The sequence below is a fragment of the Eptesicus fuscus genome, chromosome 15 (genome assembly GCF_027574615.1).
Source record: "Eptesicus fuscus isolate TK198812 chromosome 15, DD_ASM_mEF_20220401, whole genome shotgun sequence".
Classification (NCBI taxonomy): domain Eukaryota; kingdom Metazoa; phylum Chordata; class Mammalia; order Chiroptera; family Vespertilionidae; genus Eptesicus; species Eptesicus fuscus.
The window spans coordinates 71462344-71573100 of record NC_072487.1 but is presented as its reverse complement, the minus strand read 5'-3'; the positions used below and the strand labels follow the sequence as shown (position 1 = coordinate 71573100).

At 40.3% G+C, this 110757-nt stretch overlaps 1 protein-coding gene and 3 non-coding genes across 7 annotated transcripts; 1 reads left to right on the top strand and 3 right to left on the bottom strand.

The window, feature by feature from the left end:
- Positions 1-6735: 6735 nt before the first annotated feature.
- Positions 6736-68253, top strand: LOC129151572 (nuclear receptor subfamily 6 group A member 1-like). 4 transcript variants are annotated; one of them, XR_008558228.1, is made up of 4 exons: positions 6736-7115; positions 43214-43255; positions 54053-54218; positions 67526-68253. XR_008558228.1 is itself a non-coding variant. In XM_054726811.1 (3 exons), the coding sequence occupies exons 1-3, from the start codon at positions 7016-7018 to the stop codon at positions 54148-54150; spliced, it is 240 nt and encodes a 79-aa protein (XP_054582786.1). In that variant the 5' UTR covers positions 6736-7015; the 3' UTR covers positions 54151-54532. The 4 variants fall into 4 exon arrangements, 1 of the variants encoding a protein (XP_054582786.1); XR_008558229.1 differs by lacking the exon at positions 6736-7115 and adding an exon at positions 33361-33436; XR_008558227.1 differs by lacking the exon at positions 54053-54218.
- On the bottom strand, positions 41829-41935 carry LOC129151803 (U6 spliceosomal RNA). Its single transcript, XR_008558436.1, has one exon. It is a non-coding gene; the product is annotated as a U6 spliceosomal RNA (small nuclear RNA).
- Positions 64341-64420, bottom strand: MIR181E (microRNA mir-181e). The gene has a single exon (NR_129077.2). It is a non-coding gene; the product is annotated as a microRNA mir-181e (primary transcript).
- MIR181F (microRNA mir-181f) lies at positions 65544-65623 on the bottom strand. The gene has a single exon (NR_129078.2). It is a non-coding gene; the product is annotated as a microRNA mir-181f (primary transcript).
- Positions 68254-110757: the final 42504 nt, after the last annotated feature.

The following is a 110757-nucleotide window of genomic DNA, read 5'->3' as shown; positions in this document are numbered from 1 at the left end:
GCCTGTGAGCTCTCCAAACACCCGACACCGCCCGTTTACCCGCCTCACGGCTCAGACCCCTCTCCCCCGCGTGCTCCATGTCTTCCTTCCTCTAGGTCCCCTCCCGTCAAGCCCCCGTAGCTCCTGCCTTTTAAACACCCTCCCTGGTCCCCGCCCGCAGGACCGAGCGCCTCAGCTCTCTGACTCCTGGGCAGCAGAACTTTCCCAGGACCCGTCCCTCGTCGCCACTCCTCAGGTTCCCCGCCCATCCTCTCCCCAGGGCTTGTCGGGCTCACTGAGGAAATGCTCGGTTGGGATCCCTGGGACCTCCTGAAACCGAGCCCGCCCGAGGGCCCCCTGTCTGCCATCCCAGGATAAACAGCTCTTGATCACACCTCCTTCTCAACCCCTCTCCTCTCTCGGCCTCTTTCGGATTTCCCCTCTTCTCTCACCCGGGCCCCTTCTCGGTGACTTTTGCAAGTCCTTCTGCCTCTGCGCACCCCGCGTTGGGGGCGGGGCCGCATCCTTTCTCTTCCCTCTCTACGCTGTCTCTGTAGGTAACCCCTCCCCTGAGCCCAAGACACTTGTGTGTCTGTTTAGCTGGCCTTGTGAACTGCTCAGAAAGGAACACTTGTTTGTGCCACAAATGTTGCTACCCTCCACTCCTACCCCATCTCTACTCTCAAGCGTGCCCCTTCACGCACACCCCTCCCCTCTTCATTTTCTTCATAGAATTTATCACTCTGTGGGACTATCTCTCTACTTGGTATGTGTTTCTTTGTGCAGCTGCTGCCTTCCCTTGTGGGAGAGAAAGAAAGTTGCCAGTGCACATGCTTTGTCCAGAGCAGCCAGCTCCGTGGTCTCAAAGCTGGTTCCCTTCACCTGGGAACCCGTTAGAAATGCAAATTCTCGCCGAAACCGGTTTGGCTCAGTGGATAGAGCGTCGGTCTGCGGACTGAAGAGTCCCGGGTTCGATTCCGGTCAAGGGCATGTACATTGGTTGCGGGCACATCCCGGTGGGGGGTGTGCAGGAGGCAGCTGGTCGATGTTTCTCTCTCATCGATGTTTCTAACTCTCTATCCCTTCTCCCTTCCTCTCTGTTAAAAATCAATAAAATATATTAAAAAAAAAAAAGAAATGCAAATTCTCAGGCCCGGCCCGCCCAGACCCGGGGAAACAGAAACTCTAGGGGCCCAGGCATCTGTATTTTAACAAATCCCTCCAGGGGTGTTAAGGTTTGTGACCCACCAGCTTAGTGCAAGTGGTCTGATGCTCCATAACTCTGAATTGAATAAAAGAATCATGTGCAGTAGGTGTTCAGTACAAATTAGCTTCTTTCACAACTAGAGGTCCCTTAGAGAGGCGTCAAAACCAGAGCTAGTGTAAAAAATAAATATAGCGTGTGTTTTTATGCGCATAGGCCACCGATTTCCAACTGATGTGCCGCAAGAATTTAAAACATGCATACCTGACTATTTAATCAGGGGCACTAACCTCTTTTCCCTTTGATTTTCAAATTAAAAAAAAAAAAGGAGCAGCCAACACAATAGTAGCTGTCCAGTAGGAATTAATCAAAATTATACCTATTTTTTTGTCAGATCGGTAAAAAATATATATTTTGGTGTGCTGCAGAATTTTAGTGATTAGTTTATGTGTGCCATGAGATGAAAAAGGTTGGCATAGACTATCTGGGAATGGACACAATAAATCGGTTTGGTAGTTATCACTAAGGGGGGAAGGCAGCTGTTGGGAATCAGAGTAAGGAGAAAGGCTGACTTTAAATTCATTCATTCATTCATTCATTCATTCATTCATTTGAGAGAGAGAGAGATTCATTGGTTGATTCTTGTATGTACCCTGACCTGGGATTAAACCAGCAACCTTGGCATATCAGGATGATGCTCTAACCAACTGAGCTACCCAGCTAGGGCTTGAAGGCTTACTTTTCACTGAATACTTTTTTCCATCCTGGGGATTTTGTACCGTGCGGCCTATCTATTCAAATAATAGACGAAACGAACCGTACTTAAACAGAACCTGGCGGCGGTGTCCTTTTCCCAGCCCTTTCTCCCCCTGCAGCCTGGCCAGTTTCTCTGGCTAGGAACCCTAGAAGAGCAAGGCTGCTGTCACCAGTGAACTCTGCCCCCTGCTGGCTGTTCTCCCACATAGCCCCACCGTTTCTGCTTTCCTCCTTTCAGCCCTTCTCCCCTCCAGTGGGCTCCCGTCATAATGGATTCTCTCAGTTCCAACTTGGCCTTAGGACCTTTGCTCACACGGTTCGTTCCTCCGGAAACTCTCTCCACTTAGTCTGACCCACATTTACTCATCCTTCCCATCTCATTTCAATGCTCCTATCCCCAAATGCCTCCCCTGGACCAAAATGAGTCCTGTCACACACTCCCATAGCACCAGGAACTTGCAAGTGTGTTCTATTGTAGCATATATGTGCAGTTGTGGGCTGTTTGGCTGAATTCTGTGTGATTATTTGATTTAATTAGTGTCTGTCTCTCCCACCACAGGGCAAGGCCCCCATGATGGGGCTCATACCTGCCTTGTTCTTAGCTGTATCCCTGTCTCCTTATCCTGTTAGTCTGCTTACCTTTGACCTCAGGACCACTCCCTTGCAGATGCCTTCTTATTCTTAGACACTTTCCTTTCCAGCTCTTCTGTCATGAGTCCTGCTGGTGGTGAGAGTGTTTTTCAGGTCTTTCTGAGCCTATTTCCTCTTGGTAAATTTGGGCAAAAGTATTGACTTCTCTGGATTGTTGGGGGACACAGGCGGGCTAAGGCTCCATAGTAGGAGATGGGCATGTGGTAGGTGACTACCTCACAGAACAGTGAGGGTCTGAGTACATCATCATTTCCCTCACCTTTCTCAAATTTGTGGTAGCTATTTCTTTTTATTTATTTATGAGAGAGAGAGAGAGAGAGAGAGAGAGAGAGAGAGAGAGAGAGCTGTTACTCCACTTATTTATGCATTCATTGGTTGATCTGGGATCAAACCCACAACCTTGGTGTATTGGGATGATGCTCTAACCAACTGAGCTACCCAGCCAGGGCCATTGTAGTTGATTTTTCCCAAGAAGCATTTTCAGAAGAGTGATAACTGCATATTAGGACCAGTCTTTCCTCTTTCCTTCCTTCCTTTTTTTCTTTCCTCCCTCCCTCCCTCCCTCCCTCCCTCCCTCCCTCCCTCCCTCCCTTCTTTCCTTCCTTCCTCACCCAAGGATATATTTACTGACTTTAGAGAAAGGGAGAGAAAGAAAGAGTGGGAAATATAGATGTGAGAGAGAAACATTGATTGGCTGCCTCTCACACGTGCTCTAACCAGGGATGGGACCTGCAACCTAGGTAGGTGCCCTGACTGGGAATCACACCAGGAACTTCCAAGTGTGTTCTATTATAGCATACTAAAGGCCCGGTACAATAATTCATGCATGGGTGGGGTCCTTCTGGGTGGCCTGCAGGGATTGGGCCGAAACCTGCAAGTCCAATGCCACCTGCCGCTCCTGCTCATCCTGGCCCCACTGTGCCTGCTGAGGACTCGCACCCAATCAGTCCGCACTGCCACAGCAGTGTTCACCAGCCATGAGCCTGCATCTGGCACCCTCCCAAGGGGAGTGGCCTGCAGGATTGGGCTGAAACTGGCTCTCCGACATCCCCTGAGGGGTTCTGGATTGTGAGAGGGTGCAGGCCAGGCTGAGGGACCCCACTGGTGCACAATCGGGCCAGGAAGGGATTGCAGGAGGGCTACAGGGCATGTCTGGCCCATCTCGCACAGTCCCGATCAGCTGGACCCCAGCAGCAAGCTAACCTACCAGTCGGAGCATCTGCCCCCTGGTGGTCAGTGCACATCATAGCAAGAAGTTGAGCAGCCTTAGCTTATCATTAGCATATTACGCTTTGATTGGTTGTTTTGCCATTCGGTCTATTTGCATATTACCCTTTTATTATATAGGATACTAGAGGCCCAGTGCACAGATTTGTGCACTAGTGGGGTCCCTCAGCCTGGCCTGTGCCCTCTCACAATCTGGGACCCCTCGGAGGATGTTGGACTGCCGGCTTCAGCCCAAGGCAGCAGGTGGCCTGGGAGGGGCCTGAGCCAGGGCCAGGCTCTGCTCCTGCTCATCCTGGCCCACTGCGCCTGCCATTGCCGCTTGGTAGCACTGCCGCAGAGGCTGGAGAGGCTTATGCCGCCACAGCAGCGCTCGCCAGCTGTGAGCTCGGCTTCTGGCTGAGTGGCACTCCTGGTGTAGGAGCGCACTGACCATCAGGGGGCAGCTCCTGAGTTAAGCGTCTGCTCCCTGGTGGTCAGTGTGCGTCATAGCGACTGGTCGACCAGTCATTCGGTCGCTTAGGCTTTTATATATATAGATGTGCTGTTGTGTGATTACATCCTGGAGATTTTGTAATGTGTGACCTATCTATTCAAATAATAGACAAAAGACATTTAAACAGAATGTACTTAAACAGAACAGGTTGATGAGCCAGCTGAGCCACACCAGCCAGGGAGGACCTCCTTTATATTAGTAACAGGTCCCATTTATTAGGTCAGACCTTATATGAATTGCTTTGCATGCATCATCTTATTTAATTCTTGTAATAATCCTGTGAGGTAGCAACTACTATTATTATTCCTCATCCCTTAGAACCAGACTTTGAGGCTCAGAGGTAAAATGCCCACGGTCAGTTATTACTTAGAAAATCATCCAGATATGTTTCATTCATTCTTTCACCCACTCAGTTATTTATTGAGTGTCTATAATGTTCAGGCCCGGTGCTCAGCAATTGGAGTTAAAATGATGAGCATGAGAATAAAGCGGTTTGATCTGTCAGGGAGACAAAGGAAGGCTTTGGGAGGATGAGACAACACGGTTGGTCTGAAGGATGAGGAGTTGTTTCCGTGGGCTGTGTGTTTGGCCGAATTCTGTGCCCACCTTTGAGCTTAGAATCAACGTAGAATCTCTGTCCACCACTGAAACCCCAGGGCTGCCGGAGGCTTCTGCGCTGCCATTTAGCCTGATGAGATCTCTTAGGAAGGGGCACTCACCATCTGCAGAGGCTTGTGATAGAAAGGAAAGTTCTGGCCCTTACACATTTTAGAATCCGGAGTGGAGGGTGTGGCTCAGAGGACCCATCTCCTGCCCCACCTCACCACTGCCACCCCACCACACACACACACACACACACACACACACACACTAAGGGCATTCCTCTCCCTCTTGGGCTGGGGAATGGTAGTGGGGAAGCAACCACAGAGAGACCATTTCCCATAGTCCACAGAGAACTCGACAGAGCCGTGAGGGAACACAGAGGGGACCCAGATGTCCCCAAGGAGATATTTGAACAGGATTTTTGAAAGATGAATAAGGGTTTGGGAGTGGGGCGAAACCAGCAGCATTCCAGCTTGGAGGAACCCCGGGTTCAGGTTCTTGGGTCTGGAATCCTCACCTCTGCCAGGTGACTTCATCAGTGTATGACAGGGATGATATTGGAGCTACCTTATAAAGAGGGTTTGAGGTTCAGGCAACATTGTGTTAAAATCTCTCAAAAACAGTGGCAGGCACAGATTAAGGCACAATACAGGTTAACTAATGTTGGCAAGGAACCGGCAAGTGCTGAATGGTGTTGCAAAACCTCCTGCATAGCAGGTGAGGGAAGGGGCGTGATGAGAAATATGGGCAGACGTCAGACCAGACAGGGACGCAAATGCCAGGATAAGAACGTTTTAGAAACTAAGGAATGACATAGACGAGCTAAAGGATTGGTGGAGCAGGGTGGGGAGAGGGCGGGAAATGGGCAGCTAGCCAGGAAGCCCCGCCAGAAGCCGGCAGGACAGAGGCGGGCGAAGATCAGTGTCCTGGGTCTTTGTTTTCAAGCAGGCCAGGTAAGGGCTTAGACCTTGGGCGGCAGCAGCGATGAGTCCCTTCCGTGAGAGGGTGTCGGTAGGCTGACGCCCGGGAAGGTCCCAGAGGCTGATGGCCGCGCGCCGCCTGGTGGCCAGAGGAGGTGGGCTCAGCCGGGAACAGCAAAGACTACAAAATCCGGGAAACTGAGGCGGGGAGCGGCGTTTGGGTTCTCCCAGTTGGACCCCGTCCCTATTCCAACTCCGCTTTACAGATTGGGAAACTGAGAAGAGAAGGGGAACCAGGGTGGGTAAGGAGCCCCTCCAACCGAGAGCTTCAAGACACCAGGAGTTTTTATAGAGTTTCTTTAATGGCATCAATGGCCTGGGAGCTAAGTTTGCCATTCTGTTCAACGGGCAGGTGGAAAATGAAAGAGGAGGAAGAGAAACTTTTGTCTTTCCCGCCCACCCGGAGGTAAAAGCCTTTAAAGACTACCCCGGAAAGCAGAGTTTTATAGATTCTATTTGCATACGAACGCAGTCACCTCGAGTTAAACCCCGACCCTTTAATCTCGGGTCCAATTTGTCCCGAAGCCGCAGAGGAGGGTCCTCGTGAATACCCCCAAGCTCCACCCCCCCCAACCCCGCCCCGAAGGCTGGGCTTCGTTGCACGTGCTCACCGGTTCCTTTGCGACCCACCTCCTAGGAAAGACTCATTGTCAGGGCGGGGGGGGGATGCTAGGAGTCATAAGAAAAGTTGACTATGGATAAATCACAACAAAGAAAAGGCCCTGAAGCAATATATACTCTTTTATAGCAGAAGTTTTTATTAGAGTTTCGCGATTGAAACAGGCTTTGGCTTTCAGTTCTTCAGAGCTGCTAATTGTTCTTTCCGCCCCTCCAGTTGCTGGAGTCCCGCGTGGCCGGCCTCGCCGGGCCGACTCCAATTCCCAGCGTGCCCCGCGGGCCCGTGCGTGGCAGCGGCGCGTGACGTCGGGGGAGGGAGCTGGCCAGTGCTGAGGGGGCGCGGCGCGGAGGGGCGCGGAGCCGGGCGGCTAGGGGCCCAGAGAGCGCGGCGGCCGGGAGCCCGCCGGCCCCTGACAGCCCCCTCCCCCTGGCGGACGACGACGACGACGAGGGCGCTGGTCATGGCGGAGCAGCGAGCCGAGCGCGGGCCCTGAGCACCACCGCATGGAGCGGGACGAACGGCCTCCTAGCGGAGGGGCAGGCGGCGGGGGCTCGACGGGGTTCCTGGAGCCGCCCGCCGCGCTCCCTCCGCCGCCGCGCAACGGTGGGTGAAGGGCGTGCAGAGTCCGGGCCCACCTGGAACCAGCCCCATGTCCCCTAACCCGGGAGACCCCTTCTCTCAGCCTACTATCACCCTGGGAAGCCACAGCGCTTGGACCTTCACCCCGGTCCCCTCTGCGCGGACCCTCCCTCTCCTCCCCTGTCTTACTCGGTGTGGAGCCTCCGTCTCCCGGTTCTCCTCCGCGCAGATCCTCCCCCCTCCCCCCCCCCGCCTGGTTCCCTCTACTCGGACCTTCATTTCCCTCCCTCCCTCCCCCCCCGTCCCCTCTGCGTGACTCCCCCACCGCCAGGTTCCGTAATGGCAGACCCTCCCGGGGTCCCCGTCCCCTCAGTGCGATCCTCCCCCAACCCCCATCTCGCGTCCCGTCAGTGGGGGCTTCCCCTCCCCCTCGGGTCTCCTCTGCTCAGAGCCTCCTCTTCCTGCCCCCTGGGTACCCTCCGCGGGGGGCCGCTCCCCCATTGGGTCCCTTCAGCGCGGAGCCGTCCCCTCCCCCCCGGTCCCCTCGGCGCTCCCCACGCGGGTCCCTCCTCCCTCCGCTGACGCTCCCTCCTCGTTCTGCTGACCCGACGCCACACCCTCGTCCCCTCGGTCCCCTCGGCCCCACACCTTTCTGGAGCCTCTGTCCTTCCCTCCTGCCGGCCCGCACTTCCCTCGCGCCCCCGTGCTCCTGCGAGCCTCCACCTCTGCGCTGACTCTCCTTTTCTCACCCGTTGGTGCCTGCTCCGCACCCCGTTTCTCCCTGCTCCCTTCCCTTCTCTGTTAGGCGACAACTTTCTGTTGGCTCAGATCTCTGTCCGGATCGGGTGTTGGGGGGACACCTGTCTCCCTGTGTCTCCGAGCGGGTCCAGGTCCGCGCCTGCCCCACCTCATTTCTCCCGGTCCTCTCGCGATCCAGGACCCTGAGCCCAGAGAGTCCCTCACCTGGCCCGGCCCTTCCTCCCGCACTCCCCCTGCCCCCACGCCCCGGCCACGTCCTCAGGTTCCTCGCATCCGTCTCGGGGGGTGACTCGCCCTCCGCCCCCTGGCTCCCTCCCCCTGCGGGATGTTTTATTTGTATCTGTTTGATACCCCCACCCCTCAGTGTTTGCCGCGGGATGTTTTTATTGGTAACGTGTAAGGAGCTTTTGTGAGGTCGTAAAAGGTGAACTTTTGAACTTGGAAAGCGCCCTGGAGCAATTAGCGCAGGCGATAGCCCCGGGAGGCCCGCATTACAAAGGGTGCTCGTACGGGCCCGGCAAACGCTCCGGCGGCAAACCCGATTTATTTATTTATTTGCCCTGCCTTCCACCTTTCACATCTCATTTCCGAATAAAGGGCAGGCTCTCGGAGATCCTTGCCTCCTCCCCTCCTTGCGCCATAAACTCGCAATTCTCTGCAAGATCTAGGACCGAACAGTGTCTCACAAGTAACAGATTTCAAATTGAATGCAAACACCCGGGACAGTTAGGAGGCACTAAAAATTAATTGCTTCAACAAGAAGTTTCTCAGTCAGGACAGTGACCTGTCAGGTGTGAGGAAAGGAACCTGAATATAGGTCACTTAGGTGCTCAATTGTTGAATGAATGAGGAACTACAGAAGGAATCTTTGGGTGGATCTGAACCTTCATACATATACTGTCAATTCAGTAGCCGTGCTGTTTTTACCGGCTAAGAGAAAAGTGTGTTTAGAGGAGAGCCTGGTTAACTTCACTTGATGTTGCTGACCAAATAGTGATATGTTTTCAAAGCTCTTGTCCTTTTTTAAGATGTCTGTGATGTGTGGTATATAGGTGGCCGGCAGTCTCTTGGGATGTCTTTGGAGACTAATTTCTGAATGTGAACATGTTTGAGATCAATAAAATCCCGTGTCACAAAGGAGGCTGGAATCTAGTTAGGGTAGGAGACAGTATACTGGAACAAAGGATTTCTTTAACGCTTTTAACTTTTCAAGCTTTTAAAGTGGAAATTTGGTTTGGTATTAAAGTGTGAATGTTATAAATCTGATCTAAATTTTACCATGCTGATTTTTTTTTTTTTTACCCAAGCCCAGATCTTATAGCCCACATTAGTGTATTTCTCATAATGCTTTCCTCTGTGTATACTTCCTGTACCCACCTTTGCATAACACATAGATGGATTTTGCTGCAGACTTAAATTCTACTTGAGAAAATTGTTGTAAGGGAAGCCTAGGAACTGCATTTGCTATTAATTATTCATTAATACATTTTAAAGAACCCAATGGTAATTTTAACTCTTAATCAAATTTCCTATTCATAGTCTCATTTCCTCAATTGCTCAGAACCATTCAAAAAACTGTTATGGAGCAATTCACTTAGGCTAAGGTGGCTTTAATATTTTACATCAGTCCTATTTAGTGCTATAAATATTTTCTTTTTGTTGAAAACACAATGGGTCTTTTGGCACTTGGATGAGCTTAAAAAAATACATGAAACAGACTGTTGTAGAATGCTTTATTTTTCAGTGTAAAAATGAGCATTGTGTTCTGTTTTACAATTTATGTTCATTATCTCGATAACATAACATGCTCACAGAAAAGTCACACACACAAAAACACAAACAAAAGAAAAGGAAAGTTTATCTCTGGAATGGTGGGGATATTTTTTTCTTTTATACTTTCTTAATTTTATTTTTCTCTAAAAGTAAAGGAAACTGCTTAAGTTCTAAGCAGAGAAAATGAAATTTTCTCACTTTTTATCCTACCGACTGATTTTCATTTTGTATGAAATATTTGCAATAGATAACTATCTTGATAGGAGGTCTTTTGGTTTCTGTCATGAAGAAATAAACTGGAGGTGGAATTTTAGAAATGTTTTCCTGCCGGAAACGCCATTGATGTTGAATTTACAGTCCTTTAAGTGGTTTTTATTATTCTATCAGAACAGAGTTGCTAGTCTTTTGATGCACCATCACCCTTCCAGGAATTCCATGTGCTAACTGCGCTAGATATTTACAGTTGTTGCTTGTAGGTTTTCATAACAAAAATGAACTAATTTAGAGTACTGCTCCCTTTTGGGGTTTCAAAGGAAAATGAATGATTTAAGGAAGTATATGCTAAATATTGCATTTGTTTTATTTTAAGAGAATGAGGAAGTAGACTTAAATATTTCAAGCAAAGAAAGGTTAAAAGCCATTATCAGTAATTAAAAACATGTTTTATATAATTACACTTTAGGAGAAATGCAAAAAGTTCACTAAATAATCGGATGCCCTTTTCCTGCTATGGCCCTGCCATCCAAATGTTATTCCTGAAAATAAATTAGCAAGTGTTTTCCATGACAATTTAATTTCAGTTTGTGACTTTGAAAATTAATTCTAAATCACCTAAAAAATTTCTACTTTCATTTAAAAAAATGCATGCTCTAGTAATGTTTTTCTTTAGAACAAGCAGCACACAGGTTGTTGGTTTTTTTTTTTTTGGTAGGTCCTCTGACCTCCAAAGAACATTGAAAAGCAACAGTGAGCAGATTCACTTTTGATTTTTGAATAGCAGTAATGTGAGAGGACCACATTTCCAAACTTAGATTTACCATCCACCAAATTCTTTTTTGAGTATTTTTGTTTCATGTAATCAAAATATGATCATGACATGCTTTCTAATCTGTAAGTCATTCTGAATTTGCAAAAGGATGTGTGTGTGAACGGAGTTAGATGAGGAGGACTGAGATGGCAGCTAATGAAAAAGAACACGTACATTTCCTAAAATATGCCCAAATCATGCATTCCCATATTTTATTCATAGTTTCTTGGTTCCTCTTTCCTTTTACCGGGGTTGTGGAACCAAGGCAGAAAATAAAATACCTCATTTTGGTTAGTGGGGGGATGGAGGGTAGAAATGCCAACTACTATGATACTGCTAAGGGAAGTTTCTTATACCACTTACAGTGCTTGTTATGCAAGTCGGGTTTAAATCGCTAACGATATTTGCATGGTTTGGGGCCTGGGACTGTGTAAGTAAGTGAATTTCATCCTGTATTGTAACTAGGTTAGATATTTATTAGTTTGTATTGAATACATTGGTCCATTAATGAATTGTGGTCAGATGGCAACTTCTGGCTTCAGAATTAAGGACAGCTTCTTTGACAGAGGAGAATTCCTTTTCAGCATGCTCATCTAGATTTTAGGGGCCTTATTATTACTATTTTGTTTTGTTCTTACGTTTATTTTTGTGTTGTAGCCAAGTTAAATGACATTTCAGTTTAAGTATTTTTTCCATGTTGAAAGTTAAATTTGAGAAGATACCTTTTCAGAATACATTTAAATTTTTGGTCCAATCTTTTCTTTTAAAGTAGAACAATAAAAATGCTTTTTTTGGTGTGTCTGTGAAGCAGTCATTTTTTATGTGTAAAGGGTCATAATCAGAAAAATCAGAATTCTTACTCAACAGATAAAAACAAAGCTTTCATTTCAGCAAAGAATAAGAGTGCCCTTGGAACAATTTTAAACAGAAGGTAACTACTGAATATATCCACACAAGTAGTGATATAATACACCCATCCCTCTGTTATACTTTGAAAGTATTTATAAAACCAACACATTGTGAAAGAAAATACATTCTTTTAAACTTACATATTCTTAATATCAGCTTTTCCTGGCTCAGGTAATTTCTTATGGGTTTATGGATGCCTTTGATTGATAACTAGGGTTTAGAAATACCAGAATTATTAAAAGTCGGCAAGAAGTACTGAGCTCGTAATTCTTTATCTTGAGTTGAGCTGATGTTTCAGATTCATCTGAGCTTGATCTTACATTAAAAAAAAAAAGAGTTCTTAATGTAACTTTGATCTACAGTACTCATAGAATCAGTCTGCTGTTTATTTATTGCTTGTTTTCCAACATAGCTTGTCTTTATGAAAAAGATAAGCCTGTTAGACATTAGTTTCCTTAATAATGTAAAGTTAGAAAAAAACCATTGTCTCTAACCTTTTCAGTGTGGTTTAGAAATAACTATAGAATAGAGAACTTTTATTTTAAAGAATTTCGTACTTTATTTCCTTATTACCTGCTGTTAAACAGTAGTAGCCTGCGTAGAACAGTTTCTCAAGAAAACAGACCCCCCCCTCCCCCGTTACGATTATTTAAATAAGACTTTACTATGTAACCCAGCAATTCTAATTAACAGTGATTTAGTTGGGGAGAGAACCAGGATTTCCTCAGCTGGCTGTTGGGAAGCTGAATTGCCTTTTACCCCACCCCCAGCTGCACCAAATCTTTTGATCCCTAAGCTACAGTGGTTGTCATTTGAGAAAGCAAACTGAGAGAAAATAAGTTGTGAAAATAACCTACTTTAAGGCTTCATTTGCATTTTGGAATTTTTGTACTTAAAAAAATTATAGGAATAATTGAATCTTTAAAATTTATCTTGAAGGAAGCAAACTGACCAAACTCTCATGTCTAAGTAGAAAATCCCTGGATTTCTTTAAAAATTCCTGGATTTAAAAAAAAAATTTGGAAATGTTTTAATATTGACAATCACTATTTTAAGAGAAGTTATCCTAATTATAAATTCACAGGAAGCATCAAGTCTTTGAATTTCCTTAGGAGTGTGGAAATGTGGGGAAAACAAAACTTAGCCCTTAGGCACTATAACCATTTTCATTCAGGGTATTTTGTGTTTTCCCCCTTACTCATTTATATAAGTTCAAAGAGAACTACAAATTCTTCTCTCATATACTAAATGCTACAATTTGTTATATTGAGTTAACTTTAAGAAGTATCTTCAAATAATGAGTCTTTGGATCCTAATTGCGAATTGTATACCCTTAAGTTTGTTTACACCAGAGAAGCTATTCAAGCATAAACCGCAGATGGCAGTAGTAGCATATTTTTATATTTTCTGGAAGGATTCTTGCCTTTAAGTTGGTGTCAATTCTATGGGCACTGTTGATAAGTCAGCTGGGTGAGTGTAATGTTTCCAAAACCAATTCCCTAGACAGCAACATGTAATGTATTCTGGAAACAAATCCTGGCGGTTTGATTAGAAGATATACTCTGTGGGTGGTTTGAACCGGAATAGTGACTTTGCTGTCATTGCCAAAGTGATAATAGGGATAGAGGGAATTGCATAATAACCTTTAGCTTATTGGAACTGTAGTGATGGTATTAGCAGAAGATGTATTAACATAGATACTTGCTCGAACAACTATTTACATTGGAAATGATTTATAATTCATTTAAAAATATATTCAAGAATTGCATTTGAGAGAGAGAAATGCACAACTAAATTCCTCATGTGGAAGAGGTAGATAGCTTTCTCAGCTGCTTATTTCCAACTCCTTATGTTTCATAGTACCATAGAATTTTAGATCTCTACAGAAGCATTTCATAGGTCTACTAGTGGGTTTTGCTTGCTCTTTCAATCCATCATTGTAGTGTCAAAATTTGTGTTCTTTATGTTTTCCTCTAACACTATTGATTGAAAACGGACATGATTGATTTAACTGATGTTTAAACTTCCTATGATATTTCCTTTGAGTTTTAGTTTAAGACTCAGGAAACGTTTCAGTGACAAATCTGTGCCAAAATGAAGGACAGACTGATTTCAGTGAAGGAACTACTTAACCTGTATTGAGTTTTCATTAAAAAATTAAATTTTCAGTGTTACCCCAATAAATTCAATAAAAGGGAAAACATTAAAAATAATTTTATTTGTTCATGCACTTATTTCAGTCCTGAAGCTGTATCATCTTGGAAGTATTAAAAATTCAGACTTGATCATTTTTGTTAATTCCTTATGCTGTACAGGATCAGATGCATTGTTCTTTTTTTATCACAATGAAGGCACCGAACTGTAGTAGTAGTCATTGTATTCTTCACCTTCATACACTTGTATTGAAAAAAAAAAAAAAAAAAAAGCCCTAAATGAACTCCCAATTTATGCAGTTTAGTTTTTCCTCTCATAAGAGAAAAAAAATAGGACAATTCTGTGAAGCCTTATATACCTTTTATCCTGTTTCCGCATCTCTTGCCTTTTAAATTTATAAATGATTAATGAAATAGTACTCAGTTGGATTGTATTATTTTCTACCATTTATCATTTGTTGATCATTCACTACTGGATTGTTTCAGACTTAATCTCTTTCCACTTATTGAGTAATTAAATTTGTTATTTACTGTATTATTGAAACCAGTAGCTTTCAAATTGTGGTCCATGGACCTCTAGGGGTGTCCCTGAGACCCTTTCAAGGAAGCTCTTGAGCTCAAAACAATTTTTATAATAATACTGACATTTTTTGTCTTTTTCACCATGTTGACATTTGCACTGATGTTGCAAAAACAGTGGAGGGTCAAAACTGTTGGTGCCTTAGCAGAAATCAAGAAAACAAATTGTAGTAGTAGTAGTAGTTGTATTCTTCACCTCCATATACTTGTATTTAAAAAAAAGAAGCAATTTTTCCTTAAGAATGTCTTAAATGAAGCAATAAAAATGATTGATTTTATTAAATCTCAGCCCTTGAGTATACTTGTTTTTGATATCCTATGTCAAGTACATGCAAAGCATTTCTGCCGCATACCAAAATAGAAAAGTTGTATCCAGCTCATTCTGTTGTGAGCTGAACTAGCTGCTTTTTTTTCATGGAACACCATTTTTACTTGAAAGAACAATTAACAAACTATGGTTTATTCAGATTTGGGTATTTGGCAGAAAGTTTTTAAGAAAATAAACAGCGAGCCTGTTATCCAAGAAAAACTGACATTTGTTGCTGGTGAATAAAAGTTGAGCTGTCAAGCAACAATAGCATGTTGGAAATCTTGTCCCTGTCACTCTGAGCTTGACAGCTTCCCAATACTTACCTTTTTTTATGAGACTGATGGTGATATTAACAAATAGGATTTTTTTATATTGTATAAGGAAATGATAACATTTTGAAGATCATCTTATTTCAGTAACGGAGTATTTTCCAAATCTCTGGGTATCTGATATTACAAAATCCTGCATGGGTAAATATCTGTTCAAAATGTTATATAGACTAATGGACTTTTTAAAAATATATTTTATTGGGTTTTTACAGAGAGGAAGGAAGAGGGATAGAGAGTTAGAAACATCGATCAGCTGCCTCCTGCACACCCCCCTACTGGGGATGTGCCTGCAACCAAGGTACATGCCCTTGACTGGATTCGAACCTGGGACCCTTCAGTCCACAGGCTGACGCTCTATCCACTGAGCCAAAGCAGTCAGGACTAGACTAATGGATTTTAATGTAACAGAGTATACAAAGTTCATTGATGTGGTTTTAGATTTCACATTGAACTAACCTTTAAGAAACCAGCACTTACTAAGTTTTGAAAAATATCTGTAATTATTTTAATAAGCAGGTACTCTCAAATGAGTGTTCTGCCTCCATATCTCAACCAAAACAATATATATCACAACATACTGATTGCATATAGGAGAATCTAGCTGACAGAATTAAGCCTGATATTAAGAGATTAGCAAAACTATAAACAGTGCTACTCTTTTCACTATTTTTTTGGGGGAAAATAGTTATTTTTAATAAAAATGTTAATTTATATTAATTCGTAATAGGTTAAGTCCACTCAGACCAAAATATGTGAAAAAGCCTCTGTTCTAAATTAATCAACTTAATATGTAAGAAAATGGTGACTTCACCAGGTATTATTAGTACTCATTTACTTTGGGTTTTTCTTTTCGTTTCCTCCCCCCCCCCCCCCCCCCCCCCCGGTAAAGGGGCTACGGAGGAAAAATAAAATTGAAAATGCGTTCATACCATTTAAGTTTTATCTTTGCTTGAGACTAAATGAAGTGTGTCATAGTTTACCCTCACTGAATTCTCTGATAAGATTTTGTTACCTGCTAATATGAAACCTGTTCACTATCTTGTGGCAGAAAATTTCCAATAGAACCTGTGTCCTCACAAAGGATAGATTTGTAACTATGGAAATAAATCCGACAACACAAAAATACTCTCTTACTATTAAGGGTCATTGCTGTAAAAATAACCATTTATAAGAGATAAAAATTCTACCTTGCTTTTTAAAACTTCCATCAAAAATAGCTTGTTTGTTTATTTGTTTTCAGTAGACATGTTTGGTTTTCATTGAGTCTTCTAAAGTTGTTATTTTGGCATTGTCATTTTGTAGATTGGCTTGACTTTTAACCTGGTTTTCACTGAGGGAGCTGGTAATAAAGTCTGTATAGGAGAAGCATCTCCTCTCCTGGCTTAAGAATAATACCCTTTCCTAGTGTGAGTAACATTTTAGTGTAAGTCAATTACTGAGTTGTTAAACAGTTAGGGATTTATTCCTTAGGATAGTTGCTAGGTAGAACTCATTCTGTAGTGAGATTGCTGGCAGAAGAAATGTCACCTAACAATGTGAATAACAAAAAGGAGTTACTGGGTCAGAATTCAAGATGAAGCTTGGTGGGTGATGAAAGATCAGTGAGAGATTTGGGCTTCCTTCCTGAGAGCTCTGTAATTATCTTGATGTTCTTGGAGTGTCACATAATGTACCTCTTAAAGCATTTTTGTGTTCTGTGGGGGTTGCAATTTAGTCATAAGAAGAAACAATCCTTTCCTTTTTCATTTTAATACTTGGATTTTATGTTAGATTTCAGATGAAATCTTTAAATGCATTCTTCATCAGTTGAAGTGAATCGCTTTAATTACTGAACTTAATAATTGAGGCAGATACTTTTTCTTCCATATTCTTGCTGTACTGTAGAAATCTAACCTGTCGGGAGACTTCCTTTCAAAGTCTTACAACCCTTCTTCTAAAATGCCTTTTTAGTAGGATAATAAACCACCTGGGGGAAACCCCCCACTGATATCTATTTAGAGGGCTTTGTTTTTTGGAAGTGGCTGTAGTAGGCTCAGCCAGGGAGGAAGGATTTTTGTATGATGGTGTGAGAGGGAAAGAGCAGAGACTCGGGAGTGTGGCAGAACAAAGATCACAGCTATGTGACTTTGTCACTTGACTTCTCTGAACTTTAGTGTTCTCATTTAATAATAGCAGCTAAAATTTACCAGTATATAGTGCTTGTTATATAATATTCTAAGCACCTTACATGTATTAACTCACATTACCCTCATAACCCTATGAGGTAGGTATTTTATTATCATTTCCAATTTATAGATGTGAAAACTGAAGACCACAGAAGTTAAGCCCCAGACTTCACAGCAACAGCATTAATAATTTGTTTCCTAGATTTAACACCTCCCTCCCCCTACTATAACATTTCTGAAATTGACTTTAGGGTTCCTAGGATTCGTGACAAAGACTGTAAAGTGCCAAGCAAAGTATCTGCCCCAAAGGAAGCACTCATGAATGTTGAGGAGGCCCAGAAAACAACTCCCTGTAGATTAAGAGAGTGACAAAGATCCACTCTTAAAAGTTGCAAGTGACTTTTTTTTTTTTTTTTTTTTAATATATTTTATTGATTTTTTACAGAGAGGAAGAGAGAGGGATAGAGAGTTAGAAACATCGATGAGAGAGAAACATCCATCAGCTGCCTCTTGCACACCCCCCACCGGGGATGTGCCCACAACCAAGGTACATGCCCTTGACCGGAATCGAACCCGGGACCCTTGAGTCCGCAGGCCGACGCTCTATCCACTGAGCCAAACCGGCTTCGGCGACTTTTTTCTTTTACGTTGGCTTTAATAAGCCAACCAGAAAACCATTTTTGCAGAATCAGGAACAATCCTTAGTAAATCTAAGGGGGGTGCTAAGGAAGAAAGGGGTTTTGAGCTACTCAAGGCAGGGATATCATATCTTGAATCTGTTTCCTCTGCACTAAGCACAAAGATTTGCTGTTGCATGAAGGTTGAATGAATGAAGTAAAGGAATGGTCAGGTTAGGAATCTGAATCCTTTGCAGGTAGTCAGAGGAAGTCTACAAAATATAAGGGAAGGGAATGTGTATTTTAGTCACTAAGGCAACTGGGGTTCAGTATATAAGTCAAAAGTGTGTTGAAGCTAAATCCAAGGTTTTATGAGCCCTCCTGGATCCAGAATGTAGTTTCTGTGTGGAAATGTGGCCCTTCTTGTAACTAAAATGACTAGATACACCAAATACATACAAATATGCTTGACTGCATTGGGGAATGCAGTTCAGGAAAAGATGGCCTTTGTCTTTTGTACCTTTTAAAAAAATTCTGCTACACAAAAGCTGGCTATATGAAAGAGAGGAGAACCAATCCAAGGAAGTTGATGTGACCCTTGAAAATGGAACTAGAAGAGCCCAGTTGTCCAAAGCTTGTGAAATACACAAAATGATTTCCTAGCAAAGAGAGAGCGAGAAAGAAAGATGTGGCAGTGTGGGTTAATGGATCGTGATGGCAATGTAGTTCAACTAGGGAAGGATTTGTGAGAGGCCCAGAAATAGTTGATCGGCCTGGGTTTTGCCTGGGTTCTGATTCTAGCTCTGTTTCAAAGGCGCATCTCTATGGGTCCACCTATAAAGTGAAGGTGCTAAATTAGATAATCCCAGAAGGGATTTTTCAGTTTGATGATGGAATGAATTGGGTAAAACAGGAAATTGAAATTTAGGAAAGCCCTGCCTAAAGCATGCAGCTATGGTGCTAACAGCCAATTTCTCAGGGATGATTTTCATTTCAGATGCTGTTCAATCTTCCCTCAAAGAACATTTGCACTGTTACCCTGTCCTGATTTTAGAATACCTGGCTGCTTTAAAGTTTGTGAGATCACATAATTTACATGTAAATTCCATTTTCCAGGTTCATGTTATAGAAATGTTTGCAACTAAAGTTCCAGTGTTTTGATCATTGATAGTGTAAACTTGAAATTTGATATAGTTGTCATTTTTTTTTAACATGATCACTTTCTTCTCATTTATACCCCTTGTAAGTATAATTTAATTCACTGACTCAAACTCATAGTTAATTTCAGAGTTTTCCTTCATTCCTTGTAAAGGGATTTTTTATTTGCAAAACTCACTCAGCATTGAGAAGACTAAATGCCCTACATTTGAGAATGTGGATTCATTAAGGAAAATTGCAAAACCTCCTTAAATGCTGTTGGTCTGTAAAAAGGGAACCCAGCAGGAAAGGAGCGGCAGTGCATGGGGGAGGGGTGTAGTTAGGGGGGCGGGCAGCAAGGGAGCTGCAGTTGAAATATTCATCAATCATTTTACTGGCACCAGGAAACCAATCAGCCTTTTAGAGGAGAGAACTTAATCAATCACTTAATGTGGGAAATTACAATTGCTTTCCCACAAAAATATATTTCCTTACTTGCTGACAGATAAATATGAGAGATAATTGGGCTGGCTGGAATTTAGAGCTAACTGATGGCAAGTAGTTACTGAAAGTGCTATGTGATGAAGAAAGGCATTTAACTTTTGAAGATAAAATTTCCTATCTGCTGTGAACTTTTTCAAAATATTTCAAAGTAAGTTTGATTTTCATATAGTGTGCCTATTGATTAAAACAAACAATTACCGAGCATTCATGGGTAATATGTGAAAAACTGTAAATTTATTCTCCAAAGCTAGTTTTCAGGAGCATTGATGAGACTAGTGGTTGGAGAATATTCAGTGCTTCCAATGCCTTGTTTGTAAAGCAACTCCAGAGCATTGCCTAAGGGACATAGCCCGGGGAACACAGTTGGAAGTGCTTGCATATAAATAAAAGCAGGAGGGATTTAGCTGTATCTTGTATTTAAATTTTAAATAGTGTGATCTCTTAGCTCTGTGCTTGAATTGCCTGTAGCCCTTAGGTCTGTAGGTGTGAACTGTTTAGGTAATCTAATGTTTTAAATTTAGAAATGGTTGGTCACTGTAGAAAATACAGAAAATTAAGGGGAAATTACCTATAGTCTTGCCTCCAAGCAACTTTCATTAAATTTTTAAAATATTTTCTTCTGGACTTCAAATCTTTGGTTTTTGCTCATTGTGATTATATATACCATTAAGTTTTATGCTTTTTGTTTTAAAGCCTTTCTTATGTTAAGAACTTTATTCATTCGACATGAAATTACTTAAAATTTTTAATAGCTATATGACAGCCTATTGTTTTTGATTGTTGGACATTGAGATAGTTTTAGTTTTTGATATAACAGTTCTGCCCAGGCCATCTTGTGTTTTCTTTCATTTTGGGGGAATAGATTTTTAGAAATACGTACCTTTGCCGACAGCCAGTTCACTAAGATACCTTGTATACTAAAATCTAGGGTTGTCAGCCGTACTTATTTTTTAAATAAATGCCCAGTACTTGAGATAGAATTGAGTCACTGTGGTAGGTTATTTGGTCTGTTCCCTCTCTCTCTCTTTCTCTCTGAAAAGGTATAATTGTTCTCAATGCCTTTTAAAAAGTCCTCTGAATCTTTTAAGATTTCTGGTACCAGGCCTCACATGCATGTTGCCTTCCAAATCCACCCCCAAACCCAGTATCTCTAGCTTGGTCAGATCAGTGCTTAGGCTCTCTTCTGTGGCTGCCTTCTCTCTATTACAGCCTAGAGGCCCAGTGAACAAATTCATGCACAGGTGGGGTTCTTTGGGGTGGCCTGTGGAGATCAGGCCCCAGCTTGGACCCCCAGCCTCGTAGCCCCAGCTTGCACCCACAGCCCCACTTGCACCCGTCTTGGCCTGGCGCTGCCCGCTGCTCACCTGCTCCACCACCCCGCTGCGGTCCTGCTCTCCTCGAGGCCCATGGGGTTGGCAGTGTCTCCACTGTTGCCTGCTGCCAGTGCCGCATCACTGACACCTGCCTTGTTCTGTGCTTCCCCCTGGTGGTCAGCACGCATCATAGCGAGCAGTTGAACTCCTGATCTCCTGGTTGAATGACAGCCCCAGGGGATAATTTGCATATTAGGCTTTTATTATATAGGATTATGGGGGAGTGGGTGGTGGCAAAGATACTTGAGCCTTTTCTGGTTGCCTCTAAAAATCTTGGGAGGATGGTGTGTGTGTGTGTGTGTGTGTGTGTGTGTGTGTGTGTGTGTGTCTGCCTGATTGTGTCACACATCTATATCATCTTCATCAAAGTCTTAAATAAATCCTGAAAATCCTGAATCTTACAATTGAATTTGATGAATTTGATTAGAAATTAAGTGTATGGAGAGTGGAGTTAAACTTATTCCTTTAGAAATCTGAAGAATTGTCATGGGTTCCTCAGTGGCTGACTTCTATACTGATCCTGCACAGGGTTATAGTGAAGAGACCTAAATGAATCTTACGCTAATTTGAAAGGCATTCACAGTTTGTAACAAGGCTGGTTTCAGAACCGAATCTGGTTATCTACAAATTATGAGTTAAAGCATAAATCAAATTTGTTAAAATTAAAGAGCCTTTTAGTAATTTTTAAAGTTTATATTGAGTTAGAGCAGTGGTCGGCAAACTCATTAGTCAACAGAGCCAAATATCAACAGTACAATGATTGAAATTTCTTTTGAGAGCCAAATTTTTTAAACTTCTAACGCCACTTCTTCAAAATAGACTCGCTCAGGCCGTGGTATTTTGTGGAAGAGCCATACTCAAGGGGCTAAAGAGCCGCATGTGGCTCGCGAGCCGCAGTTTGCCGACCACGGAGTTAGAGTAAACACTAATGTTTGAAGATCATTACTCTGTTCTTTGTGCTTACCACTGGTGGTCCAGAGAAGTTGCAATTTGCCAAGACACAGTTTTTTAAAATATATTTTATTGATTTTTTACAGAGAGGAAGGGAGAGGGATGAGAGAGAAACATCGATCAACTGCCTCTTGCACACCCCCTACTGGGGATGTGCCTGCAACCAAGCTCTCGAACCTGGGACCCTTCAGTCCACAGGCTGACGCTCTATCCACTGAGCGAAACCGGTCAGGGCCCAAGACACAGTTTTTATAATGCTCTTTAATAACAAAGTGAATAAGCCAGCTGCTGTTTCCCTCAACTATACCAATTGCATACCTCCTCAAATCCTGGTTAGTAATTAAAAGCCTTGAGATGACCTTGAATCTAACTGACCTACAAAAGCTGTCGAGTTAAGTTTATAGCTTTTGTTGATTTCAAAAGTGGTTAGGTAGAGTTGCATTCTATTTGATAAAACATTAAGACTAGCCTTGGATGTACAGTGAAGATCAGAAATAATTAAAGAGGCATTATTAAGTGCAAAAGAGACATCTGAAATGGACTTAAAAATTAAATTTGTCAACTCTTCATTTTTCAGTGTGTCAGTTTGCAATATTCAGATTTGCTGAAAAGATCTCTTTCCCCATCGTAACATCAAAGCGATTTTTGAATCCAACGAGTAATCACAACATATGTTTAATGCTTTTTATAAATACCAGTTTAATTGGTTATTAAAATATTTTACAGGAATTGTAACTTTGCTAGTAAAAACAGGCAGTGTGAAAGTAAAAATGTTAATATTTTTAAAATGCTTTATATATGGATTGTGTCATAAGATCTGGGAATAAAGGGCAGAATGTATTTCCAGTTGTTTAGAGAGCCTTGGGCTCTACTATCTGATCGGCATAATGAAACATAATTGTTGCTGTAAGAAAACTCAGGTTTTATGTGTCAGTGGGTGAGCTATGACGCCTCTAGCATCGTCTCCTAGTATCATCATCAATGTGATGACTCCCTGAAGAGTCCAGTTGTAAGGCACATAGTTTGAGCAAGCTACTAATGTCTTATATAGATGTGGTACATTTCAGAATTATGTTAGTTTTTACATTTATTTAATGAGACTAGCCTAGACTTTCTTTTGAATTGCCAGTTTGAGTCTGTAAAGATGATAATCGGGATTCTCAAGAATTTTAGTTTTGCAAAATTGATCTGAAATCATATGTATAAGTAAGGTTTTTCCAGGCTAAATGAAATTATCCCAGTTTAGTCTGGCAACAGTGCCACACAACTTTTGAATAGCAATACTCTAGAGTAAGTGATATTGTATTATGCTAGACAAAACTTCATTGGTGGAGGTGGTAATTAAAAATTATCTCGGGGCACCCTGGCCCTTGTGGCTTAGTTGGTTGGAGCATTGTCCCTTGCACCAAAAGCTTGTCAGAAGATTCCCTGTCAGGGCACTAAGTTGTGGAATTGATCCCTGGTGGGGGTACTTAAGTGAGGCAACCTATGGATGTGTCTCTCACAGATGTTTCTCCTTCCCTCTCTCTCCCCTTTCCCCTCTCCTCTTCTCCTTCTTCCTTCCTCTCTTCCCTCTCTCTAAAATCAGTAAAACATATCCTCCAGTGAGGATTAAAAAAATAAAATTATTTAGGCAAGGCCCTGGCTGGGTAGCTCAATTGGCTGCACCTTTAAGGCCCACGAAATTGTTTGGTCTGGCCCTGCCAAAGCATTAGGTGTGAATTAGTTAAATGTTTGACCAAATATAGCAGGCTAATTTTTAAGTTGATAATTTTGTATGGCTTGCAATTGATGTTATAAATATCCAAATGGCCCTTGGCAGAAAAAAGGTTCCCCACCCCTGAGTTAAAGCTTCCCCTACCCCTTCCCCTAACCGCCTCCCCCCCCTCCTACACCAAGATTGTGGGTTCAATTTCAGGTCAGTCAGAATCAACCAATGAATGCATAAATAAGTGGAATAACAAATTGATGTCTCCTCTCTTTCTCTCTCTCTCCCTCTCTTCTCTCTCTCTCTTTCTCTCTCTCTCTCACTTTCTCTCCCCCCCACCCCACCCCAGATTACCAAGCAGAGATTACTGGAGAATGAAATGAGGTTCTGTGTGAAGAACCTAGAGTGTAGCTGTGCACTTTTTATGAAAGTTATTTAACATTTCTTAATTTTCTTGTCTGTAAGGTTAATACCACCTGGTTTATAGGTAAACAAGCCAGTTGACCAAAATCCAAGTAATTGAAACTAGTTTGCCATGTGTTCAGTTTACGAAATATTCAATTCAACCATTTTTTTCCCCCATTTCCTTCTCCATCTTTTCCTGTACCTCATCCCTTCCCCATCTCACCTGCAGCTCAGACCAGGTTGTATATTTCTGCAAGTAGAACTCCTCTCTCTACCCTGGCTCTTCCATCTGCAGCCGCAGAGTACTGGGGTAGAAATAAATTTAACGTTCTTGAAAATGCTGCTATCCTGTCAGTTTTAATTTGGCAGAAATCTTTAAAAGCTAATTAAACTGCCTCATCAATACAAATTATTAATAGTTAAAACAAAATTTTGGTAAATTTAGAGAATTGGCTATTTGGACATTTGACCGTTTGGTGAGTTGACTTGGAACTGCTTCACAGTTATATTTGGATAAATTAGGCAATCTATGTAAAATAAAGTGCCTATTACTATACAGTGGTTGGATTTACTAAAGTTCCTTTTTTCTAAGTACTCCTACTCAGGGAACTTGAGAACTTCCACCCCCACCGCCGCAAGAATTTTCTCACCTGTGGGCTCTGGTTGGACAATAGCAAATGATGAAGTGATCACGGATGGTTTATGGGCCACCTAGTGACTTCCCTCCCATTGTCAAATTTGCCCAAATGGAATACCTTCTTTTAGCTTGGACATCTGTTATAAAATGGCCCTGCCTTTCTTGTTATCCCATGGGATCTGACTTCTCGGTGCTTTAAGATATGTTCCACTTTACTGAAGCACTTTATTCCCAGTTACTTGTAACTAGAATTATGAGCCTCAGGAGAGTAAACTGTAGCTTTATCAGGGTAAAAAGCAAGGCTAGGTCCCTAGAGATTCTTGGTGGGAAGTATCACAACCAGAACAAATGCTCCTGTCTCTAATACACAGGAAGCCTGGCTTCCCCACCGCTACCTCTTTGGAGGTCTCTATAAGGCCTTTCTAGTTATATCCTTAAAAAGGGAAGTGAGCAAAAGGCTGTTGAGTGCTCAGTGTGAGCCAGGCACTGTACTAAACTAATGTAATCCTTTCTACAACTTTTCTTTGCTATGTGGTGATATTCCCATATTACAGATGAGTTAACTGTGGCTTAGAGTTGAAAATAACTTAAAACTATTCCACCAAACCAGTGTTTTTTCTTTTTAATTTTAAATTTTTAAAATATATTTTATTGATTTTTTTTACAGAGAGGAAGGGAGAGGGATAGAGAGTTAGAAACATCGATCAGCTGCCTCCTGCACACCCCCTACTGGGGATGTGCCCGCAACCAAGGTACATGCCCTTGACCGGAATCGAACCCGGGACTTTTCAGTCCGCAGGCTGACGCTCTATCCACTGAGCCAAACCGGTTTTGGCTAATTTTTAATTTAAAAAAAATAATATATTTTTTTAAATTGATTTTTACAGAGGAAGGGAGAGGGATAGAGAGTTAGAAACATTGATCAGATGCCTCCTGCACACTCCCCATCGGGTATGTGCCCGCAACCAAGGTACGTGCCCTTGACCGGAATCAAACCTGGGACCCTTGAGTCCGCAGGCTGACGCTCCATCCACTGAGCCAAACTGGTTAGGGCTCTTTTTAATTTTTTAAACGTTTTATTGATTTTTAGAGAAAGAGGAAGGGGAAGGGAGAGTGAGTGTGAGAGAGAGTATGTGAAACAAACACTGATGTGAAAGAGAAACATTGATCGGCTGCCTCCCAGACTCACCCCTACGGGATCAGGAATTGAACCCGAAACGTGGGTATGTGCCCTGACCTGGAATCAGACCGGGGATCTTTCGGTGCACGAGACAACGCTCAACCAACTGAACCACACTGGCTATGGCCAAACCAGTGTTTTTCAGACTTTAGTCTTCCCTGTATCATCATCATGATTTTTTGTCATTTCCTAATATATTGTTCATTTAATATTTTAAATATTGAATAGTTAGTTAATACTTTGCTACCCAAAATTTATTTTAAAATGAAATTTTGTGATTATACTAAATGAAAAAAATATTTGCCGTAAATAGAAGACAAGAGTAAAAATAAATTTCAAAAAACAATATTGTGTTAAATTCTAGCTAATATGTCTCTCTGATAAGGCTTTTTTTTTTTTTTTTTTTTTTTTAAGGAAGGGTGATTAACAATCATTAGAGAGGTAATGGACAAAGTAGCACCAAACTGAGATTTTTCTTCTGATGTAATTAGGATTATAAGAGAACTGAAAAGATAATGACTTTGGAATGTTTTAAAATGCTTTTCTCTGTGTACTACTTAAAATCTTCTCATGGTCTTTTGCTTTAGGAAACTCTGACAGAGGTAATGGTGTGTCCACATGAGTAAAGTGAGGGGAGGAAATTTGTTCGAAGTTGAATCACTAGTGTCACAGACCATACTGTCTAGGTTCCCCTTCTCCTCCCTTTTTCTCTATTCCTATTCCTCCTTTTTATCATTCCTTTTGCCTCCCTCTCTCCCTACCTTTCCTCTCTTCTCCCTTATCCTCTAAGAATTCAGCTGACCTCAAGGTGGTATAGAAAAGGAGATTTTTAGATGCATTTTTGTGATGTCTTTTTTCCCATTTAACTATAGTGGCATAGGATTTCATCCTAAAGAACTCAGGACTTTCTCCAAACATGACAGTTCTTGAATTGGGTATGAAACATACAGTAATTTTGTAGGTATTTGTTTGCCTACATCAAGTATTTATTGAAATACCTTTAAAGACATTATAAACCTTTCTTTGATTTCTAATTAATGTTGGAAAAGCAAGTTTGAAAAAGGATATTGCCAGCAGTTTTTGAAACAGATATTATCTCCAGTGCAATAAAAGGCAATTCTTTGATTTTATTGTCTTGTGTAATTTACATTTATATGTATAAAAGGCTAATATGCTAAGTGTCCCTCTGACTGTCCAACCGGTCGCTATGACGAGCACTGACCACCAGGGGTAAATGCTCAATTCTAGAGCTGCCGTGACGCACACTGGCCATTTACAAAGAAACAGCACCACGGACCTGGTGCCAACAAAGAAACACCTAGCTTCCCCCAAGTAGGACACAGGTCCTGCCACCACCCTGGAGCGACAGCCCACCAAATTGCAGCCAAAGCTGCTGAAACCTCATAGCGCAAAATGTGGCCCCCAGCCCAGCCCTGAAATGGTTGCTGTGGGCGCCAGGTAATGACATCATATAGCAATGCCAAGCTTCCTCTCCCTAGTGACTAGCCTCCTTGGAGTTTCTTCAGCCCAGGAACACGACTTGCTTTATAGCCAGGTGCAAACATTTTACACTTTAACCAAATGTCTGTGAAGCATTTTCCCGTGCCTCATCTCGTTTGATCCTCACAGAAGTCCTGGAGTAGGTAGATAGGAAACTCGGTGGAATCCTATTTTCTTTTCATTAGCCGGAAAACGGAGATTTAGACAGTTTAGAAACTTGATCTGACTGAAAAGAAGTAAGAAATTGTGGACCTTGAAAATAACTTCAGGTTTTCTCACTGTGCAGAATATAGTCAAACACTGCCGAAGCCGGTTTGGCTCAGTGGATAGAGCATCGGCCTGCAGACTCAAGGGTCCCAGGTTCGATTCCGGTCAGGGGCATGTACCTTGGTTGCGGGCACATCCCCAGTGGGGGTGTGCAGGAGGCAGCTGATTGATGTTTCTCTCTCATCGATGTTTCTAACTCTCTATCCCTCTCTCTTCCTCTCTGTAGAAAATCAATAAAATATATTAAAAAAAAAAGAATATAGTCAAACACTGCTGCAGTTAAATATTTTACCCTTTGTTCTTCCTTCGTGATCTACAATAATAATCTGCTTTGTGTTGATATTTACTGCTGTGTTGCTGACAATTACCTGAAAGAGAAGTTGCTTTATTGGGCTGGAAAAAGTTTAGCTACATCAGGAAGCAGGTCTAATTAAGCAAGTTTATTCTATGTATATACTAGTAAAAGGCTAAGTTGACTTGTGCAGGTGCGATACATATAAAGCTCTCGCTGGAGCTAATCACACGTGTGTGTTTCAATCTGTCATTGTCGATCGTGAATTTGGTTGGCACTTCTATTATAGAGAAAGGGCAAATAGTGATATTAAAATATTTCTTGTAATTAATTTCCTTTCAATGTGCATGAATCCATGCATCAACCTCTAGTTTATAATAGTTATACATTTAATTAACATTTTTTTGCATTATGTTTCAGTGGAGATAATAGCAGTCTAGATTATAGTTTGAATTTTTAAAATCCTATTATTTAAAAAGATTATTTACATTTTAATTTGAGTTTTAAAAAAATATATTTTATTGATTTTTTACACAGAGGAAGGGAGAGGGATAGAGAGTTAGAGACATCGATGAGAGAGAAACATCGATCAGCCGCCTCCTGCACACTCCCTACTGGGGATGTACCCACAACCAAGGTACATGCCCTTGACTGGAATCGAACCTGGGACCCTGCAGTCCACACGTTGATGCTCTATCCACTGAGCCAAACTGGTTAGGGCTTAATTTGATTTTTAATCTTTAAAGCTTTCTGAATAAGAAAAAACATTTGCAGCTGTCATTTTTTTTTCTTATTTAATTTTGTATTGTGACAGTTGTTTCTTAAAAATACATAGAAATTCTGTAGTTCTGTTTAATAGGTTTGTTCTACTAGTTACACAAGAAAAAGATTCCATTCTGAATTATTTTAAATGGCATCTATACAATTCTCTATAGAAACATTTTGCACTTGGAAAGAAATTATGAGGAATTTTCTTAGAAATCAGTTATGATAATATGCAGGTGTAAAGATGAACGAGTTATTATTCAGGGTTTTCTTTGTGAATTGATTATTGTACTTCATATACTAGGTATATCTTTGAATATTTACTGTGGGTTCTTTTTTTTTTTTTTTTTTAATGTATTAATTGTAGAAAGAAAGGAAGGGAGAAAGGAGAAACATTGATTTGTTGTACCACTTATTTATGCACTCATTGGTTGATTCTTGTATGTGCCCTGACTGGAGATCAAACCTGCAACCTTGGAATATGGGGACGAACCTCTAACCAACTGAGCTTACTGTAGATTCTTGATAAATCATGTTATGAAATTTATTCCTGATCGGTTTCTAATACTAGGGGCCAGACTGGTGTGGTGTGTGACATGCCAGTGAGTTAACTGATATTTTAATAAAATTTTTCTAATACTTGGCATAAACCAAAATATATAATTCACTGCTTTGAATTATGACACTTTGAACCTCAGGTTTCAACCCAGAGTTTAGCCAAAGGTAAGCTTTATCAACATGCCTTGGTTTGAAGTAAGAGACTTCAAAAGAGTTTGAAATTTTATTACCAGTTCATATTACCTAGACTTTTACTACTTAAATCACAAACAGAAACTTACTTTCTTTCTTGCATAGAGCATACGTTTATGTTCTTCCTGTTAAAAAGAAAAGTTTTTGATTCCGACTGATTTCTTAGCTGGAATTGTGATTTAGCAACTATTCGTATGCAAAATTAGGCTAATACTTTGTTTGTGACCATTGTCGTCTTCTGAAAATTTTGTACTTAAGGATTTGGCTTTTCTTTTTCTTAAAGTGAAATTTATTGTGTACTGACTGTGTGCTATTATATGCAGCAGTCTTATAAGGAGAGTTACATTATTACTGTCATTTTGCAGATGAAGAGAACTGAGTGACTTGGCTCAGTAAATGGGAGAGATGGGATTCAAATCTAGTTCTCTCTGGATTCTAGGGCTCACACTCTTGGAATCTCAGCACAAGTTTCTGGTAGAGGAGGATCCTAAGTTCATTTGTACTTTAAAGAGTCTAGCATTTAGAAGACATTGCTTTAATGGCAGATGCAAAAATTAAAACCAAACTTCAGAATAATGTCTTCTCCATTTTTAGGCATGGGGACAGGTGTGCTCTTTGAAAATTGCTTGTAACATTTTTTTTTTCCTTAACTGGTCATGATTTAAAAAAAAAAAGGTACTTTATGGCTCATCCGGTGTGGCCTAGTGGTTGAGCCTTGACCTATGAACCAGGGGTTACGGTTCAGTTCCTGGTCATGGCACATGTCTGGGTTGCAGGCTTGATGCCAGTGTGGGGAGTGCAGGAGGCAGCCGATCAGTTATACTCTCTCATCATTGATGTTTCTCTCTCTCACTCTCCCTTCCTCTCTGGAAAAAAAAAAAAAAAGAAATTAAAAAGATACTTTAGGTGTTTCCAAGGGAAAGAACAAAGCCCAAAAGCCAATTTGTGCTGTTGGAGATGATGTTCTGGGGTTTAGGACAGAACCTTACCAATCAGGGGGCAGTGTTGGCTCTGGGCATGTGACACAGAAGCTGATTCTTTTTTGTGGAATGGAAAGAAATTTTAATAGTTAGTGCCTTTTAGGAAGTAAAGCAAAATGCCACTAGGCTACTTAAATACTATTTGGAACAAAATTAAAAGTGAATAACTTTAACTAAAAACATGAAAAGCATAATATGGCAGGGACTGTAAGTAACCAATTTCCAGGTCAGCTTGTATTTAGTCAGCCTTGTTTACCTTACAAGTGTGCTCTTCTCATTTAGTATTGTTAACTAATATTTGCTTCTGAAATTATGGTCTCTGACTTATTCAGGAATGTGAGGTGTATTCAGACAGAATTGCTAAAGTCAGATCAGAACAGCTGTCTGCCAAATAATGGTTTCTTACTTTGGAAGGCTGATAACTCTCCGTATTTCACTTAGTTGTGAGATGTAGGGAAGTAAGAATGCTACTCTATTATTATTTTTGTGCTAATGTTAATTGAAGAAGAACTTTACCTCTACTCTGATAGAATTTATAACAGGTATTAAAAACTATAAGGAAGCATGTATTATACTAATAGATTATAAATTTTAGTGGGGCAGGGTAAACTAGTATCTGTAGCTATTAAACATGCCCCGATCATTTATTTTATTGGTCCAGTGATCTGAGATATGAATAGTTGACCCAGAGGTCAATTTTCACATGAATGCTGTAGCTTCATCAAGAAGCCAACTCTGGATAATAGCACTGAGTGATGACTTAATAAAGTCATCACTGTTCCCTGTGCTAGTGTAGAGTGGAATAGCTTCTCTAGAGCGGCTACAAAGTGGTCTACATTTTTTAATCAAGAATTCTGTTTTCTAAGTAAACTTCTACTTGTGGTTTGGAGGGTGAAGATCAGAATGACTTCACCAACTATGATGATAATAATGGCTAACCCTTATTGAACATTTACTGTGTGCCAGGTACTCTCTTGAGTGCTTTAAATTTTTAAAATTTCATTTAATCCTCTCAACAGTCCTGTGATGTGTATGTATAATTTGTTATTCCCATTTTTAGATTAGGAAAATGCCAAAGCCTTTAGGACCATGATTAGTATTTTAGGCACAGAGAGATGCTGCAGACGTTCCCTTTACACAATTTCTCCTTTCTGTAAAATGAGTGTTGGGGTGGAATGAAAAGAGATTAGGGGTGCTCTAAAAGGTTTCTTCTAGTTTAAAAAAATCTAAGAATCTTAAGGGTTCCTCAAGTATTAATATTATGATTTGTACCCCTAGGACACACAATTACCAACTTTTGATAAACTCATAGACTTTCGAACTGAAAAGAATTCTAAAAAAATTGGCCAGACTTTCTCCTTTTACTGAAGAGAAAATGGAGCACAGTAGATCATACAGCATTACACAAATGGCTTATTAGTATAGTGGTCTCTTAATATCCACAGGGGATTGGTTCCAGGATCCCCTTTGGATACCAAAATCTGTGGCTGTTAAAGTTCCTTGTATGAAATGGCATAGTATTTGCCAGAATTGGAGGTTTGACTGTAGTAGAACAAAGCTAATGTTTGGCGACTTGCCACCCTAGTATATTAATTTATTGATGTCTCAATATTAGGAAATTGCTTTAACATCATAGTTGTCATAGACATTTTTATCTCTGTATAATGAGTTAAAATTTGGAAATAGGATTTTACGTATTACTCTTTTCAAGTTTCAGGAGATGTCAGGGAAATAAATATTGCAAAAAGTAGCTTTTCAAATATTGAATTTGTTTACTTTTGTAATTAAGGCCATGCATGTCATGCTAACGTGTTGAATATGAGCTAACAGGAGGAGGTTTGTAAATGGACTCATCTAAAGTGTGGTATTCGTAGACTCTGAGGCCCTGTAGTTGGGAGAGTGTCAGGCTTAACTTCAAATTCTCATCTCTCTGGCTGTTGCAAAAGCATGTGTTGTGCGAATGTGGGATTTCATTAGCCAAACAGCTCTAAATAGAAGTTACCTTGTTTTGAGTTTTGTGTGTTTTTTTCTGTGTAATAGAATATAATACCATATATAATGGTAGCTACTTTCAGTAAGATTTATGTAAAATGTCAAACCAATGCCTGGCATATAGTAAAGATTTTATAAATGGCCGCTGATAGATTATTTTATACATTTTCTTGTACGTGTGCATTTTGAAATTTCTTTAACCTCCAGCCTGAATGAAGAATTATGAACAACCCCTTTTGTTACTCCAGAGAACCAGAAATTGTAAATGAAAAGTGTCAGAGGCATCAGTACATGCAGTTTTCTGAGAAATGCCTCTACTCTATTTCCATAGAAACACTAATGACCTCTGACTCATCAAACCAAACTGCCTTCCTAAACAGTTTTCACCTTCTGATTCTGTAGTCACAGCCTTGAAGCTAGTACTGTTTTTGTTTTTTAAAAATGTCTTAAAATTGAAATATCATAATGTTGGGCTGGCTTTTCTGCCTTCAGTCTGTTTTCAAGGCTAAATTACAAAGCTAGAAGCCTGAAAACTGTATGAAAGGTGATGTAGATTGATCATATGGAAGTTATTAATGTTTCCATAGAAATGTAGACACTTCTTGTAAGTGGCATTTAAGCTGAGCAGATATGTGGGCACAATAGGTTATATAATTGAGAATCCTTGGCTTCCCCTCCCTTCACTCCTTTTATTTGCCCCTAAGATTTTATGTCAAGAAAATAACATTAGGAAAAGGGCATTGTTTTTGTTGCACTTTTAAAAATGTGACCTTAACATTTGTAGGTGGGGAAAGGGAAATAAGACTTGAAGCTCTGCCAGCCAGCTTTTGCTGTATGGACTTGTGGTTCTACCTCCCTGCATTGAAAAGCATTTTCTGTTATTCCTGAGCTATGGTTTGTCATGTTGCCTGTGAGAAGCAAAAGCTAATGGCCCAATTGGCACCCCATACACTGCATAGAAAGGAAAGAGGCAGATGTGAATTTAATGCTCAGCCAATGGAAGAAAAAGTGTTTCTGTGTCTGCTTGGGTCTAGGACAACTTGCAGGTTATAAACCTGGCTGTAAGGCAGGCCATGGTCTGGCTAGTTAATGTTTGTTACTCAAAAAAACAAAACCAAAGAACAAAACCCACAACAAAAACAACCCTCTCTCCCCCATTCCTTCTCAGCCTCTATACAAGCCATCCATTGTACCAAAAGGAGCCTGGAAGATGGAGTTGGAGGAGGGCCTTGAAAATGGGAAGAGTTCCTAGAATTTAAGGAGCTGTGGATGGTTTGTCATATGTATGTTGACTACCCCCACAAAGCTCTTTTTTGTCTCTCTCTCTTTTAGCTCCTTGTGCTTTTAGTTTACTGGTTGAAATTTTGGAGTCTCTATATTGAAGTAGTCAGAGTTGGATTGGTATTGACAAACTTCCTAGATGTATACATTTATTTTCTTTCCTCAGTGACTGTTGCCTATAGAAAAAAGCCCCAAACTCCCCCGAATGGCACTTAAAACCCTTTATGATATGGTCCTAACTAGGGTTCCGAAAGTCAGATCAAATTGCCAGATGACATTCTGTTTTCTCTCTTTATTTATGTCTTTTACATGTGGCTTTCTCAAATAGACCTGTTTGTTTGGTGAATGCTTATTCCTTCCACATGCCCCTGACTCCATGGTTGCTGCTTCTGCTCGCTCACTGATAGTGATTCTCTGACCTAATTGTATCATCTCACTGAATTCTCACAACAATCTATAGGTGAGGAAATTGGCTCAGAGAGGGAAGACACTTCCTAAGCTAACACACATATAGTAAGTGATGGTGCCAGGACTCAAACATATTCTCATATCAAAATTTATGCTCTTACTACTCTGCATCACATCCCAGCTGCATCTTGTCCATCTGTCTCAATCTATCTGTCCATCATTCACTCTCTACAGTTAATTTTTTCAAGTTATTATTTATTTCACTATCTTTAGTTTATTAGGCTTTCATTTGTTTTAATTTTTATAATATATATGTAACATAAATTTTACCTTTTTAATCATTTTTAAGTGTACAGTTCAGTGGCATTAAATATATTCATATTGTACTCTATAATTAATTTTTGTCTGTTCATTCTCGGATAATAGGGTCAGTCTTGTATCTTCCATGCTTAGGGTCTGCTACAGTGTGGGCAGGTACTTAACATTTGGAGGAATAAGTGATTGTATTTGCAAGCTGATGGAAATACTTTTCTGATAACAACTGATACACTTATAAATTGGATAATAAATAACACTAGCATATGCATTTCCATAGTTCATTTTCTTTAAAACTGCAACAGAGTCCAAAGGTGGCATAACAAATTTAGCAGAATGGAAGACTTCTTTCTAGTTTTACTTTGTCCTTCGTAATAGCCCCTGGCCTTATGTGGCTACCTTTATTTAAAATTAAATAAAGTTAAAAATTCAGCGTCTCACCCTTACCAGTGTGGCTCAGTTGGTTGTGCATACTTCTGTTTACTGAAAAGTCGCAGGTTGGATTCTTGCCCTTGTTTTGGGCTCGATCTCCCCCACAGGGGGCGTGCACGAGGCAGCTGATTGATGTTTCTATCTCTCTCCCTCTCCCTTCCTCTCGCCAAAAATCAGTAAAAATACTTTTTACAAAATTCAATTCCTCAGTCACAGTATGCACATTCCAAGTGCTCAGTATCCCCATGTGGCTAGAGGCTACCATATTGGACAAAGAACATTTCCATTATAGGAATTTCTATTGGATATCGCTTTTTCTAGACTTTAAAGGCAGAGAATAGTGAACTGTTACTTTCTCAGATAATTTGATATTTTTGCAAGAAATTCATAGTGGTGTAGTACTATTTCTTTCTGGAGAAAGACATAGTTTCTCAACATTTACTGAGCAATTTTTCCATGGATCCTGGGGGACATGTTTCAACCCTGGGACTGTAGATATAGATAAGGCTGAGACCAGATCTGACTGAAAGAAGAATACAGAATTTCATTGGGGACCTATCATAATTAGGGGAGACAAAGCAAATGGGAAACAGATACAAATGATCAGAGCTGGTTGGTCAAGAAAGGACCAGCGAATGACTGTTATATATCAGTACAAATCCTGGGTAAAGATTTTTAGCTTTGTGTTGGGGATTATGGAAAACAACTTTCTCTAGAACCTTTCACAATTAGTGGCCCTGATCATGATGTGTTATGGGAAGCACAGGGAATTGTGGGAGCATTGTGTAGGGATACCTAATTAACCAGAGCAGTTTCAAAATCCTTTTAGACCCTTGACTTCCTTCTGGAACCTCTGCTTCATTTCATATCTCACATTTAAAATTACAGTATATAAAACTGGAATTATAGTTGACTGGGTAAAATAATATTATACCTTATATTTAACTAAAACATTTTAATTTCACATTTGCAGGTCTGTTTTATTTTTCTTGGATTTTAAAACCAGTTTTTCTCTCCTCTTTTTCAAAGGTTCCTGAAAAGCCAGTAGCTTCAGTTATTGTATCTGTAGTGCCTAACTTGGACTTGTGTGTGTGTGTGGGAGAGGGTTAGACTTGACCTGAGCCCTTACATCAGAATGGTGAATGAGAGTTGGCTCAGGTGGAGAAAATAGTATGTGCAAATGAATGGAGGCTAAAGAAGATGCTGAATTCAGGGAGCTCATTGTACAGCATATCTTGGAAATATTGCCTGGTTTGGTTCCAGAGCACCACAATAAAGCGAGTATCACAATAAAACGAGTCATAATCTTTTTGCTGGTGTGTGTGTGGGGTCTTGCCTTCAATTTCTAAAAAAGGCAACCTCTCTCAAGCTCAGCAAAGCAAAGTGCAATAAAACAACATATGCCTATGGTTCGGGATGGATGGAGTATACACTGTAGAGTAGGGTAGGATGAGAAGCAGGAGATAAAGTTGAAGTGGCAGATCATGAAGGATATTTGTGTGTATAATTTCTGTTTGGCGGAAATATTCGATTTTTTCTTACAGTTGTAGAATTTTACCTTTTAAGGGCCTCACCTTAATTTTGCCTCTGGGCTGCTGAGGCTTCAAAATAGACTGAGTGGGTTGTCCAGCCCTGACCAGGATCCAGGTCTTTATTAAACCATGCTGCCTTCCTACGGTCAAATTAAATTAAAACATTCCTAGAGTAACATTTAACTATTTTTGTAAAAGACACATTATAGATTACAATTAGCTAGTGTTTCAGGCTTGAATTTGTTTACTGGCATTACCCATAAAATTTGTTCACATTTGTAAAAAAAATGGGCACTTAAATTTTAAAATTCTTTTATGTAAATACATACTTATATAGTCAAAATAGTAAATAAAGAAAAAGATAAGTAACTTTTTAACCTATCATTGTAGCCAATCACAGATTGAGGAATCACTGATCTTTTTCTTTTTGCCAAATGCCTATTGGAGAAAAGCTTGTCAACTGGATCTATCTTTGAGTTAAAGAAATTTCCTAGACTTATCGATCACTTTCCACAAAGTAGGTGATTTATGTATATTCTCCAAATGTATATTGAATAAGATGGTTATTTTTGCCCCATTTCAGGAACTAGGCTAAGGTAGTTAATTAAACAAAGATAGTGGCAAATCTGGGATTTGAATCCAACTCTTAGACCAATGTCCTTTTCACCAGGCATCTGTCTTCTAAGTTAAAATGTGGTAAGTGAATATAAACTTTGCACTAGATTTTAGATGACTTATGAGCATGCTGACTTGGTGATATATCTGTCTCTTTTCTATCCCATTTTAAAGTAATTTAAGTCACCAGCTAAAGACCCTGGATTTTTCAGAACATTTCCTAATCTGTTTAATGTGTTATAATCTGTAAGGCAGATGGTTTTGTGAGTATGTTTGTGTATTTATGTGGCTTAGGAGTCTGTTTTTTACTGAACAACTCTGATAGCCTTTGCCTTTGTGTTGAATTGAATCTGGCAGTGATTTGCATTCTTCTAGTTAGGAATCATTTTGCTAGCTAGATCTGTTTCCTGAGAATCTGAGTGAGATCCTGAGGATGGTCACCAGATCTAGCCATTCCATGTTATCAGGAGGTAGGGTTAGCATTGTTCTCCATATCTTCTCAGGCCTCCTGTTCTAGTAGTGATCTGAAAAACCAGACACAACATTATTGGCCAATGGTCTCAGGGCTGGTGGGTCGATTTTAGACATACTTACTGAATTCCATAATCGGTGCTCTTTGCGACTATGAAAGGAATTTGTTTTAAGGCAGATATAAAGAGTCCTCCTTTTCTCAGGAGGTGCCTGGAATCATGGCATCAAGTAATTTACAGTCTCAACATATAAAAAGGATTCAAGAATCACAGCATGGCCATGGCCGGGTAGTACAGCTGGTTAGAGTGTTGTCCCGATATGTCCAGGTTGCAGGTTCCATCCCTGGTCAGGGCACATAAAAGAAGCAACCAATGAATGCATAGGTTAGTGGAACAACAAATTAAAGTCTCTTTCCTCTCCCCACCCGCCCCCCATCTCAAGTAAATAAATAAAAAAATTATGGTATATACTAAAGTGACATTGGTGATGTTTTATCCCAGGTATTTGAGGATGACATGAATAGGTCAATAGTTACCCTCCTATAATATGCTCTTTGCTACCACAGACATAGCACTGGATTGGATTATTCTTAGGGATTAGTAATAGCTCACATATGTTGAGCTCTGACTTTGTCAAATACTGTGCAAAGCCTTTATATTCACTATCTCATTTGACAGACCTGTAAGGTAGATGCTGTTGTTAATCCCTATTTATTTATTTATTAAATATATTTTATTGATTTTTTTACAGAGAGGAAGGGAGAGGGATAGAGAGTTAGAAACATCAATCAGCTGCCTCCTGCACACTCCCCACTGGGTATGTGTCCGCAACCAAGGTACATGCCCTTGTCCGGAATTGAACCTGGGACCCTTGAGTCTGCAGGCCGATGCACTATCCACTGAGCCAAACCAGTTAGGGCTTAATCCCTATTTATTAAGGTTAGGGTCCATCCTTCTTGGGTCATATGGACTGAAAGTGTTAAAGGGATAAGTCTCCAAAGAAAAATCAGGATGCCATTAACAGAAGAAGGTGGGGATGGTTGCTAGGCAGATAAAAGCAATAGATGGCCAGCCAGTTTAACTATTCTTAGGATTTTCTTTGTTTTTTAGTCACCCTCTCTTTGTATTTTATCTAGTTACTCTGAGTTCAGAATGTTTGTTTTCAAAAAAATGCATTGGGCCCAGCCGGTGTGGCTCAGTGGTTGGGTGTCGACCTGTGAACCAGGAGGTCACAGTTCAATTCCTGGTCAGGGATCATGCCCAGATTGTGGTCTCCATCCCCAGTGGCGGGTGGCGGGGGGGGTAAGGCGGGGGGAGAAGAGCATGCAAGAGGCAGTCGATTAATGATTCTCTCTCATCATTGATGTTTTTATCTCTCCCTCTCCCTTCATCTCTGAAATAAATAAAAATATATTTTTTAAAAATGTACTGGGCTTTGTTCTTCCTTGATACTCTAGTAGAGTCCTTTCATTTAATGTCCAGAATCTGAGGTCCAGATAGGGCATGACTTTCTTGAAGTCATATAACTAAGCTAAAAATGATTTGGACTAGAATTAGGAGAGGTCTAATTTTATCATACTACTCTGCCTTCCTGTGCTTTTGTCCTATTTTTGAGTCAGTTTATATTAAATCACTGTTTATTCTCAGTTTCACTTCTGGCAGGATGTTTAATGTTGAACCTATGTGGAATGATGAGTTATTTCCTCATTATCTGGCATCTCTCCACAGCTTTCTTGATTCCCAGTGTCTTTATGTAGAAAGGCTTTAAAGTTGCTCTGAGGTGAGCCTTTTCAGCATCTCAGTCACTTTTAACAGCTTCTAAACTCTGGTGTTTCAGATCAGACATTCTCATTTATATCTTCCACATACTTTTAGGGCTAGACTTTCTGATTCTCTGACTGTCTTCCCCCAGACTGTGATCTAGAGGCAGGCTTGTGTTTTCTGTTTAGTTCGTCCTGCATTTGAGCATCTTCCATAATATATCGGCAGCTGTTCTAGGCATAGAAGAAGCTTCGCAGGTGGATATGGCATGGTCCCTACCCTTGAAGAGCTCATTTTCTAAGAAATATGTGAACTGATGATGAGTAGAAAGCAAACTGGAGAAAGTAGGCAGTCAATATAGGAGAAAAAAATTTTTTATCACTATGTATAGAACACTTACTATGTGTTTGCCATTCGCTGTGTTGATTTTTCTTTTTAGTGTGATAGTTACGCACAATTCAGACAGATGTAGCACAGGCCTTTTGGGCCTGAAATTCGCTTTGAGAGGTATTTCTTCCAACCTAAATACCACACTTATTAATAAAAAACTGCTTCCATTTATGTGTTGTGGGTAAAATTCTACAGCATTTGTAAACATTTTAAGTAAAACTATCCTGTTTGATATTGGTTGTAAGTTCATATTTTGTATATTTTGCTTTCTTTTGGATAATAATTGATAATGCTAAGTAGAACATGACAGATATTAAATGAATTGTAATTTTCCCATGAATTTTTATTCCAACTAACATTCTTACTCATAATTATTTGTCCTGTTGTTTATTGAGCTCCTACTGTGTGCCAAGGACTGTGCTAAATAAGCACTTTGTATCAGTACTAGAGGCCTGGTGCATGAATTCATGCACGGGTGGGGTTCTGCTGGCCTGCCCCGATGGGGGCCCATTGGGTGGGGCCGCGGGGGTGAGGGGCCTCGGTTGGTTGGCCGGCTGGCCTTGCCCTCGATTGGGGTGTTGGGGGCTGATCGGGGGCTGGACTGGTCGGGGTGGGGGGGGTCTGATCGGGGCCCAGATCAGACTAGTTGGCTGCCTCAGTACCAGTCATTCTGGTCATTCTGCCTTTCCGGTCACTGGGCTTTTATATATATGGATTTCACTTAATCCTCATTCTGGTAAGTGCTGTTACTATCCATTTTTTTATATAAAGGTAATGAAATGGAAGTTCATAGAGAAATATATATAGTAGCTAAAGTTATAGAACTAGGATTTATTTATTTATTTTTATTATTTTTGTAAATAAATCTTTATTGTTCAGATTATTACAGTTGTTCCTCTTTTTTTCCCCCATAGCTCCCCTACACCCGGTTCCCAACCCACCGTCCTCATCCATAGGTGTATAATTTTTGTCCAGTCTCTTTCCGCACCACCCACACCCCTTTCCCCCCGAGGATTGTCAGTCCACTCCCTTTCTATGCCCCTGATTCTGTTATATTCACCAGTTTATTCTGTTCATCAGATTTTGAATTCACTTGATTTTTAGATTAACTTGTTGATAGATATGTATTTGTTGTTCATAATTTTTATCTTTACCTTTTTCTTCTTCTTCCTCTTAAAGAATACCTTTCAGCATTTCATATAATACTGGTTTGGCGGTGATGAACTCCTTTAGCTTTTTCTTATCTGTGAAGCTCTTTATCTGACCTTCTGTTCTGAATGATAGCTTTGCTGGGTAGAGTAATCTTGGTTGTAGGTTCTTGCTATTCATCACTTTGACTATTTCTTGCCACTCCCGTCTGGCCTGCATAGTTTCTGTTGAGAAATCAGCTGACAATCATATGGGTACTCCCTTGTAGGTAACTAACTGTTTTTTCTCTTGCTGCTTTTAATATTCTCTCTTTGTCTTTTGCTCTTTGCATTTTAATTATGATGTGTCTTGGTGTGATCCTCTTTGGATTCCTTTTGTTTGGGGCTCTCTGCACTTCATGGATTCCTTTTGTTTGGGGCTCTCTGCACTCCATGAAGTGCAGAGAGCCCCAAACAAAAGGAATCCAAAGAGGATCACACCAAATAGTAAGTCTATTTCTTTCACCAGGTGGGGGAAGTTCATTATTTCTTCAAATAGGTTTTCAATATCTTGCTCTCTCTCTTTTTCTGGCACCCCCATAATTCTGATGTTGGTACGCTTGAAGTTGTCCCAGAGGCTCCTTACACTATCTTTATATCTTTGGATTCTTTTTTCTTTTCTTTTTTTTTGACAGACCAGGGAAATGTTTATTTATTTATTTATTTATTTTAACTTTTTTTTTTATTGTTTAAAGTATTACATGTAGTACATATATCTCCTTTTTTTTCCCCCATTTACCTTCCCCCAGCCTCCCCTACCCCCTGTCGCATGCCCTCATCCCACCCCCCGAGTGTCTTGTGTCCATTTGTTGTGCTTATATGCATGCATACAAGTCCTTTGGTTGATCTCTCCCCTCCCCCCCTCCTATCACTCCCCTGCTTTCCCGCTGTAAATTGACAGTCTGTTCAGTGCTTTACTGCCTCTGTATCTATCTCTTGGTTCATCAGGTTATAATGTTCTTTATTTTCCATAAATGAGTGAGATCATGTGGTATTTTTTCTTTTTGCTTTTCCAGTTGGGTGTTTTTTGCTTCTTTGTATTTCAAATCTTTGACTTGATTCTTGCGATCCTCTAGTCTGCTGTTGGATCTCTGTATATTATTCTTTATTTCAGTCAGTGTATGCTTAATTTCTAGTTGGTCCTTTTTCATATCCTCGAGGGTCTCACTAAATTTATCAGCGGTTTCTAGAAAATTCTTGAAAAACCTTATAACCGTGATTTTGAACTCTATATCCTTTATTTCTTTCATTTGTAACCTGTTTCTTCCTTTTTTTTTTTTTTTTTTAAATATGGAACGCTTCACGAATTTCCATGTCATCCTTGTGCAGGGGCCATGCTAATCTTCTCTGTATCATTCCAATTTTAGTATATGTGCTGCTGAAGCGAGCACGTGACCTGTTTGTCTCTGCATTTGGGCTGCTTCCCTGTGTTGATAGAGTGGCTTTGTGTGCTAGGTGTCCTATAGGGCCCAGTGGCTCAGCCTCCCCAGTTTCCTGAGGTGGACACTCTTGGTGCACCCCTTTGTGGGCTGTGTGCACAATCTTGTAGTTAAGCCTTGATTGTTGTTGGTATCACTGGGAGGAATTGACCTCCAGGCCAATTGGCTGTGAGGATCAGCTGTGTCTACAATGGGAGAACTTCTGTGCTGGAGACGCCCTTATGAGGCAAGACTTGCTTCAGTGGGGCTTTGGTGCTCACTGAGTCTGCCCCCTGAGTGTGTCCCTTATGGATCTGAGGAGTTGTAATCTGGATGGTCCCACTCTGACCACTGGGTACACTGGCTCTTGGATCTCCAAGGAAGTGCTAATTTAGCCTCTGCCTGAGTCCACTCAGCAGGAGCTACGGAGAGATCTGCAGATTCCTCTTCTTTGTTTGGGTTTTGGAGGTGCCCAGATGAGGCCCAGCTGTGAAACAATACAAACTGCTGTGGGGCCTTGGGCCTTCTTTTGGATGTTCTGGGTCTCTCTGACTCAGCTGCAGTTTGATAGGTAAGTTTAGATTTCAAAGGACCAGGCCATTCATATGCAAAAGCCTCTGTGCACAGCTTGGGTGGGGCGGGGTCTCAGGGCGGAGCAAACAACAATGGCTTCCTGTCAGCCCTGCCCTAAGAGGCCCCTGGGTCTCAGTGTCCCTTGGTAATCGCTGCAAGCACCTCTGAGAGAAAGCCGCCCTTGAGTTCCAGCTGCTGCCAGATAGTCCAGTTTCTCCCCTTATGAGTCTGGGTCCCCAGAGTCTTGCCCAGAACTGGAGTTCAGAGCAGTCTGGATCTTGTGTCTCCCTCTGGATTTACAAAGCCACGTACTCAGATGCTAGCCCTTTCCTCGCGTGTGCCTCTGCACTTAACTTCCACAGCTCCTGTGAGTCTCAGTGTGCTTTTCTCTTTCCTTCTAGTTGTAGAATTTCCACTCAGCCAGCCTTCCTGTGGTTCTGGATGATGTCAGTTTTGTCTTTTAGTTGTAGTTTTGAAGTGGTTGTGTGAGGCAGCAAGTTCAGGTGTTTACCTATGCCACCATCTTGGTTTCTCCGCTAGAACTAGGATTTAAATCCAGATTTGACTTCTGAGTCTGGATTTTAAAAAATACTATATGATATTTGCATTTTTATATTCAGTGTCACCTTGGAGTAATTCACAAATCATAATCTTTTTTTCCTGTTGTTTTCTCTTTAGGTTTTTGTCAGGATGACTTGGCAGAGCTCGACCCAGGCACTAGTAAGTTCTGAATGTTCTCCAGTGTTTGTGACTAAAAAAGGATGTGTATGTGTACTTTTAAATGTATAACTTCAGATGTCATGGATAGGCCTTTATTGACTCAGATTTTATTTTCACTTTAATTTATAATTATGGGGAGGGCATTGTATCTTTCCTAGTTATGCTTTCTTTTTCTTTTCCTGATCGTATTCAGTGGCCAGGATTGAGCCCATTCATAGAACATTGGTTTGCTGAACATTTCTATTTAATTCTAATCTCCTTTTCATATCCATCCATCTTCCCACGAAACCAGTAATAACAATAATTGTACTTTCACTTATGTACACATACAACCATATACCCACAACCACTTTTCTAAAGTATTTATTAGTTTTGACATAATTTCTTTCAAAAAAAGATTATGCTTGGTTTAGATATTTAAAATTGATAACTTTTATACCAGAGTTTAATTTTTGAAGCACCTTCATCTACATTCTTAAGGGGATGATATGAGAGTAATTATTTCAAGGTCTAATTAAATGATGTTTTTCAGGACTATGTAAGTCTTTTTTAAAAAAAAATAGTTTATTGATTATTAGAGAGGAAGGGAGAGGGAGAGAGAGAGAGAAACATGGATGTGAGAACACAACATAGATTGGCTGCCTCCTACACGTCCCTTACCAGGGATCTAAGCCCAAAACCCGGGCATGTGCCCTTGACCAGGAATTGAACCAGCAACCTCTTGGTGCATGGGATGATGCTCAGCCAATTGAGCCACACTGGCCAGGGCAGGACTATGTAAGTCTTGATCATAGATAATCACTTGTGTTTCCAGTGCTCTCAAAATGTGGCATTTGCCCAGCTGGTGTGGCTCAGTGGTTGAGTATCAAGCTATGAACTAGGAGGTAATGGTTTGATTCCCGGTCAGAGCACATTCCTGGGTTGCGGGCTCGATTCCCAGTGTGCGGCATGCAGGAGGCAGATGATCAATGATTCTCTCTCATCATTGATTTTCTATCTCTTCCTCTCCCTTCCTCTCTGAAATTAATAAAAAAAATATTTTTTTAAATGTGGCATTCATCATTCTTGGATATTGATATAACTATTAGAAATAGGATATGGGAATATGCAGTGTATATAGACCTTATTTTGCTATAAAGTCCAAAAGTCTGATGATAATTTAGATTGAGAATCCATGAAATGATCTGGAGTTACTTTTCTAGTTCTGTTACATTTTAGGGTCATGGGGCTGGCTATTTGTCACCAATCTGCTGTTGGGGTAAGTGGTGAAGTTCGCCTTCTTACCATCCTGGCTAACTAATGTCATTTCTCTGACGTTGTGGACCTTCTCACATACCACCCCCGACCCCCATACACACCTTAATAGTATAAACATTTATGTTTGTTCAACTAATACTTATTAATGGCAGGACAAAATAAATCCCACAAAGCTTATTAAACACAACGGAAATGGATTTGTTTTTCTAGAAGCTGGAAAGTTCGGAATCAGTTTTGTAGGTATTATAGGCTCAGTTTACCCTGCTCTGCCACCTGAAATTCCAGTACTATCAGTGAACGTGCCAATTTATCTTTGTCCTCTTATGAATAGCCTTCATTTAGGAGGAGGAAAAGGTAAATTCTTGAGTTATGCTCCTTTTTTAAAGTCATTTTTGAACACTAGAAAGGATATTAAGATGCCCTGTAATATTTCAGGCAGAACTATACATATGCATAAAATATGTCAGTTAATTGAGGACTCAAATATTGAGTGTTTTCTCTGCTCCAGGCCCATTTCTGTGCTCCAGGGATATACAAGTCTAGGTCCTGCCTTCATGTATTAACTGTATATTGGAAAATCTTTTCTTATCTGGAGTTATTGGAAAAAAATTTTTTAAACCTCTAATTTAGCACATAGTACCTAAACTTATTCTCCTTTTCTGCACTTAGTAGCAATTGAAAACAAATCATGCCCATCTTCTAGGAAAGGCTCTTGTTATTTTCATAAGATTATTACTGGATGATTCTTCTTTCTGGGCCAACTAGTTCTAACTCATTTAACATTTCTGCATAGACTTTCTAGCTAGATATGTGAATTATAGACCTCTCCATTCCGTGAGAATAAACAAATATTTACTCATCTATAATAATAAAAGCATAATATGCTAATTAGACCGGACAACTGAATGACCTTCCAGACAACCTTCTGGATGAAGCCGGGGCTGCCAGGGCTGTGAGGGCCGAGCCTTGGCATCGGGCCTCTACTTTTATATATCAGTACACAATGGAAGTCGCCTAAAAAGATCACTTTTCTTTTAAAAGTTGTGCTTAGTTTATGTGTTTACTAGTAATATTCTCAATAATACTCATAATATTTTTGTGAAGTTAGTGTTTTGTTCTTTCTCTTGGAAGAAATACATGCAAGTCTGATATTATAATAATAAATGGACAGAAATAAAATTTTATTATTTTGATTTGAATCAATCTTGGGGTTCAAATGAGCATGGTCAGCCCTACTGAGCGATGGGGAATCTCAAGACTAAGGTGGTTTTTGTGTGTTGTGTTAAATTGGTTGTTGTTGATATTGCAAATTCCTTGACTTCTGACTGGGAAGGAATGACATCTCCTATGTTAATACTTCATGACTTTCGCACGTAAGATTGAGAACAATAGGGATTTCTTTGTGATGCATCTTGGCCATTTAGAGGTCCCAATGGCTTCCCCAATCCTCCCCAATTCCTAATAGGGAAAACATGCTCATACTTGCTTATTTTGAATGAGAAAATACCATTGTTGCTGATTTCCCATTGTGCCTGGCAGTGGTGGTAGACAGTCATTTTTTGGGACAACAGGTGGGATGTGTTGGAACTAGATGAGGAAGGATTTACTTTGTCTAAATCAAATGGCCTCTTTTAAAACACCTTTTCTTGTAATAGAACAGATAGATAGGTAGCCATGTTTAGAATATGGGCAGCTGTTCACACTCTGACTGCCTTCCTATGATTCCTGGGCTTCCTGGAGTCCAATGTTAGGGCACAGGTTCAGGCTAAGTTCATTTCTACAAGAAGCATCTCTGTACCCTGCCTTATTAGCATAAGCTAGGGACAAGGGCAGTCAAAGGTCAAGAGAAGTTCAAAACAGCATAACCTTTCTGTGCTTCTGTTTCCAAATAACCCCAGTCTGCCCTGCTCCCCGAGTTTTTTCCTCAGCCATCGTGTTTACTGTGTAGTTGTAAAACCCAAGAGAACAAGGACTGACTTGATACAAGGGAAGTTAGAGAATAGAAGTCATTGTTGCTTAAAACAGGAGAAATAATTGATTTATGTTTGGGGGCCAATTAGGTTATAAAATAGGAATAGTAAAGGGATCTGTGACTTAAGGACCGCTACTTACTCTGATTTCTGCCTCACAGACAAGGGGCTCCCCAATAAAGGCTGTTAGCTTTCTAGGCTAAATTATTAATTCCTTTCATGCCTCTCAGGGATTGTAAACAGCACATAATAGGAAAACAATTGATACTGTTCAGTCATTGGCCAGAGAGAGGGTCAAAGGGTAAATAGTTGGATTAGCAACAGCTGTTCTTCCTCCAAAGTCAAACTTTTGTCCCTTATTATCTATTTCAGCAAAGTCATTTCTGAGTTTTTTGCCTGTAAATAGTTAAATCCATTTCTCTACTTATAAAATAATTCTACAAGCAATAAGAGAGTAAACATTGACCAAAATTGAAAATACTCATTTTAACTCAGTTTTCAAAGTTGAAGATGAGCATTCCTTTTGGTATGTGCTGACTGTATTGTTCGATGTTCAAAGGGTATTATCCCAAGGAAAGGAACTACTTGAAGTTAGAGTAGGTGCTTTTTAGCTGTTTTTTACCAACTGCTTAAAGATCTTGGTATAGCCCTAGCCGATTTGGTTCAGTGGATAGAGCTTCAGACTGCAGACTGAAGGGTCCCAGGTTCGATTCTGGTCAAGGGCACATGCCCGGGTTGCAGGTTCGGTCCCCAGTAGGGGGCTTGCAGGAGGCAGCCAATCAATGATTCTCTCTCATCAGTCATGTTTCTGTCTCTCTCCCTCTTCCTTCATCTCTGAAATCAATAAAAATATATTTAAAAAAAAAAAAGATCTTGGTATAGCTTGATGAAAAGAAAAAATTGACTTTGTTAGTAGGACAATGCATGTTCATTGTGGAAAACACTAAAAAAATATATATATATTTATATATATGAATACCCCTGATCTCACCACCTGGAAATAGCCATTGTTTCTTTTTGGGAATATGTCCTTCCATTTGTATCTGAGCTTATTTCTTTTTTTTTCTTTTTTTTTAAATATATTTTATTGATTTTTTACAGAGAGGAAGAGAGAGGGACAGAGAGTTAGAAACATCGATGAGAGAGAAACATCGATCAGCTGCCTCCTGCACACCCCCTACTGGGGATATGCCCGCAACCAAGGTACATGCCCTTGACCGGAATCGAACCTGGGACCCTTGAGTCCACAGGCCTACGCTCTATCCACTGAGCCAAACCGGTTTCGGCTGAGCTTATTTCTTTGACAAATATATTTCTTTTAAATTTTTGTTTATTGATTTTAGGGAGAGAGAGAAACATCAAATGTTATTGCACTTATTTACACATTCATTGGTTGATTTTTGTATGTGCCTTGACTCGCAACCTTGGCGTATTGGGACGGTTCTCTAACCAAATGGCCATGACTTTGTATATTTTTAAAACTTTTTATTTCTTGATTTTTTTTTTTTTTTGAGAATATAACAGAGAAACAGAAACATTGATTTGTTGTTCACTTATTTATGCAATCATTGGTTGATTCTTGAATGTGCCCTGACCAGGGATTGAACCTGCAACCTTGGCATATTAGGACGATGCTCCAACCAAGTGAGCTAGCTACTTGGCCTGGGCCGAGCTTATTTTTTGCATAAATAAGTAGCAATTGTAATATATATACAGTTTTGTATACTGTTCCCTCCTCCCCGCCACTCAGCATTAGATTGGGAATATTATTCCAAGTCATGAAGCATTTTTCATAAATAATTTTAATGGTAGGATAATATTTCATTATAATAACTTTACCATGATTTATTTATCTGTTCTCCTATTGTTGGACATTTAGATTGCTTCCAGTTTTTTGTACATCTCTATATATAAAAGGCAAAGTGACTGACCATCCGACCGACCAACTGGCCGGTACATATGACACACACTGGCAACCTAAAAATAAACATATAACGCTCTCACTGGCACCAGTCACACACATGTTTTAATTTTATGACTAGAGGCCCGGTGCATGAAATTCGTACATGTGGGGGGGGTGTGTGTCCCTCAGCCCATCTTGCACCCTCTCCAATCTGGGACCCCACCGGGATCAGGCTTAAACAGGCAGTTGGACATCCCTTTCACAATCCAGGACTGCTGGCTCCCAACCGCTCGCCTGCCTGCCCGCCTGATTGCCCCTAACCACTTCTGCGTGCCAGCCTGATCACCCCCTAACCACTCTCCTGCCAGCCTCATTGATGCCTAACTGCTCCCCTGTTAGCCTGATTACCCCTAACTGCCCTCCCCTGCCAGCCTGGTCACCCCTAACTGCCCTCTCCTGCTCCCGGTAACCCCTAACTGCCCTCCCTTGCCAGCTTGGTCACCCCAAACTGCCCTCCCCTACAGTCCTGGTGCCCCCCAACTGCCCTCCTGCAGGCCTAGTCACTGCTAACTGTCCTCCCCTGCCAGCCTGGTCACCCCCAACTGTCCTCTCCTGCAGGCCTGGTCACCCTTAACTGCTCTTCCCTGCCGGCCTGGTCGCCCCTAACTGCCCTCCCCTGCAGGCCTGGTCCCCCCCAACTGCCCTCCCCTGCAGGCCTGGTTCCCCCCAACTGCCCTCCCCTGCAGGCCTGCTTGCCCCCAACTGCCCTCCTCTGCTCGCCTGGTCTCCCCCAACTGCCCTCCCCTGCTGGCCTGGTCTCCCCCAACTGTCCTCCCTTGCATGACTGGTCTCCCCCAACTGCCCTTCCCTGTTGGCCATCTTGTGGTGGCCATCTTGTGTCCACATGGGGGCAGCCATCTTGTGTGTTGGAGTGATGGTCAATTTGCATATTACTCTTGTTAGATAGGATACTATATTATATACTAGAAGCCCGATGCACGAAATTCGTGCACGGAGGGGGGTTGTCCCTCAGCCCAGCCTGTACCCTCTCCAATCTGGGACATCCCTCTCACAATCCAGGACTGCTGGCTCCCAACTGCTTGCCTGCCTGCCTTCCTGATTGCCCCTAACCGCTTCTGCCTGCCAGCCTGATCACCCCCTAACCACTCTGCTGCCAGTCTGTTTGCCCCCAACTTCCCTCCTCTGCTGGCCTGGTCACCCCTAACTGCCCTCTCCTGCAGGGTTGATCACCTCCAACTGCCCTCCCTTGCAGGCCTGGTCCTTCTCAACTGCCCTCCCTTGCAGGCTGGGTACCTCCCAATTGCCCTCTCCTGCTGGCCATCTTGTGTCCACATGGGGGCAGGATCTTTGATCACATGGGGCAGCTATATTGTGTGTTGCAGTGATGATCAATCTGCATATTACTCTTTTATTAGATAGGATAGAGGCCTGGTACAGGTGTGGGGGCCAGCTGGTTTGCCCTGAAGGGTGTCCGTGATCAGGGTGGGGTTCCCTTGGGGTGTGGGGCGGCCTGAGCGAGGGGCCTGTGGTGGTTTGCAGGCCGGCCACGCCCCCTGGCAACCCAAGCGGAGGCCCTGGTATCTGGAATTTATTTTCCTTCTACAATTGAAACTGTAGCCTGGAGCGGAGCCAAGCCTGGGGCCCCTCCGCGGCGGCAGCCATTTCTGTTGGGGTTATAATTGAAACTTTGTTGCCTTAAGTGGGTGGGCCCGGCCAGGGTGTGCGGAAAGCTTTGCTTCCCCTGTTGCTGGTGGCAACCCTGGCCTGCTCTCTCAAGCTCCATTCTGACGCTATTTCTGTTTGAATTTGTTTACCTTCTATAATTGAAACTTTGTAGCTTGAGTGGAGGCTTAGGCCTGCAATGGCTGGTGGAAAGCTTGTTTCCCTCTGTTGCCTGGGAAACCTTGCTCTCTGTGGCTGTAGCCATCTTGGATGGGTTAACTTGCATACTTGCTCTGATTGGATGGTGGGTGTGGCTTGTGGGCATGGCTTGTGGGTGTGTCGGAGGTATGGTCAATTTGCATATTTGTCTATTATTAGGTAGGATACTATTTTGATATGTAGTTTTTTGCAGTAACATAATTACCGCACACATCTTTCTTCTAATTAATTTCCTTTCAATGTGTATGAATCCGTGCACCAGGCCACTAGTTATAAATAATATTACAGTTAACATGTTTTTGTATAAATTTTTGTTGTTGTTGTTCAGCAGTTCCTCTTTTTTTTTTAATTAAGGTATTATATGTGTACATATCTTACCATTGTCCCCCCCCCACCCCTGTATAAATTTTTTGTCTGCATTTCAGTTGAACCCTTTAGCTCAAAATATTTTAGAATTAAGAGCATGGGCCGAAACCGGTTTGGCTCAGTGGATGGAGCGTCAGCCTGCAGACTCAAGGGTCCCAGGTTCGATTCCGGTCAAGGGCACGTGCCTTGGTTGCGGGCACATTCCCAGGGGGGTGTGCAGGAGGCAGCTGGTCGATGTTTCTCTCTCATCGATGTTTCTAACTCTCTATCCCTCTCCCTTCCTCTCTGTAGAAAATCAATAAAATATATTAAAAAAAAAAAAAGAGCATGGGCTGTGGCTCAAGATTGCTTGGCTTCAATATTTATTAAGCTCTGTAATCTTGGCTAAGTTTATTTAATCTCTCTGTGCCTCAGTGTTTCCATCTGTAAAATGGGGGCAATAAAAAGTTATTCCTACTTTATAGGGCTGTTGTGAGGGCTGTTGTGAAGTAATATATGTATTTAGAATAATGCTTGGCAAATGGTAAATATTATTAAGTTTGCTGTTTTAGGCTGTACAAGGTAAAGTTGAAATTCTCAGTCTCTGCACTCAGGGGCTGTTGTAACTGCACTTTATTCAATTAGACTAGCCTGTGTTTCTTAATGACACAAAGGTAAGTCATTCCAGATGTTAGCAGGTGTGATTACTGCTTTGTAAGTAGTTTCCTCAGAGGAGCAGAGCTCATGCACTGCTGACCACTTTGGCTAAGACTTCTTTACCATCTGGTTGATTGTTAGAATATTTTGGGCCTCTTTCCCCAACCAGCAGCAGGTAACCTCCCAAATGACCATCTGCCAACCCATTTATTTAACCTCTTAGGAAACTAAAGAGTTAATCCTCTGCCTATTAAAACAAATACTCAGACTATGTACTTTCTCTTTGGGAAGTAGCAAAGCCTTATAGAGAGCATGCTGAGGGGAAAAATTGTGCAATTAAATGTTTGACTATTAACCATTTTTAAAACACTGCATAATACAGATTCTTGCTAACCTAGACTTTATATATATAGTCTACTGATCAAGGACGTAGGTAAATGAGCATTTCAAAAGAAACTTGAAAGTTAAATTTAATCTTTCCCTCTCTTGCCATACTAATAGCCACCAAACAGGGATCCATGGGTAAATGGTAGGATGAACAGGCAAGAGATTTCTTCTGTGGCTCAGGTTAAGGATTTATCCATTTATCATATAGATTCTTTCCTGAAAAAAATGAAGATAAGTTCACAAATCTCCCTTGTTTTCCCCTTATGTCACCTTTCCTACACAACATTCTGTTAGTGATTTAGGTATTTTGCAGTCATAACTGTTCCAAGAGCCTGCTTTTTCAGCTGAATCTGCTAGATCACTGCTAGATCAAGTCTCCTGAATGTGACCTTTTTGCTGGGAAGATCTAACATTGGGTCTGGATTTCTGATAAGGATTCTTTTGAACAGTGTGGGAGTGGCGTGAGATCCCGAGCTTAGGCTGAGCTCTCATCCCCTTGACCTCTGCCCCTGTTTCAGAGTTTGTACTGACTTGGTAGGGACTCCCTATGGAGCCAAGAGTTTAGGACTTGTTTACAATTGATGAAAAGATAGTTGCATTCAAAAGCTGTTGTTGGGACCTTGGATAGTCAAGGATCTCTGCCATTATCTCTGGTGACTGCAGGGAATGAACATCTGGGTCTGGAGATTTATAATGGATGACTAAGAAGGAATGAGATGAAACTCTGACACTGGAGAGGTTGCTGAAATTGTTCTTCCTAACGGAGCAGTACTGCAGTAACATTTTTGAGATCAGAGAAAGATTTATATAAACATCTGTTTTATTTCATTTTAAAAAGTTGAAAATGCTTGTTTAAATTCAATATGATAACAAAGGGAGATGTGTGGGAATTCTTCTCTTCCTTTTTTTGATGTCTCACCAAAGAGAAAATTTGCTGTTAGATAAATGTATCAAGTGGAGGGAGCCCTAGATTATTACAGCCACCCTCTTCTAAGTTATGCATAGTTTTACAAATTAGCATTTTTTCTAAAAAAATCTTATGGTGTGCTGTATATACGCTGAGGAGAGTAAGGCAACTCAGTCCTAAATGAGACCTCATATGCTTTTTCTGAGCACACTTTGGTCACTTAACGCTTTAGCTTCTGTTACATAATCTTTTTTTTTTGGTGTCCAATGTTTGTAGATATGAATCTGGAAAAAAAAAGATAAGCATCTTTTTTCTGAAGGCTCTAGCAGTCACTGTGAACCAAAAGTAAACAAATACATCTTCTGTTGGTAAGCACAGGAAGAGATAAGCATCTATAATAATAAAAAAAAGCATAATATGCTAATTAGACCAGACAAACTTCTGGAGGAAGCCGGGGCTGCAAGGGAAGCCCAGGTCTCTAGTGCCAGAGGGAAGCCAGTGCCGGCAGCCGGGGGAAGGAAGGCCTACACATGCATGAATTTTACGCATCAGGGCTCTAGTCATGAATATAATAAGATTCAAAATGAAAATGTGTTACATCTTTTTTACCTTAGAACATAATTCCATGTGCTAAATGTAGTCTGGCTTATAGATGTATTTTGTTGGCTACCTGGATGTGTAAATAAAAACATGTTTGTTGCCAACATTTAAAACCTGCAAAAGTTTCATAAAAATTTGGGTCTTTGGCCTTCTTGAAATTGGAAGATCTAACACGGGGCCTGGATTCTACATGGCGCCTTTTGGCTGGAACAGAATAGGCTGCCCTAGTTAAATGAATATGCATTCTCAGGTGAGCATACACTCCCATATGGCCTCCTTCATCCATTTATGTTTCCTGTCAGTCTTCTGTAGGCATTTGAGTTTGCAGCTCCTATATTAAAGAATGATAATTGTCAGTGTAGTTGATGTGGGAAAATGGGAACTCTTAGGAGTGTAATCTAATAATAACTGCAAAACTGAAAATGTATAGGTTTATTTTTGCAGGTTTAGCAGTTTAAAATTTAAAAATTAAAAATTGCAGATTTAGCAGTTAATAAATATTCATAGGTATTTATAAGTATTCATAGGTATTTATTCTATAAGAAATGACAGGTATGCAAAAATGTATATCCACAGGTATTCCTCTTAGCATTTAATAGCAAAAAGATTAGAAACAGCTCATAAGTTTAATAGGGGAGTAATTAAATGGATTGTGGTTATTCGTGCAGTGGAATACTATGGAATCATTAAGAAGACAGATTGTAGCCTGGAAGAAGATACACTGGATTATTTATTAGTAGTATCTTTGGGCGAATGGGATTGTAGGGTAATTTTTATTATTCCTACATTTTATTTTTTATTTTTCAACAAGGCTCTTGTATTAAATAAAGGTACAGTATGTTTAAAATAATCTCTGGTTCTCATTTCAGCTACCAAGTTTCCAAGGCGGTTCTGCCAAATTGAACCACCCGGGGCTCCAACTTCCCACTTAGATCAAGATTTTACATTCAGAATTCTCGTTCCTTGAAATTGCTCAAAGAAAGGGGAATCAGTGTCTTCAAGTAGCAGGAACCATCTTGAAGCCCAAGAACCAGGGTAAAGCCTAGAGTAGCATTTTCAGGCATCTACTTGCAGCTCTGCCTCCATTCACTAATCAGGTTATCAGAATTGGCCTCCTTTATTGTCAGGCTTTACACTACAGTACTGAGAATGAGGGGAGCCTTAGTAGCTTCTCATATGAATTGTGCTCTCCTGGCAGTTGCAAGGTTATGTTGATAAAAGTGACCCTAATGGGAAGGTAGAATGGTACAGTGGAAAAATGAGTGAGAGTTTGCATCTTTGCCATTTCCTTGCTGGTCATAATGTATTATCAAAAATTGAGCCAGCCTGGAAATCCTGGGGTAAGCTTTATATAGTCAAGATGTATTATAATTTGTATATATTGCAAATTAAACTTGGCAATTTTTTGTGTGGATTTTTGTGATTATGTTCATAAGAGTCAGGGCATATTTTCTTAACCTATGTACCATACTGCCTCCAAAAGATTTTTATTTTTATTTAACTCATTATTTTGGACACATTTCTTTTTATTTGTGTGAACCTGTGTTAGTTTTTTTTTTTTTTTTACTAACTTTCTGGATAGGTTAAGAGCTCTCCAAGTTTGAAGTCTCCATCTAGTGGTATCTTTTGAAAGCATAGAGGTGAGAACCTGTGATAATGCGTTGGCATTTATTCCTATTTGGTCCACTAGGTGGCAACAAGCCCTAACTGAAGAGCCAAGAGCAAAGGACTCAGAAAAATATAAGAAAACATTGCTTATACGGTAAAACTCATAATTAAACAACAGAAAATCAAGATTTTCTGAAAAATAATACTGCTAGGCCTCAAAATCTGAGAGAAGGAATGAGCCTTTAGCTCATTCTAAGAGCATGTATGAAAACTCTAAAAATATGGGACCCTGGCTGGGTAGCTAAAGGTTATAGAGTTATCCTTAAATGTCAAGGTTGTGGGTTTGATCCCAGGTCAGGGGCACATACAAGCATCAACCAATGAGTGCATAAATAAGTGGAACAACAAACATCGTTCTCTCCCCTACATCTTCCTCATCCTCTCTCTCTCAAATCAGTTAAAATATATATGTGTGTGTATATATATATATATATATATATATACACACACATATTTATGTGTGTGTGTATATATATATGTATATATATATATACACATATATATATACACATATATGTGTGTGTGTGTGTGTGTAGATAGGTAGATAGATAGATAGATAGATACTGCCTCCCTTCCCTTGCCCCTCAAACTTCAGAATCTTGACTTATTCAGTGGCTCTCCAGTCACATTTCTTTGACAGTGGTATAGTTCATATTTGGAGCGACATATACATTTCAAAGTCTAATTACTGTAAATTTTAAAAATAAGGATACTATTGAAGTAATACCTATCATTATACACAGCATGTATCAGACTAATTTGAAAATGATGTTGTTGATTGAATCATAATTGAAGATTAAAAAGCAAGAATAGCAACAATTGAAAGCTGCTGTTAATTCCCCCAGCTGTTCTGAGAATTATAAGATTTTCAGCCGATTTTATGTATATACTTGCAGTAGAGTATTTGCAACATTGCCGCCCATTTTGTAGTAGCCAATCTTCTTAGTATAATACCAAAGAGTCTCTTATTAATTTTAGGGGTTAGGTTTACGCTTAGTTGGATTTTATAAGTAGTTAACAAACTACTTACAAGTAGCTTTTATTCATAAGTAGAAATGAATTGAACATCAGTCACTCATAAGATGGAGATGAATGTTGAATTAATTCTTTACATTTGAGAATCTTGGGGCTAAAAGATTGGGAAGGAGGAGAGGTAGGAAAATAGCTACAGGCTAGCTAGAAGGACGCTTAGTGCAATGAGCCTTTGAAACTTAGATGTGAAATAGAAAAGGGTTTTTTTGGTGACTTAATCTCACTATTCTGGGTATATGTGTGTATGTAGAGATATTTATACTAATAGCTCTAATACTGTTGATAGAATTGCTACTCATTATGTGTTCAGTTCTGTTGACAGAATAGTTATGTGAATCTAACACCAAATTGTTTTTCCTTGTGTTGAATGGAGTAGACTTATGTAATTGAAAAGGAAATAAAATCCTTTATGTAAAGATTTTGTGCTGGAACTTTTGTTGATTTGTTGTGTCTGGATTGTTTAGCATCTTAGTTGTCCATTATTCTGTCAGCATAACTAAGATGCAGTACGCCAAGCCCTAAACATGATTTTTATCAAAATAATTTTAGTTGTGAGATTTACTTTCTGTTCCTTTCTCTGTCTCTGTCTCTCTGAGAGGTTTTGTTATACAAAAAATTAAAATTAAAATGCCTTAGTCACCCTTTCCTAATAGTCATAATTTTGACAATTATCTTTCACCAAAAATATATTACATTCTCTTCACTTAATGTGAATTCTGATGTTAGTTTCAACCTCTGACCTTTGTTTTCTCTTTTGAAACAGGATAAAAAATATCACCAAGCACACATCTCATAAGTGACATTGGTAAATTAGTGGAAATGGTCCCATAAATGCAGATGAAAGATCAAAGGGTCATTTTCAAAGCTTCAAAAATACAATGGGAAAAAAAATACAATGGGAATAGAAACATTTGGGAGAAATAGATTTGGATTGAGAGTTGTTATGGCTGCTCACAAGTTAGTAATATAGTGCTGTCATGTGTAAAGAATACCATCCGGCAGGAATTACTGTTGATTAGTCGTCGTCTTCTTCTTTCTGCTTTCTTCTTCTTCTTTTTAAAAATATACTTCTTTATTGATTTCAAAGAGGATGGAAGAGGGATATAGAGAGAGAAGCATCAATGATGAGAGAGAATCATTGATTGGCTGTCTCCTGCACTCCCCCTACTGGGGGTCAAGCCCACAACCCAGGCATGTGCCCTTGGCCAGAATCGAACCTGGAACCCTTCAGTCCGCAGGCCGATGCTCTATCCACTGAGCCGAGCTGGCTTGGGCTGATTAGTGTTCTTGACATGCTTGGTACGATCTATATTCTAACTTATTAGTGATATGATTGTTACCTAATGTTCAGAATTATAAGTAAACCAAGGTAATATAGAAAAGAACTACCTTTAGTGGGGTTTGCCATGTGTCAGGTGCTTTGCTAACTATTTTATTCTCACCCAATATAATTCCCATCACAACCTTATCAAGTATGTGGTGATTCCCAGATGAGAAACTTAAGGCTGAAGTTTAAGACTATAGTGCCTCTCATTGCCCTGTTCATAATAGCCAAAGAAAACTTCAGAGCTTTGAGAATCTGATCTAGTCTTAGGGGTTGTAAAGAAATATATGAGTTAAACACAAGAAGCTGAATAGTGAAGAAGTAACTGGTCTAAATAGAGAGTGAGTGAAGTGATGCTGGTACTTATCTTTGCTTTCCTGGTGACTCAACTTCATATATTTCTTCTCCTTCAGACTGATAGTCTTTGCTTCTGTGTCCATGATGGAAAATGGATACCTGTGCTCTGCCCTACTTTGTCATGTCTTTTCAGTATCCATACTCAACACAGACTAACTGAAGCATTTGTGTTCAAGTTTTCAATGCTCAGCAAAGAGGATAAGCCTAGCTTTGGTCAGGTGTCACTTTCTACTATTCTGCAGCTATGCTTTCTACAGGTCCCTTTTCTTGATAAAAATAGTCCATTATTTCCTCCTTTTCCACTGCGAATTTTTCCGTCTTTCAGTCAAACATAGGTAAATCTTGCATCTAAAAGAAATCTTTGCTTTTAAAGAACAGACATTTAAAAATAATTTTTCTTAATAGCTCCTGATTATTGCTAAACACTGGGAAGACATAGATGAGTTAAAATAATAAACATAAAAGTCACCTTTAATTCTACAGTGTAGAGATTTCAATTGTTAACAGGTTTGCTTCCAGACTTTTAGTCTGCTTTTTACTTTAAAAAAAAAACAAACATTAATTTCAGACAGGAAAGGAGAGGGAGGGGGGGAGAGAGAGAGAGAAGCACCCATGATGAGAAAGAATCATTGATCAGCTGCCTCTTGCACGCCCCCTAGTGGGGATGGAGCCCTCGACCTAGGTATGTGCCCTGACTGGGAATCAAACCATGACCTGGTTCATTGGTTGATGCTCAACCACTGAGCCATGCCAGCTGGGCTGCTTTTTACTTCTTAATCAGCCAGTGTGTGTGTGTGCGCGCACACACAGAGATCTTAGTATGTTGTTTAGTATCTATCAGGTTCTGTGTGAAATGTTTTACATGTATTCTTACTCTTCAAGGAGCCCTGTCAAGTAAATACTATTACCACATCTCCTATGATGACACAGATTTTCTAGTAAAGGGGAACTAACTTGTTGAGGTTCACATAGTTGGCTCAAGCTCTTCACCATTAGCTTTCCAGATATGTATTTTCATCCATGACTATCACTGCAAAAAACTGTTCTGTCTAAGACTATCAGTAATATTTTAAATTTCCTGCCTTCTTTTCTGGCCTTGTCTCATGACCTCTTCTCTGCCTTCTACATGCTTTAGCCACACTTTTAATTTTATGAAAGCACTATGCCCTATGTACACATGCCATCCATTCCCTCTACTTGGAATGCTCACCCCACCTGCCTCACCCAGGGAATTTGCACTTACCTTTCAAGTCTTCATTTAAATGTCACTTTCTTCAGGTTACCTCCCAGACCTTTCTCACTTCCAAGACTGGATTGGTCTCTTCCAATATTTGCTTCCATAGTACCTTAGTTTTCTATTTTGCAGAACTTTTCACACTTGGAATTATTTGTCCATTAGAATTTGGCCTGTCAAACATACTTTTGTTTCCTCCATATTTTCTGACATTTGTTGTAGTCGAGGTACATAGTAAGTGTCTAATAACTATTTGTTACCTATCTTTTTTCTGTACATTCACTCTTAGCTCCATGCTTATAAATCACAAATGTGTATTCTCTGTTCAAAAAATGAACTCCTGTGTCTTTCAATTCGAAATTGTTAATTGCTTAGTGCACTCCAGGGCTCTTAATTTAGTTAAGATTAATCTAGAGAGTTTGGCACCATTTTGACTTCTTGCTATCTTTTCTGTTTGAGCCAGTTCCTTGGAAGTTGGATCAGCTTTATTGAGCCAGAAAGATGGCCACAATATTTTAATTGAAAAAAAAAATTATGAAACATTATGTATAATTTGTGATATTTTATCTAAATATAAATTCATGTATTTTAAATCTCTGAAATATTTGAGAGGATACATACTGAACAAAATGATGGGAGGAGCTTACTAGTAGACTTTAGTTTTCTCCTTTGTATGAATTTTTCAGTGACTAAATAAAACAGCTATTTTGAAAAAAAGAAAACAAAAACAAAGCTAAAATAGCTTTTTGAGATAGCCTTTCTATTCTTTCCAATCTTGCTGCCTCAGCCCATTTGTGCAACACATTTCTCTTTCTCTCTCTTTGTCTCTTTCAGATCTCTTTTTCTTTTCCCCACTTCATCGGCTTGGTAAACTTCCAGAAGTCTTGCTTTCATTATCTCTTTTGAGTGCTCAGCACTTAAAGTGGCTCCCTGTTATACTAATTCTAAATTTTTCTGCCTGGTTCTCAGGTTTTCTGTAATTTGTTCTTTTACCTATCCAGTGCTACTCCTCATGACTCCCTGACACAATCTGAGAACCATTCTGCTCTTGTCCCCTATATACCGCACATATTTTCTCTATTGCTGGTATTTACTTATAGTCTCATCTGTAGAAAATACCCTTAAACTCATGTAATTGTCTGTCTTCCATAGCATTTAGTTTTAGCTAAGAGAAACTGCATAGGATTTTGGTGGTTAAAATATGTCACTTTTTCATTGGCATATTTCAAGACTGATTTTTTTTTTTAATGATTTTTTAAAAAAAATACATTTTATTGATTTTTTACAGAGAGGAAGGGAGAGGGATAGAGAGCTAGAAACATCGATGAGAGAGAAACATCGACCAGCTGCCTCCTGCACACCCCCCACCGGGGATGTGCCTGCAACCAAGGTACATGCCCTTGACCGGAATCGAACCTGGGACCTTTCAGTCCACAGACCGATGCTCTATCACTGAGCCAAACTGGTTTCGGCAAGACTACTGATTCTTTGTAAATAAATGGCATGTTGTTCAGATGTACATTTTTCAAAGAACATGTCAGACATTCTTTTTCAGTTTTGTTCAGAAAATTTGGAAATAATTGGTGTTTGAAAATAAAGGCCTAGGATACAAGGTATCCTGAAAAACAGCTTTATCTGAATCACTTTCTCTGTGTCTACCAGTAGGAAAGAAAGAAAACTTTGATTTCTATAAATACTTCTTGGGTGGAACAGTCATCTAAACTTAATGTTTTATTTATTTATTGTTTATTTTTTTAAAAATATGTTTTATTGATTTTTTACAGAGAGGAAGGGAGAGGAATAGAGAGTCAGAAACATCGATGAGAGAGAAACATCGATCAGCTGCCTCCTGCACACCCCCTACTGGGGATGTGCCCGCAACCAAGACACATGCCCTTGACCGGAATCGAACCTGGGACCCCTCAGTCCGCAGGCCGACGCTCTATCCACTGAGCCAAACTGGTTTCGGCTATTGTTTATTAGTTTTTTAGGGAGGTTTTAGTTTTTGAGAGTGCAAGAACTCAAATGCACCAGTCTCTAAATAACATCAGACACAATTTGATATGATGTGGTTGCCACAACATGATGCAAAGTTTTATGTACTCTGAAGAGAGAGAATTAATAGTAACATGAGTTTGACTATACCTGTCTGTACTCAGAAGAGTTGTGGCAATATCAGATGGTGGCAGATAAGTTTGGGAAATAGTTGAAAAGTATATGGCATGAACTGTAGTGTGGTGGAAGCTGGTGTTAAGTTGGTGAGCTTGGCTTTGCTTGGACCAGCCTTTGGTAGCTCAAAAATCACCTGGTGAGTTTGTTATAATAAAACTAGAGGCCTGGTGCACGAAATTCATGCATGGGGGTGTGTGTGTCCCTCAGCCCAGCCTGCACCCTCTCCAATCTGGGATCCCTTGAGGGATGTCCGACTGCCCGTTTAGGCCCGATCCCGGTAGGATTGGGCCTAAACAGGCAGTCGGACATCCCTCTCACAACCCAGGACTGCTGGCTCTCAACTGCTCGCCTGCCTGCCTTCCTGATTGCTCCTAACCGCTTCTGCCTGCCAGCCTGATCACCCCCTAACCACTCCCCTGACAGCCTGATTGATGCCTAACTGTTCCCCTGCCAGCCTGATTGCTCCTAACTGCCCTCCCCTGCCAGCCTGGTCACCCCTAACTGCCCTCCCCTGCAGGCTTGATTGCCCCCAACTGCCCTCCCTTGCAGGCCTGGTCCCTCCCAACTGCCCTCCCCTGCTGGCCGGATCACCCACAACTGCCCTCCCTTGCAGACCTGGTTCCTCCCAACTGCCCTCCCCTGCTGGCCGTATTTATTTATTTTTATTTATTTTTTCCTGCTGGCCATCTTGTGGCAGCCATCTTGTGTCCACATGGGGGCAGCTATCTTGTGTGTTGGAGTGACAGTCAATTTGCATATTACTCTTTTATTAGATAGGATAGAGACCTGGTGCATGGGTGGGGGCTGGCTGGTTTGCCCTGAAAGGTGTCCTGGATCAGGGTGGGGGTTCCCTTGGGTTATGGGGTGGCCTGGATGAGGGGCCTGTGGTGGTTTGCAGGCCAGCCACGCCCCCCGGCAACCCAAGCAGAGGCCCTGGTATCTGAGATTTATTTATCTTCTATAATTGAAACTTTGTAGCCTTGAGTGGAGTCCAGGACCGGCCAGGGTGTGCGGGAAGCTTGGCTTCCTCCATTGCTGGGGAAACCCAAGCCTCTTGCTCGCTCTGTGGCCGCAGCCATCTTGGTTGGATTAATTTGCATACTCACTCCTGATGGGCTGGTGGGCATGGCTTATTGGTGTATCGGAGGTACGGTCAATTTGCATATTACTCTTTTATTAGTTAGGATACAGATTTTGGGGCCTTATTGTTGGTGTAGAGAAGAACTCCAGAATCTGCATTTTAAAAAGAAACTCTAGATCCGTGGTCGGCAAACTGTGGCTCACGAGCCACATGCGACTCTTTGGCCCCTTGAGTGTGGCTCTTCCACAAAATACCACGGCCTAGGCGAGTCTATTTTGAAGAAGTGGTGTTAGAAGAAGTTTAAGTTTAAAAAATTTGGCTCTCAAAAGAAATTTCAATTGTCGTACTGTTGATATTTGGCTCTGTTGACTAAAGAGTTTGCCGACCACTGCTCTAGATGATTCTGATGCCCAAACACTGACCTTAGCCCCATATTTTTTCTGAAATCATCTTTTTTCCCCTCCATTTTTCTTTTGTCTTTGATTATTCTTTTTAGTTCTTGTCTCACTATACCTGTATTTTTCCTTCCTTGCAGTCCCAAAAATTTTGGAAGGCTAAGTTGACAATATTCTCCTCCTACTGCCTTCTTTAATTGGACTTTTGCTGTGAGAATCTGTTTCTATTTCAGACTTAAGTGTATGGTAAATTATTCATGACCAGGGTTCTTGTTTTCCTGTCATAATCAAATGAAAAAGTTAGTGGCTCATCTTAGCTTATGTTATAGGATTCAAAAGGTTGATACTGCATTTTAAATTTTATTAAGAAAAATGAGCCCTAGCCGGTTTGGCTCAGTGGATGAGAGCGTCAGCCTGTGGACTAAAAGGTCCCGGGTTTGATTCCGGTCAAGGGCACATGCCCAGGTTGCGGGCTTGATCCCCAGTAGGGGGTGTGCGGGAGGCAGCCAGTCAGTGGTTTCCTCTCATCATTGATGTTTCTATCTCTCTTTCTCTCTCTCCCTTCTTCTCTGAAATAAATAAAAATATATTTAAAAAAAGAAAAAGAAAAATGATGTGTACCTGTTATCTCACTTGGGTTTTTTTTTTTTATTTGAGGGACATGGTTTGCAAAGGCAAAAGAGAATATATAAGTACATTTGAATAATAATAAGCAGGGCAGTCATACTAAGGCATATTATATAGTAATTTAAAAGAATGAGTATGCTGTAAAAGGTTTGTTGTGGAAGGCTGTATACAATGTATAGCTGAGTGAAAAAGCAGGTTGTACAGCAGTAAGTATAAAATGAACACATTTTTGTTTAAGCCACCCTCCAAAAACACACAAAAAAGTTCTTTAAGGATATAAATATTTAGTTTATGATATTTTATTATCTTAGTAGATAACAAATAAATAAGTTTATTATATTTTATTTGTAATAAGTTATTAAACTTATTTTTTTTATAGCAAAGGAAACTTACTGTTTACTTACTATATTTGTAGATGATTTCCATTGAGGAAATGGATTTTCAACTTTTACTTTATATATTTCTCTATTTGAATATTAAGTAATAAATAGCATGTGATTTTTTTTTTTAAATCCTTACTCGAGGATATTTTTTCTATTGATTTTTAGAGAGAATGGAAGGGAGTTAGGAGGGGGAGAGCGAAAGAGAGACACATCGATTGGCTTCTTCCCTCACACACACCCAACTGGGTCTAGGGATTGAACTCTTGATCCTTTCGTCTGTGGGCCTAAGCTTTAACCCAGGGAGGGTTAGGGAACCTTTTTTCTGCCAAGGCCATTTGGATATTTATAACATCATTCGCGGGCCATACAAAATTATCAACTTAAAAATTAGCCTGCTATGTTTGGTCATTTAATGAGCTCACCCCTAATGCCTTGGCAGGGCCAGGCCAGATAATTTCGTGGGCCTTATGAGGCATGCGGGCCACACGTCCTCCACCCCCTGCTCTAACCACTGAGCACCGGCTAGGGCAGCATGTGATTCTTTTTAATTTAAAAAATTATGAAAGTATTGATTTTTAAAAATATGGTGTGATGTCAAGTTGTATAGTTTATTCTTACAAAATGTCATTTCTGTAACAAAAGAACATCTTTAAAGAAAGAGAAAATGAAAGTACCAGGCATTCAAAGGTACTTTGAATGGTACTTTGTTATTCTGAAAATGTCAAATATCCCATTTTATAATAGTATATGTTAATTATTTCATATTAGAACCAAAGAGAGCACGAGAGGCATTAGCCAGTATATTGGATACAGCGGCAGCTCCTACCCAGCACAGGAGCTGATGAACTCTCTGCACATGTGGCCTTTGTTTTCCTTGGGTTGCTTGGTCCGCAGTTTGCATTCATTGATCAGTGAGTTGGTTCAGACTCAAACCCACCGACAGCAATGAATGTTGAGTGCAGCCATCAGTGTTTCCTTTGGTGGAGTTGCCTTGGCTCTCCCCGACTCCTGGCTCTTCTTTTCCACACTGATTCTTTGAGGTCTGTGTCTGGCCTCTCTCACTAACTAACCATTGAGGAGCCACATAATTATTGATAACATTGACAGTAGAGCTGGGAGGTTCTGAAAGATAGGGAAACTATGGTTCAGAGAAGAGAAGGGGCTCCTGGAGAAGCTAGCAAGTAGCCCTGTGATCACACAGCTGTGCTTGCATACTGGGAGGTGTAAATAAGAGTTGAGGACCCTAGTTCTTCCTCTCTCTTTTGAACCGAGAATATGAGTGCTTTTCAAGTTAAATTAGCACAGGTTATGTTTTGGATTAAATAATAATAATAGCTTTCATATATAGAGCATTTGCTGTGTTCTAGGAATGGTACAAAGCACCTTATGTATTATGTCATTGAATCTCAAAACTCCATGAGGATAGGTATTCTTATTATCCCCCATTTTATATATGAAAGCATTTGTCTAGAGTCACACAGCTACTTAGGGAGTTGAGTCAAGATGCATTCCAGATCTGTCTGACTCCAGACCAGATTTTACTTGAATTTAACAAACATTTAAATAAGCATATGTGTGGATGGAAATAGTGAGGCAATAGCTGCTTTCAAATAGCTCATATTCTAATGGGGCTGTCAAAACTTACCCACAGTAACTATAATTGGAGGCAGAATGTGATAAGAACTGTGCAGACATTGGAAAATTTTGTGCTATTTTTGTTTATTATATCCTCCCCTTGCCCCTAATGAAAAGTTTTGAGGGTATGTAGGAGAAATGGGTATAAAATACTTAGATTTTGCTCCAAAATGAAATACATGTTTTTTAATAAACGTTTTCTTGCTATGTTCTATTTCTTACCAGGATGGCACATTAAGTATTATCATGGAGCTCTTCTCATCTTGTTGGAATGAAACACTTACTTGTCAAAAACACAACAAAACACAAAGAATAATCGGCAATAGAAATAGAGGAGAGCTTTTAAAAAATTCACTTTTGGGGGACAGGCATTGGGACTGTTTCTGGTGATCCAATTTGGCATGCGAAGGTACAGCCTGCTCTTTTGCTTCAAAAATATGGTGTTGTCTGTAAGGAGCCCAAGGTACAGTCAACGGTCGGTGGTTTTTTCAAATCCCAAACTCACCGACAGCGTTGAATGTTCCTTGGAGTCCTCTGAAGGCGGGATCCTGGCCCTGGCAGCCCTTCAGCCCGTACCCACATTTCAGGAGCAGTGATACCACTGCTGATATAGGCTCACATTCTTTTCAGGTTTTAAGTTGAGAGTACTGTATTGATTTGTGTACACCAGAGAGTTAATGAACTTTAGGATTGTGAGACTGTAGTATTTATATAAGCACACATCAGATGGATGTTTGAGAAAATGGCTTTGAATGATACTTTGTAATTCTGAAAATGTCAAATACCCCATTTTATAGTAGTATATGTTACTTATTAAAGGGTGAGGGTAAGAAAGAATTAACATAATTCAGTACCCTACTATGTGCTGAGATTTGTTTATTTTTATCTCATTAAATTCTCAACAACTCACTTTTATCTCATGAGAAAACTGTCTTAGAGAAATGAAGTAGGTTGCCCAAAGTTACATAGCCAAAAGTCAAGGTTACAAGCCAGAGCTTAAATACTGGACTTTATGATTGCAAAGCTCACTGATCATACTGCCTCCTCTCTTTTCCACCACAAACTTACTGTTGAATTTCTGGGGATAGAACCTTCTGTGAGAGTAAACATCCTCTTCTTGTTTGCCTGTAATAATAGTTGGTAAGTCTGTAGGTGAAATGTTTCATAAAGGAAGATGAAAAAAATTAATCTTTATACTTTATAATCTCCCTAGCTGAGATCTGGGATTACTAAATTATCGCAGAGATTTATAGTAGTCTGCAGGCTATTTTCCATATTGAAAAAACAAAAAATGAATGAAAACCCCCACTACCTAATAGAAAGCCTGCATTTCTCAGTGAGTTCACAAGAGAGGGACTAAAATGTCAGGTGTCTTTGCTTTTGGAGAAAGGGTATCAGTGTATTGTAGACATACTGATTATTTTTACTGGCTATTGGCTGGGTCCTTGATGAAATATCTGGAAAATGAATTAATTATATGGAACTCTTCAGAATGTAGGATTTACCAGTATAATAGGAGGGAACCAGGAGTACTCAGTAGCAAAAGGGCTTACAGAACCACTGGCTGAATTGAGGTTAATCTTTAATCAGGGATAGTTATTATATTTGCTTTAGGTTTAAATATTAACGGTTGACTGTTCTCAAATTTATTTTTAAAGTAGCCAAATGGTACATATATTAAAAAATCAACTTCTGAGAATTTTGTTTGAATGTAAACTGTTTACATTCTGCATCAGTTTAATTGTTCCACTCGCTATGTCAAAACACTTCAGTTAGCCAGCTTTGTTGAGTTCTCAGTAATAGGGCAGTAAATGGTATACAAATGACAACAAAAAAATCAAACAACTGTTACTATGTAGTATTTAAAAACTCTTTACTGGGTTTATTTTAAATGGTCTTCCCCTTGGCCTGAAGAGATGCTAATGCTTTATACCATTTGGATAAATATTCAGACTTAAAAAAAATACTAAATTCTGCTACACTGAACCATTAGATATTTGCAAAATACCATTGCTTAAATTTATGGCATTCTAAGAACACTTTTTATAAACTTGAAAAACTAGAGAAGAGTGAAAGGTAGGTTTCTAGAATGACATAAAAGTGTTTCCTATAATTAATTTTCATGGCAATAAAGCTTTCAGCATCCTCATTCCTTTAATTTGCTTTAAGTCCTTAATTTTATTCTTTATCATAAAGTGAGTTTAAGGTACATATTGCATCTTTTAAGTGAGTTTGGCTATAGGGTTTATGTACTCAAAGGAAAGGTAAAGTCTAAGGGTTAAAAAAGTTCAGGGTTAAATTACCCTTATCGAAGCTACAGATTTAATAAATTAGGCCAATTATTCAGTTCTTGATTTAGATGGGTTTTGAGTTTGCCAAAACTCACCATTCTATCCTTTGTCGTTTCACTTACCTCCTTTCTTTTCTTTTGCAGATGTGCTACAAAATATTGAAACCCACATTGCTCCAACTTGGAGATGTAGATGTTTTCATACTCCTCTTGAAGCCTCTTGATATACTTGAAACAAACAAAAAACAAGAAGCATAAACTCAATTAAATAACGTATTTTAGGGGTTAGTAGCATAGGAGTCACTGTCTTAGGTGGGTGACTGCCCAGACACTTCCCAGGCACTTTGCAGGGAGCATCTCTGTAAGTGTTTAGGGAAATGCTGCTAGCCTTGATCACAAAGTTGTAAAGATGACAGCAACATGTCAGCATGAATTCATGTTCCTCTTAGAACACTGATAGTGTTCTTCTTCATTCCTTTACTAATTCAGCAGCAGAATCCTAAGAATTCTTTCTCCTACATACAGCCCTTGCCATCATGGAGCCCACTGTCTACCCAGGGAACTAGACATAGACCCATCTGATGACAAAGAGGATGTTTGCTGTGCTGGCAGAATGATATAATCCATGTTAAAGATAACAGAGAAAAGAAGTGTTAATCCTGCTTAGAAGTATTAGGAAAGGTACATCTAAATGGTCACATTTGATCTGAGCCTTGAAGGTTTAATTGAATTTTCACTAGACACAGAAGGAAAGATATTCCAATAGAGGGAAAACTCTGCACAGCAAACTGTAGAGGCAAGAAAGTTCAGGTAGGGAGAGATCAACCAAAGGACTTTATGCATGCATATAAGCCTAACCAAAGGACACGACAACAGGGGGGGTGAGGGCATGAGTGTGGGGGAGGGGTGGTAGGAGGGGTAATGGGGGAATAAGGACACATATGTAACATCTTAATCAATAAATTTTTTTTAAAAAGTTCAGGTAATGGTGAGTAGTGAGATTAACCCCTCAGAGCTTCAGTAAAGATGCAGGACAAATAGTACTTGTCTTTTTTTTGTACACAGTTGTGAAAAGCTATTGAGGTTATGTACGGGAAAGTAGCATGCAAATATAATCCTGGGTCTCACATTTCTCATTGCTATTGGTTCATATGTGCTACAGTAGAATAAATAAAGTACCTTATGATAGATTTCTCCAAAGTGGATTCTTATTTGGCTGTCTCTTTTTTTCCTTTAAAGTGACGATAGTTTAAAATGTTCATATATGAAGTATTTGGAGAAGCACTATTATAGCCTAATAAAGAGCACAGACTTTGAAGCTAGAATCTTGGCTTTGCAACTTACTAGCTATTTGACCATGGGCAAATTACTTAACCTCCCTATTTTTGTGTTTCCTTATCTAGAAAATAGAGGTAGTATCTACCTCATAGGACTGTAGTGAGGATTAAATGCAGTAAAATATGTCAAATGTGTTAGAAGCTATATGTATTATGTTATTTCAAAATATTTAAATTAAAATCATTTGCAACTATTCTTTATATGATACTAAATAAAATTGCTTGTTTTGCCCAGAATTTGCTTTCTAGTCCATATACATTAATATAAAAAAACCTTCTTTTAAAGTTAAAACAATCTCTTACCAGCTAATTATATGTACATTTTAAATAAATTTTTGAAAGTAATGCTCTTCCACTTTGTGACCTTAGGTGAAGTTTTTATCTCCCATAAGCTTCAATTCCCTCAGTCTGTAAAAATGAGAATCATATTAATACCTACCGTATATTGATTGTGAGGATTGTTAGATAATATAATTAAAAACTCTGGAAAGCTGTGGATTCTCTCCCTTTTAAATACACGCACCTAAACAAAATTTTGAAAGCAGTTTCAGTTATGAATTCCCAAGAAACCATCTATAGCTTCCTTGTGACTTCAGGTTAAGAAATCCTGACTAAAGGTGTAGACCAGGATTTTGTAATCTAGTCTTATCACTACTGGTGGTTGTCATTGAGCATCTAGATCTCCATCTTGATATCCATAACTTTGCTTATGCTAGTAGAATTTGTAAAATAAGTTGCCAGATGAGAATTTACACAAATATTTGAACGAATTTAACTATCTTATTTTGCAACAGCTTCCCCACCCCTAATCCCCACCCCACTTTTCCAGCAACCATTTGGTTTGGATCTGATCTGAACGCTCTGACTACTAATTCTGGCTTTAAGTTAAACTTAGGCTGAAAGAATGTGTTATTTCAAGACAATGCTTGCCAAGTAGTCTGCTTAATTCACAGTATTTACTTGAATATTAGAAGAGGGGGAAAAGAGTGTGCCACAGATTGTGGTTGTATGTGGAATCATTGGTCATTCTTATATTTAGCCTGCTTGAGGTTTTACCAGAGAGTTGAGAGAGAGGAATAGAATTTTAAACTCAATAGCTTGGAATATTTTGCTATTTGACATGGCAACTTTATATCAAGTTACTTCAGATATTTTATTAAAAAAATATTTTTATTAATTTCAGAGAAGAAGGGAGAGGGAGAGAAGTAGAAACGTCAATGATGAGAGAGAATCATTGATGGGCTGCCTCTTGCACGTCCCCTACTGGGGGGTCGAGCCTGCAACCTGGGTATGTGCCCTTGACTGGAACTGATCCTGGCAGGCCGACACTCTATCCATCAAGCCAAACCAGGTAGGGTGGGAAAATGCTCTTTAAATGTTTTTTATGCCTAGTTCAGCTTATAATTGAATCTTTGTAAAATATAATGTAAAAACTTTATTTTTGAGTATATTTTCTAGAAAAGCTATACTTAGATCTACCTCATACTTTCATAAATGAAATACTAATTTATTAGGTTGGGTATGCTATTAATACTTGACATATTGTATTAAGACTTATGTCTTCATTGCTAACCTGAAATTGGACAGTTTTTATGATGAGAGAGAATCATTGATCGGCTGCCTCCACGCCCCCTACTGGGGATCGAGCCTGCAACCCAGGCATGTGCCCTTGGCCAGAATCGAACCTGGGACCCTTCAGTCCGCAGGCCAACGCTCTATCCACTGAGCCAAGCCGGCCAGGGCTGAAATTGGACAGTTTTGATGTTTGAATGGGAATGCTAGTCATGGATAGGGGGGAAAGTTCTGGGATGAAAAACTAGAAAATAAATTCCAGTTTACAGTTTTATAACTTTCAAGTTGTCAGTTGTCTTAGAGATCATTTAGTCTAATGATTTTCAAACCGGACTGCATCAGGATAAAAAGTGGCGTTAGGAAAGGTGGATTGCTAATAATGCATATTCCTGGGCATCATCCTACACTTAGTAAATCCGATCTCATAGGAGTGGGTTCTGTAGTTTTCAAAAACCCCCAGAGGACTCGGATGTAGCCATTTCATGGGACATTTGGGAATCTCTGATTTAGGCCAAGCTCTTTCTTTCATAGATGAGGAAGCTGATTTAGAAGGGAAATGAAAACCCAAACACACAGCAGGTGAGAATTGAAATCCTCGACCCCGTGTGTGTGTGTGTGTGTGTGTGTGTGTGTGTGTGTGCGCGCGTGTGTGTGTGTGTGCGCGTGTGCGCGTGTGCGCGCGTGCGCACGCGCTTCCTTGCTGTGGTGTTTACTTAGACCACATTACCTCTTCATTGTGAAAAAGCATGCTTTTTGCAGAAATTTCCTAATGTCCTGTTGGCCATCTGCAAAGTACATCTGCAAAATCAATCTGCCTGGCAGGTCAAACAACTTAGCCTTAGGGTGCACCCAGAACTAGTGCAACCGGACCATTGACTTGAATTTGGTATGCTGACCTGAAGCATCTGACTAAGTAAGCAATGCTGAGTAGTTGCTTAAAAACTGTCCATAGCATGAAATGAGAAATAGCTGTAAGGGATCAAAACTCTGAGAAGGCCCTTCAGGCTCTGACATTTACCAGCAGCTGCTACACTTTAACACTTTTCTCTAATCAAAGTTGACTATCACTGGATGGAAGAGGCTTGCAGAACCTCTGGCAGCTCTCTGGGGAGGAATTTATTTTAATTGTGCCAGTGAGAAGGTAGGAATTATTTCAATAAAGATCAAGAACCTCCAAATCCACTTAAGCTTGGGCTCCTGGCCAAGTGTCCATTCTCAGGAGGGAGTTGGTGTCAGCTGCTGCCTTGTGACTTGAGGTGTTTTAAAAAAAACACAAAGGCATTATGGAATCCTTTCCTGAGTTGGCAGGCAGGAGTGGCACCAGGAATCAAGGCCTGACACATGTCATCAGCCTGGAAAAAGTGGAGTTTGGACACTAATGATGGCTCTTGTCAAAGCTCAGTATGATAAAGTCAGGAGGACTCATCTTGGGGGTTAGTTTGCATAGGAGAGGAGTTACAGCATTCTCTAAGAACACCTGCCAAGAGTTTTCACTGCCCCAGCTGTGTGTCAGTGATGAATCCTTCACTCTTGCCTCCTGTCACTTCTTTTTAATGGGTGATGCTAGAGATGCTGGATGGGTACAGAAGAGAGGCAGCTTGGTTATGTTTGGCACATCTCCTTAGTTGCTTGTTTTCTTGCCATTTTCTGTATAGAATTGAGTTTGTGTGGCCATACTCCAGGCTAGTACTTTGTTCTGTCTTATATCTGAAGGTGTGTTGGGCTATACTTAGTCACAGGTCCTTTATTTCCATAAATGCCACTGCTGGTGACCACACATGTTTTTATTGGCAAATATAAGAAAACTTTTTTACTGATATATCTCTCTGTTAGATGTGTTATTTTCACATCTCAGTTCTGCCATTTAGTAACTGTGACTTTTGGCAAGTAGTTTATTCTCCATTTCTTGTCTGTAAAATGGAGGTTAGCAATTAATTGCACTTATATCACAGGGTTGTTGTGAGAATTCAGTTTAACAGGAATATAAAAATACCTGGCACATAACATTCAAATTTCAGTTTACTATTATTATTGTAATTATTTGGTTAAAATTCCTGCTTGCTGGAAAGAATGGAATGAGAGTTTCTAAACCATTGTCTTAGTGAATTCAGGAATTGTGATTTAGATTGAACAGAAAATAAAGTCAGAAGATCCAGATTCAAGTCTTGAGTATGTTATATGTTACTTTAATTTCTATGAAAAAAGTTACACTAACCAAAGATAGACAAAATCAGCATCTCTAAGATTTCTTGCCACACAAAGAATTTTTACATTCCTAAACAGCATACCTACCAGGCAGTGTTCAGATGCAGAGGTTAATAGTGCCTGGCATAGTGCTCAGCATTTAGGTATTTATTTGTAATAAATACCTCCGTTTCTTGAGTATCCTTTCAGTGTCAGGCATTGTGATATATGGCTATACGTATGTAAAATTTATACATATACACATATCTATAATAATAAAAGCATAATATGATAATTAGACTGGATGGCTGAACTACCTTTTAGACAACATTCCGGACGACCTTACGGATGAAGCTGGGGGTGTGAGGGACGAGCCCCTTGCACAAATTTTGTGCATCAGGCCTCTAGTGTACATATAAATATACATATATATTCAGTATACAGGTGTGGGCAAAAAGTAGATTTACAGTTCATATGGAAAAAAACTTGCAGATTATTGTGATAGCTTTATTAACTCAAAAGAATGCCACAACAGTGCAGTACACTTAGGTATACTCTTGTAAGTCCTCAAATTGCCAGCCTTCATTATTTACACATTCTTGTAGTCTACTTGCTATACTCAAGCACACTTTGTGACAGTTCTTAACCTACTTTGCCCACCCCTGTATGTATGTCACATATATGTAAGGATATATTTATTTAAGTATATATAAAAATATAAAATACCTAAATATATTTACTAGTATATATAGGTAGTACATGTAAATCTACTTTATATAAATAGGTTGATCATTCACAGTTAATCTTCATGAGAGTCCTGCAAGGTATTTAGTATTATGCTCACTTTATACATGAAGAATGAGACTAATATGGGATGTGATTTGCTCAGAGTCACAGAGCCTTGGCTTGTCTGGTGTCAAACTTCTCATAAGTGCCTATTGATCAGAGAGGGTGAAAGCAATATGGGCTAGATTGGGTAGAATCAGTTATTTTCCCAATGCTAAATTCTCCCTCTTTCCAGATTTTTCCTGATATCTCTTTTTTTAAAAATCCTCACCCAAGGATATTTTTCCATGGATTTTTAGAGAGAGTGGAAGAGAAAGAGGAGGGTGAGAGTGAGGTGGGGTAGGAAAGAGGAAGAGAGAAACATTGATTTGAGAGACACATTGATTGGTTGCCCCCCACATGCCTCCCCGACCTGGGTAAGAGATCGAGCCCGCAACCAAGGCATGCACCCTTGACCAGGAATTGAACCCAAGACCTTTTGGTCTGAGGTTCTAACCACTGAGCAACTGGCCAGGGCTTCCAATATCTCCGTTTTTCCTCCTTGGTTCTATAACATTTCTGACGGTGAGCCTTGTATTAGAATTGTGTGCACGGAGTATCTTTTCTACTATGATGTAACTCAGTGAAAACATAGACATTTGTTCAGATGTATATCAGGCATTTGATAAATGTTTATATTAAACTGTAAGTGTTCCTTGCTTCATTCATTGTTTATCTAAATAGCATATAAGTGAAATCATTCAAATATATTATTAATTTTTAAGTAAATTTGGTATTTTATTGAGATGTGAGTAATAACCCCACAATCTGTCTATTCTACAAGTTTCAGAGTGCATCTATTTTTTGGGGGTTGTGTGTGTCAAATGTCTTATTTTCAACTTCTAAGTTTAAAAAGCAATGAAAAATATGAACATTTTTGTTTATATTGCTAATGTTAAGTAGTGCCCTCTTTGGCCCCTTAGAGATTGTTCTATGATAAGATACTTGGGGAGGTGTTGCTTACTTGAGTTGATACTACATTTGTTTTTTTAGATCAAGGCAGAAGAAAATTGTAAAAGTCTAGCTTGCTAGTCTTTTAAACGTAAGAGAGAATCAATTTTCAGCTTAATAAATCAATTTGGAGATCAAAGCATCTTCCAAAAGATGTTAGTTACAGTAAAGCCAGTAAGTGGCAGGTGATTATTTATGTCTCCAAAATAAACAGTGATCAGAAGCAGCCAGTTATGATAATTGTTCCATTTTTTGTATAGTCTCTATAAAAAGATTAGTTCAAGAATAACATCTATAGAAGTGACTAATTGTAAATGCTTAGCTAGCATCTTGAAGGGAAACTTGAGGTCTGGGTAGAGGTGGGAGAGTAGTTGTCAGTTCTTTGTAAGCCACATGCAAATTGTGAACCTCTCCTTTGGGGCTTTCTTAACTACCTTTTTAAAATTTTATTTCCACAATGGAGTCTTAACTAGGTTATGTAAAAGCAAAGGAATTTATCCCAAAGTTTCTGTCTTAACTCAGAGATATTTGGCTATACAAATGAATTCATAAAAGTTTTGGCTGTTGGATGAGAATCTTTATTTGTGCTGCTCTAGGATGTGAAGGTGAGGAGAGGACATTTCTGTCAAATCATAGCTTAGTCCATGTTAGTCTAAGAGGGTGAGGAGTGCTGAGGAGGTGAGAGAAGCAACACCTTTTCTTTGTGTTATCTCAGTTTAATGCTTCCAATAGCCCTCCTGATAAGGTAGTGGTTATTGCATTTGTCACTGCACTGAGATATTCTGTCCCACTCCCCAGTTCTCCAGCTGACCATAGAAGTGCTTGGTTTGCATATGTCAAAGCAATTTACAGTCATATGTTGTCCAGTCACATGTTAATTTAATAGTGGTGATAATTGCTAAATGTGTAAGATCAACTAGATTGTATCATTTGATTGAAATACTAAATTTTGCAGTTACTGAATGGTGATATATACATCGTTTAGACTTAGGACTTTACTCAATGAAAAAGTTTTTGGTTAGGGTGGTCTTTTAATTTGTGTGTGTGTAACTGGGACTAAGATTGTGTAGGGATCTGGCTCATTGAGGAAGAATGTCAGCTTCTAGGCATAGGAGCCTGAGCATGGCCTGAACTTTAAAGAAAGTGTAATTGGGGTGGGATTTATTCAGACACTGGCAGGCAATAAAGAATTAACATATTAAGGGTTTAAATTCTTAGTTAAATATTCTCTTTAAATTAGTTTAGAAAATTTTAGAATTATATACTAATTAATTAAAAATAACTGTAATGCATTTTCTTTAGGATTTATTTAAATAAAAGTGAATTTCACTTTTCCTTTTGGTCTCTTTTATGCTAGTATTCTCAATCTTCTGCTCCTTTAAAAATGTTGCAGGGGGCATTTGTGCATTCTAAATATGTACACATTTTAAACTACAGTTTTTAGGTCTTTAGTCTGTTTTTACTACTATTACTCATATTAAGAGTCCAATATAAACTCCGGTTTAATGGGATCAATGTGGCTAAAATATGTATGATTAAAATAGACATTGGCAAAAGTAAAGTCTAGATCTGATTAATTAGTAGTAAAAGGAAAACCTAACACGGTGGTCAGCAAACTCATTAGTCAACAGAGCCAAATATCAACAGTACAACGATTGAAATTTCTTTTGAGAGCCAAATTTTTTAAACTTAAACTTCTTCTAACGCCACTTCTTCAAAATAGACTCGCCCAGGCCATGGTATTTTGTGGAAGAGCCACACTCAAGGGGCCAAAGAGCCGCATGTGGCTCGCGAGCCACAGTTTGCCGACCATGGACCTAACAGGTGAAAAATAATGATCTTTGAGTTCAGAATAATAGATACTTTTGGGGGAGAAAGGTTATCAGAGAATCTTATGAGTTGCTATAAATGTTCCATAATTTGTCCTGTGTATACAACTGTAAAAATTTATCATACTTAAAATTTGTTAGCCTTACCACATGTAAATTATACCTTAAAAAGTAACATACTATCAATCGTATCTGAAACAAATTATCAAAATCTTGGTTATTATTGAATATGAATGATGGTTCATTTTACAATTGTCACTTTTTATGAAAATTTGAAATATTTTGTCATAAAATGAGATTTAACCTTTTGCATTCGGATGTCGAGTGTGACTTGACACGGTTAGCATCGGTAGCAGGAATCGAGAAAAAAGCAAGTGAGTGCAAAGGGTTAAAAAATCCCATCAGTCTAAACATGTCAAATTATATCTACATTATGAGAACTAAAGTCCCCCCCCCCCCCCTTCCTTAACTGTCATTTTTCAGGTTTGGAATTTTGTGTTTGTCTTTGATGTTGCTGGAGAGATACAGAGAATCAAGTCTGGTTTTGTGATATCACTATTCAAAGAGCTCAAACCCAATCTTGATCTTGAAATCAGGTGATATATAAACACTTCCCATTCTTGAATATGAATGGGGAAAAATCAGACCACTTACTTCATTAAGTATGTGGTAGTCTAATTAAACACCAGTTTAAAAGGTTCTATGTTTCAAAAACATACCTACTACTGAGGATTTGCCATATACTTGCTGTTTTGAGAACTGTCTTGTAGAGTGATGTTACTATTTCATTTTGCATTTGAGGACATTGAAGTCAAGAAACTTGTTAAGTTCTCATGGCTGAAGTAGGGAGGGTGCCCCATTCTTGGCCTCTAAAGGATACATCCTAAGCTGCCAATGTCAGAGTATAAATATGAAGGTAATTATCATTCTCTGTAACTGACTTTTTATTGCCACAGATGTGAATAATAACTATTTTAGAGACATTTGTGAACTGTTTTAGAAGTCTTTTTAGAGCTTGTGTTGAGTGGCCTTTAAAATTTCAAGATTATTTCTGATACTTTCTAAACTTGGCAATATGGCTTTGTTTTTTAAAGCAAAATCTGGAGTAAAGAAAAATATTTGTTTCCCTGTTGTATGAAAAAAGGCTATTTGTAGGTCACCTTTTTTAAAAAGCCAAGAAATTCTCTCTCCAAACCACATTAGAACTCATGCCAGCTTGGTTACAGGGCCCTCACCAGAGTAATGTAAGAATTTGCAAAAGTACATAGTGCAGCTGCCAAAGCTCATACTGTTTAATTTCAACACCATCTGTCCGCCAGAGTCCACACCTCAATATTTTTTTCTGCATGTACCAAATCATAATCTCTTTGGAGGGGGAAATAAAGAGTTGTTATATAATAAACTTACTGCTTTCTTAGGTAATGGTGCTGTTTTGCCTCTCACATTTCCCTCCATCTAACTTTCAAGTATTTATTAACCTCGGTGAATTCTTCCAAAATGTGACACAGAAGGACAATTTACACCTTTCCTGCTTTATGTTTTGCAAGGAAACCCTTTGCATGGTTCTCTGTTCAGGAAGTTTCATGTGCTACATTCCATCTATTTGCCAAGTCTTGGACTCTTATCCTAAGACAGTATGTGAGTATGCAATTACACATACACACACTGGCAACAGTATACTCTTTCCTGGCCTCTTTTAGAGAAAGTTTGAAGCCAGAGAAGCAAATCCAGATGTTCTCGAGTCTGGCATCCTCAATTCAGAATTCTAGATGGCAAAACTTCATTTGGAAGTGTACCAGGCTTACTCAGCACCTGCTCTTGCCAACCATCACATTTTATGACCAAAGATTCTGGAGTTTGCCTCCTGTGCTGAGCAGAAAGAACACCACCAAGAGCTGCATGGGAAGTGGCTCTCCATCATGGGAGAGAAATATTTGATTTGCTTCAGGAGGCATGTAGAGGAGGGTAGCTTTGCTGTTGGGAATAAGTCTGAAATGAGAGCAGGTGCAACTGCAGCTGCAGCTCCTTAACCGAATCTGGCCTTGTTTAATGTTTAAAGAGTCTAAAACATTTGGCATCAACATAAGTGAACCATTATGGGCTCTCTGGCCCCTAATATAATATCTCCCACAAGGGGGAGGTACTCACTGACTATATTCAGTCACCATTTATTAAACACCTTCTGTGTGCACTAGGCAGTGTACTAGATGTTGGTGATGAATAAGATCTTGTTAAGAAGCCCATAGTATGGTAGGAGGCACAGACTCTTATATAAATTATAACTCACCAGTTTTATTTGTAGCTGATGTCTTTTAGTATTTTGTTCACTTTGTAGGTCAGCTACAAAAGCCAATTCACAGAACTGACTTGATGACCTTCTAAGAACAAGCATGAAATTTCCCTTAAGTATTAAGTATGCTTACTTGCTTGTATTTTTGCTTCTTTAGATACCTCTTCTGACTTGCTCAGGGATAAAGATTTGTGGAGTGTGGAAAGAAAATACTAGTATAGTAGTCCCCCCTTCTCTGTGGGGGTACATTTCCAAAATCCCCAGTGGATCCCTGGAACCTTGAATAGTACTGAACCTTTTATACTATGTGCTATTTTTTTTCTATAGTCATGCACTGTGCAATGACCTTATGGTCAACAATGGACTGAATATACATGTGGTCCCATCCTAGCTAATAAAGAGGGAATATACTAATTGACCCTCATGCTGTTGCAAAGATGGCGGTGCCCACAGCCAATAAGGAGGGAATATACTAATTGACTGCCATGCCCTCAAAGATGGTAGCGCCCACAGCCACAAGATGGCGGTGCCCAGTCCCCTCAGCCCTGCTGGGGCGGCAGGCGTGCAGCAAGGCCAGGCCCACCCCGCGTGCCTGCCTCTGGAGTCCCCTAGCCCCCTCAGCCCCACAGCCACCCAGGGCCGGCCCGAGGCGCAGGCAAGCCTTGGATGGCCGCTGCCCAGCTGCCCAGGGCCGCCCGAGGCTCAGGTAACCAGGGCCAGCTGAGGCGCTGCCGGTAGTGGCAGCAGCAGAGGTGTGATGGGGCGCCGCCTTCCCCTGATCGCCAGGTTGCCTCCTGCCCCTGAGGGCTCCCGGACTGTGAGAGGGGGCAGGCCAGGCTAGGGACACCGCCTCCAGTGCATGAATTTTCATGCACCTGGCCTCTAGTTAATAAATGCAAAGTGTCCCCTCGGGAGTTCGACTGGCGGACCTACCGGGAGTACCATTGCTCGCTATCACATGCGCTGACCACCAGGGGGCGGCGCGGAATGAAGGAAGGCCGTGGCGGGCAGCCGGCAGCCACTAGGGACTCTACCCTGGGCTTCTAGTAAGATTATAATGGAGCTGAAAAATTACTATTGCATGTGATATAGTAGCTGTCGTAATGAGGTAGGGCAGTGCATTACTCATGTGTTTATGATGATGCTAATGTAAACAAACCTGCTCTGCCAGTCGTGTAAAAGCATAGCACGTACAATTATGTAGAGTATATAAGACTTGATAATAATAATAAACAACTGTGTTACTGGTTTATGTATTTACTATATACTTTTAATCATTACTTGAGAGTGTACTCTTCCTATTTATTAAAAAGAAAGTTTTCTATAAAATGGTAAAACTGTGCTATGCCCACAGAAGACTCATACATTCCTTGTTTACCGCATCTCTTTATTGCATCATTTTCTCTTGTGCTTGATTTAATCTTGTGTTATTTTGTACACTAACATGCTTCATAGGCTTGTAGCTTAGGAGAAATAGGCTATATCATATAGCCTAGGTGTGTAGTAGACTATACCATCTAGATTTGTGTAAGGGCACTCTATGATGCTCACATGACAAAATCGCTTAATGATGCATTTCTCAGAACATATTTCCATCGTTAAGTAGTGCATGACTGTACATACATAACTTTTCACTTAATGGAAGCACTTTATGGCTTTTCTTTGGCATATATGAATTGCCAACATCACTACTCTTGTGCTTTGAAGCTATTATTAAGTAAAATAAGGGTTACTGGAACACAAGCACTGCACGATACTGCAGCAGTCAATCTGATAACTGAGACAACTCCTAAGTGACTAGTGGGCGGGAAGCATATACACATGGCTATGCTGGACAAAGGAATGATTCCCGTCCAAACTTAATTCCTCATTTCTTTGGTGCAAAGCAGCCTCAGACAAAACATGTGTACCGCTGCTATTAAAATAAGAACAGCTAGTACTATATAGTACTTAATAGTATGTTCCAGGTTTTATTTTTAGGGCTTTATATATAAAGCATTTAAAAGAAGGGTTGTCTTAATCCTCTCAACAACCCAATAAGATAGGTACTTATTATTGTTCCCATTTTACAGATGAGAACAGGAAGGCAGAGTGAGGTAAATAACTTGCTCCAGATCACATAGATAATAAGTTGGCAGGGTCAGAATCTGAACTCAGAATTTTCAGACCCATTGTGTTTTTAATCAGTGCACTCACTATATACCATTTCATACTCAGTTTGACAATGAATGAAAACAGTTTCCTAAAAGTAGGGGGGTACCAATATCTACCATTTGAGTTCCTCTTGTGTAGCCAGATATTATATGTGTGGTTTTAATCTTATGGGTATGTGAATTGGTCACATTTTACAGTAGAAAATACCAACTAACATTTATGGAGCACTTACTATGGGTCAGGTAGATACTAAGTGCTTTGCTTTTATGTCATTTAATGCTCACAAGACTTCTGTGAATAATTGGTATTCTCATTCTGGATTTGAGAAAACTGCAGCTAGCGAAGATTACGTGCCTAGAATCAAATAGCTAAGAAGTGACAGAGTTAAGATTTGAATACAGGTTTGCATGACAACACCAGACCTCAAGCTCTTAACTACCACATAATATTTAGTGGGAAGCTGTAATAAGCTAGGTAAGTCCAATGAAGAGGTAAATCTCAGAGGACAGAGCTTACTTCCAAATTTTGTTCTTCCTCATTCTTAATCCTCACATAGTTTGTTGATAACAATGACCTGGCTTTTCTCACTTCTTCATGTTCTGACAATAGATAAACTTGATACGTGTCAGATACTGCTTTCTTGTCTGAAAATGAGTTCTTGTCTAACTAATGTTTTCATGAAATCATGGCATATAGTAAACTTGTCTTTTATTAAGACTTTGACTTTTTCTTTAATTCCATTTTCTGGTACTTAACCACTTTTTATAGATTTCTTTTTGTTATCTTCAGGGGATTTCTGGAAGTTTATAGTGGGGAGATCTTACTCATCTGTGAAATTCTGTTTTTGAAATACTGTATGTACTATGTTGGCATACCTGATTTTATTGTGCTTCACAGAGGTTGTGTATTTTACAAATTGAAGTTAAACAAATTCTCTCATTATTCTTGCTAGGGCTTCACTTTTTATTCTGTGTAATATTTCTTATAAGCATTTTGAGTTATTTTTCAGTAATATTTTAAGCATGCTTTAAATATATATATATATAAACAATGACTTTGATGGAGGAAATGTTGAGTAGCATGACAAGTAATCAGGTTAAGATATTTGGGGCAATGTGAAACTTTGGTGCCCTGCAAATCAGATCCCATTTAGCTGTATTAATCTTACAATTCAGTTAAATAGCAAGAGACAATCCTCAGAGGTTGAATAGAGTAGAATATTGAAACAAAACAAAATAAAAAAAGCCTTGCCTCCCTTTTACATCTTTTTAAAAAAGAATTGTGGTTAAAAAACATGTAACATAGCATTTACCATCTTAACCCTTTTAAAATAAACACACAGTTTAGTAGTGTTAAGTATATTTACACAAAACAGATCTCTGAAACCTTTTCATCTTGGAAAACTGAAAATCTGAACCTATTAACAACTCCCCATTTTCCGTTTTCTCAGCCCTTGGTAAGCACCATTCTACTTTCTCTTTCTATGAAGTTGACTACTTTAGATAGGTGGTGGTAGTAGAATCATACAATATTTGTCTTTTGTGACTTGCCTTTGTCACTTGGCATAATATTCCATGTTGTAGCATGTGACACAGCCTTTGCATCTTTGCCACCACTGTGGTCAAGACCATCCTCTTTTCATCTGAATGATGACAATAGCCCAAATGGTCTCCTTGCTTCTAGTCTTGCCCACCTCTAACCTATTCATCTCCACTCAGTGGCTAAATGCAGATTTGACTTTGTTTAAAACTTGACCTTTTTGACTATATTTAGATAAAATCTAAATGCTTTAACCTGACTTCTTAAGTCACATTCTTTCCTCATTGCTCCCAAATAGACACACCCTTTGCTTCATCTACTCTGAATTTTTTTCCTTAATCACACTGCCTTTCATGTTCCCAGTCAGTATTTGTTGACAGTGAATCATGAATGAATCATGACTTTTACTAAAGCTAACTATCTTTGTCAGCTGAATCTGCATGGAGGTAATTTGGAGATTATTGTCAGAATGTAATAATTTAGTATAAAGTACATTTCCTAGCTTTTTAGACCTTTTCAATTAAAAATAGTCTGATCTGAAAACAAACAAAAGAATCTTAAGAAATATGTTAACCAAATTCATGTGAAAGGAAAGCTAGGGGGAAAAAGGAAGTTTCTTTATTTTAAAGTCTTCATTTTACTTGGCCCTTGAACAAAGAATGCATAAAAGGTCTCCCTCACTTTCTCTCATTCACTCTGATTTAATTTAGTAAGTATTGAGGGCCTGCTATGTATTCAGTCCTATGAGGCAACAAAGTAAAAGACTGCCAGAGAGGTTTGCACATTTTGAGCAGCTACATGCACCTCAGTAATTATACAGCTCAGGTAACTTCTTTGGTTTCTCAAGTAGTGTTTTCTGATTGTTAGATGTAAAGTGAATAGTTAGAGTTCATATGCCCTTCACAAAACCAAGTTATTGTTGTTTAAGGTAATGTCCTCAAGGTTCATCCATGTTGAACTAGCACATTCAACTCTCAAATGAGATTGAAATCACCCTCTTTACACAAATTTAGCAAATTACTGCATAGTGTTGGAATGAATTTCACAGGTTGAGCCTGACAGAAGCCCCTACATCCCTTATCAACCTTCTCTGTTTTCCCTGTGCTCCACCCACATTGCACACGTGGTTTGTTGAATATATGATTTGGTCTCTTACGTTACTGCTTTTGCTCATACTATTCCTTATGCCTGAAAAGCTCCTTTTTCTCTACTGGCCTACAAATTTTATTTATCTTTCAAGACTCATCTCAGATTCTTCCTCCAACTTTTCTTCCCCTTATGGGTTAGGTGCTTCCATAATCCTAGGCTTTCCTTTATCAAAGCACTTAGTTATCTGTTTAAGGTTTGTCTCTACTACTAGACAGTGAGCTCCTTTTGTGCAGGTTTAAGGGCATTTTTGTGTTTAGCTTGCTGCCGAATAGATGCTCAGTGAATCTTTGAATGAATAAATTATACTGTTAATGAATATTTGATAAAAAAAAGTGCCTGACAGTAAATAACAGAAAGATAAATCCCAAACCTACTAAAACGCCAGTTGATTTCCAGCCACAAGTTTTGGGCAATGCAATCCTTGTTCCTATATAGGCCATATTCACTACCAATCTAGGAATTCTGTCTGATTCCTGTAAAGAAAAAGAAACTCCCTAAAAGGAAGAGAACTAACAATCGATCATTAAATACTACTCTGTATTGGGCATTAGGCACTTTGTTATTTAAAACTCTTGTTTAGCTAAGTATTTTTTCCATTTTACAGTTGAGCACCTGAAGCTCAGGGAATTTTAGTTAGAAATTTAGTAATGGAGTTTTGATTAAACCCATCTTGTCTTATTGTACGTATTTCTCCACATTTTGCTTTTTGCCCCAAATTAAGGATCTTATCTAGTCATCTGTTCACAAAAGATAACCATGAATTTCTAGGAACTATATTAAAGCAGAACAAATGCCTTGAAATAATAATGTTAGTGATAATTTTGCTTTATCATTTACAAAGGGCTTTCACATTCATATATGATAATCCAGAGAGGCCAGTCTTTTAAGATATTATATATATTTTTAAAATACTTTAAAATATTAGCACAAAGGATCCGTGCAATGGAAACTGTAGTGGATTTTAGTAAACAATATATTTCTTCAAATTAGACTATGTTGTTTATACTTAAGTAAATTTTAAAAATCGATTACTAGTATATTTTCTTTCTACTTTGTCTGGAGACTTGAAGCATAATAAATTAATGATACTGAGCTATTTTTTAAAGTTCCATGCATAATTTGGACTGTATACTTGCTGACACCCAGAAATCTATTTTCATCGTATGTACTGTATTCTTGTGACCTTGGAAATCAGGTCTTTTTAAAATTAGGAGCAGAAAATAAAATTATCTAGTGTCTAGCAGTTAAAATGTTTTAAAGGAAGAGAAAGCCCTACCAAACCACAGAAATTCAAACTGGTATAGTAAAATGAGCCAGTCCCCAAGAACAAGTCATCTGCATGTAAATCTGGACTCGGCTATTTCCTAGCAGTTTTGATAATGGACAGGTCATTTCTTTCCAAGCTTCAACATCTCCATCAATAAAACAGAGGCTAATAACAGTGCTGGATTCTGAAACACATTAGGTATACGCAGGTATCAAAGTCTTTTAGCAGATGCAAAGCTTTCCTAGGAATCTGACCTTTCACACTGAGCTGATCAGCTTTCATTTCTGGACCATGCAGTTACTGTGACAAATTCTCTTCTGTGTGGTACACATATTCTCAAACATCTGCAGGAAACCTGGGGAGTTATTTTCTGTTAAAGAGAAATCCATCTTGTAAGACTCAAATTAACAGGATTTACAGGAAAATTACAAGAAATGAAAGTGATAGTAGTTTTATTAGTTATTCTGCGGGCAGTAAGAGGTTTTTTTCCTCCCTGTCAATATTTGAATTCCTCTTGACTATAGGTACTTGGGTAAACATTTCCATGTAATATTAAGGGGCCATATCTGTTCAATTGGATTGTATTGACTTTGAGTTTTTTCCTTCTCGTAGGGAATCTTGATTTTTGAGTAGATCACTCAGTACAGTGCCCTGAAAGGATTTCCTTTTTCTAGCCATGGTCTGAAATATGTGCTATTTCAGCAATTAGGCAGGCAAATGTTACATGATGTTAGAGGGCCACATTGTAAAGAATATGAAAGGCAAGCTTTTTGAGTAAAGAACTCTTAAAGAATTTGTATTTCTTATGCATGAAAGTATCTGAAACGAAGTTGTCATTCAGTAAAGATTTGTTGGATAAATGATGGTTGTTTGGTATCTTCTTGCCTTGATAACCACTTATAGAATTTTCTATTACACATGGGATATCAAAAATATATATTCATATTTAATAATCTCATTACTAAAATTGGAAAACAATTCAGATGTGAAAATACTGATTTTTTGTGCATCTTAATTTATCAATACAGTTTTTATGTAATTTTTCTCCCAAAGGTGGGAGTGATTCTTGACTCATGTCATTGTGTCCAAGCAATGAAACTCATCCATGAGATAGAGTGCTTTGTTTTGATTTGCTTAGCTTTGACTTTTGAGACTTTTGGAGCCTAATGTTAAACACTGTGTCCTGTTGGAAGGTTTTCAAGATTTCTGTCAACTTCCTAGCATTTTTAGGGATGTCTAACTTGTCTTTCTAGGGAGATTCTTTTACTTTCTTATTCTTATTTCTTTGAGTTTTCTTTTAAAAGTCTCTTCTTTTCCCATTATTGAACAAATAGAAGTGACTATATTTGGATGCCAGCTAATTATGTAGAGCACATTCTCAGTGTTTGTGAGCTTTGGGTGAGGTAAGTGCTATCATTTCCTGTTAATGGGAGTGTAAATTGGTCAGACCAAAAAAATCAGAAATGTAGATAGTGATATAAATATGTTCACTACAGTATTATATAATCCTATATAATAAAAGTGTAATATGCAAATCAACTGAACGGCGGAACAACCAGTGGGTCGGGGCTGAGGCCGGGGAGCAGGCGGCGCCAGGCCAGTCAGAGTGCATTGCCAGCGGGCAGAGGGAGGGGAAGACAATGGGGGGGTGGGCGACAGCGACCAGTGGTGGCGGAGGGGCTTTGGGGGGGGGCACGCTGGCCAGCGCCATCCCCTGATTGGCCACCCGGTTACCTCCCACAGAGGGAGGCCGGTGGCGGCAGCAGGGTGATGGGGGCGGCGCCAGCCCCTGATCGCCTGCCCAGTCCCTCCCGCAGAGGGAGGCCAGACTGTGGGGAGCAGGCCTAAGCCGCAGTAGGACATCCCCTGAGGGCTCCTGGAAGGAGGCCAGGCCAGGCTGAGGAACCCCCCTGAGTGCACGAATTTTCATGCACTGGGCCTCTAGTAGAGAATAATTGGAAACTACCTGGATAACTACCAGGATTTGTTTTCAGATTAGTTTCTATGTGAGACTATAATATTTAGAGGAAAAACATGCTTTTTTTTTTGCCCTTCTTGATGACTATGGTAGACTTGAGATTCCAACTATTTTATATATATATATTTTAATGCAATTTCTGGTTAAATTGGCTGAAATAGTAATACTGCTAGAGATACGGTCCCCTATCCTTTCAGATCTGTGTGAGTGCAGTGCAGTGATCTATTTCACCATTAACATCCCAACTTCAAAGTACAGGGTGGGGCAAAAGTAGGTTCACAGTTGTTCGTATGGAAAATATAATTACCTAATAAAGAGGGAATATGCTAATTGTCCATCACACCCTTACAAAGATGGCGGCGCCCACAGCCAATAAGGAGGGAATATACTAATTGACTGCCAAGCCCTCAAAGATGGCGGTGCCCACAGCCACAAGGTGGCAGCGCCCAGTTCCCTCAGCCCCGCCGGGGTGGCAGGTGCACGGCACGGCTGGGCCTGCCCCCAGGCGGGCCCGGCCACTCCGTGTGCCTGCCTCTGGAGTCCCCCAGTCCCCCCAGCCGCCCAGGGCCGGCCCGAGGTGCAGGCAAGCCTTGGATGGCCGCTGCCCAGCCGCCCCGGCCGCCCGAGGCGCAGGTAACCAGGGCCGGCCGAGGCTTGCGCTGCTGGTAGTGGCAGTGGCAGCAGCAGAGGTGTGATGGGGGCGTCGCTTTCCCCTAATTGCTGGGTCGCCTCCCGCCCCTGAGGGCTCCCAGACTGTGAGAGGGGGCAGGCTGGGCTGAGGGACCCCCCCCTCCAGTGCATGAATTTTCATGCACCGGGCCTCTAGTTAATAAATAATAGTACCAGAATAAACTGCATTCACATACTCACAACTGTAAACTTACTCTTGCCCCACCCTGTATTTTCTCGCAAATTCTTGCTATCTTGTGTTTAGCATATACAGCCAGAAGCTTTTTAATAACCAGAAGTAGCATTTCATCCTCTAGCACGGATGGGGAACATCCAGCTCACGGGCCATATACGGCTTGAGAAATCATTTGGTCTGGCCCTGCCAAGGCATTAGGAGTGAGTTCATGAAAGGGTTGACTAAATATAGCAGCAGGCTAATTTTTAAGTTGATAATTTTGTATGGCCCACAAGTGATGTTATAAATATCCAGCCTTTGGCAGAAAAAAAGACTCCCCACCCCTGCTCTAATGGCTTTTATTCTGCTTAATTTGTAACACCTGAAACAAATATTTTAGTTACTAGAGGCCCGGTGCACGAAATTTGTGCACGGGAGGGGGGTGTCCCTCAGCCCAGCCTGTACCCTCTCCAATCTGGGACCCCTCGAGGGATGTTCGACTGCCCATTTAGGTGGGATCGGGCCTAAACGGGCAGTCGGACATCCCTCTCACAATCCAGGACTACTGGCTCCCAACTCTTGCCTGCCTGCCTGCCTGCCTGATTACACCTAACTGCTTCTGTCTGCCAGCCTGATCACCCCCTAACCACTCCCCTGCCAGCCTGATTGACGCCTAACCACTCCCCTGTCAGCCCAATTGCCCCTAACTGCCCTCCCCTGCCAGCCTGGTTTCCCCTAACTGCCCTCCCCTGCTGGCCCGGTCACCCCTAACTGCCCTCCCCTGCTGGCCCGGTCACCCCTAACTGCCCTCCCCTGTTGGCCTGGGTCCCCCCAACTACCCTCCCTTGCAGTCCTGGTCACCCCTAGCTGCCCTCCCCTGCAGGCCTGGTTTCCCCCAACTGCCCTCCCCTGCAGGCCTGGTCTCCCCCCAATTGCCCTCCCCTACAGGCCTGGTCCTCCCCTGCTGGCCATCTTGTGGGGGCCATCTTGTGTCCACACAGGGGCAGCCATCTTGTGTTGGAGTGATGGTCAATTTGCATATTACTCTTTTATTAGATAGGATACCTAAGTGTTTGAATCCTGTTATTTAAAACTAGAGTGATTCTCATACATGCATATAAAAGGATATATAATAGTAATACATATCTCCTATTTGTAAAATTATAGCTACTATTTGTCAAGTGTCTGGTGTTTCAGACACTATGCTAGACACTGACAAACATTATGTAATTTTCACAGCAGCTCTATGAAATGGTATTATGTTCCCCTTTTCCTAGAGAAGGTAGCTGAGGTTCAAAGAGGCAAATTTGTCTAGGTTCACACAGTCAGTGAGTGCTCAAACTGATAGTGAATTCAAGTCTTGTGATTACAGTGCTCAAGTACAGGACCTTTGTCTTGTTAGCTATTATGTATCCAATGCCTAGGACAGGGCCTAGCATGTATTAAGAACTCAACAGTTATCCCCCTTGAATGAAGAACTATATACCTAGAAGCTTTTAAGTGGCCAAGCAGCAGAAAATTTTCTGTTCTAGTAATATGGAATTATACAGAGAAGTAATCCTGACAAAATATAATGCTATTAGAAAGCCAAATGGAAGTACTTATACTAAAATTTGGGTCATAATATTAGATGTAACTGTCTTTTTTGATGTAACTGTCTAATTTGTTCTTAGTACATTTGCCAGATCACTTTTCTACTTTATTTTGATACCCAATGAAACAGCAAGACACTTGATATTGAATCTTTTTGTGGAAAAAAGTCTGGGTAGAAACCCAAGTTTTGTAAGTGTCAACTAGAATGGGAATTTTCTTGATTGGGACTTTGGATGTTGGGAGCCTTGGGTTCTGTGGAGATAACATTGTGCCATTGTGGTACATGAATATATTTTAGTCCATTGGTAACAGTAACTTCTTTATATAGTCCTATGACAACAAAAGACTATATTGCAATTGGAAAAGAGATAAATACTTACACACCTCATAGACATGTGTTCTGGTTTGTGAGATGAATTGCCATAAAAGCCCTGTTGTGACCCTAGTATCTCCTTCTCTTTATATTTATCATCTGTGTCTCAAATATTCTTGACTGCTAAGAGCCAGCTGAGTCATGGGTTGAGTCTTAACTAGCTGTTTAATCATGATGATTATAGCATGTACTATTAAAGGAAATGATAAATGCTAAAAATATAGTCTTAGGGAAGGGAGTAAAGGAAATATGTATCACATTTAATGCTCCTGGAATGTCATTCCATGCCCAGACCCCTTTTACTCAATCCCCTCCAGAAATTACCTTGTTCTTAAATATTCATCAAAAGGAGACTGAATTAGTGGTGTACCGCAGATCTGAGCAGTAGTCATTGTGAAACCAGCCTATGTGTTTCATTTCCTTAATGGCTTGAAATTCATTAAGATCTTGTAGTTTAGTACGTATATTTCTTTGCTTGAATCAAATGGAACGAAAGGTGCACATTTTTCCATTATCTTATGAACTATGTTAGTTCAGCTTCAATAGGATGGCAAGGCAGTTTCCCCAAATCACTGGAACTATTCTGAAAGTTTCTGAACTCAGATTCCTACCATTTTTAAGTGCTGTGGCTTCTAGCCAGAGTTATCCAAGTTTATGGCTTGTCAGCTCCATGGAGGCAGCTAATATATCTGTTTTGTCCATCACTCAACCTGGGTCTAGCACTGTGCATGATACTTACTGGGAACTTAGTATTTGTTGGATGAATGACTAGGAAAAGAGGGTTATGCTTGATCAGCATTTATTAAGAAGCCAGAAACGCCTGCTGAGGAAACCTTTTATGAGTTATTTATCATTGCTGATGGCATCCATGGAAGAAATCCTTGCAGTTAGATCTATCTATGTGTCTATCTAATCTACCTGCTTAAGCAGTCCTGTAAACATTTTATGGTAGCTAGGCTTTGCACAGACTGAAATTTAAATACCATCTAACAAATTGAAATTCCTCATCTCTAAGTGCTATTTGTCCTTTAGCCAGTAACATAAATGTGTCTTTTGAACTACCACTGGTAACAAAGACTAAGAAGTGACGTGTTTAAAGTCACCTAGTTAAATAGTAGCAGAACTAAGATTTGATGTCATTTCTAATCCAGCCAGTTTTTGGGAGATAAAGGCACCGTTTCAGATCTCCCACCACACTATCTCCCTTACAGTTCTGTTTGCGTTGGAAATCTGCCTCACACACTCTGAAATGTTGTGTAGCATGTCCAACATTTTTGTTGTTATTTTGCGTCATTAAGAAATACCTAGTTTCTGCTGGCTTGTTTTCTATTTTAAAATGAGTGTACAGGTGTAGTAGGAAAACGTTTTACCCAGGAATTATTTCTAGGGCTTTGACTTTAGAAAACATGAATAGTCTCCTACCAACAGGAGACTGATTTTAATTTCTCAATCTTGGGCAGTATTTTAGAATTTCGATGTTTTTGTTCTAATGACCAAGAATTAGTAGAAATCTTATCCTAAAAGAGTCTCTAGGAAATATTACTTCTTAATTTAAGAAAATGATTCTGTGCTTTTTATACTCAGTAGCATGAATATAGATAGTATCAGTATTAAATTGCACTTTATGATATTAAAATCTGATGTACCATCTCACTTTTCAAATACTAATTTTTCCTGTATTCACTCAATCAATCCATTACATGTTTTTAAGACTTGAAATTCTTTGTTCAGTGTTGACAGCTTTTATCTTTATGTGCTTATTTTAATTGAAATTTGAACAGGGGATGGTCTGTGCTATATATCAGCATGGAATTGTTCTATTTCTTCTCCGTTTGGGAAGAGTCTCAGATAAGGAACTGAGACCTCAAGCCCTTACTGTGTCTTCACAGAGTTGACATTTCCAAAGTGTTCTCCATATGCCAGAAACAGTTCAAGATGTTTTATATATGTGATCCTTGAGCCTTAAAAGGACCTGTCAGTAAGGCATTAATATTCATATTTTATGTATGAAGAGTTTGAGACAAAGACAGGATTTCAACCCAATATTAACATGACCCTAAGACCCACATTTTTTGGACCTAGCAAGCATCGTATGGGTTGAGAATGGCTCAAAATTTAAGAACCTCATAAACATGTTTATTACATCCAGTTTATTTGGAGGTTAAGACACGTAATAATAATGGAAGTCACTTGCATTTTTTTAAAACTACTAAAGCCTTGAGGGGCACCATTCATTGCATCTGGTCTTGACCATAAACGAAGTTCATAGGACTTGAAGTTCATAACACATTGGATGTTTTGTCAGTCCATGACTATTAGTATATCATAATCTAGGTTATTTCAGTATTCCTTGAAAAAAGCTTCAGTTCAATATTTCTTTTAATGATTCAGTCTAAAGTTTTGTGCTTTGGTCCTCTCAACAAGGGAGAATAAGGCTTATCATTCCATTTCTAAATTGGCCTTTCGCATGTTCTTAGGCATCAGGTTCCCAGTATTTGGAAACTGTTGCTTTGTATTCACGGGGTAGAGTTTACTTTTTAGCTATAAAACATTGTCCTTCCATCAAAAACTTAAGCCCAGATCCATAAATATAATGACTGAACACACAGGGACCATGCATGTTATTTAAGCCAAGTATGGTCACACACTGGCTAGGAAAAGCTGTCTAGCATATAAATATTTTCATTTTATTCCAGTTGAATTACTGACATGGCTAGCATTAGTATTTTAGGATACTTGTTTATGAAGGCTATAGTGTTGAATAGTATCTACCTGTCGATAAGGAGTTATATCATGAAGTGTAAGGGGGAAAATAATAATAGTTACCCTTTTTTGAATCTACTACATTCCTATCACCTTACTAGATGCTTTATATATTTTATTGTGAGTCCTTCCATACATCCTGCAGGGTAGCTATTTCCCCATTTTGCAGATAAGGAAACTAAATCTCAGAGAGGTGAACTCATTTGTCTGATATCATGTAGCTAGTAAAATAGATAGTGGTAATCAAACTCAGGTCTGACTGACTTGAAAGGCCCTTGTTCTTTGCTATTCCATATTGTCCATGATAATGATTCTGTAAAGGACACTAGGGAATTGTGTTTATGAAGAACTTTTTGACACTAAGTTAATGCCATTCTGGAGCATTTTAATAATGTTGGCTGCTACTACTACCTGTCTGTCACTACTGTCTTAATAGTCTTCATAAACTCTTTATTGTAGACCAAGGGAAAAAATGAAACCTTGGATTTCAAAATGCTTTTTTTAAAAAAAAGACATTTCTCAAGTATCATGATGCTTGTATGGTATTTTTTTACTTAGAGGTTAATTTCTTTCCTGTCCAGCTGGGTGTGTAGGTGAGGACAGGTGTTCTGGATGTGAGCATTGTCTAGATCAGTGCTGTCCAATAGAACTTTCTGTGGTAATGGAAGTGTCCTGTATCTGTGCTGTCCAATATGATAGACACTAGTAACATAAGGCTATTGAGTGCTTGAAATGTGGCTATTGTGACTAAGGAACTGAAAATTTTTTATTTTATTTAATTTGGTTAATTTAAATTCAAATAAAAATAGCCGCATGTGGCTGGTGGCTATTATATTAGACAGCAGTGTAGTTTGAGGTCATAACTGATGCTTGTGTTTGATGAGTAATGATAGAATTTAAGAAAAATCCAATAATTGGTAGTTGAAAAGTTGCTGATGTGTTTTTCAGCAACAAATTTGGCATGTGTTCAACTGAAAGCCATGGAACCAAATAGAGTAGAACAATTAATATTTCCAAAGCATTTTTGATCATTCATGATCTCATTTGATGAGTATTTCAGGTATGCTATTGTTTAGGACGTATTTGCTAACAGATCACAGAGGAAGAGCCAGAACAAAATCATTTACAACTTCTTGTGCAGGGTCTCCTGTTGAAATGGACACTAGTTTGGCCTTGTTTGGTGCTCAGGTTGTAGTATGAGAGCCTGGACAGGAACCCATGTACTGTTTTCTTCTGCTCGTTGGTTGAGATTAGAGAATTCTTTCTCTCCCCTCACCTAGAATGTCCATTAATTTTATTTTTTTATGTCTAAAGTGAGGGAAGCAATTTCTAAATTTATCCAGGGAGCTACAATAATTTAATAATCAACAAAGTAAAATGTAGTTTTCCTTTCTAATATTCTAAAATAAGTCCATAGGACTTTAATTTTAGTTCTTTGTTTTGGAAAATACAACCCAATCAGATGTTTTATATGAGATTAGTTTCTAAATTGATTTATATCTTCCAAAGAAACTTTTGATGGAAATAATAGGTTTCATATGATATTTTTAAGAAAATATTATTTCTCTGGAGTCTTGATACATTTTGGTTTCATTTTGATTATCTTATGAAATAATTTGTAAAAGATACAAATTTTATTATGTGTCACTTGTGTTATTAAGCATATTTTTTCTCTGACATTTTATTTGTAAAATGCTCCTCGCCTTTCTATCAGAGCTCACAACTAATCAACCCTGAATGCTTTTGATTTTTCTAACTGTGCCAGGACATTGAAGTTCCCTGTAGTGAGAAAAGAGAGCACATGGAACTCGTGAATTTATGTACTCCAACAATAGAGCTTTTATGACATTGGAGGTGGTTAAAAAAGCTAGAAGTAGCTCTCAAACATGGCATCGCTGTGTTGCCCTTTTTTTTTCTTTTTTTTTTTTTTGTATTCTCAGAGCTGCCAGGAGTGCATCGGGCCTGTAATTTCCTGTTCTCCGAATCCCCCATCTTTCTGCAGCTCCAAGCTTTGTGTCCCACAGCCTGTGACTGTGCTAACAAATCGCTATTGTCCAGTGGGGCGAATGGTGGCTGGAACTAAAGAATTGCTGTCTGGTTTCTATTCAAATCCAGGTAGTGAGATATATGAATGGACTTTTCGAATCGTCATGTGAATAACGTCTGCTCGACATGAAGGCTCAGCCACGCTAGGAAAGATTAACTCCTAGGCTAACCACTAACATCCTTTGTGGTAGGAGATAGAAACATTCTTCAAGATCATTTTATTCACACTTAATTTCCCATTTCATCACCCAAAAGTAGGGTTAGCCATTCAGTGTTTTGGCAGCTACTTTTCTTCAAGTTTTAGTGTTTCTGTTGATAATATGGAAGTTTAAGAAAATGTTAAGTTATTTCTCATTTAGAACACTATTATTTTCTGTCGTAAGTTTTCCACCTTAAATTTATTATGGCATAAAGTTATCTTTATAGCATACATACAAAAATGAGAGAGAGCAAGCTGCTTTTTCCAAGAAACCAATTCTTTAACCAATGCCTTCCAACCAACGAGGAGGAAAAATCCTCCTTTTTTAGTGCATTCTGCTTATTCACATTTTTTTCTCCCAAAGTCCAAATTTATATAAAGAAAATATAAACAACTTTAAATGCAATATATTAGCCAAACAAAACAATACCCCTTCAAATTAGGAACCAACTTAAGCATCTGTAAGTATTGCAGAATCAGGATTTTAAAAATCAGATTTGGAAGCTAGGCTATAATTTATAATTTTCATTAATACTTGGAAAATTATTTTATCTTTCTCCTGTATATGAAAAAAAATGTCCACAGGTTTGAAGAGCCATACTTTTTACATTCCTTCCATATCACAGGTACTGTGGGATGGAGAGCCTTTTATGTTTCTTTTTGTCTCGAACTCAGACAGCTTTGTAAGCAGTAGTGTGTAGATTACAAGAGTTAGACAAAAGCAGGCGCGACTGAGAAGAGTTGGGTTGGGGGGAGCTTGGGGCACTTCCTGTCACTCAACACATTCCAGATCACTAAAAAATTTCCACACCCTCAGCATTCCCTCTTGCCCACCCCAGATCCCAGTATTTTCTGATACTATATGTTGTGGTAGTTATCACACGCCTTTCTATCACTGGGCTCTGGCAAGACTGCTTCCCAGGAGATGCATTCCTTTAGATTGCACAAAGCATAGCTGGGAAAATGGCTGGCAGTTTCAGAATCTAGTCACGATCGCACGCATGAGCACCTCACACATCCATGCCCCATTCCCCCCCTTCTCCCGCCCCTGCAGCTGGCTGACCTGTCTCACCCACTGCTGGCCTATCGAACGGCCAGGACTGTCTGGTTTTGGCTCATGCCTTTGTCCATGTCTGGCTTAGTTCCTCTCTGTCTATGCTTGCCTCTACCCCCAGTGCCCCAGGCGGCACAAGTGTTTGGCCACACAAAACTACAGATAGAAAAGGTGGTAAAAACTTCAAACTTTGTTAGGTTCTCCAACAGTTTATTCTTTTGTGAATTTCTCCCTTCATTAAATTCTCTGTTTTAAGAAAACACAAAATTAATTATCTAAAGGCAAAGAATGCAAAGCAACCTTTGTGTTCCTTATAATAACTGACTTCATAACTCTCTCCAGCTGCGGTATGGGGTGTGTATAAAAAGCTTCTGTTCTGAGAACAAAGGAGCACGTGCAGAAATGAGACTAAAAAATCCACTGACAGTATTTCACTACACAAATTACTTAAAAGATTTTAGTTAAGCCTCTTAACAGATTCAATTTTAAAATGGTTTTTAGTAAAAAAAAAAAAAAAAAAAAAAGAAAGTGCTTACCCAGTAAAAGAACCGAAGTAGTCCTGAACTGTTACGTAAGACTTTTTACAGTTGGATCTTTGTCAAAAGGGGATGGGGGTGATGGGAGAAAAGCAGCAACAACAATCAAAAAAGTTCGAGCTGCTGCTGCTAGAGGACAACTTCTGTGTTTCCAGATAGGATTCTCGCTGTAGAAATGGAACTTCCAGCCAGCACAGCATCCTGTCCCAGTAGAGAAATGAGTTTGTTAGTAAAAAAAAAAAAAAAAAAAAATTACGTACTGGAACCCAGGCTAGACGAGGTATTGAACCGCGCCAGATTTCCTTACAGCCCTGTCTGCTCAGCTCGCATTGAACTATATATGACCCAGATGATGGACAGAAGCACATTCAGTCATGTGCACACTGGAAGAAAGCGGATTTGCTGGTCCCTGGCAGTGCAGGGGTTTGTCTTCTGATTGGGCTGTGCCCTGATCAGTGAAATGTGAAGCCCTCACCATTCAGAGGCCGTAATTCAGGACTGGCAGTTTGAGTGTCTGGCTGCTTCTGTGACTGAGAGAGACTTTGAAGGTGTTGCTTTTGTTTGGTAGCATTACCCACCCAGGGGTTGCTTACACCTATGTGTGTGTAAGGAGCAATGCTAGTCTTTCTGAAATGCAAGAAGACAGCCGACTTTGCCCGAAGCTGGCATTTTATTGTTGATGAACTTGACTCTAACTTAAACCAATTATTTGATTTGAGAATTTTTGTGATCCTAACTAAGGCCCATGTCCAGATCACACCCTTGCCTTGATTTTAATGAAATTGATAAGTTAAAAATAAAGATGGCATTTGACTTTGAAGCTTTCTAGATGATGTAAAATTGCTCTTAATGAAAATTGGAGAAATGGACAGCAGAGAAGTTAAGTTTTGGATTCTGGAGTCTTTGAACATACTAGGGTGAAGCTGTCACTCTTATCCCAGTCCTCAGTTGGGATAAGAGTGAGGACTCCTGGGGGGAAGCTACCAAAGCACAGACCACATCACGCTGTGACATAGCCTTTAATCATGCATGACAGCCACAGTCTACTGTCTTCAGTCTGTCTGAACTAGAGGTCCTTGGGATTTATTTCTCATCTTTCTGGGCCACTGGGACTGTCAGTTGTGACATTTTTGCTTAGTCTATGAAAGTTGCATTGTTTAATGCAAATTGACACTGTTAGGTGCTAAGGAGAGTCAAGACCAAAACAGAAAAGATTCTTATGGAGCTTGAATTCTAGTGAGGAGACAAAAATAATTTAACAAAGTAGTGTGAAGTAAAACAGGAAACTATTGTGAAGAAAATAAAATCGTGTAATGTGATGATGGAGAGTGCCTTAGGGGTGGGTGGGATGGGGGACTTATTTTTTTTTTTTAATGTTCATCTAATTTATTTTTTTTTTTTCAATTACAGTTTACATTCAATATTATTTTGTATCAGTTTCAGGTATACAGCATGGTGGTTAGACAGTCATGTGCTTTACAAAGTGTTCCTCTGATATTTCCAGTGCCCAACTGGCACCATGTATAGTTCTACAATATTATTGACTATGTTCCCTGTGCTGTACTTTACATCCCCACGATTGTTTTGTAACTGCCAATCTGTACTTCTCAATCCTTTCACCTTCTTTCACCCAGTCTGATGGGGGACTTCTTTAATGAGGAAATAGGGAATGCTGCTCCGAGGAACTAAAATATACAGCTGAGAGCCAAATGATGAGAAGAATCCCGGCATACAAAGAGCTGGAAGAAGTGTGATCTGAGCAGTGAGAATAGCTCTGAGAGCTCCAAGATAGGATTGACCTTGGTGTGTCTGAGGACTGGAAGGGTATTATGGCCTAAAGTAAAGTGAAGACAGATAGGGGGTGAGGTTGGAGAGGTGGGAATGGGGCCTTAGCGTGTAGGAACTTGTAATTTGAATTTTTCCCCCATATGTATTTTTCCCCAAATTGGAAGGTTTTAAGCAGAAGAGTAACTTGTTCTAAAGGGCAAAGAAGTCCTTCTTGTCTATGTTTGGTTCCTGAGGCTTCCTGACACCACCTTTAACTGGAGTCCTTTCAAAGGTGGGGACTTTCTCAGGGCTTTCACATGGTAGCAGCCAGTTCTTGGTGTCCTGCCAGAGTGATATTTCTTTTAGAACAGTTCTGGGGGTAATATTGGTTTCACTGCTTTTTTCATCAGAGAAGACTTATCCAATAAAGAATGGCTTCTGGGTGATTCCACACATGACTGTTGTCTGGATAGGCTGGTTCTTTATATTAATTTGAGATAAAATTCAGTTCTTAATTAGACCTGATCTTTCTGTGTCAATAATTGAGCAGGGCATGTCCTTGGCAGATGATGATGGCTGTTTCATTTTTATGATGTATTTAAAATCCTACTGATGGGAATCTGAATTTGACAAGTAAAGAGGAACTGTCCCAGTATTCTTAAATAAGGTTGTATTCAGATATTCTGACTCTAGGAGGGTTAATTGATAACATTTGGCCCATGTTATTTTATTTTTTCAAATTCTCAAATATTCTGAAAAACACAAAATAACACTGCATATACCCAACAGTCTCATTTTTATAGATCAGTGGCTTTCAAATTCTTTGACCATTATCAACTTATATAGTAAGATATATTTTAACTTATACACATAGTTGTGTGTATATATATTAATATCTATATGTATGTGAAACATCATTTTAATAAAATAGTACTTGTCCTTATTACAGGTAGTATCATCTGATATTTTCTCTTTTTTTCTTACTTAAAAAAATGTTATTTGTGAGCCACTAAATATAATTTACAACTCACTCACAGGGCCTCCTGAACTTTGAAAAGCACTATAAGTGAGAAAACTGAGACTTTGAGAAGGTATGACCTGTCCAGTGTTCATAGCAAGGAAGTGGCAGAGCCAGGACGACGCAAAGCATGATTCCAAAGCCCTTATATTTTTTCTACCACATTATATAGCTTCCAAGTGACACTAACCTCTAATGGAACTGAATAAAAAAAAAAAAACTCACCACAAATGATCTTTAATAGTAACTATAAAAAATGTACATTTTCCAAGCAGAGGCTATATGGGAAGGGACAGAAATATTCTTCCTCTGATCATTGCCTCTACATTTTACAAAGAGCTCTTGGCCGATTGGAGTTGTCTATCCATATCTTGGACAGAATACAGTTGATAGTACTCATTAGTTATGCTGGGAACTCACAGATTCCCAAGGCACTTGTATCTCATTACTCAGTCTAGCCCTGAGCTAATCCTGGCTTCTTAAAATAATAGCTGTGTAAGACCTAGCTTCTGTGTGTGAGAGTGTGGCTTCTCAAAAGTGAGCTGTTGAAATGTGACTTGGAGTCAGCACTGAGATACAGGAAAGGATGTCTAGGGTCTGAGTCCAGCCCTGCCAGGAAGTTGCCATATATCCCCTCTCATACATAGTGCACATCACCCTCCCTCCCTCTCCCCAACATCATGCACCAGAATGGTACATTTTTACAATCGATGAACTTATACTGACACCCAAAATTCATAGTTTACAGTAGGGTTCATTCTTGGTGTTGTATATTCTTTGGATTTGGACAAATGTCTCCTGATATCACATGGGTTTTTATGATGGAGATTTCATTTGACTTCCTGAATATTGGAATTTAGAGAACATTGTTTCGTGCAGACCACAGAGCAGAATATTCTTAGAAAATCCAAAGAACAGTCACTATATGTAGGTACCTCAGATCAGTTCTAGTGCTTTTCTGGCTTTGGTTAGTGCGCGAGAGCAGATGAGGAGCAGGGATATGGTCTTATTTGCTCAGGTGGCTTGGCTTCGGACAAGGACCATCAGAAAAATTGATCTTAGATTTCTTAGGATCCCCGTGTTTTAAAGACTAAGAAAGAGAGAAGGACCTACTTAGTTTGATGCCAGTGATTTCAAGGGCTTCATGAACATATTTATACTAGAGGCCCGGTGCACAAAATTTGTGCACGGGGCGGGGGGGTTCCCTCAGCCCAGCCTGTGCCCTCTCGCTCCTTACTGCCTGCTTGCTCGCTGCGCCTTAGTGCTGCTGCGGAGGCGGGAGAGGCTCCCGCCATCGCCGCTGTGCTTTCCAGCCATGAGCCTGGCTTCTGGCTGAGTGGCGCGTCCCCTGTGTTGAGTGTCTGCCCCCTGTGGTCAGTGTGCGTCCTAGTGACTGATCGTTCTAGTAGTTCCACCGTAATGGTCGCTTAGGCTTTTATTATATAGATACCACTCAGTTTGCTTAGGCTCAAGTGAGAGCGTGCTAATTTACATCATAACCTGTAGTATGTTGGAAAGAGCCCTAGGTTGTTTGAAATCAGGCATCTAGGAATTCCTATATCAATAATCCTGTTTGGGTGAGATTTTGTATAGTCTTTGAAGTCTAACAGACTTGATTTGAGTAAGTTACCTAACCTCTCCTGAGTTTTTTTTTTCTTGTGTGTACAGTGAGGAGAAAAGTATCCATATGGAGAGAGTTTTAAACATTAAATGGAGTGAAGTATGTAAAACACCTTGCCCAGTACACTGTAGTATTTAATAAAATAAGTAAACTGTAATAATAGTAAATGTATGTTATTCCCACCTTCAGGAAGAAGTCTGTTTTTGAGCCTGGTATATGTCCTTTCCCAATCTGGCCTTCCTCAACATCCCTCAGTCTCCTCTCCTGCCACTCACCATTGTGTGCCTTAATCTCTAGCTACAAACAATTACTCGTACTTTCAGAACAACCTCGTGCTTTTATGCTGCCATGTATTTGTATATGCTACTGCTTTTGCCTAGAATGCACTTTTTATTCCCTCCCCCTTCTTTGCCTTTTGGGAGCCTACTTCTTCAAAACAGCTCTAACGCCACTTCTGATTGTGAAGTTTTCATTAGACCCTCTCCACCCCTCCTAGATTTATCATTCCTGCCTGTGATTTCCCATCAGTACCTTGCTTGTGCTTTTCTCGTGGCCCTGTAGTTTCCTGGTCTGTCTCCCCCACATTTTCTAGAGGACAGTGACCCTTTATTAGTGTTTAGTTCTAGAGTTCTGAGGCAGCATGGTGTGTTACTGTCTCTCTCTTGGGACTGCCCTTCCAGTTTGAGTTCTAGATGTGAAAAATGTGATGGCAGACCTCTTTGTTTTAAACCTCTGAAGTATAGGCAGTCCACATGGAGGTTAATCTCGTTGCTCAGATTTGGACATCACCATGTGTGCAGTTTCTTTAATCCTTCTCTAGCTATGAAAATGGATTTAGCCGTTGGCATCCTGTTTTTTTCCTCTCTGGGGCAATTGGAGCTCTGTAGAATTTGGCTTGGAGGAGCAGGGACTTTGCCTACTCAATTTAGGATGATCCTGGGATATAGGACGGGATGTCATTGAAGGCCTAGTATGGCTGTAGTGTGGCCAGTGACATGATACCAGGGGCCCTGCTTATTAGGATACCAGAGATTACATTCATCCTCTGATTTAATTTCTGTGACACATTGAGTCTATGTTTTGGCCTATAGAACACCATAGAATTAGTGTCCTAATTCTTTCACCCTACTCCTTCCCTACCTTGTGATCTTCAAAATCACTACCTTTTAAGGCATGGCTATTCTTGGCTGACAGTCTTGCATTGGAAGCCACCATGGTACAGTGGAAAAGACAGCTCTGAAATACCCATGTAAACAAGCAAATATCTTCACTGCAAAGAAACCAGGAACAATGGCACGAGTTGGTATCAGTGATGGGTGATTTGTTCCTGGGACTTGTTGGCATTTCTCTACTAAATGGGAGAGAGTTCTCAATTAGCAGGAACAGAGTTGCATAATACATGAAGTGTAATAACCAGTCTGAAGAACAATAGTTATAATGATAATAACAATCATTTTCTGAGGGCCTTCTCAGACTCTAGCCCAATGCTCGGTACTAGAACCCAGTCCTGATCACATTTCATCTTTTTTATTTTTTTTAAACATGTTGAATAACTTCAGAAGGAAGAGTTCACACACAAAAAAGGAAAACTTAAAAAAAAAAAAAAGGTCCTATGTTGAAGCAGTAATTCCAGATTACACATGACCCTTCTGTTATAAGCCTGATAGGAGCAGCATTTTGCAGATTTGGGGAGATTTCACAAGTCTACAGAATTCTAAACCCTTGTCCTAGTTCAAAAAAAGTAGTAGCTGTTGGAATTGAATAGATTTCAGTTTTTCATCTTTATGGGAGGAAGTGCCAGAAGACTTGCAATGATCTTTGGGGAGAGATTCTTAGCCCCATTTCCCCTCCAATGTATGCATCTGACAGCTGGCCCATCGTTCTATTTTTAGGCATAATCTATGGGATTACAGAGTGGCTTCATTTCTTTTAAAGCTATATTGCAGAAATGCAAGCTATGTAGAAATGGTTTTGCTTTGTAGCAATTTGGAGAGGCTATTTAGTACATATATTTAAATTTATTTATCCATCTATCAATGGATACAGATTCTGTTATCCAGAGATTTCATCTTAAAGTCAACATCCAGTTGTGACTGTATTCTAGCTAATTTGGGAAAGAAATGCTGACATAGAAATGCTGGAAGTGGAGATTATTTTTACCACTTTGTATCATATCACTAATCTTCATTCCCTTCTCTCTGGGTCATATGAGGGACAATAGGCATCTTCCTTGTAGGACTTTAAAAACAATTCATAGCAAGCATTCATTAAGCACATACTGCCATTTATTGAACACCACCTATATTCCAGGAACTGAACTTGCCTGATATATTCATTTACTTTTATGCTCCAATAACTATGAAAGGTAAGAGATGGTATCTCCATTTTGTATGAGAAAACTGAGGCTCCAAGCAATTGAGTAACTTGCACCAAGGGCCAAAAGTATGAAATAGTAAAACAAGAATTAGAACCCAAGTCTGTCTGATCTCAGAATCCATGCTCTTTTCCCTATAGTTGGCAGCCTCTACTAGTTTTAAGAAGATGGCTCAATTCAGAAAGGTGCAATAATTAAAATATAATGGGGGGGTGTTTATATAGGTCCTAGTGGCCTGGTGCATGAAATTCGTGCATGGGGTGGGTGGGTGGGGGTGTCCCTCAGCCCGGCCTGCACCCTTTCCAATCTGGGACCCCTCGGGGGATGTCCAACTGCCGGTTTAGGGATCGGGCCTAAACCGTCAGTCGAACATCCCTCTCGCAATCCGGGACCACTGGCTCCTAACCACTCACCTGCCTGCCTGCCTGATCGCCCCCAACTGCCCCCCCCCCACCAGCCTTCTTGCCCCCAACTGCCCCCCCACTGGCCTGCTCGCCCCCAACTGCCCCCCCCCCACCCGCCGGCCTGCTTGCCCCCAACTGGCCCCCCTGCTGGCCTGCTCGCCCCCAAGTGCCCCCCCCCATGGCCTGATCACCCCCAACTGCCCTCCCCTCATGACCTGATGGCCCCTAACTGCCTCTGCCTCAGCCCTGCCACCATGGCTTTGTCTGGAAGGTCTCTTGGTCTAATTAGCATATTATCCTTTTATTAGTATAGATTGTACTATACAATAGAATTCAATATAACTGTGTGTTCATAAGTACTTGTTTTGATTTAGAACTGTCATTTTGCAGGTTCTGTTACTTTCTTGATTATATAAATGGAAAAAACGTAGAAAACATACTTTAGTACCTCAGGTGTTCATTTGGAAAAGGCTCTTGCTTTTAGTTCACAAAGTATTTACAATTTAACAAATGATTTCTGAAATAAAGTTGCCCTAAAATTTGGAGGAAAATCGGTATCACTGGAGGCTAATCTTACCTATGCCAATGACTATTTTGTCTGGAACAACCATGCCAATGATTTAGAACTTGGCAGGGATGACTTTACTCTTTAGATTGGAATGTGTAAGAAGTTCTAACTACAGAAGTTAGAACAGGAAACCATTCTTTCTCCCAGGAAATGGAGGAAGTTAGGAGCAGGACAACTAAAGTGAGAAGCCTAACAAACAAGACCTTGGTAGCTTTGGGAAATGGCCTTGAGAAAGGAAAAACACTTGGAGTCAGGGCTTCGCTCTGCCACTTGGGATAAAATGGGGTAATGATACCTTCTTATGGAGTCATTCTGAAGTCATGGTTATAAGTGGATTTTTAAAATGATCAAGATGAAGGAGTATGTTTTGAAATTACTTGAATTGCAACATTTTGCCAGTGATGTAATTGCAACAGTAATTACATTTAAGTAACCTGCTGTCATACTTAGTTGTAAGAAAATACCTTCTCATCCATCTGGTTTTACTTGGCCTGTTTTAATGTAGTTTAAATTTAATTTATTTAATTAATTTGGCCTAGTAGCAAACAATTCTTGCTTCATTACTCATCGTTCTGCAGGTTCTGGTTCCTGGTTGGTAGGCTCTGTACAACAGTACAAAATGCAGGATTAGTTTTTCTTTTTAAATGTACATACATTTGTGGCAGGAAGACTGTGAATTCAGGATGGATCCTGAAAGCCATCTGAGATAAGAAAGGGGAAGCGCTGCAGGAGACAGAGGCCTTTTTGGCCTGGCTTTGGCTTGACTGGTCACTTGCTGTGGTGAGCATTGAGAGGATGTGCTGGCTTGTTAAGATGAAAAACAAAGCCCCCCCACCTCATCCCCACAGATGCACACACCATCTGTCCCCATCTACATGTAGTTCATTGGAACCACTGCACTGTCTGTTGCTTTCCTTAAAAAAAAATCTTCTTACTTGTGTTTGCGACAATGTGCTCTTTACAGCCAATATTTTGCTACACTGGAATGCTCACTGCTGCAGCCCTTGTATTCCACCTTTTGAGCTTTTTTTGCCATCTCACATCTAGGAGTGAGTGGAAGAAGGGAAAGCGGTACATCATTGTTCATCAACCCCACTTAAAAAAACGGGGGTGGAGACATATTAGTCTATCCCAGTGGTTGGCAAACTGCGGCTCGCGAGCCGCGGTTTGCCGCTCTGTTGACTAATGAGTTTGCTGACCACTGTCATATACTACCCTTTACCTCTTTGCACACAATATGCCACAATTGCCTAACCCTCACAGCTTCCAACTACACAGTAACATTTAGTCTACCAGTGGTTGGCAAACTCATTAGTCAACAGAGCAGCAAACCGTGGCTCGCGAGCCGCAGTTTGCCGACCACTGGTCTATCCTATAGTCTGAGATGGGTTACTGGAGTTAGTCTGATCTCAGCTCTACCACACTCTAGTTGTGTGACCTATGCCAAAACATCTCATCTGTCTCAGAGCTCAATTTTGTTATTTGCAGAAATGAGAAACACCATTTTTGTCTTATAAGTGTTAAGTGCTGAAAAAAATTATGTGAAACAGTACAGTGTTTAGCACATGGGAAGTGCTCAATAATGTTGTATTCTTTTCTTCCAAAAGCATTTTCTAAATAGAAGAATATTGATTCTTGCATTTATCCAACAAACATATATTAATCACTATATTAATCACTCCTATAAGGACAGCTTCTCAATCCTTTGTCCTTATTGAGAAAAGCCTTTTAAGTTCCAGGAAGCTAGCTTAAATGTGACTTTGGGAGCATATCTATCTATATATAAAAGCCTACGCAACCATTCGACCATTGACCCATCGCTATGACGTGCACTAACCACCAGGGGGCAGACGCTCAATGCAGGAGCTGCCCCCTGGTGGTCAGTGCACACCCACAGCAGGAGCACTGCTCAGCTGACTGATGGGTGCCAGACACTGTGCTCACAGCTGGTGAGCACAACTGTGCGGCACGAGCCTCTCCCGCAGACACGCCCCCTGCGCACCCCTCCCCCATCCAGACCAGGACCAGGATTGGGACCAGCAATGGGACTGATTGGGCGCGAGCCTGTGGTCACTTCTTGGTCATGGGTGTGCCGGTATTGCCCTAGGACGGGCACAGAGACCACAGTGGAGTGGCAGCGAGCCTACTCAGTGGCGGCAGGGGCAGGCGCAGTGGGGCCGGGATGAGCGGGAGTGGCACGGCTCCTGGCCTGGGCTCGGGCTCCTCTCTGGCTGCCTGCCACTTTGCACACTACAACATACCTCAGGAGATGTTGGGCTGCCAGTTTCAGCCCGATCTCTGCAGGCCATGCCGAGGAACTTCCACTGGTGCACAAATCCATGCACTGGGCCTCTAATCTATATATATAAAAGGCTAAGTGACCGACCGACTGACCAGCCGGTACATATGACACGCACTGGCAATCTAACCTTATAATAAAAGCCTAGGTGGCGTCGCACGATGTCGTCACAAGATGGCCACTGCAACGTCACAAGATGGCCACAACAACATGGCCACCAAAAGATGGCCAGCAGGGGAGGACAGTTGGGGCGACCAGGCCAGCAGGGGAGGGCAGTTGGGGGCAAAAGCAGGCCGGCAGGGGAGGGCAGTTGGGGGCAACCAGGCCAGCCGGGGAGGGCAGTTGGGAGCGACCAGGTCTGCAGGGGAGGGCAGTTAGGGGTGACCAGGCCGGCAGGAGAGGGTAGTTGGGGGCATCAGGCTGGCAGTTGGGGACGACCAGGCTGGCAGGGGAGCAGTTAGGTATCAATCAGGGGAGTGGTTAGGGGGCGATCAGGCTGGCAGGCAGAAGCAGTTAGGGGCAATCAGGCAGGCAGGCAGGTGAGCGGTTAGGAGCCAGCAGTCCCGGATTGTGAGAGGGATGTCCGACTGCCAGTTTAGGCCCAATCCCTGTGGGCCTAAACCGGCAGTTTGACATCCCCAAGGGGTCCCAGATTGGAGAGGGTGCAGGTCGGGCTGAGGGACACCTTCCCCCCTCTCCCCTCCCCCCATGCACAAATTTTATGCACCAGTCCTCTAGTCTCTATATATAAAAGCCTAATATGCTAAGTGTTCGACTGATCATCGACTGCTCAACCAGTTGCTATGATGCGCACTGATCACCAGGGTGCACATGCTCTGACTGGTAGGTTAGTTTGCTGCTGAGGTCCGGCCAATCGGGACTGGGTGAGATGGGCCGGGGATGCCCTGGAGTTCTCCTACGGTCCCTTGGCCAGCCGGCCCCGATCGGCCCTGATGGCTGGCCCAGGTGAGGGACCCCACCTGTGCAAGAATTCATGCACCAGGCCTCTAGTATATATATAAAAGCCTAAGCGGCTGGCCGGTAGCTATGACGTGCAATGACCACCAGGGGGCAGATGCTCAACGCAGGAGTGGAAACCACAGGCATGGAAACATGGAACAGACTAATGAATCTCAGAGGGAAGGGGACAGGGGGAAGGGCAGGAAGAGATTAACCAAATATCTTATATGCATACTAGAGGCACCAGTGGGGTCCCTCAGCCTGGCCTGTGCCCTCTTGCAATTGGGGACTCCTCGGGGGATGTCAGAGAGCCGATTTCGGTCCGATCTCTGCAGGCCAGGCTGAGGGACCCACGCTTAGGCTTTTATATATATAAACTAGAGGCCCAGTGCACAGATTTGTGCACTGGTGGGGTCCCTTGACCTGGCCTGTGGGGATCCGGCCGAAACCTGCAGGCCAGGCCCAGGGACCCCACCGGTGCACGAATCTGTACACTGGGTCTGTAGTTTAAATGTTGACACGCGCATGCACAATACATATAAAACTCTCACTGGCGCCAATCACACGCGTGTGTTTCTATCTGTCATTGTTGATCTTGAATTTGGTTGACACTTCTATTATAGAGAAAGGGCAAATAGTGATACTAAAATATTTCTTCTAATTAATTTCCTTCTATGTGCATGAATCCGTGCACCGGGCCACTAGTATAATTTATAAATCAGGATCTGCCATGTCAAAAGAGCTTTGGAGATAAACCTCTGGATTTAATTTATCTGTGACATTTTTGTCCCTTAATTATTAGATCATAAAATGATCACTGTGAGATCTAAACAAAACAAGGTTCTAGAGTATTAATGTATTAGTCAGAATTCTCCAGAAAAACAGAACCAATATGGTGTGTGTGGGTGTTTGTGTAGGTGTAGATAAGAAATTAAAAAAAAAAATGTTTTATTGATATTTTTTACAGAGAGAAAGGGAGAGGAATAGAGAGTTAGAAACATCGATGAGCTGCCTTTTGTACATCCCCTACTGGGGATGTGCCCGCAACCAAGGTACATGCCCTTGACCACAATTGAACCTGGGACCCTTTAGTCCGCAGGCTGACGCTCTATCCACCAAGCTAGACCCGTTAGGGCATAGATAAGAAATTTTTATAAGGAAATGACTCACATGATTATGGAAGTTGGCAAGTCCAGAATCTTCAGGGTGGACTAGCAGGCTGAAGACCCTAGAGAGCTGATATTTCAGTTCATGTCCCATCGCTATCCTCTGGAGAATTCTCTCTTGCTCAGGGGAGGCCAGTCTTTATGTTTTATTCAGGCCTTCCACTGATTACATGAGGCCCACCCACATTATGGAGAGCAATCTATTTTACTCAAAGTCTACCAATTTCGATGTTAATCTCATTCAAAAACATTTTCACAGAGACACTCAGAATAATATTTGACTAAATATCTGGTCATTAAAGGCCAGCCAGATTGGCACATAAAACTACACTGGGCTAAATGAAGGACACAAGACTTAGATATTCTTATCAATATTGGTCACCATTTTTGTTCCTCTTAATAACATGACTGCAGCTCTTTCAAAGTATTTTCACATACATTATCTCAGTTGATCATAGCTCTTGTGAGTTTATCACAGTGGAGGTATAACCCCATTTGTTTGAAGAGAGTACTAAGACTGAGACAGATTAGGAGACTTGCTCAAGGCCTCACAGCTAGTGAGTAGCAGAGTTACAATTTACTGAGAGTCTGTAACTTTGAGTCCAGGCGTTTCCCCCTTGGCCATTCTCTTTGTGACAGCTGGGAAATTCGGGAAATGGTTTTGAGAGCCTTGTGGCTTTTCTTCTTACAATTAATATCTTACTCTTCCTGGAACCATTTTGTGATAGGAAGTTAACAAAATATATATTGGCAGAACTTAAACATCTTCTTTTCAGATGACTGTAATGATGCCCTGAGGTGGAAGGAAGGAAGGAAGGAAGGAAGGAAGGAAGGAAGGAAGGAAGGAAGGAAGGAAGGAAGGAAGGAGGGAGGGAGGGAGGGAGGGAGGGAGGGAGGGAGGGAGGGAGGGAGGGAGGGAGGGAGGGAGGGAGGGAGGGGAAGGAGGAGAAGGAAAGGGAAGGGAAGGGAAGGAGGGGTGAGAGGTTGGGAGAGAAAGAAAGAGAGGAAGGGGGAGAGAAGTTGGGAGGGAGGTTGATAGCAATAAAAAGAGTAATGTCAGAAAGTAATTAGAGCAGGACAAATGGATTGTGCTGCCATGTTCAAGCCTGTTATTTCTGTAGGCAATGAGGAGGAAGGGCACTAATGCAATGTGACGGATCTGGAGCAAAACCCAGGGCACTGCACAGACTGCAGAGACTCAACCAATGGCAACTCTCAAATCGCAGGGTTTGACTGAACAATATTTGATATCTCAAAGAGTTGTTTCATGTTGTTCGGAGAAACTATTGTGTCAGGGGACCTACTTTCTTGATTTTAGCTTTTGGAAAACTGCCTCATGGTTCTCTGCAGTGAGTGTGTTCTAGGAGAACTCCCATCCCAGGATTATGTCCCTTCACATCCCCAGGCTGGGCAGGGTCATGATGCCAACAGGGATTCAGAAGAGAAGATACCTAATGTAAAACTCATTATTCAGAGAGAGAATGAAATAAAGAATTCTTACCAACATTCAACTTGGTATTAGAAAATTGACCAAAAGAAAGGTAAAAGTAATACTTTCACCTGTCTGAGAACAGGATGCTTTGATTTGCTAGCCTAGCTAACCTGTGACTGTGGTCCCACTGCTGCCACCATGTACAAGGAAATTGTCACAGCCCTCAAGAGAAAAAGAACGTTCATGATTTACCTGGAAAGAAGTCTTCACAAGTAGTTTGACTCTCTTCCCTGTAAGTCACTGTACCTTTGAGTTGTCTTATTATTTCCTGCCACCACTACAGCATGGTAGTTAAGAGCTTGTGCTTTAGTACTGACATTCTTAAGTTCATATTCTAGTTCTGCCCTTTATGAGCTGTTTGACCTTGGGCAACTTACCTAACCTCTCTGAGCCTCAGTTTATCATTAAAATGAGGGTAGTAAGCTTACTTTTAGACTTCTTATGAAATTTTGGTAAGATAATACACATAAACCATTTAGCACTGATGCCAGGCACAAAGTAAAGGCCCAGTAAGGGTAGAAGTGTGGGGTGGGAAGGCTTAAGTTGTCTACCAGACAGCCTCAGTGGGGAATTATACTTCTGTTCTTCAAAACTCTAGTCTAAGCAGTGATAAGTGGTTTATCCCTCAAGACTCTATCTTACAGCTAAGGTATGGCTAGAATTAGAAAACCAGACTTTTAAAATTGAATACTCAGGGATAGGAAGGGGAAATTTAGGCAAATATTATAATTCTAAAAAGTTGAACTCACAAGGTATAGATTCTTGGTCATCTGAAGGAAATCGCCTTTCCTTCCTAGCTCTTGGCTTGCCTGAGTTGCTGCCCATCCCACCCTGAAACCCTCTGATAATTTAGAACTTACCAAAGATAAAGTTGTGTGTTTTTTATCCTCAGCCGAGGATATGTTTTTTAATTATTATTATTGGCTTTAGAGAAAGAGGAAAGGGGGAGAAACCAAGATGGTGGCATAGTTAAAAACCTAAACTGCTGCCTCGCACAACAATTTCAAAAATATAACTAAAAGACAAAACGGACATCATCCAGAACCACAGGAAAGCTGGCTGACTGGAAATCCTACAACTAGAAGGAAAGAGAAAACCACAAGGAAAATCAGAGGAGCTGTAAAAGCCTGAGGTACGGAGATACGGGTGCGCGCATGCGGAGAGGACGGAGCTGGAGAGGACGGGGTGGCTGAGTGCCTGGCTGGCATTCTCTAGCGGGAAGGA

Coding starts and splice junctions, on each gene's coding strand:
- LOC129151572 (XM_054726811.1), top strand. CDS start 7,016: ATGGAGCGGGACGAACGGCCTCCTAGCGGAGGGGCAGGCGGCGGGGGC. Junction 7,116..43,213: donor CCCTCCGCCGCCGCGCAACG/GTGGGTGAAGGG, acceptor TTTTCTCTTTAG/GTTTTTGTCAGGATGACTTG. Junction 43,256..54,052: donor AGAGCTCGACCCAGGCACTA/GTAAGTTCTGAA, acceptor TTCTCATTTCAG/CTACCAAGTTTCCAAGGCGG.